Source organism: Zootoca vivipara, chromosome 13 (genome assembly GCF_963506605.1).
Source record: "Zootoca vivipara chromosome 13, rZooViv1.1, whole genome shotgun sequence".
NCBI classification, from domain to species: Eukaryota; Metazoa; Chordata; class Lepidosauria; order Squamata; family Lacertidae; genus Zootoca; species Zootoca vivipara.
The window spans coordinates 42,238,141-42,358,692 of record NC_083288.1 but is presented as its reverse complement, the minus strand read 5'-3'; the positions used below and the strand labels follow the sequence as shown (position 1 = coordinate 42,358,692).

Sequence of the window (120,552 nt, the reverse complement as noted above, 5' to 3'; positions counted from 1 at the left end):
CTATTTCAAGTCTTTGACAGTTCAAGCATCTCCAATTTAAGGATAGGACTTTGTAAGCAGCGGTAGCTGGTGCTCACTGGAACTGTTAGGACAGAAGGCAGGGAGGCCAAGCGTAAGTTGACTCAGAGCCAATGATTGGCTGAGGCAGAGCCAACTATTTCTAGTTTTGTCCCCATCCTCATCCCTGCTGTGATCTACAAGGGCAACACTGAGACTAAGGAGGAGGAAGCTTCCAGGAAGGGTCAGTGCCTGTGGGCTGGTTGTAAGTGAGCAAGTGGGGGCTGGGCTGACAGCAGAATGAGGTTGGCCTCCACTGTTGATAAGTCTTCTCCCTGAGAACCTGTCATGGCTATGCTGGGGCTGCTGGTAGCCATGCTGAATCCCAAACTGGAGTTTGTGATGCTCAAGTCAGTTGCTAGAGTTGGGGAACAGAACCATTGCTCTGTGCACCTGGCAAGAGCACAAGGCCAGGCTCCCATAATCCTCCTGGAATTTATACCGATCCCGGCCAATCCACAGGCCAACATTTGCCCAACAACCTCCACATGGCATGCTTGATTTCCTTGTTCCTCAGTGTGTAGATCATGGGGTTCAGCAAGGGAAAGACTGTGCTGTGGAAAATAGCAACCAGCTTGTCCAGAGGCGAGTCCTGGAATGGGCGGCAGTACATGAAGATGGCAGGGCCAAACATGACAACCACGATGATGATGTGGGTGATGCAGGTGGATGAAGCTTTGCTCTTCCCTTCGGTGGAGCCCATCCTCACCTTGAAGAGCAGGACCACGTAGGAGATGATGAGGAGGGTGAAACTGATGAGAGCTGAAAGGCCGCTGTTGATGAACATAAAGAACTCCAAATCATAGGTGTTGGTGCAAGCCAATTTGACAATCTGGGTGATGTCGCAGAAGAAATTGTCCAGCTTGTTGGGGCCACAGAAGGGGAGGGGGATGATGAGAGCCACCTGGATGATGGAATGAACGAACCCTAAGCACCAGAACACCACTACCATGGCCCCACAGATCGGAATGGTCACCAGGCTGGCATAATGCAAAGGGTGGCAAATGGCCACGTAGCGGTCGATGGCCATGCCGAGGAGGAGGAAGACCTCGGTTCCCCCCAGCCAGTGGAGAAAGAAGAGCTGGGCCATGCAGCCCCTGTAGGAGATTGTGTTGCTGTTGTAGAAGAAGTCAGAGAGCATCTTTGGAGGGGTGACGGAACAATAGCAGATATCCAAGAATGCCAGGTTGGCCAAGAAGAAATACATGGGGTAGCTCAGCCGTGGGTCGCTCTGGATAGTCACAATGATAAGGATATTTCCGGGCAGGATCAGAGAGTAGAATAGAAGGAAGAGGAAGAAGAGGAAGAGCTGGGCCTCTCGTGCCTGTGAGAGTCCCAGCAGCACAAACTCTGTCACCATGGACTGGTTCCCATGTTCCATATTGCGGCTTCCACCTGCTGCAACCAAGAGTTGGGATGGGAGGAATACAAGGAGTAAATATGAGCAACATCAGAGTGAATCTCACCATTTTTAAAAGGCACTCATTATCAATTTTCTTGGTTTTTTAAAAAACAAAAAACAGGGGAAAGGTCAGTGGCACTCCAGTACATTTCCAAGCACAATTTGAAGTGCTTGTGGTGACCTTTAGAGCCCTAAATGGTCTCGGTCCTGTATACCTGAAGGAGCCTCTCCACCCCCATTGTTCAGCCCGGACACTGAGGTCCACTTCCAAGGGCTTTTTGGTGGTTCCCTCACTGAGAGAAGTGAAGTTACAGGGAACCAGGCAGAGGGCCTTCTTGGCAGTGACACCCTCCCTATGGAATGCCCTTCCAACAGATGTCAAGGAGATAAAGGACTACACAACTTTCTAAAGACATCGGAAGGCAGACCTGTATAGGAAAGTTTTTAATGTTTGAGGCTTTGCTGTGTATTTATTACGTTGGAAGCTGCCAGAGTGGCAGCTTAGCTTTTTCGAAACACTATGACTTTCGGCCAACCATTTCTCTGGGTGGTGGTTCAGAATGGCCAGTTGATGATCTCTGTGGGAAATATACCAAAATGCATTATATCGAGGGAAATTCCTTCAAAAATGTGTATATTTTTTCAAAACTACATGCAAAAAATGTGTTTATGAAGAGAAATTTCCACTGAAAACTGACAAATTTCCATGAGGATTTTTTGATTTTTAAAAAATGTGCAAATTGCTGTGGAAATAGGGAGAACAGAATTTGTAATTGGAAAAATGAGAAACCAAAATTAACAGATTCCTCCATATCTAGGGATGAAATACTAAACAGTTTGGAGAAGAGGGGGGAAATGTATAGTGTGTGAGGTTTCTTTTTTCTTTAGCAGTGTTGAAGAAACAGGGATAAGGACAGAGAAAGGGAGTGTGGATTAGGAGTTTAGGTAAAGGTAAAGGGACCCCTGACCGTTAGGTCCAGTCACGGATGACTCTGGGGTTGCAGCGCTCATCTCGCGTTATTAGCCGAGGGAGCTGACATACAGCTTCCAGATCATGTGACCAGCATGACAAAGCCGCTTCTGGCGAACCGGAGCAGCGCACAGAAATGCCATTTATCTTCCTGCTGGAGCGGTACCTATTTATCTACTTGCACTTTGACGTGCTTTCGAACTGCTAGGTTGGCAGGAGCTGGAACCAAGCAACGGGAGCTCACCCCGTCGCAGGGATTTGAACCGCCAACCTTCTGATCAGCAAGCCCTAGGCTCTGTGGTTTAACCCACAGTGCTACCTGCGTCCCAGAGTTTAGGTATAACTTGCAAATTTAGTGATGGGCTTTCCTAGCCGCTCTCTGAATTCCTGATGCAGGCTTGCTGTCTGTTTGGTTCTGTGCCCTTGTATGCATTGTGTTCTGTTTGTATCTTTGTATGTAAAACTAATATGAGAAGGTTACTATATGAGTAGACAGTATTTTAAGGGATGGATTCAAGTGCATACTGGAAGTTTAGGTCTGTGCAGTTGAAATGGAATAAAGGGCTCTGCTGCCCTTGCACAACAAATCCATTTCAAACAACAGACTTTTTGCAATTTGGAAAGTGACATGGAAATGCATGAAAGGGGGGGGGGATGAACAAATAATTAAGGGAAGACACCCCACAAGCAAATCAGCTCTGTAAAAACCATTCAGGGTGAATGTTCAATAAACTGATTTTCAGCCAAGGAAGTCTCTTTTTTTTGGCAATTGATTCCTTATTTATTTTATACATTTCTCAGACTTTGAATATACATCATGCATTTTCCAAAACCAAACCAAACCAAACAAAATAACAAGACCCCCTCTTTTCTCAGGACTTCCCAGACCACTCCCCATGGCATTCTAATCAAACTTTATTTTGCTGCATATCTTTTCCTTCCATCCTGTTTTATCCTATAAATAGCCTCTATTGTTTGGTCACTGCTGCTCTTACTGTTATTCCTACTCGTAAGTTAATTTAAATATTATAGCTCTTTGAATATTCTCCCAAGTATTTCCACTCATCCTTTATCCGAGTTTCGTCTTTATATCTTATTTTCACTGTCATGTATGCTAGCTCTGCGTATTCTATCAATTTATTTTGCCATTGTTCTTTGGTCGGGATGTCAAGCAAATCTTTTGATAGAGATGCACTAAAATTCCTCAGCTGTCAGCCTTTAAGGAAGCAAGGAGACTATCATAGCATTAATTTACACTAAACCATTAAAGCAGTTCTGTGTGCTATTCATTTCTTGAATAGATCATATTCTTTCTGCCTTGCCTTCTTCTTCCATATTTAAGATGTGCCCACCTTTTACACCATTGCTGCAGGAAACCAGGATCTTCATAGCAAACATGATACTTACTAGAGTTGACTAGAGGAGTACTTCCTCCCTCCCTTCCAATTGTTATTGCTTAGTTCCATTCTGCACACTCCAAACAAATGGCATTCCCAAAATGTCAGTATTATGACAAACACAAAACAGAACTTTAAGTTTGGATAACTAAAGTTGATTTTAGGGCTCTGTCGTCCTAGCGCAACAAATCCACTTTTTAAAAAAGAATTGGACTGTTTGCAGTTTGGAAAGTGGCGTGGAAATGCATTCAAAAGTGTGGGGTGAACTATTGGAAAATAATATATATAAGATTAGAATAATATTGGAGAAAACTGGATATTGAAACCTGCTTAACCTAAATCATATATCCCAGTTTTACAGCGACCCTTTAAAGTATGCTTCATGCAGAGTATATGCAGTCAGAAGTTGACCTGGCTAAGAAAACATCACCAAGAGCGTAGGGAATTATCTCCCTTATATGAAACCCCTTACTAGCTGCACACTTGTAAAAGTATGCAGATGAAAATATAAACGGTAGGTTTTTTTTAAACTGAAATACAAACTGACTCTAAAGAGACTTTAAACTAAAGATAAATGCTTTCTCTCTTAGCAACATTACAACCTTCAACCCATTCCAAACCTCCCACAAATTCCCACATAACTCCCATTAAACTACCCAAGAATTAACAGTAAACTAGCTTTATAACTAAGCAACTCTCATACCAAGATTCAACTAAGGAATCTCTTAAAATGAGAACAACTGAGAGAGCGATCTACTAAGAGATGAATCAAACTGAAAGATCTAACTAAGAGATACAGAAGGCTTTCTGGCAGAGCCTTATATACAAGAAGCAGAGCCCATGCCTGTGAGCAATTAACAGAAACACCGGCACCTGTTTCTCTTAAAAAGACAGTATTTACATTAGACCGGCTCTAAAGTAACTTGACTACTAAAGAAAAATCCAACATGAACAAATGATTAACATGAAGATGCCCCACAAGAAAATTAAGACAAATGCAGTTTGATTGCTCGTGGTTATATAAGTGGCCCACAACAAATCAGAACGAATGCTCAATCTAACTTCTGCATAAGCTTTGTGCAAGCAAATCAAGATGAATGCACAATCTGGAGGAGCCCAAGTACTCAAAAGACTGGAGCAAACACTTACAGTTGGGAACAGGTTTGATGTAGGTTTGGTGTTCTGGAATAATGGGTGTTGTTCACAGACAAAGGGATTTCTGAGATTAAAAATATCACCAAAGTCAAGAAATAGCTCAGATACGTACCTGGTTCCCATTGATAAAGGGAGAATGGGAGGCATTAGGAAAAGGAGAAGGGAACTGGAGAATGAAGGTTTCTTGAAAGCAACGTAGCACCCACATTCTTCGGCGGGATAGGGAGGATACCCCCCCCCTGCCTCGTTCTCAGTCTGTATCACTGCTCACATATTTATCTTCTCTGAGCCCAGGAGGTATGTTGCTCACTGAAGGAAGAACAGGACTTGTTCTCATGATGGCCCTGGAGGTGAGCCCAGCTCCATACCTTGGGGACCTTGTTAAAAACTAGAAATCAGCTTGAGAAATTGCACCTGTTCCTACTATGCCCTTCTTTTATCCCAAGGGAGGGGAAAACTGAGCAGGGAAACAAATGAGGCCAAGGGCAGCGCTGGGCAGTGCAGGTGGTTCCCCTGCACAGGGTACTGAGCCAAGAGGGTGCATTACAACAACAACAACAACAACAACAACAACAACAACAACAATTTCTGCTTTTGTCAGCCTATTGAGAAGTTCCACAAAAAAGCAACTGTACCAAAAGGGAATGATCGTGAAAATAAGAAATATTTAGAGAGGGTGCCAAATTTTGTCATTGCTCAAGGCACCATCATATCAAAGTCCATCCCTGCCAAATTTACCAGCGTGACATTGCTCTAAGTTAGGAAACTCTTGGCTTAGGCTGTGAGTGAGCTGACTTCTGTCTTGTATGGTCTGCTGTTCTTTCATTTGCTTAGGAGCTGACAATAACAGGCGGTTGGCTTTCTGTGGCTGATGGCATGTTCAGTCCTCATCAGGTTGTTTTGGGGTGGGGTTATCCCCCCCCTTAAAGAACAGAAAAAGTAAGTGCCTGCAGAATCAGGCCAAGGCTTCCTGCTATCACAGTTGCCAACCAGATTCCTGTGGTTATTTCACAGGACCTGGGTGCAATAGCTTTCTGCCAGCTTGCTATTTCCATTAACTGGTCAGAGGCAAGCTTCCTCCAACTGTGGAGGCAGAACATACTTATCAGGGTTAGTAGTCACTGATAGCCTTAACCTCCATGAATTTGTCTAATCCTTTTTTAAAGTCATCCAGGTTGTGGGAGTGAATTTGACTGGCTAAGCAGCTTCTCCCCTTAAGGAGAGCATGGGTTGCGGAAGGGTTAACAAGACATTCTCTGGTTTGTTGGGCGGGTCAGTCTGGATGGCCACTGGGGTATTGTTGCTGGGGTGAAGGTTATGTTGCAATTATTTGATTGACAGCCACAGCCTATATATACTGAGCAAGCAGCTTACGGTTTCACTTTTGGTGCTTGCAATGGATCTCCCTCTCTCCCTCCCTATATTTAGGGGTTTTGTTTGTGCATGACGTTGCTGTGCCTGTCATGGGGTCGTCCGTTTTGATGCGGGGGCCTAGTAGGAATTTTGCCACTTGGCTGATTGGCTGGTGCCTTGTGGTTTTTGCCTACTACATAGAAAAAATGTCACAACTTGTAAGGTTGCGGTTAGGCATTGGTTCAAATTGGATGGTGGAGGGGTACGGATTTGGCTGGGCCTGTGTCTCAAAATTGCTTCTGCCTTTAGGGGTATTCCGTTAAAGGAATCCTGGGGCTCCACGTTTGTCCATACCCCCGCTAGGGGCTAGGACTGCGCATGAACCTCAGGGAGCATTTGGGGGAGAGGTCAAGGGCTTAGTGGCCCTGCCCCGGCCTCTCTCAGAGGGTGTTTACCTATCCTGGCTTCCCCAGTACGCTAGGGAAGTCAGATCTGTCCCTTAAACTTAAATTCTGTGTGAAGTGCGAGTTATTGGTGGGAAGTCTTGGTACCTCGGCACGCAATCCAAAAATCACCGTAGTGATTTTATCCAAGGCGTCATGCTCACAAGCTTAGCACAAATGTCACAACACTGATCCATCTTACAAGGCAGTTGCAGGAACAACTGAGATAATGTGTGTGAGCTGTATGTGAAGGAATGTCCAAAAAAATGTCCAAAAATAAATGAGACTAAGTGGCCACCAGGAGGCATTGATGCTTCGTAAATGGCCAGATTGGAATGCACAGAAACCGGTTGGAAGGCTTTGAATATGTTGCTGTTCTTTCAAGATTTCGCTTCCATTTAGGTGCCGGGTATTAAACGCAGATGTGTAACTCTCCAGATTTATCCTCATCAACTCCAGGAAGCATGACCAATGGTCAGAGATGATGGGAGTTGTGGTTTAGCAATATTTGGAGGGTCACAGGTTCCTTGCTCTTGCCTGAAGGGGAGCAATTCTTAAAGGGCATTTCCTCGTGAGTAGTGAGTGGAGAATATTATGACAAAGGAGAAAATGAGAGAGGGTATATTATGGAAGGGTGCTGACATTTGTTACATTAAAACTGCTTTAAAAATAAATAAAAACCTAATGGATCAATCAAAACATTCTGGCCTTTTGTTTTGTTACACCCCTCCTATTTTTTTTTTGGGGGGTAAACTATAAAATAAAAATATTTCAAAAGAGAGAGATTGTGCTGCCACACATTCCTTATTTCATTTTAAGAATCTACAGTAGGATAAATGTTCCCTGTCTTCACAAACAATAGGCCAAGTAGAATTTTCTTTTAAAAATCCACTCCTACAGACACAAAATAAAATACTGGCGAATTTCCCCTTGGGAATGCTGTCAAAGTGCATGTTCACCCATGGAAAGAGAGTTTGTGTACAGCTAGGGCTGTCTGCTAAAAAGACTGTGGGCTTTCTGTTGTGACAGCATGTTATATCTTTTAGGACAGGGTCCCCAAACTAAGGCCCGGGGCCCGGATGCGGCCCAATCGCCTTCTAAATCCGGCCCGCGGACGGTCCGGGAATCAGCATGTTTTTACATGAGTGGAATGTGTCCTTTTATTTAAAATGCATCTCTGGGTTATTTGTGGGGCATATGAATTCGTTCATCCCCCCCCTAAATATACTCCGCCCCCCCAAGGTCTGAGGGACAGTGGACCGGCCCCTTGCTGAAAAAGTTTGCTGACCCCTGTTCTAGGAGTAAAGCAACAGCACTTGCAATAAGTAACCTGAACCACCGAAATGCCTAAGGAATAAAACAATGGTTCATATAAAATTTCAAACCACCTTGGGTGTTTGGGCAGAAAGGTGGTGTTTAAATGCAATGCAATGCAGTCAAGGAATAATATATGTATCAAAACTGCCTATTTCAAAACAGTTGATGTGGTTGGCAGACTGAAAGACTGAGACGGCCGTAATATAATAAACTGACTCCTTTTTGTCCTGAAGGCCATTTTCATCATTTGCCAACTGACCAAGGGCTATGGTCACTTCAACTCTCTCCCTATCCACAGCCAAGCAGCTTTCCTGCTGATGGCCAAACTGATCAGCAAGGAGGGGGGGGGGGTCATTCGCATCACCATTAGGACGCAGGGCTGTTCAGAGAAGTTGATGGACGTAAAGGCTAATTTTATAAGTCCATATGTATTTTTCACCTCCATGGCACAATTGCGAAAATGGGAAGCACAGTACCGGGCACAAGTGGAAAGGGAAGGCAACTGAATTTGTAGCATTGTAGAGCCCATTAGGATTCATTTATTTGTATTTAGTCATCAGACCACCACAAAGCGAAAATTTATCAGTAATAATAATAACAATTTTATTATTTATACTCCACCCACTCTGGGTGGCTTCTGATACATATAAAAGCATAATAAAACATCAAACATTAGAAAAAATATCCAGAAACATTACCAGATTTACAGTTTCTGATTTGATCCCGGAATGTCCTGCTTTTCCTTAAGGTAAAGGTAAAGGGACCCCTGACCATTAGGTCCAGTCGTGCCCGACTCTGGGGTTGCGGCACTCATCTCGCGTTATTGGCCGAGGGAGCCGGCGTACAGCATCCAGGTCATGTGGCCAGCATGACAAAGCCGCTTCTGGCGAACCAGAGCAGCACACGGAAACGCCGTTTACCTTCCCTTCAGAGCAGTACCTATTTATCTACTTGCATTTTGACGTGCTTTCGAACTGCTAGGTTGGCAGGAGCTGGGACCGAGCAACGGGAGCTCACCCCGTTGCGGGGATTCGAACCGCCGACCTGATCGGCAAGCCCTAGGCTCTGTGGTTTACAGTGCCACCCGCGTCCCTTAGGACGTCCTTATTTTCATCAGGGAAATGTTGGAGGGTATGGAGTTATGCAACCCCCATACCAAGGAGATAACTAACTATACAACCTTTAGAAGACACCTGAAGTATAGGGAAGTTTTTAAACGTTTTATTTCTTTTTTATATATGTTGGAAGCTGCCCAGAGTGGCTGGGGCAACCCAGTGAGATGGGTGCGGTATAAATAATAAACATAATAAACATAATAAGCATAATAATAATAATAATAATAATAAAATTGAATAGGACATCCCTATTTTTATTGGATAAATGTTGGAGGGTATGCCATCTAACCCAGCAAACTGCTTCTCAGGGGCCAGCCAGATGTCTAGGGGAAATTTGCGAGCAGAGCATGAGCCCAACAGCCCTCTCTCACTCTTGTTACCCAGCAGCTGGTAGGGACACACCGCCTCTGATGCTGGTGGACATGCAGCCATCATGAAGAGCAGCCATCCTCTATGAATCTTTCTAATCCTTTAAAGTTGGGGGCCATCAGTTGTGGTAGTAAGTTTGATTGTCCATCAGTGTGCCGTGTAAAGAATTGCTTCCTTTTCAGCTCCATTGGATGAGCCCAGGTTCTGGAATTAGGAGAGAAGGAGGAAAACTTATCCCTATCCACTTTACCCACACCTTGTATAAATGCAAGGGGAACAGTAAATAAAATAAAAGGGGGCCTCTGCAAGCTGCCTAACGGCAGGCCCGGCCATGAGTGGAAACCTGCCCAGAAAGCCTTGACAAAAGACTTCCAATGGCAGCCTTCATCTCTTTGTTCTTCAAAGCATAGATAGCTGGGTTCAGCAAGGGGGTGATGGAAGTGTAGAAGACAGAGAGCACTTTATCAATCATGAACCGGGTGTACGGACGCAAGTAAATAAACATAATAGGTCCAAAGTACATGGCGACCACAATGAGGTGAGAGGTACATGTGGAGGCAGCCTTGGTGGTTCTTTCTGAGGAGGCCCGGGAGCAGACAGTGTAGAGAATGAATCCATATGAGAGAAGCAGGCCAATGAAACACACCAGTGACAAAATGCCACTGTTGGTGACCATCATGACCTCCAGGGGGTAGGTGTCAGTGCAGGCCAACTTGATGACCAAGGGGAGGTCACAATAGAAGCTGTCCACCTGATTGGGTCCACAAAAAGGCACATTAATGATGAAAGCCAGTTGCACAGTCGCATGGAGGAACCCACCAGCCCATGAGGCAAGGAGAAGTGCCATGCAATGGCGTCGGCTCATGAGTGAGGCATAGCGGAGAGGATGGCAGATGGCCACATACCGGTCATAGGCCATAACAATCAGCAGGAACATCTCAATGCCTCCAAAGAAGTGGAGGCAGAAGATTTGTGTCATGCAGCCATGGAAGGAGATGACATGGTGCTGGGCAAGGTAATCAAAGAGAGATCTTGGAGTGGCAAAGGAGCACAGGCAGAGGTCCAGGAAAGCCAAATGACCCAGCAGAAAGAACATGGGTGAGTCTGAAAGACGGTGATCCCTGAAAATTGCAAAGATGATGAGAGTGTTGCTGAAGAGAGTACCAATGTAGAGGAGGAGGAAGAAGACAAATAAGATGAGCTGTAATTCCCAGGTTTGAGAGAGGCCCAGTAGAACAAACTCAGTCATCATGGTCTGGTTTGACCACACCATTCCCTCCTTGTGTATCACTGTGAAAATTGGGGAGAAAGGAGAGAGTAATGAGATACTTGCTTCACAGTTTTAGGTGTGCCATTCTTCTCAGCTGAGTGCTGAGACTCCAGCCTGAGTGGTTCATACATTATCGCAGGACTTATAGTGATTCAGACTGTTCCTTGATCTAACTTAGTATCGTCTGCACCAGGGATGGAGAATATGTGGCTCTTCAGGTCTTTTGGAATTCCAACTTCCTTTCTCTTTTACCACTGACAATGCTGGCTGTGCATGATGGGTATTGGAGTCCTACAAATATCTGAAGGGACATAGGTTGCCTGTCTTTGATTTATTTATATGTTTACTGCCTTACATTGAGTCATAGTTGGAGCAATGAATAAATCATACATGCCACAAAAAAGAAAGACTGACTATCCAAGGTGCAAAATAAAAAAATTCACTCAGTAGCACCTTAAAGACCAACTAAGTTTTTATTTTGGTATGAGCTTTTGTGTGCATGCACACTTCGTCAGAAAATAAAAACTTAGTTGGTCTTTAAGGTGCTACTGAAGGAATTTTTTTATTTTGCTTCAACTCAGACCAACACGGCTACCTACCTGTATCCAAGGTGCAGTTCACTCAAGTCCATCAGTTTTGTGTCAAAGAAACCATCAGATTTAGGCATTGGGCAAGTGAGAAATTGCTTAGAAATGGACACCATATTGACAGACTCCCTCACGTTTTGAATAAAAGCAGGTAATTAAAAATGTTAACATCACTTCATAAACAAAAAAAGATCAGGGGCAAACAGGGCATAACTTTAAGCTAATTGTATATTAGAATAGAGAATTGATTGGTATAAAAATTGTGCAGGTTGCTTATAGATTCCAAGAGAGACTGGACATTAACCTACCCATGGAAAGAATGAGAAGGCACTCCGGACCATGTCTTGTAAGATTATTAGCGTAAAAAAGAAGAAGTACTGTACCCCTTCCCCTACCTTCATTACTGAACTGGATCCACTCCTATTGTACTGTTTAAAGACTGGCCTTAAAACTGCATGCCCAACTGAGGTTTAACTTTTGCTTCCTCCTCCTTTTTCACATCTATCATTGACCTTGGTTCCCCGCCCCGTTCTAATAAGGTATATTTTGATAAATGTGGGTTGGTGAGTTTGAACCCAGATCTTTTTCCTTCTCACCGTTGTTTGAACCCTGCTCCCCTTGTTCCCTGCACATAAAGGGTTGTTGGAAGTGAAAGTAGAGTTGCCACAGTTATCTATTCTTGGTGACACTCTGATGGATTTAATTTTTGCAGACCTTAATAGAAGAGAAGAGAAGAGAAGAGAAGAGAAGAAAATGTTGCTCTGTGGAGTGTCTTGGTATCTCAGCTACCCATCTCTCCCCTCTATTCCCCCCCTCCCAGTTTTCCACCTTCCCACTGCCACCACACAATCCCAGAAAAAGGCTGTTAGAACTCTTGTGACCACTGGGCATATTCAGTCCTCACTGGGCTGTTTTGAGGTGTCTATTTTGTTCCCCCTCTTTAAGAAGACCAGCGAACCCTCATGGATCAGGCCAATGGCTCATCCAATCCAGTGTACTACTCTCACAGTGCCCAAACAGATGCTTTTAGGAAACCCACAAACCAGACCTGCGCAGAAAAGCACTCTCTCCCCTCCTGCATTTTCCAGCAGCTGAAAGAGTACTCAGCTAGTTGGTCATAAGTTGCATTCCCAGGGCAGTTTATTTCATTTCTGTGACTTTTCTCTAATTGTTAATTTCCACATTATATTTGAGCTTTCACAGGACACAAAAGATACCTCCAGAACGATAGCTGAATGCAGCAAAACTTTGGTGCTAATTTCTGTGCTGTTTGCTGCCAGAAAAAAAACCTTTGCAAATATTATGGAAACGAGGGCTAAACATCTGCTACACCCTTCTATAGTTCTGGGTGTGGTTTTTTTTTACATTGTATAATGTACATGGCCTGCAAGAAGATCAAACCTATCCATTCTTAAGGAAATCAGCCCTGAGTGCTCACTGGAAGGACAGATCGTGAAGCTGAGGCTCCAATACTTTGGCCACCTCATGAGAAGAGAAGAATCCTTGGAAAAGACCTTGATGTTGGGAAAGATGGAGGGCACAAGGAGAAAGGGGACGACAGAGGACGAGATGGTTGGACAGTGTTCTCGAAGCTACGAACATGAGTTTGACCAAACTGCGGGAGGCAGTGGAAGAAAGGAGTGCCTGGTGTGCTATGGTCCATGGAGTCACGAAGAGTCGGACACGACTAAACGACTAAACAACAACAAATGTAATGTGAAAATTAACAGTCAGGGAAACACTGGGAAAATGGAATGAACTGCCATGTGTATACCTGCCAGTGTCTGACCTGGAAAGGTAGTTCTGAGTTCTCATATTCTCCCTTAGAAAGGAACACCACTTCCCTAACCTCAGTATTCCAACAGTATGCTGGGGCGAATCCATTCCAGATCAGGCTGTGGTAATCTGAGTGTTCTGTCTTCTGACAGTGGTCAAACAGATGCCTATGAAAAACCCATAAATAGAACTTGAAAGCAGCAACAGGCATCTTCCACTGTTGTTCTCCAGCATTGAGATGCATGTCACCTTCGATACTGGAGGTACTATCTATAGCCTCCAGTGCTCTGGATGGAGAATTGCATCCCAACAATGATGAGCAGTCTCTATGCTACTCCTATGCCCATAAACAATCTAGCCACCAATAGGCATGTGGAGCTCCGGAGATAGAGAGGGAGAGAGAGCAGATCAGCAGATAGAAACTGCTGGACAGCTCCTTGGAGGAGTCTGCAATATGTCAACTTCCGCAGAGTTTCGCACCTGCCTTTTTGGAAAAATCTAATACTGTACACCCGCAACTATTTTTTCACCCACCTGCAAATCCCAGCAGATATTTCTTGAGGTTTTCAGCAGCAATTTCTTCTACTCAGGATCAGCATCAGTTTGGAGCTGATTGATCGGGTTCCATCTGCTGCCTGTTAGTGCTGTGATGAGACATCTCTGGTGATAATCTATCTGCTTCAAAGGTTGAACAGCAAGTCAAGAGTAAATGGAGTGTGTGTGTGTAATTAATTGCTCATTCTTTTTGAAAGGGGGCTGCATTCGTTGGTGCCTTATCTGCTCTTTCTGCTCTTGGGGAGCTAGAGAAAAAAGCAATTATTTGTCACTAAGGGACATGCTACACAGCAGACCACAAGGGCGCACTGTGTGTTCGTTTGACTTCTAGTTTGGTTTCCTGGGTAGATGGCAAGGGATCAAAAAAAGACGGTAAGAAACAAGGGTTTGATTCCCCCACAAGTTTTCCAAATGTGTGATCTCACCACCTCCAGGAATTGAATAATATCCAACTGTACCAATCAGGAAAGAAGGAAGGACGTGTTATTAAGTGGACGACAAGATTAGCAAGGTAATTTGTGGCTATATTATTTCCCAAGTGCTCAGGCAGTCCACCACCAATATTACATGTGCCTTTAGGAACATGTGTGCATACATGATTCAGCCATGAACCCCAGAACAGACACGTGTGAGAGGTGGGTATGTTGTGGGAGTCAAACACACGATGCCTTGAATGTGTGCCTAAACAATTCCAAACCAAGAAATTCACAACACAGAGAATTTCAAAAGCAAACTTTTATTACACCGTGGTCTTGGAAAAAAGAGATCTCAGTTGTTACAATCTAATCAGCACAATGCAGTACAGTCACAAGTTTCTTTTAATCCTAGTATCCTAATACATTCACACTCCTAAATCTAAAGAAATACGAGCCATTTAAAAGGACAAAACAAAATGATTGAGCATAACCCTTAGTTATGGAAACCTCAAGAAATTAGAATAGAATCCAGTGACCTGTATTGGACTTACAGAGGTCTAAGTAAGGAGAAGTCAAATTTGGATTTCCCCAACCATCCTTCTAAGAGTAGAGAAAAGTCCACAAGGTTGAAACCTCCCTTCAATATGGGCTTCAATATGTATTGAAACAATTAATTCCTTGTTAGTAGCACCTTGGTTTGTTCCTATATCTGTTCCTACTCTAAATTAAGACTAATTCAATATTAACCCCATCACACAATACGTTGATTTGGATCTGTATCCTGGCTGGCTTTCTTCTGGATCTTCCCAGTTTGGGTGTGTGTGTGGAATTGTGGCCAGCCCTAGAATTTCCTGCCTCAGGTACCAAAATAACTTGAACAGTCACTGGTACCCAAAGCTCCGTACAGACTGGGACCTGGATGTCTGAATGATAATCTTATTCCTTCTGTACCAACTGGTTGTTGTGTGGCGATACCCCAATGCCTCCCTGGGAGAAATAAAGACACAGGACACATTGCATAAGGTTAATGGGCATAGAAGGCCACAACTTTATTGATTACGGGTGTAGAGAGGTATTGGCATAGGCATTGGATCTAACCGACTATATCCGACTCCAGCCCGCTCTGCTGGCAGTCTGTGAAGGGTTAACCACTGTTGGACGAGTCCTGCGATGCACATCAACTAGGAACTCATCCTGGGGCCACCACTAGGGTGCATGCCCTCTGGCCCTCACCTACCACGGCTTCGGACTTGGCAATGCCCCCGGACTTCTTAAGGGAGTACCCTTCCGCATTTTGGGGGAGGAGCAGCTGGGGTCCAGGAGAAGCGAGGCCGATTCCCTGCCGTGCACTCGCTTAAATCAGTGAGCCATGCCCCCCTGGAGCCTCCTAATTGGATGCACCAAGGGCGCACCACAGCAGGGAACCGACCAATGGGCTGGGGGGGAATGGCCACCCCCCCCCACGTGAAGGCCTCGTGGGCCCACAACATCTCCTCCTCCTCCTCCGGCGGAAGAGATTTTGCAGCCAGGGGGAACCTGTGGCCCTTCAGATAGAAAATTCTACCTAAATACAAAGAGTCTCTTGTCTGTGCAGACATTTTTATTTAGAGAAAGCTACACAGATGTATAGAAAGTTAGTATGAGTTGCCATTTGTTTTAGTCTATTGTGGTTTAAACCTTCTGTTTGTTTTAAATTATGGTTGTAAAAGTTTTTATTGAAGATATATCATTTTTTTGTAAAATGGATTTAGACAATCAGTTTCCTTCAAGAGCACCTAGATCTGGTCCATGACCACCCAGTCAAGAATCTTGCCCAGGAAGGGGAGATTAGCAACTGGCCAGTAGATTTTCTGAATCCAATGAGGGTTTCTTGAGGAGTGGTATTACCACTGCCTCCTCCAAGCAGGCAGGGACCATCCTCTCTCACAAGGAGACATTCATTGCCTCCCTGGCTCAGCCAGCTATCCCCTCCCTGCTAGTTTTTATCATCCATGAGGAGCAAGGATCCAGAATACAATTGGTCGTCCTGACTGATCCAAGCATCTTGTCCACATCCACAGCCTTACTAAAACTCATCCAACACAACAGGACTATACAGTGCTCTGGACACAACATGAGAATCATCTGATATAACAGCAGAGTGAAGAGCCCAGTGGATACAAAATAAATCACAGCATATCACACTTATATTCTAAAAAGCTATCTGTGGCAGAGCATTCAACTGAGAACAGGAAAGTTTAATTCTGTTACATACTGCTTACTGTCTGGAAGGTGATTGCATAGGAACATCCTGAAACCAGCTGGAATGAATGCTGAGTGTTCTGATTCACCATGGCATTCTACACAGGGAACACACCCCTGCAACTTACCCACCTATAACCTTAACCCTGACAACTCCTGATGACTTGTGGTGGTCCAACCCAACACAGGGCAATCTATCTCATCCAGATACAGCCTAAACCCAGATTGGCCCATTTTGGTTCAGCCTTCAGCCAAATCCAGGGCAGAGCCCTAACAGAGATGTCTACTGTTCCCTTCTGCATCACTAGCCATCTAGTCCATCATCCTGTTTTTACAGTGGCCAGTCCATGAGAAACCTACAAGCACAACATGAGCTGAACCGCATTCTCCCACTCATGTTCCCCAAGTAACTGGTATTCTAGGGCATATGGCCTCTGATACTGGTACTAGTATAGCCATCAGGAGTAGTAGCCATTGATATTATTACCCTCCATGAACATGTCTAAACAAGACCTCCAAGTTGATGGTCCTCACTTGTGCTAGCAAATTGTGCTGTTCAGGTTCTCTGTTGTCTAAAAAAAGAATGTCCTTTTCAGCTCAACTGGATGAGGAGGAGAAGAACCTCTCACCCACTTTCTGAACACTGTGTACAAAATGCTAGAGATGCAGTAAATTAAATAACTAACAATTTGCTGCTCTTTTGTGACACAGAGAGGAACACCTCATGCTACCTAACATCAGGGCTGGCCCTGAGAGGAAACCCGCCTAGAAAACCTTGAGAGCAGACTTCCAATGGCAGCCTTCATCTTCTTGTTCTTCAAAGCATAGATAGCTGGGTTCAGCAAGGGGGTAATGGAGGTATAGAAGACAGAGAGCACTTTATCAATCATGAACTGGGTAGATGGACGTAAGTAAATGAACATAATGGGCCCAAAGTACATAGTGACCACAATGAGGTGAGATGTACATGTGGAGGTAGCCTTGGTGGTTCTTTCAGAAGAGGACCGGAATCGGATTGTGTAGAAAATGAATCCATATGAGAGAAGCAGGCCAATAAAGCACACCAGTGACATAATGCCACTATTGGTGACCATCATGACCTCCAGGGGGTAGGTGTCAACGCAAGCCAACTTGATGACCAAGGGGAGGTCGCAGAAGAAGCTGTCCACCCGATTGGGTCCACAGAAAGGCACATTAATGATGAAAGCCAGTTGCACAATGGCATGGAGGAACCCACCAGCCCATGAGGCAAGGAGAAGTGCCATGCAATGGTGTCGGTTCATGAGTGAGGCATAACGGAGAGGATGGCAGATGGCTACGTACCGATCATAGGCCATGACTATCAGCAAAAGCATCTCACTGCCTCCAAAGAAATGGATGAAGAAGATTTGTGCCATGCAGCCATTGAAGGAGATGACTTGGTGTTGAGCAATGTAATCAAAGAGAGATTTTGGGATGGCAAAGGAGGACAGGCAGAGGTCCAGTAAAGCCAGTTGACCCAGCAGAAAGAACATGGGTGAATCTGAAAGACGGTGATCCATGAAAATTGCTGAGGAAATAAGAATGTTGCTGAAGAGAGTAGCCACATAAAGGACAAGGAAAAGGACAAATATGAAAAGTTGGACTTCCCATTTTTCATAAAGGCCCAGCAGAACAAACTCAGTCACCATTGTCTGGTTTTCCCACATCATTCCCTTCTTGCATATCACTGTGTAGACTGGGAAGGGAGAAAGGAGACAGTAATGAGATACTTCCATCACAGCATTAAGTTAAACCAGGAAAGGGTGTATTCGTGTGTTAGCTGCTGTTATTCTCAGCTGGGGTCTGAGTGCTCATACACACTTCCATTTCCCCAGCCATTTTACCTGGGAAACCCCGTAGTTTAGCACTGAACCACAACAAATAGCAATAGGGTTTTCTATGGATTGCTGTTTGTTGCAATTTGGTGCTAAAGAGTGGGTTTTCTGGAGGATAGCGGCAGGGCAAAGGCAAAACCACTTAGACACATGCCTAAAAAGCATGGGAGAAGCAGAAAACCACTTGGAAGTGGTCCACACACACACACACACACACACACACACACACACACACACACACACACAAACACACGTTGAGTCAGAACATTGGTCCATTTAGCTCAGTCTAGTCTACACTGTCTGGCAGGGGCTATTCAGATCTTTAGACACAAACCTATCTGGGACCTTCTGAATGTAAAGCCATGCTCTACCACTTATTTATTACCCTTCCCCATCTTTTCAGTTCCCCTAAAATATACTGACCTTCTGCCCAATGTTTTGTACATTCACCCACCCCCAATTCACCAACGATCCACCTTCCTAAGAAGTACGGTAGACCACTTTCAAAAATGCAACGTAACCCTGGGTAATGTCTGGAGTATAACGTTTTGGGGCTCTTCAGAGCTTCTATAGAAGAGATTGGGGGAGATTCTCAGGAGGCGTTACCATCCACAGATGACTGTGGAGAAGAAAGCTGCCTAGTGCTCTCACACAGCTCTTAGTGGCAGCTCCACCACTAGGGTGGGTGTGACAGAGACTGCATGTCAGGATTCTAGTTGCAGACCTGAGATGCTCTGAATGTACCCCTTTGGCCATCTTCATAATTGAACTGCACCTGCTCTTAATGTGTTGTTCAAAGGTTTACCTTTAAAAGCCATCCAACTTGGTGGCAATCGCTGACTCCTGAAGTACTTTCATCTGCCTTGAACGAACTTCATTGGTGTTTTCTGAAAGATTATTATTATTAATATTATTTGTATTTCTCAGGGTTCCTAGTTTGGCCACAGTCCTGTTGGTGCTGTGATCACTATTAGACAGCACTGTAGTAACTTACAACCATGATGGTGTGTTGTGCAAAGTGAAAAGAACTAGCTAGATAGCTCTGGGGTAGCCTGTGAGATTGATTGCTTCTTCATATTATGAAAACCAGTAATAATAAATTATAGACACACACATAGACACACAGATCTCTCAGTAACTTCTACCCATGATACCATGTTCAGAGGCAGAAGAAAAAAATCCAACAGAAGTATTAACATGCCAGAAACATTATCATGTCCTGTTTTGTGACTCCTATCTTTTGGGGCACTATCAGAAGACAGATTGCTCAGATAAATGGTCCGAGGATGCACTCTCATGGCAGCTTATTCCATCGCCAATAGAACAATTTTAGTGCTAATTTCCATGTTATTTGCTGCCAGAAAAAAATCAGTTGCAAACTATGGAACTGAGGACTGAACCCACGCTATATTCGTCTGTCATTTGAAAAGTGTATTTTCCATCATGTGAAAGCTCCAATGTAATGTAAAATTTAATAATGATAAGGAAAACACAACAAAATGACGGGAAGAATTCGAGAACAGTGGGACCAGAAGTTCATTAAAGATTGGACTAAATTTGCAGATTATCTGAAAGACAATTGCGAGAAGGGTTGCGAGAAGCTTTGTAAGATAAAAAAAAGAAAAGTCATTGTAGTATAGAATTTTAGTGATAAGATTAAGTGTAATAATTTAAGGCAGTGATTGATTTGTGAAGTATAAATATTAGCAATTAATATTAGAACATCAGAAGGAGGGTTTGAAGACAGTCATGGCCTTAAAAAGCCCAAATGTTTAAATAGGGTAAACAATGTAATGGATATTATTATTGTATGTTGAAAAATTAATAAAAATTATATAGCAAAAAAAAAGATAAGGAAAACACAAGGAAAATGGAATAAATTGCTACGTGTACACAAGCCATGGCCTGATCTGGAATGATACTTCTGATTTCCCAGTTTCTTACAATCTCCCTTAGCAAAGAACACCGCTTCCCTAACCTCAGTATTCCAACTGCATGCTGCGACTGAACCATTCTTGAACAGGCTGTGACCATCTAGCTGAGTATTCTGTCTTCTGGCAGCGGTCAATCAGATGCCTACAAGAAACTCACAGAGGATGGATACAGTAGTCCTCTCCTGCTGCTTTGCCCTGGTATTCAGAGGTATCCCATCTATGGTACTGGAAGTTTTGAATGGACAATTACATCCTAATAATGCTGACCAGTCCCCATGCTACCCCTGTATCCATCTATAATCCAGCCACCCAAAGGCATGTGACTCACTGGAGTAAGAGAGGGGAAAAGAGAACACCAGCAGATGGAAACTGCTGAGGAGCTCTTGGAGGAGCTGCAGTATTCCACTCTTCCCAGAGTTTCACACTTGCCTTTTTGAAAAAAATCTAATAAACTCTCAACTGTTTCTTCACCCACCTGCCAATCCCAGCAGATATCCATTGAGGTTTTCTGCCGCAACTTCTGTTCAGCTCAGCATCAGCATGGAGCTGCTTGATCCAGTTCCTTCTGCTGTGTGGGTGAGATCTCTGCTTAAAAGGCAGGATGAACAAGCAAATTGAGTGTAAATAGTGTGTTTGTGTGTGTGTTTGTGTTGGTAATTCTAATTAATTGCTCATTTTCCTCTGATGGGGGCTGCATTTGCTGCTGCCTTATCTGCTTCTCTGGAGCTAATTAGAAAAGTAATACTTCATCAGGTAAGTGTTACACAGCAGATCTCAAGGGTGCATTCTGTGCTAGCTTGAGTTCTAATTTGGTTTCCTGGGTACATTGCAAAGGATGAAAAAAGATGGGGAGAAACTGGGGGATAATTTTCTCTCCTTTTTCTAAATGTGTGAGTCCACCACCTCCATCAATCAAATGATATCCAACTGTACCAATCAGAAGGAAGGAAGGGTGTACAAGATATGAAGTGGATAATAAGATTAGCAAGAACATTTTGGGTTATTCCATTTACCAGGTGTCCATTTAGGAACGTAAGTGCACACATGGTTTATCTGTGAACCCCAAATCAGTATAATACTGCTGATTCTTTGACGAGGATGTTGCAAAGACAACTGAGATAATGTACATGAGCAATATGTGGAGGAATAAATTTTAGTAAATTTACTTACTAAAATAAATGGGACTGAATGGCCACTAGGAGACATTGATGCTTTCTGAGCAGTCTCCTGGGAATATACTGAGGCCAGGTGAATATGTTGCTTCGACGTGCTCCAGATTTCAGTTCCATTTAGAAAGGCAAGCAGTTGTGAAGGCTTTGTTTTCAGAACCTGTGGCTCACCATATGTTGTTGTGCTTCGATTCCCATCAGCCTTAGCTGGCTTGACCAATGGTCAGGCATGATGGGAACTGTGGTCCAGCAACATTTAGAGGACCACAGTTCCCTGCTCTTGTCATCTGAAGGTGAGCAAATCTTTCCTCCTGAGCAACAGGTGGAGAATATTATGACAAGATGAGAGAGGTACACTGTGGAAGGGGGGTGGGGTGGATGAAAGCTGCTTCATTAACAGTCAGTGCTTCGAAAAAAAACCCATGTGGATCCATGAAAAGTATTATTGATCTTTATTTTTCACACACCCAGCCCTCCTCCTCCCTCCACCCCCACTCTCTCCAGAGGGGCTTTCAATTAAGTACTGACCAAACACATAATGTAAGCAAACAATACCGGTAGCTATAAATTAACAGTTTGTGTTGGCAACATGGAAGAAAGCTAAAGTGGATCTCCTTGGACAGGAGTCTATTCACATGTTGATAGTCTCTACTGGTAACTCCTAGAGGCCAAGGCCCCTTTGCTCCTTTCAAAAGTAAAAGATTTGAGGGGGGTGCCCCCCAGTTGATGGACACTGTCATTTAAATTTTGTGTGCACACCGTGTCTTGTGGTCAATTATGTGGGGTGGGACTTAGCTGCCTCTCAATATTTTATTCAAGCTGGCACCCTTGCATGTGTCTATTAAATCAGCCATATATTTTGAAAGGCCATAGGCACTAGCTGGCCTGCTTTTTTTCTTTATTAAGGAAGGTTATACAGCTCCACTAGTTTTCAGCAAAAGAGTCTGTTTTCTTCTGCTCATTGCCACGTGTAGTGACTGAGTTAGTTTTTTCATCAAGGCTACATCCCGTACTTTCTTGTCCCAGTAAGCCATTTTGAGTCATTCCAAGGTTGCACTATTAATTAACATTCTAACTGCCATGAGAAGAAAACACAAATACATCTTGGTTTGTTACTATAGCTGACCATATAGTGTGTGTGTGTGTTTGTGTGAAAGTGCACAGCCCTTGAATTTGTGCAATTTTACACTTCAGCTACCAAAATGGCTTGACCTTCTGTTGGTACCGAAAGCTCTGTATAGCCTGGGACATGGATGCCCAAAAGATTGTCTTATCCCTTCTGTACCCAACCGCTCATTGCAAGTACGGGGAACTGTGCCCCTTGTGATAGAAAATTCCACTACTGTTTTTGAATAAAGAGAACATGTTATTATAGCATAACACACACATATTCTAAAAAAAACAATCTGCAGCAGAGCAATCCGTGTTTAATCTTTTTAAAATGTTTTTTATTTCATTGTTAAAAAAAAGGAGGAGATGCTGCTTTGCCTTTTCCCACCCCCAACCGAGAGTAGGAGGGTGAAACAGTCCTTTGAAATATTCCCGCCCTCCACCCCACCCATGACAACTCTAGATGACTCTTCGGGGCCCAGCCCAGCATGGGCCCATCCAGTGCTATATGAATCCAATGCCATTTTGGCCCCGTTTCATTGGGCCTTCAGCTAAATTCAGGACAAATACAGAGGGAATTGTACAGTTGGAAGAGACCTTGATAGTTCTCAATTTCCCTTCCCTAGCAGTCATGGGAACAGCCATACTGGATGAGCTCAACATCACTCTTGTTGCCCAAGCCACTGCGGCTTACTGCTTCTGATACTAGCCACCGTAAGCTTTATTCTCCATGAATTTGTTTAATCTGCTAAAGAGGTTGAAGATGGTGCCATCCCTTGTGCTAAGAAATTTCATTGTTCAACTGTGTACTGCTCTAAATAAACAGTTCTTTCTCAGCTCCACTGGATGAGCCCGGGTTTTAGGATTAGGAAAGGAGAAAATCTCCCTACCCACTTTCTCTGCACCTTGTATAAACGTAAGGGGAACAATAAATCAAATAACGAATGATTTGTTGCCTTTTATGACCTGCTGCTGGATGTGGCTGACTCAGGCTCCCTAATGGTGGGGACGGCCCTGAGTGGAAACCTGCCCAGAAAGCCTTGCCAACAGGCTTCGAATGGCCGCCTTCATCTCCTTGTTCTTCAAAGCATAGATAGCTGGGTTCAGCAAGGGGGTGACACAGGTATAGAAGACGCAGAGAACTTTATCAATCATGAACCGGGCAGATGGACGCAGGTAAATGAACAAACAGGGCCCAAAGTACATGGTGACCACAATGAGGTGAGAGGTGCATGTGGAGGCAGCCTTGGTGGTCCCTTCAGAGGGACCCCGGGAGCGGATTGTGTAGAGGATGAATCCGTATGAGATAAGCAGGCCAAGAAAAGACACCAGTGATAAAATGCCACTGTTGGTGACCATCATGACCTCCAGGGGGTAGGTGTCAACGCAAGCCAACTTGATGACCAAGGGGAGGTCACAGAAGAAACTGTCCACCCGATTGGGCCCACAGAAAGGCACATTAATGATGAAAGCCAGTTGCACAGTGCCATGGAGGAGCCCACCAGCCCAGGAGGCAAGCACAAGCCCAATGCAATGATGCCGGCTCATGAGCGAAACATAGTGGAGAGGATGACAGATGGCTACATAGCAGGTCATAGGCCATGGCCACCAATAGGAGCATCTCGCTGCCTGTAAAGAGATGGACAAAGAAGATTTGTGCCATGCAGCCACTGAAGGAGATGACATGGCATTTGGCAAAATAATCAAAGAGGGATCTTGGGATGGCAAAGGAGGACAGGCAGAGGTCCTGGAAAGCCAGCTGACCTAGCAGAAAGAACATGGGGGAGTCTGAAAGGCGTTGATCCCTGAAAATTGCTGAGAATATGAGGATGTTGCTGAAGAGAGTACCAATGTAGAGGAGGAGGAAGACAACACATAAGATGAGCTGGACTTCCCATGTTTCAGAGAGGCCCAGCAGGACAAACTCGGTCACCACTGTCTGGTTTGCTGACATCATTCCCTTCATGCATACCTCTGTAAAAATAGGAAGGGGAGAAAGGCAAGGGTAATGAGATGATTCCATCAAAGCTTTAGGTAAAATCAGTAAATGATTAATAATAATAATACCGGTAATAATAATAATAATAATAATAATAATAATAATAATAATAATAATTTATTTAAACCCCACCCATCTGGCTGGGCTTCCCCAGCCATTCTGGGTGGCTTCCAACAGAAGAATGAAATAAAATAATTGATTAAACATTAAAAGCCTCCCTAAACAGGGCTGCCTTCAGATGTCTTCTAAAAATCTGGTAGCTGTTTTTCTCTTTGACATGTGATGGGAGGGTGTTCCACAGGGTGGGCGCCACCACCAAGAAGGCCCTCTGCCTGGTTCCCTGCAACTTGGCTTCTCGCAACGAGGGAACCGCCAGAAGGCCCTCGGTACTGGACCTCAGTGTCTGGGCAGAACGATGGGGGTGTTTGTCAGCTGCTATTATTCTTGGCTGGGTCCTGAGGCTACTGCCCTAGTGATTCATACAATATCCACAAAAACATCATAGGGTGACATATGCTGCATCGTACTATTGCTCCATCCAAATCAGTATCATCTGTGGCCATTCAGATGCTGTCGGACTCCATCTCCTGTCATTCCTGAGCATGTTGGCTAGGGATGATGGGACTCAAGAGTCCAAACAAATATCCGAAGGGCCATAGGCTCCCAATCTTATAGAAAGCAGGACCAGCCCAAGTTAACTTGCTGCCTGAGGTGAACCAGAAAATGACACACCATGGGAATACTGGGAACAGTTGTTTGTTAAGAGTGCTGGGTTAGAGCATGGATGAGGAATATCAGGGTCATGCCTCTCTGTTGAGGCTTGTGCCATTTCCTCTCTTTTTCTGCTTTAGATTCAGAGCTGTTAGCATACAAAGGGGAATGAGAAAACACTCTGGACCAGGTCTTGTAACACCAATTGAGCAAAAAAGAAAAAAAAATCAATATTTGAGAAGTAGAAAAATTATGTTGCAGAAAGTAGATGAACAAATGAAACTAGTGCAGGTTCAAAAAGGAGTTGGAATACAAAAGTTAAACACAAAAAACTGAGGCATAGAGGCAATAATCATAATAAAAGCAGAAATAAATTATCGTCATTACTATTGCTTTTGTTTCCGTGCACCTCTCTCTACTGATTTCCCTTGTGTTTGTGTGTCTTTTGTATTTAATATGATAGTGTAGTTTCTAATGGATGGGACAGGGTGGTTGAGTGTGTGGTCATAGCTGATATGTGTTGCTCTTCTTCCCGTTTGCTTTCAACTTTTTATTCCTAGCCACCCCCTCCAAATGTTAACAACAAAACAAGGATGATATGGTGCTAAGATGCCTGTGACTGTGGAGGCAGAACGTATCCATTGCGGCTGGTAGTGATTGGTGACCTTGTCCTCCATTGATGTGTCTAAAAAGCTAAAGGGACCCCTGACCATTAGGTCCAGTCGTGACCGACTCTGGGGTTGCGCGCTCATCTCGCATTATTGGCCGAGGGAGCCAGCGTATAGCTTCCAGGTCATGTGGCCAGCATGACAAAGCCGCTTCTGGCGAACCAGAGCAACACACGGAAGAAGAAGAGTTTGGATTTGATATCTCGCCTTATCACTACCCGAAGGAGTCTCAAAGCGGCTAACAATCTCCTTTCCCCTCCTCCCCCACAACAGACACCCTGTGAGGTGGGGCTGAGAGACTTCAGAGAAGTGTGACTAGCCCAAGGTCACCCAACAGCTGCATGTGGAGGAACGGAGACGCGAACCCAGTTCCCCAGATTACGAGTCTACCGCTTAACCACTACACCACACTGGTAAATGCCGTTTACCTTCCCACCGCAGCAGTACCTATTTATCTACTTGCACTTGGACATGCTTTCGAACTGCTAGGTTGGCAGGAGCTGGGACTGAGCAACGGGAGCTCACCCCGTCGCGGGGATTCGAACCGCTGACCTTCTGATCGGCAAGCCCTAGGCTCTGTGGTTTAACCCACAGCGCCACCCGCGTCCCTATTAATGTGTCTAATCCTCTTTTAAGGTTATGCAAAGTTGGTGGCTATCACCGCCTCCTGAAGTGCTTGATTTCACCTGCCCTGAACCTTCCAACATTCAGCTTCCTTGGTGTTTTCTAAAAGATTTTTTATTTTACTTTCTTTCTTACTTTTTAAAAAAACATTAATTAAGGTTTATAGAAAAAAATTCAAAACTTAACATTCTCCCCCCCTTAAAAAACACACCAAACCAGTACTTTTATTTAGATATAATGAAAACACCAAAACGGTGGGGGTGTAGAAGGAAATGGAGAAAGAGAAAGAAAGAGAAAGAGTAGAAAAGAGGTTAAAAGAGAAAGATAGAAAAATAAGATTTAGAAAATAAGTAACTTTTGATTCTACATCTGCTATAAAAAAACAATATTCACTTTGTCCAATCCAATATAACACCCACCAAATCCACTTTCTGTCAACAAACTTTTTGGGGGACTTATCGAGGTTCCACTGGGGATGCTGGTGTTTCTCAGCCCTGTTTTGGCTGCAGCCCATTAGGTGCTAAGATCAGTATTAGATGGCACTTTAGATGTTACACCCATGATTTTCTATTGCGCAAAGTGAAAGGAACCAGCTGGACAGCTCATTGGTCACCTGTGAAATTTGTTGCCACAGCCCATTGTGATAATAAGAATAAATTACAGAAATAAATATATGAACACACAGAGATTTCTCAATGCCTCCTGTGCATGACAGTGTGTTCAGAGGCAGAGGAAATAACTGTCAGAATTATGAACAGTCAGATGACAAGATCATGGCCTATTTTGAGATTCCTTTCCAAAGAAACATCTGGTTAGGCACTGTCTGAAGACAGAGTGCTCAGCTAGATGGCCCAGGCTGCATTCACACATTGTTTATGCTACCGGTATTTCCCCAAAGTTTATGTAACTGTTAATTTCCACGCTATATTTGATCATTCACACAACAACTTCCAGAACTATGGTGGAATATAATGCAGTTTTAGTGCTAATTTCCATGTTATTTGCTGCCATAAAAATCATTTGCAAATATTATGGAAATGGGGCTAAACTTACACTGTTTACCTTCTTAGTTCTTAAAAGAGCCAATATAATTTGAACATTGATAGTCAGGAAATACTGGGAAAACGGAATGAACTGTAATAATAATAATAATAATAATAATAATAATAATAATAATAATAATTTATTATTTATACCCCGCCCATCTAGCTGGGTTTCCCCAGCCACTCTGGGCGGCTTCCAACAGAAATATTAGAATACACTAATTTCTTAAAGATTAAAAGCTTCCCTAAACAGTTCATAGCTGCCAAGTTTTCCCTTTTCTCGCGAGGAAGCCTATTCAGCATAAGGGAAAATCCCTTTAAAAAAGGGATAACTTGGCAGCTATGCCTAAACAGGGCTGCCTTCAGATGTCCTCTAAAAGTCTGGTAGTTATTTTTCTCTGGTGGGAGGGCGTTCCACAGGGTGGGTGCCACTACCAAGAAGGCCCTTAGCCTGGTTCCCTGTAGCTTTGCTTCTCGCAGCGAGGGAACCGCCAGAAGGCCCTCGGCACTGGACCTCAGTGTCCGGGCAGAGCGATGGAGGTGGAGACGCTCCTTCAGGTATACTGGACCGAGGCTGTTTAGGGCTTTAAAGGTCAGCACCAACACTGAAGCTCAACATCAAAAAAACCAAGATCATGGCCACTGGTCCCATCACCTCCTGGCAAATAGAAGGGGAAGAAATGGAGGCAGTGAGAGATTTCACCTTCTTGGGCTCCTTGATCACTGCAGATGGTGACAGCAGTCACGAAATTAAAAGACGCCTGCTTCTTGGGAGAAAAGCAATGACAAACCTAGACAGCATCTTAAAAAGCAGAGACATCACCTTGCCGACAAAGGTCCGTATAGTTAAAGCTATGGTTTTCCCAGTAGTGATGTATGGAAGTGAGAGCTGGACCATAAAGAAGGCTGATCACCGAAGAATTGATGCTTTTGAATTGTGGTGCTGGAGGAGACTCTTGAGAGTCCCATGGACTGCAAGAACATCAAACCTATCCATTCTTAAGGAAATCAGCCCTGAGTGCTCCCTGGAAGGACAGATCGTGAAGCTGAGGCTCCAATACTTTGGCCACCTCATGAGAAGAGAAGAATCCTTGGAAAAGACCCTGATGTTGGGAAAGATTGAGGGCACTAGGAGAAGGGGACTTCAGAGGACAAGATGGTTGGACAGTGTTCTCGAGGCTACGAACATGAGTTTGACCAAACTGCGGGAGGCAGTGCAAGACAGGAGTGCCTGGCGTGCTGTGGTCCATGGGGTCACGAAGAGTCGTACACGACTAAACGACTAAACAACAACAACCAACACTTTGAATTGTGCTTGGAAACATACTGGGAGCCAATGCAGGTCTTTCAAGACCGGAATTATGTGGTCTCGGCGGCTGCTCCCAGTCACCAGTCTGGCTGCCGCATTCTGGATTAATTGTAGTTTCCGGATCACCTTCAAAGGTAGCCCCACATAGAGCGTATTGCAGTAGTTCAAGCAAGAGATAACTAGAGCATGCACCACTCTGGCGAGACAGTCCGCGGGCACGTAGGGTCTCAGCCTGCATACCAGATGGAGCTGATATACAGCTGCCCTGGATACAGAATTAACCTGCACCTCCATGGACAGCTGTGAGTCCAAAATGACTCCCAGGCTGCACACCTGGTCCTTCAGGGGCACAGTTACCTCATTCAGGACCAGGGAGTCCCCCACACCTGCCTGCCTCCTGTCCCCCACAAACAGTACTTCTGTCTTGTCAGGATTCAACCTCAATGTGTATATGTAACGTTTATCTGAGCCACAGTCTGATCTGGATGGGTAGTTCTGATTGCTCAAGTTCTTATATTCTCCCTTAGAAAGGAACACCACTTCCCTAACCTCAGTATTCTAACAACATGCTGGGATGGATTCATTCCAGATCAGGCTGCAGTAATCTAGCTGAGTGTTCTGTCTTCTGACGGATGGCCATGAGAAACCCACAATAAGTATTTGAGAGCAGCAACCTTCTTCCACTGTTGTTCTCCAGCATTGAGAGGCATGCCACCTCTGACCCTGAAGGCCCTATACATAGTCTCCAGTTGCTTTGGGTGGAGAATTAAATCCTAACAATGCTGACCAGTCTCTATGCTACCCCTATGTCCCTAAGCAATCTAGCCACAAAAAAGCATGTGGAGCGTTGGAGATAGAGAGGGGGAGATAGCAGATTAGCAGATGGAAAATGCTGAACAGCTCCTTGGAGGAGTTTGAAAAATTTCATTCATCTCAGAGCCTTGACCTGCCCTTTGGAAAAATCTAATACATCCTCAACTATTGTTTCGCTCACCTGCAAACCCAAGCAGATATTCCTTGAGGTTTTCTGCAGCAACTTCTTCGGTTCAGCTCAGCATGAACATGGAGCTGTTTGATTGAGTTCCATCTGTTGGCTGTGTGTGTTGCAAGGATGAGATATCTACCTAAAAGGCAGGATGAACAGTAAATCAAGAGTAAATAGAGTGTGTGTAAGTAATTAATTGCTCATCCCCCCCACCCCCCACAGGGATTGCATTTGCTGGTGCCTTATCTGGTCCCAGGGAGCTAGTTTAAAAAGTAAAACTTTCGCCGGCACCTCCTGAGGAACAGTAAGTGCGTTAAGGGGAAAATTTTTGACAGCTGTCAAAGCTGTCAAAACTGCCAAAAGACAAGAAAAATTTATAAAATTTGTTGAGAGTTTAACTGGTTGTAAGATCTTATTAAAAGAGAAGCATTTGGACTTAAGAGATGATTTATTGTGGAAAAGTTAAAGACAATGGAAGGAATAGCCAAGATGGAGGAAAGCGTGAGTGAATGGAAATTTCCAGTGTGCTCTGCCTCCTAATCTCCTGCCAGTCTGTGGTTAGAAGGAATGAAAACAATGTATTCACCAAGCTTCCAAGAGACAGTTTTGAACTATTTAGAGATTCTGAAGGACATTCACAGGACACTGCAACACTCCAGTCCAACATGTTCAGAGACTTTGGTTCAAGATCAGGACTTAGAGGACAGTGTGGAAAGCCTATTTGAGAGCAAAGAACAAGAAGTGGATTTTGCAAAAACTGAGGTGGATTATAAAAAATGTGACTTGGAGGAAGAACAACAAGGACTTGAAAAGGAAAATGACAGCTGTCAAGAACAACAAAATGAATTGATTCAAGAAAAGAAGGCTCCTGGAGGGACTAAAAATTGGGCATGGGTAATTGAGGAAAAGGAAAGGCAGAGGGAGGGGGGGACAGAGGCCTGGATTTGGAAGTGGGAAAGAATGGGTGTGGGGTAAAAAATTTTAGTCAAAAAGTATTTTAGTGATTGATTAACGGTTTCTGAAATCTTGGCCTGTTAAAGGACTGCTGATCCAAGGGGGGGAAAAAGACACCGGGAGGAGAAGGGAGAGTGAATAGATATAAAAATTTAGTTTTCTGGAGGGGAGTAGAAGAATGGCTTGGGAAACAATTTTTGGATTTGTAGTGATATGTTTGTGTTCAGATAGGTGTCTGGATGGAGGGCCGCCTTCCCCCCTCTCTTTGCTCAGAAGCACCTGGTGGCAGAGGGTGCTCTGGGGGGGAGAGGGGGGGGAGGGAAGCCCAGACACAAAAATGGAACCTTTGAAGTGCTGCGCCTAGCAGGTTCCTCTTGTGGCAGGAGGGGACTTGTGGGGAGGCAGCATGAAGAAGGAGGAGGAATAAGTTAATATTATAAGGATAAGATTTGGAAATGAAGTAGAAAATCCGCCACAATTAATTAGAGAAGTTAGGAAAACCAGGAAGAAGAGATTTGAGGAAGTCACAATTATAATGTGAAGAAAATAAGAATTGGAAATTTTTAAATTTTTATTTGTTTTCTTTTTTGGTGTTGTTTTTCTTTTTTTATAGGTATTGTGTTTATGCTTTGTTGAAGGCTTGTGTTAAAGGAGCAGCTGAGGGGAAACCAATCCCCAGAGCCCCTCCATCCCTGTCCTTTCAGTGGCAGGGAGGGGATGAGGGGGGAGGGGGAGGTCAAACCCAGCCTTACAATGGACCCCTCTGATTCTCAATGCCCACGGGTTCTACTGGTGGCAGAAGTGGACTTGTGGGGGGAGGGAAATTGGAGGGACATAGTATGTATTGTGTGTTTTGTTTGTTTTGTTTCTATAAAAAAAAATCAATAAAATTATTATAAAAATAATAATAATAAAAAGTAAAACTTTGTGAGGCAAGTGTTACAGAGCTGTTCTCAAGGGTACGTTCTGTGCTAGTTTGACTTCTGATTTGGTTTCCTGAGTAAATGACACAGGATCAAGAAAGATCGGGAAAAGTGGAGTGTGATTTTCTCCTCCTTTTTAAATGTGTGATTTTACCACTTCAATCAATGGAATATTGTCCAGATTAGGGCTTGGCGATATCTTGTTTTTAACATCACAATATATCGCCAGCTAAATATCACAATACAGTGGAACCTCGGTTTATGAACACCTCGGTTTATGAATTTTCGGTTTATGAACGCCGCGGACCCATCTGGAATGGATTAATTCATTTTCCATTACTTTCAATGGGAAAGTTTGCTTCAGTTTATGAATGCTTCAGTTTATGAACAGACTTCCGGAACCAATTACACCCATGCTTCAGTTTATGAACGCTTCAGTTTAAGTACTCCGCGGACCCGTCTGGAACGGATTAATCCACTTTCCATTACTTTCAATGGGAAAGTTTGCTTCAGTTTATGAACGCTTACTCTGCGGACCGTCTGGAACGGATTAATTCACTTTCCATTACTTTCAATGGGAAAGTTCGCTTCAGTTTATGAACGCTTCAGTTTATGAACAGACTTCCGGAACCAATTGTGTTCATAAACCGAGGTACCACTGTATCTTGATATATCTAACATTGTGTATGCCATCAAATGCCAACAGTGCCCTTCAGCTCTCTATATTGGACAAACAGGCCAATCCCTACGCCAAAGGATAAATGGACATAAATCTGACATCAGGAATCACAAGACAGAGAAACCAGTAGGAGAACACTTCAATCTCCCAGGACATTCCATACAAGATCTCAAAGCAGATGTTTTATTACAGAAAAATTTCAGAAACAAACTGGAAAGAGAAGTTGCTGAATTGCAACTCATTAGCAAGCTTAAAACCATGGAATGAACAGAGACATAGGATTCTTATCTCATTATACATGATCAAGCTTTCCTTAGCACTTCAGCCCTTGCTTCCCCCCCCCCGCCAGACCAATTGCAGTCATTAACAGTCGTTAACAGTCATCAACAGGTTTACCACTCCTATCAGCCCATCACCCATTCCCATCACCCCCACCCCCACCCTCTGAATATACATAAGGGTCTGGTGACTTCTGTTTCAGTGTATCTGATGAAGTGTGCATGCACACGAAAGCTCATACCAAAATAAAAACTTAGTTGGTCTTTAAGGTGCTACTGAAGGAATTTTTTAATTTTGATATATCACGATATACATCTGCGGTGGCGGAGTGTGCGCCATGCTTTGTTGAAGCAGCAAAGGGTCCCGCCGTACCTCCCCATGGCAGCAGAGGGGCACTGCGCTTCCCCGCAGCAGCCAAGGGCCTTGAGGAGGCTCCCTGCGGTGGTGGAGGGCCTTAAGATGTAAGGAAGCAGTAGATTTAATAAAAATAGTAAACAAACATCCATACATTATAATATATTTTCAACTAATTTAAGAGTGGTCAAGCTGCATCTGTTTCCCCACTCAGAGGTCTAAGTGGAATCTGTGCAGCCATAAACCCCACTGAGGTCAACTAAACTTTCTTCTACTTTCCTGAGAGTAAGCCCTGTTGAATTCAGTAGGGCTTGCTTGTGAGTAGATGTGCATTTGCTTTCACTGCTTACTGAAAAAACACCCTCCACATCATTCTCACAGAGTACCCAACCTCCCATTTCAGCATAAGGCAGCCAGCTAAATCTTCTCCCCTCCACACCCCAGAAGGTCCCCTCTAGCCCGCCCCCTCAATCTTTCCCTTTTTATCAAGGGCGAGCAAGCAAAAAGGTAGTTTCCTTTAAATAAATAAATAAAAACCCTTCCCTTTTAATATGGAGGGAAGCTATTTAGGGGGAACCAACAACATAAACGCCACCAGAAAATAAAAATACAAATGTCTTCCCTCTCTCTTTTTCACTAGTGAGGGAAGAAATAAGTGCTTTCCAGTTCTTTGTTCACTTTGCCTCTTTAACAGTCTAGCTGTGGGGTCTCTCTCCTGGATTGTTAGCAGTATTCATTTATGCTCCCTAATCTGAAGAGATAAGAGTTCTTTCAAAGTGGAGAAGAAAGTGGTGAAACATAACCCTTAGTTACGGAAGCCCCTATGGTGTGAACCACCCCTGGGAAACCCCACGGGATCACTAGGAGGGCTCCCCTCTTCCTGCCCATTGCCACCAAGGGTCCAGCCCAATGCCCCTTCTCAGTGCTATTTTTCTAGAAAAAGAGATGCCGGAACTCAGTGTGAACACCTCCCTTATTCTCTTATAATGGCAATGGCGCCCACATGGAAGCTCCCTGAACTGAGTTCTGGTGAGTTCCGGCTGAAAAGATGCCCTGCCTCTTCTGTCACTTAGGTTGGTATCCTGCCAATTTACCAGCAAACCAAGCACATCAGCAACCAACCCACGAGGCCATTATCAGAGCCTGCCATCCTAAGTCATTGCTGGTTGCAATTACAGGGGTACCTCGACATCCGAATGACTTCCGAAGTCGGCAAACCTGGAAGTCTTTTTGCTGCGAGTGCATTCTGCACCTGCGCAGAAGCGGCGCGTGGGGTCGGTGCACGCGCAGAAGCGCAAAAACGCGCTTTGCGCATGCACAAAATGGACGCTTCCACAACCGAAGGATTCGACTTACGAAGAGCGCTGCGGAACGGATCGCCTTCGTAAGTCGAGGTACCACTGTATATGTGCAGGCGGGGAACACTTTGCGTGCTCCTGATGGACCCATGACGGATGATGCATGCGTCAATTTGTGGCCCCTGAAGGGGGTGGAACAGAGATGGAACAGGCTTACATGAGACCACTTATTTGTGTAATGACTCGGAACATGAACTCCGCACAAACAGAGAGTTGCTGGCACTCCATCCAGACTGTACACATTTTTTATTTCACAGCTTTTCACAGCTTTGCACAGACTTATCCTGAAAATTGCTACTATAGTGGAGCAGGATGTAACACAGCCAAATGCAGAAAAATAAAATGGGATTAGACAGGGTGAAATTGTTCATCTATGGTGCGCATAAGTTGTGAGAAAGATCATCAGAGCAGAATAGTACAGTGCCAAGGCCTAAGAATAAGAAATACAGAGTTGAAACTGAGGAGAGGAAAATATGCAGTAGATCAGGGATCGCTGAATATGGAGGACTCAGTGTGTTGAAAGAAGGCAAGTAGTGGAGATTTTCAGTCAATAGTAATGAGAAGTGGGCATCTGCACAGCCTACGTGATCTGGGGTGTGTGTGCAATTTTGGGCCCTGAATTGGGCTGCCCGAGGGAACAACTGCCCAGTCCTGTATCCATCCTCAGAATAATTTGGGGACAGGGCTAATATTTAAATGTTGTTTTAAAAATTCTGATTTTTGGAAGCAGGCAAGGAAAGGAGACACACAATCTCCTTCCTACTTTCCAACTGACAGCCGAGGAGGGTTAATCCTGTTGGTTGGTAGCCTACAGTTCTAGGTGCTTCTTTTCAGGGATACATACAAATCCCTGAACTAAATATTATAGCCAATGACACAGACTTTTGATGTCTTCATCATTTTCTTCTTATTAGGTGCTCCCTATTGTTCAGCTCAGGCCTTAGCAAAATAATGTAACATTTTGGGGAAAAGATGCAACCCAACAACCCAGCACTGGAGGCTAAGATAGAGAAGATCTCCACAGCCACCATGTATTTCCCCTTTGAGCTCATGTAGGTGGGAACAAAGGATAACCAAACACTGCAAAAGACCAACATGCTGAAAGTGATGAACTTGGCTTCGTTGAAACTGTCAGGTAATTTCCGGGCAAGGAAAGCCACAGTGAAACTGACCAAAGCTAGGAATCCCATGTAGCCCAAGACACAGTAAAAGAAGGTCACTGTCCCCTCATTGCACTCCAGTACAATTTCTTCAGCCATTGATTTCATCTCAACATTAGGGTATGGAGGAGAGATCACCAGCCACAGAGTGCAGATGACTGCCTGGATAAGGGAGCAGGAGAAGACAATACAGTTTGCCAGTCCTTTCCCCACCCACTTCCTCATTCTGGATCCTGGTTTTGTGGCCATGAAAGCCAGAACCACAGTGATGGTTTTTGCCAGAACACAAGAAACGGCCACTGAAAAGATGATGCCAAAAACAGTTTGTCGGAGAAGACATGTCACCTTGTTCGGATATCCGATGAACAGTAATGCAGAAAGGAAGCAAAGCAAGAGGGAGATGAGCAGAGCATAGGTGAGGTCCCGGTTGTTGGCTTTCACAACGGGAGTGTCCCTGTGCTTCACAAATATTTCTAGTACCAGTGCTGTAATGAAAACAAAGGAAATAGCAGAACAGGCTAAGCTTAGGCCCAGAGGTTCTTCAAAGGACAAGAATGTTATATGCTTGGCAATACATACATTCTTATGTATGTTTGGATACTTTTCATCTTCACATTCATAGCAGTCATTCATGTCTGAGAAAGAAAAACATGGTTCTTAATCCCAAAAATATGAGCAACATGTGACTACTCTTCCTCTATTTTGTCTCATTTTAACATTTGGGCTAGTGTTTTTTTTTTAAAAAAAAATATATATTAAAGTATGATCTTGTGAATACATAATTAAAGTGATTTCAAAAGGGTCCAAGGCTTACACCAGTTTAAGAAGCATCACATTCACCTCAGCCTGATTGATCTTTGTTTATTATATCATATCAAGGAGATATTATGGCTTATTTCCAGCTCTTATAGAAACCTCCTGGCTCATCTGAAAATCCACTTTATACTAATCCTGTTCAACGAGGTGGATCTTGCTATAGGATTCTTCATTAATAACAACATTCGGCATCCAATCACAAATTATCACACACACACACACTTTCATTATGTCCCTCTTCAGCAAGATTTCTCAATATATCCTGAACTGTCAAATGAACCTTGGTGAATGCATGATTTCATATGCATGTTCTCGATTAGAGGCAACAGGCCTTAAATATATACAATAAATTTCTTACCCTCCTGGTCTGAAATCTTCCCTTCTGGACATGGGATGCAATCGTAGCAGCAAAATGCTTCCCCCTCCTTCACCTTCCTGAAAAAACCAGGGCGGCAGCTCTCAGTACATACAGAGTTAGGCTGTGTCTAATGCACAAATGAAAGAGAGAGATGTATATAAAAAAAATTGGAGTCAAAGTCCACTCAAAGTTGAGCTCTTCATTAAAAGGAATCTGCAAAAGTACAGCATTCATTTCAGCAATCCACTTAATAGGTTGTTTCATTTCCATTTTGACTCATTTTCTGACATTTCCCATTTACTAAATGCGCAAACTGTAATAAATTGTTTTTGCTGTTTCTGTTATGGATAGTAATATTTTAAATATCCTGTAATGTCAGGGCTCAGCCTAGGGATGCACACCTCTTTCTGCTAGAGTGACATTAAGGGGTTGTGGCGGTGTCCCTTAATGATTAAGCCTCAAGGTTATACACCTGCTATTCTAAAATTTGAAACATGGCATGTTTCATCTGCCTTGTGAAGTCATTTATAAAAGGAGCCACAGTTTAGAAAGTGCTGAACATTGACATATGGATCCTTTTTAAAAACTGAAATATTTATACCTGCCATCCATAGATAGGTTTCTTTCTAATTTTGGTGAAAACCACTGATGCACTTTATTAAGGCTAGTCAAGAATGACATACTTTCAATGGTTGACAAACACCAGAGTGGTTAAAACATGATTAATATTTCACTTTTTAAATATTTTTACTTATGAATTTTGAAAAATGAAAAATTGAACAACATGATTAATGTTTCCCTTGCCCATTAAAGCATATGGGAGCTAGAAGAAACATTTTATTGTTTATCTTAATACAAATCTATTTTTTTTAAAAAAAATGTTTAAAGTTCAGCCTGTGTGGTTTGATCCAATGTGTTTTTTTGTGTAGTCTGTATTATAGCATCCCACATCCTTGCCTTGGGCCTTTTTTTGCAGAGCCACAGTAGAGAGCCACTGCTCTATATCCAGCAGGTGATGGCAGATAACTGTCCACTTAGCTATTCAATTCTGGGCTTAATATCCGTATCGAAGGTGGAGCATTCAGATGCCCTGGAATATGATTCTTAGTGACTGCCAGGGGGTTACCAGGGTACAGAGAGGGCTAAGGACTTCCTTGTTGTTGATATTGTACAGAATATTTTAAACACCAAAGACCTTACTTTGCTCTTTAGTTCTATCTAGGAATACACCAACCAGAGGCTATAGGGATTAGGCTTTTGTTATGCGGCTTATGTAAAAGTTGATGTCACTTCATGTTTCTTCCTTGTTAGAGTATTCTCATAAATTTGGGATATAGGCACAGGTGTGTGGCAGCCCAAGTATTCCAGATACTATCTAGGTTGGACTATTGGGTGTAATTTCTATTTACAGTACATTGTTATATGCCGCACCAATCTCCAAGTAGTGAGAGAATCAGGAGTTTGATTTTTTTTTAATGATGGTCGGAGACCTCAAAGTCTTGAGTATATATGACTTTATTTAAACATTTAAACATATGGCTATATTTAAAATAGTTCAGCAAGCTTCCGTTTCTGTGTTCTCCCCTCAGTGATGCCGGAACCAGGACTGGAAGGGGGACCAGGGTTTTATCCAGACTGATATTCCAAATTCATAACAATATATTCAATACCATTAAAATCTATTTAGAATTCACTTCTTCAAGTTGTCAATTTATTTTTTCACCTTCAGTGAAACAAGAACCAGTATAGAGGCTGTGCATTTAGCTTATAATTCATAGCTTGTGCTACCTTTAATCCAATTTTTTAAAAGCTGAACACCATACAATGAAAATATGTTTGTATATTATGTTAAGTTAAACTGTTCACATTCACAAATGGCTGATGGTGACATCCTACCTGGTTAAACCAATGGTGCCATTTTATGGCTCCCTCATTAATGGTCAACGCTTGCTGTGGAGGAGCCAGGGAATCCACCCCTCCTACCTTCACCCTCTGAAAGGATTGGTTTGAGGAAACGATCCAATTGGTAATATCAAATCCAGCTAGTATCTCCCCATTCTGGTCCAAGGAAATCTTATCCCCAGCACTGTTGTTAAATGAGATACCCCTCAGAAAATGATGAAGCTAGATTGAAAAGGAAAGAGAAAGTATAGAAAAGGCTTCAATATAACAAGAGACAATCAAGATGTTCACTTTCATGGCAGGTTTCAGAGGAAAATGGGGAATCAGCCCCATGCTGAACTAAGAGGATGGAGAAGGAAGGATGAAGAAGGAATGGTGATAAAGGCAAAGTCTAGAAGTTGGCTAAATCATGCTTGGATAGAATTCATCTTCTTTTATTCTCTCTCTTTATTTCTACTTTAAGTTCAAACAGTTGAAAAGAAGACATTTAAAAGGTTTAAAATTAGAAGTAAAATGCGAAGAGATTAAAATATGTCAACACTCATGTGCCTAAACAAAAATATTTTAAGCAGGTGCCTAAATGAAGACAGTGAGTGTGTCTGTCTGATGTCAATAGGCAGGGAAGGTTAGTAGGCTGAATCTGAAGCTAGAAAAGCAAGTGGAGAAGTTCCCATTTGGCTTTATGTGCATTTCAAGAGAGATAAAGCAACTATCTCATGGCCAAAGGGCTGTGAATAGAGGAAGTAGTTTGGGGGCACCTGCAGAAGATTTCAGGAGCATTGCTGCACCCACATTGGTGACCCCTGCTGTGGTTGCTTAGGAAAATTGACAGTTAACCTAACGGAAAGATAGAAAAAGCAAACAGAACATGTTTGAACGTCTTTCAGGAAGGGTGTTCAACCCATTACCTGCCACAGCGGTTGATTCTGAAAGTTCATTCCTCCATTGATCATTACCGGTCTGTGTTTCACTCGGGATATAGACATGGCATGTAAAGCATGGGCCACAGCATAGAAAGCATTGTAGATGTTATAGCTGTGGCTGGTCATTCTCATTTCAAAGAAAGGACCAGGAAGATATTCCAGCTTCTCTTGCCCAGTGCAAATATCTCCTCTCACACTGCCAACAACTTCATTTGGAAACACACAGCCAAATGCCTGTTGCCAGAAGTCCAAAATGAAGCCATCTCCTTTTGGGTTGGAAGGGGTTTTGCTCTGGACAAATTGACGAAATCCTGGTGGATCATTCGAGTGAGTTGTGAATGACAGAACCCCATGGAGTATTTCGGTATCCCAAGTCCGTTGAAAGACAAAAGAAGTGAGCTCCACCTGGGCTGTCATAATCCACACTTTACCTTTTGGTTTATTTGAACTTTGTTCCAGTTCTGATAGGTAAGGCAACCATCTAAAAAATGCCAGAGCATATGATTCTCCATAAAACAAGACTACATTGGCTTTGCTATCATTTATTTTGTCATGTATTTTGGCCCCCAGTTTAAACATATCGTTAATTTCAGTGACATAAGTAAATTTGTAACTTCTTTCTATGAAGGCAAAACAGATGCCACTCTGGGAAAAAAGTTGAACCACAGTTTGCACAAATCCTTCTGCATTCTCATCATAGAAAGTAAGGATCCCAATCCATATCCACCTGAAATGCAGAAGCAAAGACAGGATCCCCTTATACTGGCGGGTTTCCTTGGGCACCATCTGGTAGAAGAAAAGGCCTGGGGTTTTATCATTCATCACTGGAGCAGGGCCATATATGAGCTAACCATAGTTGTGGTAGGAGGGGAAAGAGACAGAAGCAACAATAACTTTAATATATCAGTTACAGGTAGGTATGTGTATTACAAGCATCACTGGGGCAATTTCCAGTTGGGCCTTCCAATCCTTGCTATCAGCTGTTATCATATATATCGTGCATTTGGTAGGCCTGAAGGGACACCTGAAGCAATAACTTATGTGTTAACAATATTTTATTTATTTGCTTGGATCTATCATTAGAAGGGCCCATCGGATTATTTGAAATGTGCACATTTAATTATCCAAATCCGAATGTGTTAAGTTCCCTTTACTTGACAGAGATATATCTCACCTGTGGAACCTTATAGATATCCAAGATTGTTGCCACATGAAGGGAAGTTTGGGGGTCCAGTCCTCCAATGACGGCTATCAAGTTTTTCTTGATGTCACAGATGTAGTTGGGGACAAATCTTTTCAGAGTGGATATGAGTAACATTGTGGCATGAGAGGTCCATTTGGCATTGAAATAACTGTCATAGATGCGGAAGCCTAAAGTGACATTGGGTAAGAGCTGAGGGTTTTCGTTGATCTCTTTCACTGCAAATTGCATGGCCAGGATGTGCTGGTAATTCTTTGGCACCACACTAAAAAGAGTTTCATTTTCCATCAGATGGGCACGTAACACTTTCTAAATTTATTACAATTCAAGTCTTCATCCTCACCAGTATTATTTATTACTGTGTTCATTTAATTATTAATATTTTTTTGTACATGAGGAAGCTTTTGAACTACAAGTGACTCTCCTCCTTGCCTACAAGGTGGAAAAGGGATGAAGGGGAAAATTCTATGGGAAGGGAGCACAGACCTTTCCTTATTTCATTCTCTTGAAGCCCTGAAGCAAAACTGATGCAGTTATTTCCAGAATATTACATGTCTCAAACTCAAACCTTTATTGCGTTAGCATACAGCCATAGCAAAATAAAAACAATACAAAATGCCAGAGACAAGCAACAAAGCATAATTCAAGGTGATATTGCTGGTGTAATAACATTTAAATTACTCTACGACCATAATGCAAAGATTTAGGTGCCAGCAGCAAAAAACTAATATGCAGATATATGTAAAGCATAAAATAGCCCAAAATAGGCTCGGCACATTCAGTTAAAAATGAAATAGAGAGAATTAAAACAGGTCCAGGTCTAGGACACACTACACTGTCAGGGTAGCCCGGAGTTTCAGAGCCTGAACTATGAAGATTGCCACCCCACGTGAAATTAGGGGATTTGTGTCCACAAGAAGTAATTTCAAACAGTCTTCCTTAGATGTAATGGTGGACGGGATCAAGAGGAGGAGCTTAGATCTTATTGGCTCATAAATGGGGCAGTAGAAAAAGAAATGTAGGAAGTCCTCTATTTCATTCATCGTGCATGGGCATAGGCACTGAGTAATAGGGGTCTTAGAGTAAATCCCCTGCAGGAAGGCCGATGGGTATAGAATGGAAACGGGCCATAGTAAACGCTCTTCTCAAATTGGGCTCCGTCAGGTCTATCAAGTAGTTGGCAAGTGATCTTACCACTTTCACTTTAGGAAAGTGGTGGACCGTGCCAGGTCCATGGCCTCGTCCCTTGTAAGAATCCAGGCCCGGATTTTATGTTGGTCCCAGGATGACAGCGTGTCGAATTCTGGGAGGGAGTAGCATGCAATAATAGACTCCATGCCCTTAGACCATTTGTTGCTATGGGAACAAGTTAAAAAGGCTTGCCTGGCTAATAGGGAACCTGGGGCAGTTATTAATTTACAATAAAAACAAATAATTCTAATGTGGGCTCTCGCAACAATGGAGGGGAGGCCCAGTTCTGTTCTTAACTGTGCAGCAATATTACATGTCTTTCTATGTTACCTGAATGTTTAATTCAGTGGGGAAAGTGGAAACAATTTCTTTAAAGTAGTGGAGATCCTCCTGACCACATTTCTCCCACATCCCATCTCTTTCGACCCAAACAGTAATTCTGCCTCTAGGACAAGGGTGCAGAACTGTGCCCCTCCAGATGTTGCTGTCCAACAATATCCATTATTATTGATGGAAATGATGGAGTTGAACAACCACAGCAGGGCCACAGTTTAGCCACCCTTCCTCTAAAACTGATCACTCCAGTGTCAAAGATGGAATCGAAATGCATAAGTGAAACTATCCAGTTCTTACTTTAGTTCTTCCAGCAATGTTGGTGGGGGGTTTTCGGTGAAGGCTATAGAAATGGAGATGATGATGCTGTGAGAGACTATGCCTCCAATGATGAGGTCTCCCTCCTGATGATGTTGATGAAGTGGAATGTATGGATCATGGACATGGCATTTAACAATGGGAGATTTGCATGTTGCATGAGGAAGTAGAGTCAGCAGCAAGACCAACAATGCCACCATCTTTGGTACAATTTTTCCAGATACGCTAAGATTCCTCTAGCACTATTACAGCTTTTGAGACTGAAGTAGTCTAACCTAGTTGGCCTTTTAGTCTGCTGATAGGTCTGAAATCCAGACTATGAAAACTGGGGGGGGGGGAATAGGGATGGTGCTGATGGATCCTTGCTGGTTTCTGACTCCGACATATAGCTGTGATTACTGGAAGTAATATATATATTTCACCTTGTATCCCTCAGGTGTTTTGGGCTATGATTCACCGCATTGAAAGCTGGCTACAGGTGGTGGGGTTGTGATCCAGAATAGTCCAAGGGCACCAGGCTTTTAAAGACTAAATTACAGTAACTTTCACGGACTTTTGTTTTTTGTTTTGATAGTGTACTGCGCAAGTCCATGAGGTGATTTGACCAGTGGGAACATTAATTATAGTTCTTTTGATAATTAATGGGAAGATAGTCACTTGTGTGTCTTTCTTAACAGAAGTTTTTATTTCATCTAAGCTGCATGAGATTTTGATTTCAATGATAAACAATGAGAAAAAAACAATGAGAAATTTAATAACGACTTCCTGGCACATCTTTTTACATTTTTGCAAGGAACGTAGTCACAAAATGTGATAAGGAAAGGGAGACGCAAGAATAACAAAAAGGGGTAATATTGAGCCCTGCCAACGAATTCGAAATGTGTTTCCATTTTGGCAGAGACATTACCCCTGTCTGATTTTAGTTTCTCCAGCATAAAAGCTGGTGCTTTTCTCTCATCCCTTGGCAAGACAAGGACACCAACTAATGTCATTGTTCTTTCATGTGAACTTTGAATGCAATCTATGTAGTGGAAAGCTCCTCAACTCCCTAGGTATCTTCTGTCCATGTCAGAATTTCAAGAGGCCAGTGTTTTGATCAAACAAGTTGATTTCATCCCTCTGTTGAGACCAAAGGGTTGTATTTCCAGTGGGGTTTTTTCCTCATTGCTTATCATTGAAATCAAAATCTCATGCAGCTTAGATGAAATAAAAACATACAAGTGACTATCTTCCCATTAATTATCAAAAGGACTATAATTAAAATCACCTCATGGACTTGCGCAGTACACTATCAAAACAAAAAACAAAAGTCTGTGAAAGTTACTATAATTTAGCCTTTAAAAGCCTGGTGCCCTTGGACTATTCTGGATCACAACCCCACCACCTGTAGCCAGCTTTGAATGCGGTGACTCATAGCCCAAAACATCTGAGGGGTACAAGGTTGGAGAAGGGTGATATATATATATATATATATATATATATATATATTATCTCCAGTAATCACAGCAAATGTTGGAGTCAGAAACCAGCAAGGATCCATCACCGCCATCTCTATTTCTGCCCCAGTTTTCATAGTCAGGATTTCAGACCTATCAGCAAACTAAAAGGCCAACTAGGTTAGACTACTTCAGTCTCAAAAGCTGTAATAGTGCTAGAGGAATCTTAGTGTATAGAGAAAAATTGTACCAAAGATGGTGGCATTATTGGTCTTGCTGCTGACTCGACTTCCTCATACAACAGGCAAATCTCCCATTGTTAAATGCCATGTCCATGATCCATACACTCCACTTCATCAACATCATCAGGAAGGAGACCTCATCATTGGAGGCATAGCCTCTCACAGCATCATCATCTCCATTTCAATAGCTTTCACCGAAAAACCCCCACCAACATTGCTGGAAGAACTAAGGTAAGATCTGGATAATTTCACTTCTGCATTTTGATTCCTTATTTGGACACTGGAGTGATCAATTTTAGAGGAGGGGTGGCTAAACTGTGGCCCTGCAGTGGTTGTTCAACTCCATCAGTTTCATCAATAAGAATGGATATTGTTGGACAGCAACATCTGGAGGGGCACAGTTCTGCACCCTTGTCCTAGAGGCAGAACTACTGTTTGGGTCAAAAGATATGTGATGTGGGAGAAATGTGGTCAAGAGGATCTCCACTAGTTTGAAGATAACATTGCCACTTTCCCCTCTGAATTAAACATTCAGGTAACATAGAAAGACATGTAATATTGTGGAAATAACTGCGTCAGTTTTGCTTCAGGGCTTCAGGAGAATGAAATAAGGAAAGGTCTGTGCTCCCCTCTCATAGAATTTTCCCCTTCATCCCTTTTCCACCTTGTAGGCAAGGAGGAAGGTCATTTGCAGTTCAAGAGTTTCCGCATGTACAAAAAAATAGTAATAATTAAATGAACACAATAATAAATAATACTGATGAGGATGAAGACTTGAGTTGTAATAAATTTAGAAAGTGTTACGTGCCCTTCTGATGGAAAATGAAACTCTTTTTAGTGTGGTGCCAAAGAATTACCAGCACATCCTGGCCTTGAAATTTGCAGTGAAGGAGATCAACGAAAACCCTCAGCTGTTACCCAATGTCACTTTAGGCTTCTGCATCTATGACAGTTATTTCAATGCCAAATGGACCTCTCATGCCACAATGTTACTCCTATCCACTCTGAAAACATTTGTCCCCAACTACATCTGTGACATCAAGAAAAACTTGATAGCCGTCATTGGAGGACTGGACCCCCAAACTTCCCTCCATGTGGCAACAATCTTGGATATCTATAAGGTTCCACAGGTGAGATATATCTCTCTCTGTCAAGTAAAGGGAACGTAACACATTCGGATTTCAAATAATCCAATGGGTCCTTCTAATGATAGATCCAAGCAAATAAATAAAATATTGTTAACACATAAATTATTGCTTCAAATGTCCCTTCAGGCCTACCCAATGCCCAATATATATGATAACAGCTGATTGGCAGGTAAGTGTCACTTGGCTAAGCAGAAATATCATGGGCAGGCCAAATAGCAAGGATTGGAAGGCCCAATTGGAAATTGCCCCAGTGATGCTTGTAATACACAAATCTAATATGTTAAAGTTATTGTTGCTTCTGTCTCTTTTTCCTCCTAACAACAACTATTTTTAGGTCATATATGGCCCTGCTCCAGTGATGAATGATAAAACCCCAGGCCTTTTCTTCTACCAGATGGCACCCAAGGAAACCCGCCAGTATAAGGGGATCCTGTTTTTGCTTCTGCATTTCAGGTGGATATGGATTGGGATCCTTACCTTCTATGATGAGAATGCAGAAAGATTTGTGCAAACTGTGGTTCCCCTTTTTTCCCAGAGTGGCATCTGTTTTGCCTTCATAGAAAGAAGTTACAAATTTACTTATGTCACTGAAATTAACGATATGTTTAAACTGGGGGCAAAAATACATGACAAAATAATGTAGTCTTGGTTTATGGAGAATCATATGCTCTGGCATTTTTTCGATGGTTGCCTTACCTATCAGAACTGGAACAAAGTTCAAATAAGCCAAAAGGTAAAGTGTGGATTATGACAGCCCAGGTGGAGCTCACTTCTTTTGTCTTTCAACGGACTTGGGATACCGAAATACTCCATGGGGTTCTGTCATTCACAACTCACTCAAATGATCCACCAGGATTTCATCAATTTGTCCAGAGCAAAACCCCTTCCAGCCCAAAAGGAGATGGCTTTATTTTGGACTTCTGGCAACAGGCATTTGGCTGTGTGTTTCCAAATCAAGTTGTTGGCAGTGTGAAGGGGGATATTTGCACTGGGCAAGAGAAGCTGGAGAATCTTCCTAGTCCCTTCTTTGAAATGACTATGACCAGCCACAGTTACAACATCTACAATGCTGTCTATGCTGTGGCCCATGCTTTACATGCCATGTCTATATCCCGAGTGAAACACAGACCGGTAATTATCAATGGAGGAATGAAGTTTCAGAATCAACCGCTGTGGCAGGTAATGGGTTGAATACCCTTCCTGAAAGACGTTCAAAACATGTTCTGTTTGCCTTTTCTATCTTTCCGTTAGGTTAACTGTCATTTTTTCTAAGCAGCCACAGCAGGGGTCACCAATGTGGGTGCAGCAATGCTCCTGAAATCTTCCGCAGGTGCCCCCAAACTACTTCCTCTATTCACAGCCCTTTGGCCATGAGATAGTTGCTTCATCTCTCTTGAAATGCACATAAAGCCCAATGGGAACTTCTCCACTTGCTTTTCTAGCTTCAAATTCAGCCTACTAGACTTCCCTGCCTATTGACATCAGACAGACACCCTCACTGCATTCATTTAGGCCCCTGCTTAAATTATTTTTGTTTAGTGTTGACATATTTTAATCTCTTCGCATTTTACTTATAATTTAAAACCCTTTAAATGTCTTCTTTTAAACTGTTGCAACTTAAAGTAGAAATACAGAAAGAGAATAAAAGAAAACGAATTCCATCCAAGCATGATTTAGCCAACTTCTAGACTTTGCCTTTATCACCATTCCTTCTTCAACCTATTCATGCCAACCTCTTAGTTCAGCATGGGGCTGATTCCCCATTTAACTCTGAAGTTGGCATGTAAAAGGAATAGTACTGTATTTCACATCCCATAGCATATAGAGTCTATAGAGAGCAAAGTGATATATCCTAGAAAACAAAATACAGTAAACTTTCTATTAATAATATTTTTATGGTTGTGTATGGATTTGCTACTGGAGATCTTAGAAATCTGTAATTTAAAATGAAATTCAAAATGTGAGAAAGGCTTAGATTAAATCTTATGTATATATATTTAAAAATATTAAAAGAATGCTTTCCTGAAAGGTGTATATTTGGAAACTTGCCATGAAAGTGAACATCTTGATTGTCTCTTGCTATATTGAAGCTTTTTCTATACTTTCCTTTTCAATCTAGCTCCATCATTTTCTGAGGGGTATCTCATTTAACAACAGTGCTGGGGATAAGATTTCCTTGGACCAGAATGGGGAGATACTAGCTGGATTTGACATTACCAATTGGATTGTTTCCTCCAACCAATCCTTTCAGAGAGTGAAGGTAGGATGGGTGAATTCCATGGCTCCTCCACAGCAAGCGCTGACCATCAATGAGGGAGCCATAAAATGGCACCATTGGTTTAACCAGGTAGGATGTAACCATCAGCCATTTGTGAATGTGAACAGTTTAACATAACATACAAACATATTTTCATTGTACGGTGTTCAGCCTTTAAAAAATTGGATTAAAGGTAGCACAAGCTATGAATTATAAGCTAAATGCACAGCCTCTATACTGGTTCTTGTTTCACTGAAGGTGAAAAAATAAATTGACAACTTGAAGAAGTGAATTCTAAATAGATTTTAATGGTATTGAATATATTGTTATGAATTTGGAATATCTGTCTGGATAAAACCCTGGTTCCCCTTCCAGTCCTAGGTTCCTGCATCAGTGAGGGGAGCACACAGAAAGGGAAGCTTGCTGAACTATTTTAAATATAGCCATATGTTTAAATGTTTAAATAAAGTCATATATACTCAAGACTCTGAGGTCTCCGACCATCATTAAAAGAAAATCAAACTCCTGATTCTCTCACTACTTGGAGATTGGTATGGCATATAACAATGTACTGTAAATAGAAATTACACCCAATAGTCCAACCTAGATAGTATCTGGAATACTTGGGCTGCCACACATCTGTGCCTGTATCCCAAATTTATGAGAATACTTTGACAAGGAAGAAACATGAAGTGACATCAACTTTTACATCAGCCCCATAACAAAAGCCTAATCCCTATAGCCTCTGGTTGGTGTATTCCTAGATAGAACTAAAGAACAAAGTAAGGTCTTTGGTGTTTAAAATATTCTGTACAATGTCATCAACAAGGAAGTCCTTAGCCCTCTCTGTACCTTGGTAACCCCCTGGCAGTCACTAAGAATCATTTTTCAGGGCATCTGAGTTCTCCACCTTTGATATTGATATTAAGCCCACAATTGAATAGCTCAGTGGAGAGTTAGCTGCCATCACCTGCTGGATATGGAGCAGTGGCTTTCTACTGTGGCTCTGCAAACAAAGGCCAAAGGCAAGGATGTGGGATGCTATAATACAGATTACACAAAAAACACATTGGCTCAAACCACACCAGCTGAACTTTAAACAAAATATTTTTTAAAATAGATTTGTATTAAGATAATAAAATGTTTCTTCTAGCTCCCATATGCTTTAATGGGCAAGGGAAACATTAACCATGTTGTTAATTTTTTCATTTTTCAAAATTCATAAGTAAAAATATTTAAAAAGTGAAATATTAATCATGTTTTAACCACTCTGGTGTTTGTCACCCATTGAAAGTATGTCATTCTTGACAAGCCTGAATAAAGTGCAACAGTGGTTTTCACCAAAATTAGAAAGAAACCTATCTATGGATGGCAGGTATAAATATTTCAGTTTTAAAGGATCCATATGTCAATGTTCAGCACTTTCTAAACTGTGGCTACATTTATAAATGACTTCACAAGGCAGATGAAACAAGCCATGCTTCAGGGGCGTACCCAGGATCAAAACGGGGGGGGGGGCAAGCCATGGTTCAGGAGGCTGGCTGCTCCAAGTCAGTTCCCCATTGTCCTGATGCAGTGGTGAACTTTCCACCTAGGTGGCGGCAGAGCCCCCTTCTTGCAGCGCCCTCCCCGCATTGGCACCCAGGGCCGTCTTAAGCATATTCGGCAATCCCTCCGGCGCCCTCCCTTTCCCAGAGTTGTTGACCTTTTTTAAGGGAGCTGACACCACACTTACACTCTTAATCTCAGGGTTGTGGTTCCAAGCCCCATGTTGGGCAAAAGATTCCTGCATTGGAGGGGGTTGGACTAGATGACCCTGGTGGTTCCCTTCCAACTCTGTGAATGGTTCTGTTATTCTGTTGTATCTGAAGGCCTGTTCATAGGGAAGATGGAGCAAACTTGTTTTGTGAGAGATGCTTGTGGTGTGATTCCTGCACTGGAGGGGGTTGGTCTAGAGCAGGGGTGTCAAACTCAAATTCATCGGGGGCCGCATCAGCAGTTTGGTCACCCTCAAAGGGCCGGTTGTGTCTGTAGGACTATGTGTCCACTCTTTATTATCATAAATTATTGTCACTGCATTCAATTATTACTGTTTTTAGTAATAATGTAAGCTCATTCCCGCCCCCACGCGGATCACATTCCTGCGTCATGGCGCGTGTGTGGGAGGGGATGTAAACGAGGGAAATTTGAACAAAAGGTGGGGATCGACGGCTTCCCGGGGGGGGGGGGCTCAACTAAACCTTCGGCAGGGAGAAAGCCACTGCTGGGATTAAAAACCTGCAGATGGAAAGAGGGCTTCCCTCTCCCGCCCTGCGCACACCCAAACCCCGCTAGGCAGGATGCCACACGCTGCAACCCACCCCATGCTTTGGAGAGGGGCAGGAACATGCAGTGCAGCGCCAACTCCCTGCTTTGCTTTTGCATCCTCCCTCCTCAGCGCCAGAGTCCCTTCCCCTCACGCTGAGGGAGGGCAGCGGATTTCCTGAGGAGGAGGGCGGCGGCAGCCCCAGCGGACGTGCATCTTCGCCTCAGAGCTGCTCTTCCCCCCACCCGCGCTGTTGTCGTCTTCGCCGCCGCCTCTCCCTACCGGGACTGCAGGCGGAGGAGGCTTGAAAACCTCCCCCCCAAAAAAAATCCCCTCCCACCTACTCAAACCGCGAGGCGACTCCATCTGGAGCCCTACATCACGAGGGGCTGAGAGGAGGCAGCGGCAGAGCGGGAAGAGCAGGAACCCGTGCCGTCGCCGCCGCCTCCCTCCCGGCCGCCCCCCGGGGAGCAGCTCTGCAGGAACTGAGAAGCCAAAGGGCGGCTCGGGGGTGGGGGGGCAGAGCAAAAGCCAGGCACCCTCCCGAGTGTCTATGAGGAGAAAACGGGGGAAGAGGGAAGAGAAACCCGGCTCCATCAAGAGAGTGGCTGTTGCGCTTCGCCTACTTCCCCCTCAGGCTCACTCCGCGTCCCTTTCGCCCGCTCACTCGCCCACCTCCCGGATGCAGCCAAGGAGAGGAAGGGAAGCGGTGGGCGGCGGCTCCCCAGTGCCGCCTCACTCACTCTCAGAGACAACAGCAAAGCCCGCCAAAAAAATATCCAGCGCTGCTCCGTCCCGGCACCAACTTTGCCGGCGACACCTGTAGGGCTTTCCTACCTCATCGGCGGGCTTCCTCCTCCTCCTCCTGCATCTCACTTCCCCGTCTGGCCGCTGTGCCACCACCTCCCTCAGCCTCATTCGAAATTGAAATTCCCTGGCCAAGGCCGTCAGCGCGGCTCCAGTGCCCCGGCCTCCGCCTGCAGCCCCGCCCCCGGTTTTGACCCTCGGCCAATCGCAGGCTCCAGAACTACTGTCAGCGGCTAATGTCGGTGGCGGCTACGCGGGCCACATGACGAGGTCTGGCGGGCCGGATTAGGCCCCCGGGCCTTGTGTTTGACACCCGTGGTCTAGAGGACCCTTGGGGGGTCCCTTCCAACCATCCAGTTCTGTGATACTATGATTAAAATACTCAGCAAATGTGTGCAGAAGAGAGACAGATACATATTATTTCCATCTGAAAAGTTGGTATTGAGGGTTGTCTTCATGCATACAAAGAACAAGGAAAGGCAAATGTGAAGAATAACCAACAGAAACAAAACCATGGTGTGTGCATTTTTATAACAAAATAAATCTACATTAGAGTTGTTGTTTTAGTTGCAGGATACATCCCCCCCCCTTTTGTGGTTTTGAGTGATCTATATCCATACCCTTGAATTGATAAACATGTCTTAAGTTTGCTTCAGAAAATTAAGAATTCACAGCTCCCCAAACCCATTTGGGAAATTTCTTGATATTGATGTTTATGTAATCACGAGGCGCAGTTTAGATACATTCTGGGGGAGGGGGATTTGTTATCCAATTTCTCTATCTTCTTACTTTAGTTTCCCAGGGCTTTGTTTATTTTTTCTTAAAGCATTCAACAACAGCAACTGTTTTTTGCTGTACAAATTTGATGAAAAGATGATCTACATGCAGCACTCTTCTCTGGTGCTCAGTGATGGAGGGGAGAAACACATGTTAAAGGGGGGGCACTTCTCAGTTAGCTCATAATGTCCCCTGCTGTTCAATTGGGATTGTAAAGGGTATGCCTTAATGAAGGCAGGTGAGAAGGTGAAAAAAACCTAATGAGTGTGTTCCTTCTGCATTGAAAGATCACTTAGGAGCTGCAAGAACTTTTGTGTTAGCAGAATGCACAAATTAGGTCTGAAATCATCATACCCACATCAAGATCACAAAGGCCTGACACTTGGTGCAACAGAGTCCCTTTCTCTCGCTCATAACCAATTTTGCACCTGGTGTCTTTTTTCTTTTCTTTTTCCTCAAGGTTTGAATTTATGGTGTTCTAGTGAAAAGGGAACCAATTTTATTGTCCCCCCCCCTTTTTTTTTTGCTTAGTGCATAAGGAATGTGGGGGAGAAAGTGTTCTCTACTTCATGCTTTGTTAAAGGAGTAGCTTTGACTAGCCAGTAGCCTGTGCAGTTTTTAAACTCCTGGAACAGTCCCCAGGGTGAGTCACACCATTTAAGATAGAATTTAAGATACGTTAAAAAGCAGTTTAATTGGCTTTGGCTACAGTGCAGAAGTTTCTGTTCTTTAAAAGGCTCGTAAGAACTGTATAAGGGCTCTCCCTACCAACCACACTCACATGAGAAATCCCTCTGAAACACTGGTTGCTAGACGACGAGAACGATAGGCAATTGACGCTGCAGGCTCAGACAATGATAACTATTAAGAGCAATTTACGGTAGGTGTTTCGGCAAAAGGGCAACTGAGCAGGCAAGATAAAGTCACAATAAAGCTAACTACATGCCCCAACGAGCTAGGCTGACCTTCACTGGCCGAAGATGGGGGGGGAGCTCCACTCCCACAAAGACAACTAAAATAAAATAAAATAAAATAAAACAGCCGTGCAGCCGGGACACGCTTCCCTCAGCCACACACACGCCCCACAAAGATATGTTATTAATCCCAACAGAGGCAAAGACGGGGAGTGAGGAGTAAGGGGGAGGAGCCAAGCAGCAGCAGGAAGGGAAAAAACGCTCCCAGATGCAGGAAGGGAAAAATGCTCAGCCACGCTCCCAGATGCACCCCTCCCCACCAAAAGCCTTTGCTAAACTGTAAAGCAGTTAAAAGGCAGAACATGCCCAATTAGAAAGTAATCAGCAAAGAAAAAAGCCTCCAAAACAAGAACCCCCCCCCCCCGCAGGTACAAGCCCTGATCCCCGAACGTTACCACTCCCAGGGAGAATGAACCTGTTCCGCTTCTGTGGACAAGCCAGGAAAAGCCGAAAGGGGCGAGCGGCGAGGTGCTGCCAGCTCAAAGCCCAAGGTAGTCAGCTGAGCGAAGGAGGACTGGAGGCAATAAGGAAGGATGGCTCAGGGCTGCCGCGGCTGTTTGAATGCAACTAGCCCCCGCCCCCGAGCCAGCCCTAATGGCTGGGTGCAGTAGGCAGGGCATGGCAACTGGGACGGCTAAGGCAAGGAGCCGATAGCCCCCTTGCCAACGCAGGGAACCGGCTCCCACTCACAACTCCTCCCCTTTGAGAGGCTTTGCCGGAGAGACAGCCAGGGAAGGAGCGGGGAGGAGGACGGGGAGCCGCTTTTGCCACGCTTAATTTTTGCTTCTAGGGGGGGCAGCGGCTCCCCTCTAGGGAGGGGCAGCGCCCCCCCGCCACACGCTGGGTACGCCCTAGCCATGCTTCAAAGTTTTAGAATAGCAGGTGTATAACCTTGAGGCTTAATTTGCATTAAGGGACACCGCCACAACCCCTTAATGTCACTCTGGCAGAAAGAGGTGTGCATACCTAGTCTGAGCCCTGACTGTACAGGATATTAAAAATATTACTATCCACAAGAGTAATGGCAAAAAAACAACAATTTATTGGAGTTTGCACAATGAGTCAATGGGAAATGTCAGGAAATGACTCAAAATGGAATTGAAACAACCTATTAAGTGAATTGAATGTTGTTCTTTTGCAAATTCCTTTTAATGAAGAGCTCAACTTTGAGAGGACTTTGAGTCCACTTTCTGTATACATCTTTCTCTTTCATTTGTGTATTAGACACAGCCTATCTCTGTATGTACTGAGAGCTGCCACCCTGGTTTTTGCAGGAAGGTGAAGGAGGGGGAAGCATTTTGCTGCTACGATTGCATCCCATGTCCAGAAGGGAAGATATCAGACCAGGAGGGTAAGAAATTTATTGTATACGGTATATTTATAGCTTGTATATATTGTATATATTTAAGGCCTGTTGCCTCTAATCAAGAACATGCATATGACATCATGGATTCACCAAGATTCATTTCACAGTTCAGGAAATATTGAGAAATCTAGCTGAAGAGGGACATAATGAAAGTGTGTGTGTGTGTGTGTGTGAGAGAGAGAGAGAGAGAGAGAGAGAGAGAGAGAGAAATTGTGATGTGATTCTGGATGTTGACTGATGTTATTAAGGAAGAATCCTATAGCAAACTCCACCAGTTTGGAAAAGATTAGTATAAAGTGGATTTTCAGATGAGCCATGAGGTTTCAGTAACAGCTGGAAATAATATGCTATAATTTCGCCTTGATATGATATAATAAAGAAAGATCAAGCAGGCTGAGGTGAATGTGATGCTTCTAGAACTGGTGTAAGCCTTGGACCCTTTTAAATCATTTTAATTATGTATTCAAAAGATCATACTTTAATTTTTTTAAAAGAAATGTTGAAATGAAACAAAATAGAAGAAGAGTAGTCACATGTTGGTCATACTTTTTGGATTCAGAACCATGTCTTTCTTTCTCAGACATGAATGACTGCAATGAATGTGAAGATGAAAAGTATCCAAACAAACATAAGAATATATGTATTGCCAAGCATACAACTTTCTTGTCCTTTGAAGAACCTTTAGGCCTCAGCTTAGCCTGTTCGGCTCTTTCCTTAGCTCTCATTACAGCACTGGTACTGGAAATATTTGTGAAGCACAGGGACACTCCCGTTGTGAAAGCTAACAACCGGGACCTCACCTACTCACTGCTCATCTCCCTCTTGCTTTGCTTCCTTTCTGCATTACTGTTCATCGGATACCCGAACAAGGTGACATGTCTCCTCCGACAAACTGTTTTTGGCATCATCTTCTCAGTGGCTGTTTCTTGTGTGTTGGCAAAAACCATCACTGTGGTTCTGGCTTTCATGGCCACAAAACCAGGATCCAGGATGAGGAAGTGGGTGGGGAAGGGACTGGCGAACTCTATTGTCCTCTCCTGCTCCCTTATCCAGGCAGTCATCTGCACTCTATGGCTGGTGATCTCTCCTCCATTCCCGAATGTTGATATGAAATCAATGGCTGAAGAAATTGTACTGGAGTGCAATGAGGGGACAGTGACCTTCTTTTACCTTGTCTTGGGCTACATGGGCTTCCTAGCTTTGGTCAGTTTCACTGTGGCTTTCCTTGCCCGGAAATTACCTGACAGTTTCAACGAAGCCAAGTTCATCACTTTCAGCATGTTGGTCTTTTGCAGTGTTTGGTTATCCTTTGTTCCTGCCTACCTGAGCTCAAAGGGGAAATACATGGTGGCTGTGGAGATCTTCTCTATCTTAGCCTCCAGTGCTGGGTTGTTGGGTTGCATCTTTTCCCCAAAATGTTACATTATTTTGCTAAGGCCTGAGCTGAACAATAGGGAGCACCTAATAAGAAGAAAATGATGAACAAATTAAAGGTCTGTGTCACTGGATATAATATTTGGTTCAGGGATTTGTATGTATCCCTGATAAGAAGCACCCAGAAACCTCAACCTCCCATATTCAGCTATTCCAGATCCACTGTATCTTTTCCTCTGCTCACGGTCAACTCAGCATTTGGCATTCTTAGGCACTGTAGTATTCTGACCTCATGCTTTCCCGTGACTTTTTAGCAGCAGAGATGAACCATTTTACCCTGTTAATGTACATCCCTCCACCATTCCAGTGGAGATTTTGTAGGATAAGTCTGTAGAAATCCTTTAAAAACTGAACATAGAAACAGTCACTGAGTACTAAAAGGTTTCTGAAGGACCTCCCCTATCCTTTTTCTTTCTCCTTGCTTTCTTCAAAACTGTAAATCTGAAAGTTAATCTGGGTAAAAATGTTTGGCCATCACACAAATACCAAGGCACCACTTTAAGTTGGGAAGAAAGCTTACGGTATGTTCATTAAATGTAACATTAAGGAAAATTTATTATAACAATCTGCCCTTAGCAGCTTGCTGTTGTTTAGTCGTTTAGTCGTGTCTGACTCTTCGTGACCCCATGGACCAGAGCACACCAGGCACTCCTGTCTTCCACTGCCTCCCACAGTTTGGTCAGACTCATGTTGGTAGCTTCGAGAACACTCTCCAACCATCTCATCCTCTGTCGTCCCCTTCTCCTTGTGCCCCCCATCTTCCCCAACATCAGGGTCTTTTCCAGGGAGTCTTCTCTTCTCAGCCCTTAGCAGCAGAGATGGACAATTTCCATGACCATATTACAGAAAGGGAAAGAGCGAAATAAATTACCAGCTAATTTAAAGGGAAATACGTCAAACACCCAAAATGTAATTATTTCAGATTCCACTTTGGGTTTGGCTGGATTTCACTGGTTTTGAGTCCAATAATGATATCTGCTTCTTCGCAATATGTTCAAAAAGAGAAGAAAAATAAAAAGAGAAGAAAAAAAGATAAAGCTGGAGAATTGGACAAGGAAAGGGGGAGAGAGAATGGGAAGCTTTTGGGGGTTGTCCCCCCCCCTCAATGCCAGCTGACATTCTTGCTGTTGCTTGTTTTAATATTCAGGTTGCTTGACTTTCAGTAGTCAGAACCTAGATAAATGCTTCTGTGTTGTTGCATTTTCAAATGTTTTTTAGTTGTGTAATAATAAATGTGTACAGGTCAGATGGAGTACAGTGGTGCCTCGGTTTACAAACACAATTGGTCCCGGAAGTCTGTACTTAACCTGAAGCATACTTAACCTGAAGCAAACTTTCCCATTGATAGTAATGGAAAGTGGATTAATCCGTTCCAGACAGGTCCATGGAGTACTTAAACTAAAAATACTCAAACCGAGGCATACTTAAACCGAGGTATGATTGTAATAGCAATTCTCCGGTTGTGTGGATTATGTGTTCCGGGTCATTACATGAATCAGTAGTCTCATGTAAACCTGTTCCGCCCTGTTCCACACCCTTTCAGGGCCAAAAATGATGCGTGTATCGGCAGTCACAGGTCCATCAGGCACAAGCAAAATGCTCACCGCCTGTACACTTAATTGCAACCAATTAAGGCAGGCACTCATAAAGGCCTTGTGGGTTGGTTGCTGATGTGCTAGATTTGGTGGTAGATTGGCAGGATACTAACACAAGTGAAAGAAGAGGCTGAGCTTTTTCTCCAGCCAGAACTCACCGAAACTCAGCTCCGGCACCTCTCAGGAGGCTGCCATTGCCATTTTAAGAGAACAAAACAGGCGTTCATGCAGAGTTCTGACACCTATTTTAAAAAGAAAGCACTGAGAAGGGGCTTTGGGCTGGATCCTTGGTGGCAATTGGCAGGAAGAGGGGGCCCCTCCTAGTGATCCTGTGGGGTTTCCCATGAGTGGTTCACACCATAGGGGCTTCTGCAACTACAGGTGAAACTCAGAAAATTAGAATATCGTTGAAAAGTGCATTTATTTCAGTAATGCAACTTATTATTTTTTCTTTTTCTTTTAATTTTTACAAATGCTTTCTTTTGGGAATTCCACAGTAATAAAACAAATAGTTACAATAATACAACAATAAACATCGCTATTACATTTCATTAATTACATTCGATTTATAATTGACCCGCCGAACGACAAATAATTACAATTAAAACAAATATAGGCTTGACATATCTTGCTTTCCATGTCATGCATCTATCTCATACATTGGTTTCACCTTTTAAGTTGCGTTACTGAAATAAATGCACTTTTCGACGATATTCTAATTTCCCGAGTTTCACCTGTAAGGGTTATGATTCACCACTTTCATTCCACTTTGAAGGAACTCTTGTCTCTCCAGATTAAGGAGTATGAATGAATTAGAATATTAGAATTAAAATTCACCAACAAAAGTATTACATTGCATTGATTATAACGTAGTGGCTGAAACCATATTTTCCCATACCCAACTTTTAATAAAAGTTTGCTTTTGAAATTGTCGGTGTTGTGATTTTCTGAGTTAAAAACTGTTTAGGCACATTTTCATGGCCCCATGTGTTTGACTCACAAAAGAGATCCATCTCTCTCTGTGCATGTTTTTAGAGGTCTATGGGTAAATTATGTGTACATGAATCGACTAACACTTCCTGGGCATCAAAACAATAGCATAGCCAAAAATCGTATTGCTATTAACTACATATCCTCTCCCTCCCTCCCTCCCTCCCTCCCTCCATTCCATATTTGTACATCTGGACTACATTATGTTGTGGAGGCCTGAACTGAATGATAGGGGTCCATTAATACGAAGGAAATTAAATAAAGGGGAAGGCTGCATGTGGCATCCTTCTAACTCCTCTATCCAGCAAGTGTTAAGATATAAGCCAGGCTACCTTCCTGTGTTGAGGTGATTGCCTAGGTGATGGGCCATTAGGAGAACAAAGGAAAGGGGGCTCTATGTGAGACAGTAAATGGGTGGGGCTCCTCCCTCAATTGGTTGGAAGGACAAAGCCTGGGTTTAGAGTTGAGAGTTTTCAGTGATGCAACCTAGAAATAAATCAGCAAGCTGGAGAAAGACTGACAGAGCAATGTTTGATGTCTTTTTTAATTCAAGACTACAATTTAGACCCTTTAGGGAGTTAATGCTGTGAACACCTCCATCATAGGCTTAGATCATAGATAGATAGATAGATAGATAGATAGATAGATAGATAGATGATAGATAGATGATAGATAGATAGATAGATAGATGATAGATAGATAGACAGACACACACACGTATAGGTAAAGGAACCCTGACAGTTAAGTCCAGTTGCGAATGACTCTGGGGTTGTGGTGCTCATCTCGCTCTATAGGCCAAGGGAGCCGGCGTTCATCCACAGACAGTTTTTCCAGGTCATGTGGCCAGCATGACTAAGCCGCTTCTGACGAAACGAGAACAGCGCACGAAAACACCGTTTATCTTCCTGCCAGGGTGGTACCTATTTATCTACTTACACTTTGACGTGCTTTCGAACTGCTAGGTTGGCAGGAGCTGGGACCGAACAACGGGAGCTCATATATCTATGCAAATAAACCATATATTCTAAAAATGCCACAGTCTCTGCTGTGCCCCCTTCCAAATGAAAACACAAAGCCTGGGTGAGCGCTTAAAGCACGGAAATCTCACACCACTTAGAGATTGGGGTGGAGTACAAGAATGAGTATGTCTGCCCTTAAATTATATTCCCATTTGTAAAACACAAAGAAAGGGAAGGGAAATTTAATAACGACTTCCTGGCACATCTTTTTACATTTTTGCAAGGAACGTAGTCACAAAATGTGATAAGGAAAGGGAGACGCAAGAATAACAAAAAGGGGTAATATTGAGCCCTGCCAACGAATTCGAAATGTGTTTCCATTTTGGCAGAGACATTACCCCTGTCTGATTTTAGTTTCTCCAGCATAAAAGCTGGTGCTTTTCTCTCATCCCTTGGCAAGACAAGGACACCAACTAATGTCATTGTTCTTTCATGTGAACTTTGAATGCAATCTATGTAGTGGAAAGCTCCTCAACTCCCTAGGTTTTGTCTTTCCATGTCAGAATTTCAAGAGGCCAGTGTTTTGATCAAACAAGTTGATTTCATCCCTCTGTTGAGACCAAAGGGTTGTATTTCCAGTGGGGTTTTTTCCTCATTGCTTATCATTGAAATCAAAATCTCATGCAGCTTAGATGAAATAAAAACATACTTAGTCATGCTGGCCACATGACCTGGAAAAACTGTCTGTGGATGAACGCCGGCTCCCTCGGCCTATAGAGCGAGATGAGCACCACAACCCCAGAGTCATTCGCGACTGGACTTAACTGTCAGGGGTCCTTTTCCTGTGTGTGTGTGTGTGTGTGTCTGTGTCTGTGTCTGTGTTTTTGTGTGTGTGTATCTCTATCATCTATCTATCTATCTATCTATCTATCTATCTATCTATCTGTATATGATCTAAATGCTGAGAAAAGGAGGCAACACGTCTACCAGTTCTTGGGCAAAATATAACTGTTTTAACCTGTAGTTAACCACAGACAGTGATCCAGGGTAATCATCTGTTTCGGTTAATGCTTCTTCAGTTTTATAACTAAAATAAATCAAATAAGTATAAGTCAATAATCATGTCATACATACTATTAAATCATACATTATAATCAGGTCAATAGCCGGCATGGGCTATACAGTCCATATTATTTTCACAATGCAAAAATACAGGAAGATTCAACAATAAAACAAAGATACAACATACCTAGTACTTGCGTGTACTCTGCAGAACAGGGGTCATACTCATATGTAACCCCTGCTGCCTGACGCAAGGAATAAAGAGCTTAATATACAATAACACCACAGGTCACACCCTAGTCAACCAAGGCTAATGGAATTTTAAAGTAACATGCACCTCAAGATCCTGAAAGTAATCTAATTAAATGAAACAACTCAAATCAAACTCAGAGTTCAATCCTTCTGGATGGAGCGTTTTGAACATGAAAATAAATTGTGATTCTTTCTGTCTTAATAATCTAACATAATCTCGTTTAGCATTCCCCTTCCTCCTATTAATCCACAACACGGTGTACAGCAAGTCCGAGTCTGAATGATTGTTGGCTAAAAAATGCTCAGCCAGGGGTGCTTCCAGGACTGCATTCCTAATGCGGGATCGGTGTTCACCAATTCGTATTCCCACAGACCGAGTAGTTGAACCTATATAAAATAAGTTACATGGGCATCTGATTAAATATACTACCTCTTTAGTTTGGCATGTGCTGAAATGGTTAATAACAAACTTGAATTTCGTCTTTTCATTATAAATCACCTTAGTTTGCAAGGCCAGAGGCAAGTGGGACACCTCCCACATTTAAAATGACCCCCAGGACCCCCAGAGATACGGGTGCAAGATAGTCTGTTAACATCTGTATGCGCTAATAAGTTCTTAAGACAATTAGTCCGTTTAAGTCCTATCAAAGGGAAATCCGAGCAACCTGGCACATTCCAAAGGATGTGTCAGTGTTTCCGTATCAACTTAATGATTTTTTCAGTATAAGGTGAATATTCTAATGAAGCTGTAACTCTGTTAAAAGTCTCGGGTGGGGCAGGCCAGTGTAAAAGAGTAGAGCGTTGTTTAGCACGTGCAAACTTTCATCTCTAAACCCAGGCTTTGTCCTTCCAACCAATTGAGGGAGGGGCCCCAACCATTTCCTGTCTCACATAGAGCCCCCTTTCCTTTGCCCATCACCCAGGCAATCACCTCAACACAGGAAGGTAGCTGGCTTATATTTTAACACTTGCTCGATCCTGGGGTTAGAAGGATCTGACATGCAGCCTACTTCCCCCCATCGAAGCCCAAATTCATAAGAGTATATAAAATAATATAATGTTAAAAGCTATATTGCACATGAAGCAAGAAGAAGTAGCAGAATATAGGTTATTCATGTACGGTCAATGATTTTATACCATTAGAAAGAGTAATATTTGAAGGTAGCAGATCCTTGTAGAAAATTTTTGTTTCATTAGATGTTTCATAATGTGACCCCAAGAGTCTCCTCCAGCACCATAATTCAAAAGCATCAATTCTTTGGCGACCAGCCTTCTTTATGGTCCAGCTCTCACATCCATACATCACTACTGGGAAAACCATAGCTTTAACTATAAAGACCTTTGTCGGCAAGGTGATGTCTCTGCTTTTAAAGATGCTGTCTAGGTTTGTCATCTGAAGGCAGCCCTGTTTAGGGAAGCTTTTAATGTTTAATAAATTATTGTATTTTAATATTTCTGTTGGAAGCTGCCCAGAGTGGCTGGGGAAACCCAGCCAGATGGGCGGGATATAAATAATAAATTATTATTATTATTATTATTATTATTATTATTATTATTATTATTATTGCAATGACAAAAACTTATAGTACTGAGGGTTTATATTCTGTGACTGTTTTTATGTGCAGTTTTTAAGGGATTTCCACCAACTTATCCTAAAAATCTCCACTGGAGCGGGGCAGGATGTACATTAACATAGCCACATGTAAAAAAAAAAAAGATGGGATTAGACGGGGTAAAATTGTTCATCTCTAGTGCGGACAAGTTGTGGGAAAGAGCATCACACAATTGCACAGTGCCGAGGCCTAAGAACAACAAGTGCAGAGTTCACAGTGAGCAGAGGAAAAGATGAAGTAGATATGGAATTGCTGAATATGGGGTGCTCAGTGTGTTGAAAGAGGGCAAGTAGTGGAGATTTGTAGGCAGTAGATATGCACAGTGGGCACCTGAACAGCCTACCTGATTTGGGGGTGCAATCTGGGGCCCTGGATAGGGCTGGCTGAGGGAAACTACTGCCCTACCTTGCATCCATCCTCAGAGCAATTCATGGGTAGGGCTAAAATTTAATTGGTGTTTTAAAAATTCTAATTAAGTTGGGAGCGGGCAGGGAAAGGAGACACACCATCTCATTTCCACTTTCCGACTGACAGCATAGGAGGGTTAAATTCTGAGGGATGGTAGTCTGAAAAGGATTCTGGGTGCTTTTTTCACGGATACATAGAAATGACTTTACTAGATATTATAGCCAACGACACAGACATTTGATTAGTTCAGGATTTTCTTCTTATTAGCTGTTCCCTATTGTTCAGCTCTGGCCTCAGAATGATTATGTAACACTTGGGGGCAAAGATGCAACCCAACAACCCAGCACTGGAGGCTAAGATAGAGAAGATCTCCACAGAGACCATGTATTTCCCCTTTGAGCTCATGTAGGCAGGAACAAAGGATAACCAAACACTGCAAAAGACCAACATGCTGAAAGTGATGAACTTGGCTTCGTTGAAACTGTCAGGTAATTTCCGGGCAAGGAAAGCCACAGTGAAACTGACCAAAGCTAGGAATCCCATGTAGCCCAAGACACAGTAAAAGAAGGTCACCGTCCCCTCATTGCACTCCAGTACAATTTCTTCAGCCACCGACTTCATGTCAGCATTAGGGAATGGAGGAGAGATCACCAGCCATAGAGTGCAGATGACTGCTTGGATAAGGGAGCAGGAGAGGACAATAGAGTTTGCCAGTCCCTTCCCCACCCATTTCCTCATTCTGGATCCTGGTTTTGTGGCTATGAAAGCCAGAACCACAGTGATGGTTTTTGCCAGCACACATGAAACGGCCACTGAGAAGATGATGCCAAAAGCAGTTTGTTGGAGGAGACACGTCACCTTGTCAGGATATCCAATGAAAAGTAATGCAGAAAGGAAGCAAAGCAAGAGGGAGATGAGCAGAGCGTAGGTGAGGTCCCGGATGTTGGCTTTCACAATGGGAGTGTCCCTGTGCTTCACAAATATTTCCAGCACCAGTGCTGTAATGAAAGCTAAGGAAAGAGCCGAACAAGCTAAGCTGAGGCCCAGAGGTTCTTCAAAGGACAAGAAAGTTGTATGCTTGGCAATACATATATTCTTATGTATGTTTGGATACTTTTCATCTTCACATTCATAGCAGTCATTCATGTCTGAGAAAGAAAGACATGGTTCTTAATCCCCAAAATATGAGCAACATGCCACTGCTTGCAAATACATAATTAAAATGAATTAAAAATCATACAAGGACTTCCAAACAATGCAGATTGAAAATGATGGAACTATGCCCTTCTCACCTATCTGATGTAGAATACTGATTGAGGCAAAATGCAAGGCCACAAAGATACTTTCTGTTCTCTGGCTCTGAAGCCAACTCAAATTAACCTGTCACTGTTCTAGTTGCTCACATTTACTAACTCCCTAATTAAGGAGTATTTGTGTAATTCAGTCTTTGGAAATTTTGACATTTGAGGACTTAATCAACACCTTTCAACTGTTTTCTGGATTTAGGTCTTTCACACTTCTCCAAACATTACGGCACAATTCTTTGAAATTTAAGAGCATGAAAATACATGTTTAAATATGTTACGAGAAATTAAATGCACATTCAAATATTGTTTGTAAGAAGAAAAAAAAGTAAGCCTAAACACATTTTACGAGAAAATGCAGGATTTAGTTTTTAACAAATCAAATGAATTATGTGTAGAAATATGTGCAAGTGACAAGGATTCAGCCAACTGTATCCAAAGTGTCAAAACAGATTTCAAGGACTGCTGTAGAATATGATTTCACATTTAGGGACCAATACTTTGCCAATATGATGGCGTAATGCAATCCTGACATTTATACGGAATAAAGTGCAGCATTTGTGAGCAGGTCTGCTGCTTCTTGAGCTAGCCAAAGCTGATCAGAGAGAAAACAAGCTTTTAAAAAAGTGTTGGGGTTACACCACCCTTTTCATTATCTTAAATTAGGCTGGGTTTTCAGTTATTGTGACCAAGCTGAATAGCCTTCATGCCATTATATCCTAAGTACCTCTTCCACCCCCTATCCCGGTCTCAACCACAGCATATTTCCAGCTGTAAGAAAACCTCCTGGCTCATCTGAAAATCTACTTAATAGTTTTTCCGTTCAATGTGGTGGATAAGATTCTTCCTTATTAACAGCATTCAACATCCACAATCACAAACAACAACAACAACAACAACAACAACAACAATTTATTTATACCGCACCCATCTGGCAGGGTCCCCAGAATTGCAGTGTTATTCAGGGTTTCATCCAGACTGATACTCCAAACTCATAACAATATACTCAATATCATCAAAATCCATTTAGGATTCAAATCTTCAAATTGTCAGTTAACATATTTACTTTGAGTGTAACTGGAACCAATTACAAATTAATTCTCTCTCTCTCTCTCACACACACACACATTCATTATGTCCCTCTTCAGCAAGATTTCTCAATATTTCATGAACTGTCAAAAGAAATCTTGGTGAATGCAAGATTTCATATGCATGTTCATGATTAGAGGAAACAAGCTATAAATATATACACTAAATTTCTTACCCTTCTGGTCCGAAATCTTCCCTTCTGGACATGGGATGCAATCGTAGCAGCAAAATGCTTCCCCCTCCTTCACCTTCCTGCAAAAACCAGGGTGGCAGCTCTCAGTACATACAGAGTTAGGCGCTGTCTAATACATGTATGAAAGAGATATATAAAATAAGAGGACTCAAAGAAAAGCTAACAGGGGAGATTAAGCACTTTCTTAAAAGGGATTTGCAATAGAACAACAACATTCATTTCAGAAATTCACTTGATAGCTTGTTTCAATTACATTTGGACTCATTTTCTGACATTTCCCAGTGACTCAATGTGCAAACTCCGATAAATTGTTGTTTTTTGCCATTACTGTTGTGCATAGTAGTAATTTTAGTATCTTCTATAATAAGGGTTCTGACTCTGTATGCACACCTCTTTCTGCTAAAGTGACATTAAAGGGTTGTGGTGGTTTGCCTACTGCAAATTAAGCCACAAAGTTATACACCTGCTATTCTAAAACATTGAAACATGGCATGCATTATCTGCATTGTGAAGTGTACAAATGTGAAAAAACTTTAAACCAATTTTGTAAAAAGAACCACAGTTTATAAAGTGCTGAAAATTGACATATGGGCCCTTTTTAAACTGAAATATTTATACCTGCAATCCGTAGATCTTAACTAGCCTGTCAAAGCCATTACCTTGACGAACTAGTTCAGCAAACTTCCCTTTATTTATTCTTTCCTCACTGATGCAGAACCCCAGAATTGTAATGTGAACCAGGGTTTCATCGAAACTGATCCTCCAAACTCATAACAATATATTCAATATCATCAAAATCTGTTTAGTATTCACTTCTTCAAGTTGTCAGTTAACATATTCACTTGTAACTGGAATCAGTATAGAGACTGTGAATTTAGCTTATAATTCATAGCTTGTGCTACCTTTAATCCAATTTTATATGGCTGAAGAATGTACAATGAAATAATATTTGCATGTTATTTTAAAATGTTCACAATGACAAATAGCTGATGGTTACATCCTACCTGGTTAAACCAATGGTGCCATTTTATGGCTCCCTCATTGATGGTCAACGCTTGCTGTGGAGGAGCCAGGGAATCCACCCCTCCTACCTTCACTCTCTGAAAGGATTGGTTGGAGGAAACGATCCAATTGTTAATATCAAATCCAGCTAGTATCTCCCCATTCTGGTCCAAGGAAATCTTATCCCCAGCGCTGTTGTTAAATGAGATACCCCTCAGTAAATGATGGAGCTAGATTGAAAAAGAAAGAAAAAGTAGAGAAAAGGTTTTAATTCAGCAAGGGACAATCATGACGTTTACTTTCATGGCAGGTTTCCAAATATCCACATTGTAGGAAAGCAGCTTTCTTTTCCTCTATTTTTATATATATGAGATTTAAGCCAAGACTTTCTGACATTTGGAAGTTCATTTCAAATTACAGATTCTTAAGATCTCCCACAGGAAATCAACACACAGTCTTGAAAAACTTTATTAACAGAAAGTGGATGCTCTGTTCATTTTGTTGTCTAAAATATATCACTTTGCTCTCTATAGACTTTATATGCTATGCTACAAAATATGATATATTATTCCTTTGATACTCCAATTTCAGAGGTAAATGGGAAATCAGCCCCATGCTCATCTAAGAGGGTATGAATAGTTGAAGGAAACTTTTAAAGTAATTAAAATTTGCAAGAAATGAAAGGAGATTAAAATACGTCAACACCCATGTGACTGGGTAGGCTTTCCTAAACAAATAGGTTTTAAGCAGGTGGGTAAATGAATACAGTGAAGGTTTCTGTCTGATGTCAATAGGAAGGGAAGTCCAGTAGGCTGAATTTGAACCGAGAAAAGCATGTGGAGATGTTCCCATTTGTCACTATGTGCATTTGAATAGAGATAAAGCGACTATCTCATCACCAAAGGGCAGTGAATTGAAGAGGTGGCTTTGGTGGCTCCTATGAAAGAGTTCAAGAGCATTTCTGCATCCACATTGCTGACCCCTGCTGTGGTTGCATAGAAAAAGTGACAATTAACAAGGGTATAAAACCAAAGGCTTTTGAAGCTATTTCAGGAACAGTGTTCAGCCCATTACCTGCCACAGATGTTGATTCTGAAACTTCATTCCTCCACTGAGAATTACTGGTCTGTCTTTGACTTGGGAAATAGACATGGCATGTAAAGCATGGGCCACAGCATAGACAGCATTGTAGATGTTGTAGCTGTGGCTTGTCATAGTCATTTCAAAGAAAGGACTAGGAATATTTTCCAGATTCTCTTGCCCAGTGCAAATATCTCCTGTCACACTGCCAACAACTCGATTTGGAAACACACAGCCAAATGCCTGTTGCCAGAAGTCCAAAATAAAGCCATCTCCTTTTGGGCTGGAAGGGTTTTTGCTCTGGACAAATTGTCGAAATCCTGGTGGATCATTCGAGTGAGTTGTGAATGAGAGAACCCCATGGAGGATTTCTGTATCCCAAGTCCGTTGAAAGACAAAAGAAGTGAGCTCCACCTGGGCTGCCATAATCCACACTTTGCCTTTTGGGGTATTTGAACTTTGTTCCAGTTCTGATAGGTAAGGCAACCATCGAAAAAATGCCAGAGTGTATGATTCTCCATAAAACAAGACTACATTGGCTTTGCTAAAATTTATTTTGTCATGTATTTTTGCCCCCAGTTTAAACATATTGTTAATTTCAGTGACATAAGTAGGTTTGTGACTTCTTTCTATGAAGGCAAAACAGATGCCACTCTGGGAAAATAGGGGAACCACAGTTTGCACAAATCTTTCTGCATTCTCATCATAGAAGGTAAGGATCCCAATCCATATCCACCTGAAATGCAGAAGCAAAGACAGGATCCCCTTATACTGGCAGGTTTCTTTGGGCATCATCTGGTAGAAGAAAAGGCCTGGGGTTTTATCATTCATCACTGGAGCAGGGCCATATATAAGCTAAACATAGTTGTGATAGGAGGAGAAAGAGACAGAAGCAACAATAACTTTTAGATATTATATTTGTGTATTACAAGCATCAGTGGGGCAATTTCCAACTGGGGATAACATTCCTTTATTTTTTGGTGTGCATGCTATTTTTGTTAAGCCAACGACACTCACCTGCCAATCAGCTGTTCTTATAAATCAGGTAATGACTAGACCAAAATGGATATATGAAGAAAAAACATATGTGCTATCAGGGCCGTCTCAAGCACGGCGGGCGCCCTGGCGCCGTGGGGCGGAGTTCGCTCTGGCGCCTTCGCCCCGCTCAGTTTTTTGCCGCGGCTGGTGGGCCGGCGCAGCAAGCAGCACAGTTTCCACACGGCTCCACCGCATGGCGCCCCTAGAGCCGGCCCTGTGTGCTATCAAGACTGTTTCTTACCTTGGATCTGTCATTAGTATGGCCCACCTGATTATATGAAATCTGCACATTTATTTATCCAAATCTATCTGGATGTGTCGAGCTCCCATGACATATCAGAGATATCTCCCTCTCACCTGTGGAACCTTATAGATATCCACGATTGTTGCCACTTGAAGGGAAATTTGGGAGTCCAGTCCCCCAATGATGGCTATCAAGTTTTTCTTCATGTCACAGATGTAGTTGGGGACAAATGGTTCCAGAGTGGATATGAGCAACATTGTGGCATGAGAGGTCCATTTGGCATTGAAATAACTGTCATAGATGCGGAAGCCTAAAGTGACATTGGGTAAGAGCTGAGGGTTTTTGTTGATCTCCTTCACTGCAAATTGCAAGGCCAGGATGTGCTGATAATTCTTAGGCACCACTCTAAAAAGAAAGTTTCATATTCTATCACAAGGCAATATAACACTTTGTAAATTTATCACAACACAGTTCTACATCATCCTCATTAGTTTTATTCATTCCTGAAATTCTTTAATGGTTTTTTACTGGGGAGGTAACAATTGAACAACTATCACTTAAATTGATCCACCTCTTCGTCTACAATGGTATAAAAGGGATGTAGGGAAAATTCAATTGGGAGGGAACACAGATATTCAATTGTCCCTGATGTACATGTTTAATGCTGCCTTCTTAATCTGTGTAGAAGTCTTGTCCTTATTTAATTCTCTTGGGGCCCTGAAGCAAAAGTGATGCAGTTTTTTCCACAGCAATATAACATGTCTTCATATTATACCTGAATGTTTAACTCAGTGTGGAAAGTGGAAACATTTTCTTCAAACTAGTGGAGATCCTCCTGACCACATTTCTCCCACATCACATCTCTTTCGACCCAAACAGTAATTCTGCCTCTTGGACAAGGGTGCAGAACTCTGGCCTTCCAGATGTTGCTGTCCAATATAGTCCATTATTATGAGTGCAACTGATGGAGTCAAACAACCACTGCATGGCCACAGTTTATCCACCCCTCCTCTAAAACTGATTACTCCAGTGTCAAAGTAGGAATCAAAATGCATAAGTGAAATTATCCAGTTCTTACTGTAGCTCTTCCAGCAATGTTGGTGGGGGGTTTTCAGTGAAGGCTATTGAAATGGAGATGATGACGCTGTGAGAGGCTAAGCCACCAAGGATGAGGTCTCCTTCCTGATGATACTGATGAAGTGGAGTGTGTGGATCATGGATGTGGCATTTAACAATGGAAGGTTTGCATATTGCATTAGGAAGTAGAATCAGCAGCAAGACCAATAATGGCAGCATCCTTGGTACCATTTCCCCCTATGCACTAAGATGCGCCTAGTTCTATTACAGCTTTTGAGACTGAAGTAGTCTGACCTAGTTGGCCTTTTAGTCTGCTCATATTTCTGAAACCCAGACTGTGAAAACTGGGGGGAAAATAATGATGACACTGATGGATCCTTTCTGGTTTCTGATTGCTAAGTCTAGCTGTGATTGCTGGAGGTAATATATTTTTATCAGGCTCCTCCACTTTGTATCCATCAGATGTTTTGAACCATAATTCACAGCATTCAAAGCAAGCTGCAGGTGTTGGGGTTAGGAACCAAAACAGTCCAAGGCCACCAGACTTTGAAAGCCTCAGTTATAGTACCTTTCACAGACTTTCTCATTAGCTTCGATAGTGTACTGTGCAAGTCCATGAGGTGGTTTGACCAGTGGGAACATTGATTATAGTTCTTTTGATAATTAAAGGGAAGATAGTCACTTGTGTGTCTTTCTTAGCAGGAGTTTTTATTTCCTCTTAGCTGCATAAGATTTTGAAGAAGAAGAAGAAGAAATACAGGAATTGCAACCCTAGGGTCTCAAAAGAGTGAGGAAATGAGCATGTTTGATCATAACACTGGCCTCTTGAAATTCTGATCTGGAAAGAAGAATCCTATGCAATGGGAGGGGGGGGTCTTAAGCTACTTACATTGATTCAAAGTTCACAGAAAGAAGAGCAATCACATTAGTTGGTCAACTTGTCTTGCCAATAGATGGGAGAAAAGCACCAGCTTTAATGCTGGAGAAACAAAAATGAAGTGTGAATAATGTCTTCTCCACTACAGAACAAATTTTTAATTCATTGGCATTGCTCAACTTTACCTCTTGTTATTCTTGCATCTCCCTTTCCTCATCTCCTTTTGTCACTTTTTCCTTGCCAAAATGTAAACAGTTGTGACACAAATACATTATTATTCTCCCCTTTCCCTTTCTTTGTGCTTTACAAATAGGAATATAATTTAAGTGCAGACATACTGATTATTGCCCACCCCCTCAATCTCTAAGTGGTGTTAGATTCCCGGGTCTTCGGGTGCTCAGCCAGGCTTTGCGTTTCCTTTTGGAATGAGGCAGAGCAGAGTTTTTGGCATTTTTGGGATATGTGGTTTATTTACACATTATACAGTGGTTTAAGTACACAATTGGTTCCGGAAGTTTGTACTTAACCTGAATCGTGCTTAACCTGAAGCGAACTTTCCAATTGAAAGCAATGGAAAGTGGATTAATTCGTTCCAGACGGGTCCGCGGAGTACTTAAACTGAAAGTATTCAATCCGGGGGGGTTTCCACAGCATTAACACCCCTAATGTCTTTAGTTTCTTTCCTCTTAGCTGTAGCCTTGGATTCAAACAGACATTCAAACATTGCTCTCTGACTCTTTCTCCAGCTTGCTGCTTTATTTCCAGGTCACATCAGTGCAAACTTTGAACTCTGAACCCAGGTTTTGTCCTTCCAACCAATTGAGGGAGTAGCCCCAACCATTTTGTGTGTCACATAGAGCCCCCTTTCCCTTGTTCTCCTAATGGCCCATCACCCAGGCAATCACCTCAACACAGGAAGGTAGCCTAGCTTATATTTTAACGCTTGCTGAATCCAGGGGTTAAAAGAATCTAACATGCAGCCTGTCCCAGCCCAAATTCATAACAGTATATAAAATGATGTAATATTGAATGGTAAAATATAGAACAACAAGAACATGAAATGGCAGACTATGAGCTGTTTATGTACAATGAATGATTGTATACCATTAGAATAAGGCATATTTGAAAGTAGCAAATCCTCATATAGGTATTTTATTTGATTACATGTAGTATAATATGACCCCAAAATTCTCCAAGGGGGATCCTCCTACCATGCACGAAGGTGTTAATGTGGAGTTCAAATGGGTCTCCTGACCTTCTTCATCTACAGTGAAGGATGTGCTGGACGCCTGTTTCCCTATCCCCAACTCATTTGAGGTTTCTCATTCCTATTGGCTCAAAAGATCTGTCTCGCTTTCTCATTGATAACCTAGTGCTCAGATCCAATCCCTATTGTTCAGTTCAGTTGTCAATAAAATGATGTGCCACCAAGGACACAGCCCAGTGCCCCTTTTCAGTGCTATTTTTCAAGAAAAAGAGGTCGTGAAACTCTGCATGAATGCCTCCACCCAAGAGGTGATAGAACTGAGTTCTGGCTGAAAGAAAGCCAGCCTCTTCTGTCAATGTGATAAGTTGGTGTTGGTCTCTTATTTGGTACACTTCCAACTTACTACCAAACCTAGCACATCAGCAATCAACCCATGAGGCCTTTATGAGACCCTCCCTGCCCAAGTCATTCCTGGTTGCAATTAAGTGTACAGGCGGCGAGAATTTTGCCTGTGCCTGATGGACTTCTGACAGCTGACACATGCATCATTTTTGGGCCTGAAAGGTTGTGGAACAGAGGTGGAACAGGCTTATGTGAGACTACTGATTCATGTAATGATGCAGAACACATACTCTACACAACCGGAGAATTGCTGGTACTCCATCTGACCTGTACACATTTATAATTTCACTGCTAAAAACAGTTTGAAAATGCAACAACACAGAAGCATTTATCCAGGCTCTGACTACAGAGAGGCAAGCAACCTGAAGATGAAAACAATCAAGAGCAAGAATGAAGCCATCTGGCATTGAGGGGGGTGGGAATCAACCCCCAAAAGCTTCCCATTCTCCCATCCTTCCTCATGAAACTCTCCAGCTTTATCTTTTGTTTCTTCTCTTTTTATTATTATTTGCTTTTTGAGCAGATTGTCAATAAGCAGAGGTCATCATTGGACAAAAAACCACAGGAATCCAGCCCAACCCAAAATGATTGGAATCTGAAATAACTACGTATTGAGTGTTTGACATATTTATTTCCCTTTAAATTAGCTGGGAATTTATTTAGCTCTTTCACTTTCTTTGATGTGGTCCTGTGGTCGTGGTAATTGTTTATCTCGGCTGCTAAGGGCAAATCATTATAATAAGCTTTCCTTAATGTTATATTTAATGAATATAGCCTTTCCCCCAACTTAAAGTAGTGTCCTGAGTCTTCCTTGGTATGGATGTGATGGCAAAACATTTTTATCCAGATTATCTGTCAGATTTAATGAATTGAAGAAAGCAAGGGGGGAGGGGGGACAGAACATGTCCTTCATAAACCTTTCAGTACTCAGTGCTTATATTTTGTGACTGTTTTTATGTTCAGTTTTTATAGGATTTCCACAGACTTATCTTTAAAAACCCCATTAGAGTGGGGCAGGATGTATATTAACACAGCTCAAGCAGAAAAATAAGATTGGATTAGAGAGGGTAAAATTTTTCATCTCTGCTACTGAGGGCAGAATAGTACAGTGCCGACATATAAAAATAACAAATGCAAACTTCCCAGTGAGCAGAGGAAAAGATACAGTGGATCTGGAATAGCTGAATATGGTTGAGGTTTCTGGGTGCTTCTCTCCAGAGATACATACAAATCCCTGAACTAAATATTATAGCCAATGAAACAAAACTTTGATTTCTTCAGCATTTTCTTCTTATTAGGTTTTCCCTACTGTTCAGCTCAGGCCTCAGCAAAATAATGTAACATTTTGGGGAAAAGATGCAACCCAACAACCCAGCACTGGAGGCTAAGATAGAGAAGATCTCCACAGCCACCATGTATTTCCCCTTTGAGCTCATGTAGGCAGGAACAAAGGATAACCAAACACTGCAAAAGACCAACATGCTGAAAGTGATGAACTTGGCTTCGTTGAAACTGTCAGGTAATTTTCGGGCAAGGAAAGCCACAGTGAAACTGACCAAAGCTAGGAAGCCCATGTAGCCCAAGACACAGTAAAAGAAGGTCACCATCCCCTCATTGCACTCCAGTACAATTTCTTCAGCCACTGACTTCATGTCAGCATTAGGGAATGGAGGAGAGATCACCAGCCATAGAGTGCAGATGACTACTTGGATAAGGGAGCAGGAGAGGACAATAGAGTTTGCCAGTCCTTTCCCTACCCACCTCCTCATCCTGGATCCTGGTTTTGTGGCCATGAAAGCCAGAACCACAGTGATGGTTTTTGCCAGAACACAAGAAACAGCCACTGAGAAGATGATGCCAAAAACAGTTTGTCGGAGGAGACACGTCACGTTGTCAGGATGTCCAATGAAGAGTAACGCAGAAAGGAAGCAAAGCAAGAGGGAGATGAGCAGAGCGTAGGTGAGGTCCCGGTTGTTGGCTTTCACAACAGGAGTGTCCCTGTGCTTCACAAATATTTCCAGCACCAGTGCTGTAATGAGAGCAAAGGAAAGAGCCGAACAGGCTAAGCTGAGGCCCAGAGGTTCTTCAAAGGACAAGAAAGTTGTATGCTTGGCAATACATATATTCTTATGTTTGTTTGGATACTTTTCATCTTCACATTCATAGCAGTCATTCATGTCTGAGAAAGAAAGACATGGTTCTTAATCCCAAAAATATGAGCGACATGCCACTGCTTGCAAATACATAATTAAAATGAATAAAAAAGCATACAAGGACTTCCGAACAATCATCTGGCTGGATTCCCAGAATTGCAGTGTTAACCAGGGATTTATCCAGAATGTTCCTCCAAACTCATAACAATTTATTCAATATCGTCAAAATCCGTTTAGGATTCACTTCTTCAAGTTGTCAGTTAACATATTCACTTTGAATGCAACTGGAACCATTTACAATTTCTCTCTCTCTCTCTCTCTCTCTCTCTCTCTCACACACACACACACACACACACTCATTATGTCCCTCTTCAGCAGGATTTCTCAATATTTCATGAACTGTCAAAAGAAATCTTGGTGAATGCAAGATTTCATATGCATGTTCTTGATCAGAGGAAACAAGCTATAAATATATACACTAAATTTCTTACCCTCCTGGTCTGAAATCTTCCCCTCTGGACATGGGATGCAATCGTAGCAGCAAAATGCTTCCCCCTCCTTCACCTTCCTGCAAAAACCAGGGTGGCAGCTCTCAGTGCATACAGAGTTAGGCGCTGTCTAATACACGTATGAAAGAGATATATAAAATAAGTGGACTCAAAGAATAGCTAAAAGGGGGATTAAGCTCTTTCTTAAAAGGGATTTGCAATAGAACAACATTCATTTCAGAAATTCACTAAACAGCTTATTTCAATTACATTTGGACTCCTTTTTGACATTTCCCAGTGACTCAATGTGCAAACTCCAATAAATTGTTGTTTTTTGCAGTTACTGTTGTGTTTAGTGGTAATTTTGGTATCCTCTATAATAAGAGCTCTGACTCTGTATGCTCTGTAATATACTTCTTCAAGTTGCCACTTAACATATTCACTTTGAGTGTACCTGGAATCAGTATAGAAACTGTGAATTTAGCTTATAACATTAATTCATAGCTTGTGCTATCTTTAAACCAATTTTATAAGGCTGAAAAATGTACAATGAAATTATATTTGCATGTTATTTCAAAATGTTCAAAATGACAAATAGCTGATGGTTGCATCCTACCTGGTTAAACCAATGGTGCCATTTTATGGCTCCTTCATTGATGGTCAAGGCTTGCTGTGGAGGAGCCAGGGAATCCACCCCTCCTACCTTCACTCTCTGAAAGGATTGGTTGGAGGAAATTATCCAATTGTTAATATCAAATCCAGCTAGTATCTCCCCATTCTGGTCCAAGGAAATCTTATCCCCTGCGCTGTTGTTAAATGAGATACCCCTCAGAAAATGATGGAGCTATATTGAAAAAAAAAGAAAAAGTAGAGAAAAGGTTTTAATTCAGCAAGGGACAATCATGACTTTTACTTTCATGGCAGGTTTCCAAATATCCACATTGGAGGAAAGCAGCTTTCTTTCCCTCTATTTTTATATATATGAGATTTAAGCCAAGACTTTCTCACATTTGGAAGTTCATTTCAAATTACAGATTCTTAAGATCTCCCACAGGAAATCAACACACAGTCTTGAAAAACTTTATTAACAGAAAGTGGATGCTCTGTTCATTTTGTTGTCTAAAATATATCACTTTGCTCTCTATAGACTTTATATGCTATGCTACAAAATATGATATATTATTCCTTTGATACTCCAATTTCAGAGGTAAATGGGAAATCAGCCCCGTGCTCATCTAAGAGGGTATGAATAGTTGAAGGAAACTTTTAAAGTAATTAAAATTCTCAAGAAATGAAAGGAGATTAAAATACGTCAACACCCATGTAACTGGGTAGGCTTTCCTAAACAAATAGGTTTTAAGCAGGTGTGTAAATGAATATAGTGAAGGTTTAGGCTGAATTTGAACCGAGTAGGCTGAATTTGAACCGAGAAAAGCATGTGGAGATGTTCCCATTTGTCACTATGTGCATTTGAATATAGATAAAGCGACTATCTCATCACCAAAGGGCAGTGAATTGAAGAGGTGGCTTTGGTGGCTCCTATGAAAGATTTCAAGAGCATTTCTGCATCCACATTGCTGACCCCTGCTGTGGTTGCATAGAAAAAGTGACAATTAACAAGGGTATAAAACCAAAGGCTTCTGAAGCTAATTCAGGAACAGTGTTCAGCCCATTACCTGCCACAGATGTTGGTTCTGAAACTTCATCCCTCCATTGATCATTACTGGTCTGTCTTTGACTCGGGAAATAGACATGGCATGTAAAGCATGGGCCACAGCATAGACAGCATTGTAGATGTTGTAGCTGTGGCTGGTCATAGACATTTCAAAGAAAGGACCAGGAATATTTTCCAGATTCTCTTGCCCAGTGCAAATATCTCCTGTCACACTGCCAACAACTCGATTTGGAAACACACAGCCAAATGCCTGTTGCCAGAAGTCCAAAATGAAGCCATCTCCTTTAGGGCTGGAAGGGGTTTTGCTCTGGACAAATTGTCGAAATCCTGGTGGATCATTCGAGTGAGTTGTGAATGAGAGAACCCCATGGAGTATTTCTGTATCCCAAGTCCGTTGAAAGACAAAAGAAGTGAGCTCCACCTGGGCTGTCATAATCCACACTTTACCTTTTGTAGTCTTTGAACTTTGTTCCAGTTCTGATAGGTAAGGCAACCATCGAAAAAATGCCAGAGCGTATGATTCTCCATAAGCCAACACTACATTAGCTTTGCTATCATTTATTTTGTCATGTATTTTTGCCCCCAGTTTAAACATATTGTTAATTTCTGTGACATATGTATATTTCTGACTTCTTTCTATGAAGGCAAAACAGATGCCGCTCTCCGAAAAAATGGGAACCACAGTTTGCACAAATCTTTCTGCATTCTCATCATAGAAGGTAAGGATCCCAATCCATATCCACCTGAAATGCAGAAGCAAAGACAGGATCCCCTTATACTGGCGGGTTTCTTTGGGCACCATCTGGTAGAAGAAAAGGCCTGGGGTTTTATCATTCATCACTGGAGCAGGGCCATATATGAGCTAAACATAGTTTTGGTAGGAGGAGAAAGAGACAGAAGCAGCAATAACTTTAATATATTAGATTTGTGTATTAAGAGCAACATTGGGGCAACTTCGAATTGGGCCTTCCAATCCTCACCATTTGGCCTGTGCATGCTATTTTTGCTAAGCCAAGAGACACTCACCTGCCAATCTGCTGTTATTATAAATCAGGTAATGACTAGGCCAAAAGGGATATCTGAAGCAAAAAATATATGTGCTATCAAGACTGTTTCTTATCTTGGATCTGTCCTTAGTATGGCCCACCTGATTATATGAAATCTGCACATTTATTTATCCAAACCTATCTGGTTGTGTATCCTGCCAACCTAGAAGTTCGAAAGCACGTCAAAATGCAGGTAGATAAATAGGTACCGCTACAGTGGGAAGGTAAACAGCATTTCCATGCGCTGCTCTGGTTTGCCAGAAGCGGCTTCGTCATGCTGGCCACATGACCTGGAAGCTATACGCCGGCTCCCTCAGCCAATAATGCGAGATGAGCGTGCAACCCCAGAGTCGGTCACGACTGGACCTAAGGGTCAGGGGCCCCCTTACCTTTACCTTTATCTGGTTGTGTAGAGCTCTCATGACATATCAAAGATATCTCTCTCTCACCTGTGGAACCTTATAGATATCCAAGATTGTTGCCACTTGAAGGGAAATTTGGGAGTCCAGTCCCCCAATGATGGCTATCAAGTTTTTCTTGATGTCACAGATGTAGTTGGGGACAAATGTTTCCAGAGTGGATATGAGCAACATTGTGGCATGAGAGGTCCATTTGGCATTGAAATAGCTGTCATAGATGCGGAAGCCTAAAGTGACATTGGGTAAGAGCTGAGGGTTTTCGTTGATCTCCTTCACTGCAAATTGCAAGGCCAGGATGTGCTGATAATTCTTAGGCACCGCTCTAAAAAGAGAGTTTCATATACTAGCAGAAGGCCATGTAACACTTTGTAAATTTATCACAGCTCTATTCTACATCATCCTCATTAGTATTATTTATTCCTGCATTTATTTAACGTTTTGTTGCAGGGGAGAAAACTATTGAACAGCTATCACTTCAATTGATCCACTTCATCACCTACAATGGTAGAAAAGAGATGTAGGCCAAGATGTGCTGGTAATTCTTAGGCACCGCTCTAAAAAGAGAGTTTCATATACCAATAGAAGGCCATGTAAATTGATCACAAAACAGTTCTACATCATTCTCATTAGTTTTATTTATTACTGAATTTCTTTAACTTTTTTTGCTGGGAAGGTAACTATTGAACAGCTATCACTTCAATTGATCCACTTCATCGCCTACAATGGTAGAAAGGAGATGTAGGGGGAAATTCTATGGGAAGGGAACACAGACATTCAATTGTCCCTGATGTACATGTTTAATGCTGGCTTCCTAATCTGTGAAGAAGCCCTGCCCTTATTTCACTCTCTTGGGGCCCTGAAGCAAAATTGATGCAGTTATTTCCACAGCAATATAACATGTCTTCATATGATACCTGAATGTTTAACTCAGTGGGGAAAGTGGCAACATTTTCTTCAAACTATTGGAGATCCTCCTGACCACATTTCTCCCACATCACATCTCTTTTGACCCAAACAGTAATTCTGCCTCTAGGAAAAGGGTGCAGAACTGTGCCCCTCCAGATGCTGCTGTCCAACATTGTCCATTATTATGAGTGCAACTGATGGAGTCGAACAACCACTGCATGGCCACAGTTTATCCACCCCTCCTCTAAAACTGATTACTCCAGTGTCAAAGAAGGAATCAAAATGCATAAGTGAAATCATCCAGTTCTTACTGTAGCTCTTCCAGCAATGTTGGTGGGGGGTTTTCAGTGAAGGCTATTGAAATGGAGATGATGATGCTGTGAGAGGCTAAGCCACCAAGGATGAGGTCTCCTTCCTGATGATACTGATGAAGTGGAGTGTGTGGATCATGGATGTGGCATTTAACAATGGAAGGTTTGCATATTGCATTAGGAAGTAGAATCAGCAGCAAGACCAATAATGGCAGCATCCTTGGTACCATTTTCCCCTATGCACTAAGATGTCCCTAGTTCTATTACAGCTTTTGAGACGGAAGTAGACTGTGAAAACTGGGGAAAAAATAACGATGACATTGATGGATCCTTGCTGGTCTCTGATTCCTAAGTCTAGCTGTGATTGCTGGAGGTAATATATTTTTATCAGGCTCCTCCAACCTTGTATCCTTCAGATGCTTTCAACCATAATTCACAGCAGTCAAAGCAAGCTGCAGGTGTTGGGGTTATGAACCAAAACAGTTGAAGGGCACCAGACTTTGAAAGCCTCAGTTATAGTACCTTTCACAGACTTTCTAATTAGCTTTGATAGTGTACTGTGCAAGGCCATGAGGTGGTTCGAACAGTGGGAACATTAATTATAGTTCTTTTGATAATTATAGGGAAGATAGTCACTTGTGTGTCTTTCTTAGCAGGAGTTTTTTATTTCCTCTTAGCTGCATAAGATTTTGAAGAAGAAGAAGAAATACAGGAATTGCAACCCTAGGGTCTCAAGAGAGTGAGGAAATGAGCATGTTTGATCATAACACTGGCCTCTTGAAATTCTGATCTGGAAAGAAGAATCCTATGCAATGGGAGGGGGGGTTTAAGCTACTTACATTGATTCAAAGTTCACAGAAAGTAGAGCAATCACATTAGTTGGTCAACTTGTCTTGCTGATAGATGGGAGAAAAGCACCAGTTTTTATGGTGGAGGAAAAAAAATGAAGCAGGAATAATGTGTTCTCCAACACAGAACAAATTTTTAATTCATTGCCAATGCTCAATTTTACTTCTTGTTATTCTTGCATCTCCCTTTTCTTATCCCCTTTTGTCACTTTTTTCCTTGCCAAAATTTAAACAGTTGTGACACAAATACATTATTGTTCTCCCCTTTCCCTTTCTTTGTGCTTTACAAATAGGAATATAATTTAAATGCAGACATACTGATTATTGCCCACCACCTCAGTTTCTAAGTGGTGTTAGATTCCCGGGTCTTCAGGCACTCAGCCAGGCTTTGCGTTTCCTTTTGGAATGAGACACAGCAGAGAGTTTGGCATTTTTAGGATATATGGTTCATTTACACATTATATACTTCCTGAGCCTATGATGGGGGGGGGGAGAGTTCACAGTAGTAACACCCCTAATGTCTTTAGATTTTTTCCTCTTAGCTGTAGCCTTGAATTCAAACAGACATTCAAACTTTGCTCTCTGACTCTTTCTCCAGCTTGCTGCTTTATTTCTAGGTCGCATCAGTGCAAACTTTGAACTCTAAACCCAGGCATGGTCCTTCCAACCAATTGAGGGAGTAGCCCCAACTATTTTGTGTCTCATATAGAGCCCCCTTTCCCTTGTTCTCCTAATGGCCCATCACCCAGGCAATCACCACAACACAGGAAGGTAGATTAGCCCAGTGTTTCCCAACCAGTGTGCCTCCAGATGTTTTGGGACTACAACTCCCATCATTCCTGACCACTGGTCTTGCTAGCTAGGGATGATGGGAGTTGTAGTCCCAAAACATCTGGTGGCACACTGGTTGGGAAACACTGGATTAGCCCATATATTAACATTTGCTGAATCCAAGGGTTAGAAAGATCTGATATGCAGCCCACTTTCCTCTTTCCTAGCCAAATTCTAAACTCTATATAAAATGATATAATATTTAAAGCTACAATACTCAACAGCAAGGAGAAGAAATAGCAGAATATGAGCTGTTTATGTACAATGAATGATTGTATACCATTAGAAAAAAGTAATATTTCAAGGTAGGAGAATCCCTACATAGGAATTTTATTTCATTAGATATATTATGATCCCAAAATTCTCCAAGGAGAATCCTACTTACATGAATGAAGGTGTTAATGTGGAGTTCATTGGAGTCTCCTGACCTTCTGAATCTACAGTGAAATATGTGCTGACCGCCTCTTTCCCTGTTTCCAACTCACTTGAGGTTTTTCATTCCTATTGGCTCAAAAGATCTGTCTCGTTTTCTCATTGATAACCTAGTGCTCAATTCCTACCCCAATTGTTCAGTTCAGTTGTTCATAAAATGATGTGCCACCAAGGACACAGCCCAGTGCCCCTTTTCGGTGCTACTTTTCAAGAAACAGAGGTGACGGAACTCTGCCTGAATGCCACCACCTGAGAGGTGGCAGAACTGAGGTCTGGCTGAAAGAAAGCCCAGCCTCTTCTGTCAATGTGATAAGTTGGTATCAGTCTCTTATTTGGTACCCTGCCAACTTACTACCAAACCTAGCACATCAACAATCAACCCACGAGGCCTTTATGATTCCGTCCCAGCCCAAGTCATTCCTGATTGTAATTAAGTGTACAGACGGCGAGCATTTTGCGTGTTCCTGATGGACCTGTGACAGCCGATACACACATCATTTTTGGCCCTGAAAGGTTGTGGAACAGAGGTTGAACAGGTGAGACTACTAATTCATGTAATGACACATACTCCACACCACTGGAGAATTGCTGGTACTCCATCTGACCTGTACACATTTATAATTTCACCACTAAAAAAAGGTTTGAAAATGCAACAACACAGAAGCATTTATCCAGACTCTGACTACAGAGAGGCAAGCAACCTGAAGAGTAAAACAAGCAAGAGCAAGAATGAAGCCATCTGGCATTGAGGGGGATGGGAATCAACCCCCAAAGAGCTTCCCATTCTCCCCTCCTTCCTCACGCAATTCTCCAGCTTTATCTTTTGTTTCTTCTCTTTTTATTATTATTTGCTATTTGAGCATATTGCCAAGAAGCAGAGGTCATCATTGGACAAAAAACCAGAGGAATCCAGCCCAACCCAAAATGATTGAAATCTCAAACACGTATTGAGTGTTTGACATATTTATTTCCCTTTAAATTAGCTGGGAATTTATTTAGCTCTTTCACTTTCTTTGATGTGGTCCTGTGGTCGTGGTAATTGTTTATCTCGGCTGCTAAGGGCAAATCATTATAATAAGCTTTCCTTAATGTTATATTTAATGAATATAGCCTTTCCCCCAACTTAAAGTAGTGTCCTGAGTCTTCCTTGGTGTGGATGTGATGGCAAAACATTTTTATCCAGATTATCTGTCAGATTTAAAGTATTGAAGAAAGCAGGGGGAGGGGAGAGACAGAACATGTCCTTCATAAACCTTTCAGTACTCAGTGCTTATATTTTGTGACTGTTTTTATGTTCAGTTTTTATAGGATTTCCACAGACGTATCTTTAAGAACCTCCATCAGAGTGGGGCAGGATGTACATTAACGCATCCAAATGCAGGGGAAAAAGATTGTATTAGACATCTCTGCTACTGAAAAGGTGTGGGAAAGAGTATGAGGGCAGAATAGCACAGTGCCAACGTATAAGAATAACAAATGCAGACTTCCCAGTGAGGAGAGGAAAAGAGACAGTGGATTTGGAATAGCTGAAAATAGGAGATAGAGGAGGTTTCTGGGTCTTGTTTTCAGGGATACATACAAGTCTCTGAACTAAATATTATATACAGAGACACAGAGCTTTGATTTGTTCATTATTTTCTTCTTATTACGTGCTCCCTATTGTTCAGCTCAGGCCTTAGCAAAATAATGTAACATTTTGGGGAAAATATGCAACCCAACAACCCAGCACTGGAGGCTAAGATAGAGAAGATCTCCACAGCCACCATGTATTTCCCCTTTGAGCTCATGTAGGCAGGAACAAAGGATAACCAAACACTGCAAAAGACCAACATGCTGAAAGTGATGAACTTGGCTTCGTTGAAACTGTCAGGTAATTTCCGGGCAAGGAAAGCCACAGTGAAACTGACCAAAGCTAGGAAGCCCATGTAGCCCAAGACACAGTAAAAGAAGGTCACTGTCCCCTCATTGCACTCCAGTACAATTTCTTCAGCCATTGATTTCATGTCAGCATTAGGGTATGGAGGAGAGTTCACCAGCCATAGAGTGCAGATGACTGCCTGGATAAGGAAGCAGGAGAGGACAATAGAGTTTGCCAGTCCTTTCCCCACCCACCTCCTCATCCTGGATCCTGGTTTTGTGGCCATGAAAGCCAGAACCACAGTGATGGTTTTTGCCAGAACACAAGAAACGGCCACTGAGAAGATGATGCCAAAAGCAGTTTGTCGGAGGAGACACGTCACCTTGTCAGGATATCCAATGAACAGTAACGCAGAAAGGAAGCAAAGCAAGAGGGAGATGAGCAGAGCGTAGGTGAGGTCCCGGTTGTTGGCTTTCACAACGGGAGTGTCCCTGTGCTTCACAAATATTTCTAGTACCAGTGCTGTAATGAAAGCAAAGGAAATAGCAGAACAGGCTAAGCTGAGGCCTAAAGGTTCTTCAAAGGACAAGAAAGTTGCACGCTTTGGAATACATATAGTCTTATGTTTGTTTGGATACTTTTCATCTTCACATTCATAGCAGTCATTCATGTCTGAGAAAGAAAAACATGGTTCTTAATCCCAAAAATATGACCAATATGTGACTGCTTGTAAATACATAATTAAAATGAATGATTTAAAAAGTTTACAAGGAGTTTTAAAAAATAAAGACTAAAATGATGGAACCAAGTCCTTCTCACCTATCTGATGTAGAATACTGATTGAGGCAAAATGCAAGAGGGAGGGCCACAAAGAAACAGAAGTCACCAGAAATAGAAGTCACTGAAACAGAAGTCACCAGATCCCCACATATAGTGAGATGGTGGGGAGGGGCAGCACTCAAAAAGGTGGTGGGAAACTGGACTGTTTATGACTGCATTTGGTCTTGCAGGAAGATTTTACGACTGTTTATGAATGCAAATTGGTTCCACAGGAAAAGCAATGGGTATAATGAGATAAGAATCCAATGTTTTTATTTAAACCAGGTTTCTCCATTGTTTTAAATTTGGTGATAAATTGCAGTTCAGCAACTTCTCTTTCCAGTCTATTTCTGAAATTCTTTTGTAATAAGACAGCTACTTTATGTAGGGATCTGGTGACTTCTCTTTCAGTGTATCTGAAGAAGTGTGCATGCACACAAAAGCTCATAACAATTACAAACTTAGTTGGTCTCTAAGGTGCTACTGGAAGGAATTTTTTATTTTATTTTGTTCAGATTTTCCTGTCACTGCTCAAGTTGCTCATATTTAAAGGTAAAGGACCCCTGACCATTAGGTCCAGTCGTGACCGACTCTGGGGTTGCGGCGCTCATCTTGCGTTATTGGCCGAGGGAGTCGGCGTACAGCTTTTGGGTCACATGGCCAGCATGACTAAGCCGCTTCTGGCGAACCAGAGCAGCACATGGAAACACCGTTTACCTTGCAGTTTGATGTGCTTTCGAACTGCTAGGTTGGCAGGAGCAGGGACCAAGCAACGGGAGCTCACCCCGTCGCGGGGATTTGAACCGCCAACCTTCTGATCGGCAAGCCCTAGGCTCTGTGGTGTAACCCACAGCACCACCTGCTCATATTTACTTACTCCTTAATTAAGGAGTAATTGTGTACTTGAGACTTTGCAAATTTTTACATTTGAAGACTTCATCAACACCTTTCAACTGTTTTCTGGATTTAAGCATTTCACACTTCTCTAAACATTATGGCACAATTCTCTGAAGTTTAAGGGCATCAAAATACATGTTTAAACATGTTACCTGAAAGTAAATGCACATTCAAAAATCATTTTAAGGAAAAATATATTATTTGTAAGCCTGGATGGGGGAGATATGATGACATACTCCCAGTTGTTACAGAATCCTCCTGGCTCATCTGAAAATCCATTTTATACTAATCCTGTTCAACCTGGTGGATCATTCTATAGGATTCTTCCTTAATAACAGCATTCAACACCAACAATCACAAATTATCACTCACCCCACCCCCACACTTTCACTGTGTCCCTTTTCTGAAAGATTTCTCAATATTTCATGAACTGTCAAAAGGAATCTTGGTGAATGCATGATTCCATATGCATGTTCTCAATTAGAGGCAACAAGCTACAAATATAGGCAGTAAATTTCTTACCCTCCTGGTCTGAAATCTTCCCTTCTGGACATGGGATGCAATCGTAGCAGCAAAATGCTTCCCCCTCCTTCACTTTCCTGCAAAAACCAGGCCGGCAGCTCTCAGTACATACAGAGATAGGCTGTGTCTAGAATACAAATGAAAGAAAGAGATGTATAAAATAAGTGGACTCAAAGAAAAGCTAAAAGGGGAAGTTAAGCATTTCCTCAATTCACTTAATAGCTTGTTTCAATTCCGTTTTGACTCATTTTCTGACATTTCCGAGTGACTCCATCTGCAAACTCAAATAAATTGTTGTTTTTTGCAGTTACTGATGTAGACAGTAAAGTTTTTAATATCCTCTATAGTCAGGGTTCTTTCTGCCACTGTGACATTAAGGGTTGTGGTGGTGTCCCTTACCACAAATTAAGCCTCAAAGTTATACACATGCTGTTCTAAAACATTGAAACATGGCATGCATTATCTGCCTTGTGAGGTCTACAAATGTGAAAAAAACTTTAAACCAATTTTGTAAAAAGAGCCACAGTTTATAAAGTGCTGAACATTGACATATGGACCATTTTTAAACTGAAATATTTATACCTGCAATCCATAGGTCTTAACTAGCCTGTCAAAGCCATTACCTTGACAAAGGAACCAGTTCAGCAAACTTCCCTTTATTTATTCTCCCCTCACTGATGCAGGAGCCCAGAATTGTAATGTGAACCAGGGTTTCATCCAAACTGATCCTCCAAATTCATAACAATATATTCAATATTATCAAAATCTGTTTAGTATTCACTTCTTCAAGTTGTCAGTTAACATATTTACTTTCAGTGTAATTGCAACCAATATAGAGGCTGTGCATGAAGCTTATAACCATAATTCATAGGTTGTGCCATCTATAATCCAATTTCAGTGAGAGCCAGTGTGGTGGAGTGGTTAAGAACGGTAGACTCGTAATCTGGTGAAACAGGTTCGCATCTCCGCTCCTCCACATGCAGCTGCCGGGTGACCTTGGGGTAGACACACTTCTTTGAAGTCTCTCAGCCTCACTCACCTCACAGAGTGTTTGTTGTGGGGGAGGAAGGGAAAGGAGAATGTTAGCCGCTTTGAGACTCCTTCGGGTAGTGATGAAGCGGGATATCAAATCCAAACTCTTCTTCACAAAGGCTGAATAATCAACAAGGAAATTATCTTTGTACGTTATGTTAAAGTGTTCACATTTTTTTAAAAGGCTAATCTTAACATCCTACCTGGTTAAACCAATTGTGCCATTTTATGGCTCCCTCATTGATGGTCAACGCTTGCTGTGGAGGAGCCAGGGAATCCACCCCTCCAACTTTCACTTTCTGAAAGGATTGGTTGGCGGAAACAATCCAATTGGTAATATCGAATCCAGCTAGTATCTCCCCATTCTGGTCCAAGGAAATCTTGTCCCCAGCGCTGTTGTTAAATGAGATACCCCTCAGAAAATGATGAAGCTAGATTGAAAAGGAAAGAGAAAGTATAGAAAAGGCTTCAATTTAGCAAGAGACAATCATGATGTTCACTTTCATGTCAGTTTTTCTAATATCCACCTTGGAGGAAAGCAGTTTTCTTTTCATTGTTATATATATATATTAAGTCTCATTTGGAAGTTCATTTTAAATTAAATTAAGATCTACTACAGCAAATTCACACACAGCCATATGAAGCTTTATTAACAGAAAGTGGGTGCTCTGTTCATTTTGTCATGAAATGACAAAAATATAAAATGTATAGACTCTATATCTATGCTATGTGATATATTATTTCTTTGATACTCCAACTTCAGAGATAAATGGGGAATCAGCCCCATGCTCATCTAAGAGGTTGGAATGAATAGTTGAAGGAACGGGTTGAAGAAGGAATATTGATAAAGGCAAAGTCTAGAAGTTGCCTATATCATGCGTGGACATAGCTGCCAAGTTATCCCTTTTTTACAGGGATTTTCCCTTATGCTGAATAGGCTTCCTCGCGAGAAAAGCGAAAACTTGGCAGCTATGTGCGTGGATAGAATTCATTTTCTTTTGCTCCCTTCCAGTATTTCTAGTTTAAGTTCCAACATTTTAAAAGAAGTAATTTAAAACATTTAAAATTAAAAAAAACTAGAAGTAAAATGAAAGATTAAATAATGTCAACACCCATGTGACTGGGCAGGTTTGCCTGAACAAATACAGGTGCCTAAATGTATACAGTGAAGGTGTTTGTCTGATGTCAATAGGCAGGGAATTCTAGTAGGCTGTATTTGAACTAAGAAAAACATGTGGAGAAGTTCCTATTTGTCACTATGTGCATTTCAAGAGATATATAGCAACTATCACATGGCCAAAGGGCATTGAATTGAGGAAGTGGTTTGGGGGCACTTGGGGAAGAATTCAGGAGCATTGCTGCACCTACATTGGTGACACCTGCCGTGGTTGCTTAGGAAAAATGACAGTTAACCTAACAGAAAGATAGAGAAGGCAAACAGAACATGTTTTGAACCTCTTTCAGGAAGGGTGTTCAGCCCAGTACCTGCCACAGTGGTTGTTTGTGGAACTTCATTCCTCCATTGATCATTACTGGTCTGTGTTTGACATGGGATGTAGACATGGCATGTAAAGCATGGGCCACAGCATAAACAGCATTGTAGATGTTGTAGCTGTGGCTGGTCATTCTCATTTCAAAAAAAGGACCAGGAAGACTCTCCAGCTCCTCTTGCCCAGTGCAAATATCCCCCTTTACGCTGCCAACAACTTGATTTGGAAATACACAGCCAAATGCCTGTTGCCAGAAGTCCAAAATAAAGCCATCACCTTTTGGGCTGGAAGGGTTTTTGCTCTGGACAAATTGACGAAATCCTGGTGGATCATTTGAGTGAGTTGTGAATGAGAGAACCCCATGGAGTATTTCTGTATCCCAAGTCCGTTGATAGACAAAAGAAGTGAGCTCCACCTGAGCTGTCATAATCCACACTTTACCTTTTGGCATATTTGAACTTTGTTCCAGTTCTGATTGGTAAGGAAACCATCTAAAATATGCCAAAGAATTTGATTCTCCATAAAACAAAATCACATTGGCTTTGCTATTATGTATTTTTTCATATATTTTTACCCCCATTTGAAACAAACTGAAAATTTCAGTAATATAAGTAGGTTTGTGACTTCTTTCTATGAAAGCAAAACAGATGCCACTCTGGGAAAAAAGGGGAACCACCGTTTGCACAAATCTTTCTGCATTCTCATCAGAGAAGGTAAGGATCCCAATCCATATCCATCTGAAATGCAGAAGCAAAGACAGGATCCCCTTATACTGGCGGGTTTCTTTGGGCGCCATCTGGTAGAAGAAAAGGCCTGGGGTTTTATCATTCATCACTGGAGCAGGGCCATATATGAGCTAAACATAGTTTTGGTAGGAGGAGAAAGAGACAGAAGCAACAATAACTTTTATAGATATTATATTTTTGTATTACAAGCATCAGTGGGGCAATTTCTAATTGGGCCTTTCAATCCTCGCCAGTTGGGCTGCCCATGCTATTTTTGCTAAGCCAAGTGACAGTCACCTGCCAATCAGCTGTTATCATATATCAGGTAATGACTATCCAAAAGAGACACCCACAACAATAACTTGCGTGCTATCTAGGGTTTATTTCTTAGTTTGGATCTGCCATTAGCATGGCCCACATGATTATTTGAAATGTCCACATTTATTAATCCAAATATATCTAGATGTGTTAAATTCCCACAAGATGACAAAGAGATACGTATCTCACCTGTGGAAACTTATAGATATCCAAGATTGTTGCCACATGAAGGGAAGTTTGGGGGTCCAGTCCTCCAATGATGGCTATCAAGTTTTTATTGGTGTCACAGATGTAGTTGGGGGCAAATGGGGATATGAGTAACATTGTGGCATGAGAGGTCCATTTGGCATTGAAATAACTGTCATAGATGCAGAAGCCTAAAGTGACATTGGGTAAGAGCTGAGGGTTTTCATTGATCTCCTTCACTGCAAATTGCAAGGCCAGGATATGCTGGTAGTTCTTAGGTACCACACTAAAAAGAGAGTTTTGTTTTCTATCAGGAGGGCATGTAACACTTTGTAAATTTTCTCACTGCTCAGTTCTACATCATCCTAATTAGTATTATTTATTACTGCAATTATTTAAGGTTTTTGTTTTTGCAGGGAGAGGGAGCTCCTGAACATGTATCACTACAATTGATCCCCAGTCTTGCCTACAATGGTAGAAAAGGAATGTAGGGGAAAATTCTATGGGAGGGGACCCCAGATTTTAAAATATCCATGATGTACATTTTTAATGCTGGCTTTATCATCTCTGTAGAAGTACTGTCCTTATTTCACTCTCTTGGGGCCCTGAAGCAAAAGTGATGCAATCATTTCTACAACAAAATTACAGTCTTCATATGATACCTGAATGTTTAACTCAGTGTGGAAAGTGGAAACAATTTCTTTAAACTAGTGGAGATCCTCCTGACCACATTTCTCCCACATCACATCTCCTTCGACCCAAACAGTAGTTCTGCCTCTAGGACAAGGGTGCAGAACTGTGGCCCTCCAGGTGTTGCTGTCCAACCATGTCCATTATTATTAATGCAACTGAAGGAGTCAAACAACCACCGCACGGCCACAGTTTATCCACCCCTCCTCTAAAATTCATTTCTGCAGTGTCCAAAGTGGGAATCAAAATGTAGAAGTGAAATTATACAGGTCTTACTTTAGCTCTTCAAGCAATGTTGGTGGGGGTTTTTCACTGAAGACTATTGAACTGGAGACGATGATGCTGTGAGAGGCTATGCCACCAAGGATGAGGTCTCCTTCCTGATGATACTGATGAAGTGGAGTGTGTGGATCATGGATGTGGCATTTAACAATGGGAGGTTTGCATATTGCATTAGGAAATAGAATCAGCAGCAAGACCAATAATTCCACCATCTTTGGTACATTTTCCGCTATACACTAATATCCTCCTTGTACTTTTACAGCCTTCGAGACTGAAGTAGTCTGGCCTGATTGACCCTTTACTCTGCTCATATGTCTGAAATCCAGACTCTGAAAACAGATGAAAAAAAAATAGTGATGACAGGTTTCTGATTCCTAAGTCTAGCTGTGATTGCTGGATTTAATTTTTTTTTAAGACTTCTCCAACCTCCAACATTCAGATGTTTTGCACCACTAGTCACAGCATTCACAACAGACTGCAGGTGTTGGGTTGTGTTCCAGAACAGTCGAAGGGCACCATACTTTGAAAGGCTCTGTTATAATACCTTTCACAGACTTTCTCATTAGTACTGTGCAAGTCCATGAGGTGGTTTGGTAAATGGGAACATTAATTATAGTTATTTGGATAATTAAAGGGAAGATAGTCACTTGTGTGTTTTTCTGAACAGAAGTTTTCATTTCCTCTTAGCTGCATATGGTTTTGGTTTACAGTAATAAACAAGATGGGGAAAAATACTGAAAATAGAAGCCTTTGGTCTCAAGAGAGGGAGGAAATGAATCTGTTTGATGATCGCACTGGCCTCTTGAAATTCTGACCTGGAAAGGTATAATACTAATAAATGTTGTAAATGTTACAATATTATATGACCTGAGCCTACGATGGAGGTAGTCACAGCATTAATACCCCTAAAAGGGTCTAGTTTTTTCTCATAGCTGTAGCCTTCGGATTCAAACAGACATCAAACATTTCTGTTTTAAAATAAAATAAAAAGAATGCTTACTGCTTTCTAGGTCACATCACTGCAAACTCTCAACTCTAAACCCAGGCTTTGTCCTTCCACTCAAATACACAACAGCAAGAACAAGAAATGGCAGAATATGAGCTGTTCAAGTACAATAAATGATTTTTATATCATTAGAAAGAGTAATATTTGAAGGTAGTAATTTGAAGAGTAATATTTGAAGGTAGATGCATAGTAATTTTATTTCATTAGATGTACTGTAATGTGACTCTAAAGCTCTCCAAGAGGGATCCTACTACCATGCATGAAGGGGTAAATGTGGAGTTCATTGGAATCAAAAGTGACAGATGCGCTGGACTCCTCTTTCCCTATCTCCAACTCACTTTGAGTATCCCTTTCTAATTGGCTCTCCAGATCTTGCTTTGTTTCTCATTGATAACCTCGTGCCCAGTTCCTTATCTTGCTGTTGCAGCTTCATCAGCAAACTTGATCAATGAGTTTGGTATCATACAATGACACCCCCCCCCCCGGCTCCTCATTTAGACAATGTGACAGTGTCATGGATGGGCGCAAATGTCTAGCCTATACAATATAGAAAAGAGAAACTAGTGCATTCTTCAAGACTTCCTTCTAATTAAACGATCCCTATTGTTCAGTTCAGGTCTCAACAAAATAATGTAGTCCAGATGTACCAATATGGAAGGGAGGGAGTGGATACTCAGTTAATAACAAGAAGAATTCTGGGTATGCTTTTATTCAGATGCCCAGGAAGTGTTGGGAGATGCATCATAGCTGTCAAGTTTTCCCCTTTCTCGTGAGGAAGCCTATTCAGCATAAGGGAATTTCCCTTAAAAAAGGGGGAAACTTGACAGCTATGAGATGCATGCACACATAATTTAGCCTTGAACCTCTATAAAGATGCATGTATGAGAGGTGGCTCTGTTTTGTGAGTAAACACATGGTGCCCTTAAAATGCGCCTAAACAGTTCTAAACTCAGAAATTCACAACACAGACAATTTCAAAAGCTACCTTTTATTACAGTAGGGTGGTGGGTAATGAGGTTTCAGCCACTATGTTATAATCAATGCAATGTAATGCTTTCATGGGTGTATTTTAAATCTAATATTCTAATTCATTCACACTCCATAATCTCAAGAGATAAGAGTTCATTCAAAGTGGTGAAACATAACCCTTAGTTACAGAAGCTCCTATGGTTTGAACCACTCGCGGGGAAACCCCATGGGATCACTAGAAGTGGGCCTTTCTTCCTACCCATTGCCACCAAGGATCCAGCCAAATGTCCCTTCCCCCAACTTAAAATGATATCTTGCGTCTTCCTTGGTTTGAGAGTGATGGCAAAACATTTTTACCCAGATCACCTGTCAAATTTACAGTTTTGAAGAAAGCAAGTGGAAAAAAAGATAGAGCAGGTCCTTCATAAACCTTATAGTACTCAGTGTGTTATCTCTTTTGACTGTTTTTATGTGCAGTTTTTAAAAGATTTCCAGAAACTTGTCCTTAAAAAAAATCTCCACTAGAATGGGGCAGGATATACATTAACACAGCCACATGCAAAAAAATAAGATGGGATTAGACATGGTAAAGCTGTGGGAAATAGCATCAGGGTAGAATAGTACAGTGCCGAGGCCGAAGAACAACAATCGCAGACTTCACAGTGAGCAGAGGAAAAGGTACAGCAGACCTGGTATTGTTGAATATGGTGAACTCAGTATGTTGAAAGAGGGCAAGTAGTGGAGATTTGCAGGTAAAAATATGCTCAGTTGGCATCTGCACAGCCAACCTGATCTCTGTGTGGAATCTGTGGCCCTGGATTGGGCTGGCGAAGGGAACAACTGCCCTGTCTTGTATCTATGCTCAGAGCAATTTGGGGGCAAGGCAAATTGGTGTTTTAAGAATTCTGATTAACGTTGGAAGCAGGCAGGGAAAGGAGACACACCATCTCCTTCCCACTTTCCAACTAACAGCAGAAGAGGGTTAAATCCTGTGAGGTGGTTGCCCAAAGAGGATTCTGGGTGCTTCTTTTCAGGGATGCATACAAATCTCTGAACTAAATATTATAGCCAATGATACAGACTTCTGATTTCTTCGGCATTTTCTTCTTGGCTACCCCCCCTTTAAACATCTTTATTTAAAGTTCAAAAAGTTCATAATTATATGTGCACTAAGCATGGTGAGCCATAAAGAAAAGAGAGAAAAAGAAAGAGAAAATTTGTTCATATGCTTTAGGTTATATAAGTCTTCAATCCAATCATAGATTATAGAGCCACACTTTTATTTTTCCAATTCATCAGTATCAATCTTTTTGCTGTGGTAAGGGCATGGAGAGTCCACTCGTATTATTCCATGTACTTGGTATATAATTCAAGAAGATATTTTGCTCTGTAAATGTAAATGCATACAGTTCTGTTGATAGTTTCAGTTACTTTCTGCCAAAAATCTTTCAATATATGATTATCCCTATTGCATCTCCAACAGTTAGATCCTTTAAATAGCACCTTTTCAAAACAACCATAATGGGATCCAGTATATTCTAAATATTATTTCTTGTTGTATGAGCCTCAATTTAAGGTCCAGAGACACCCTAGTTATAGCAGATAAAACAGTTTCCCCACTGTGTGGTCGAAATTGAGATCTCTTATTCCTTATTCCAATACTCCCTCAATACCTGTATATCAAATTGGTTTGCTAGTAACAAAGATTTATGTATGTCAATGGCCATTTTTTTGTTGCGTAAGAATCAACCAACAGCTTCAATATCTCTGGGGTCTCTGAGGTTGTAAAAGCTGCTTGTTGGTAGATGGCGGGTGGCAAGTGTTTTATCTGGAGATATTTCCATTGAACATTTCTAGGCAACCTTTATTTGTCCCTTAAGATTGAATATGTATAAAATTCATCCTCATCAGCTGGTCTAATGTTAATATACCCAAATTCAGCTACCTCTTCCATATGACCATTTCTTTCCTGATTTTTAAAGACGAGTTTCCCCACAAAGTCATTTTGTTGTGGGAGAAAGGGTAAAATTTATATTTTTGGGACATGTGGTGCCATTTTGTTAGAACTGATGTTATTGTTTCAATAACATATTGAGTATTAATGTCCTGTCCATTTTTCTAGAGGTGCTAGAAAGGAATATTCCAAAGCAGCCCAATTTGGACAGTTGTTTTCAGTTATGGGTCTCCAGAATTGTGAACCTGACAGTAAATATGCTTGGTGATACATTTCTAAGACTCGGATCCCCAATCCTCCTCATTTTACATGCATTTCCATTTTTTGCATAGATATTCTTGGAACTGAAGACCCCAAAGACATTATCTAAACAAAGATTTGATTTTGAGAAAGTATTAGCTCGATATGTGAATTGGAATTCCTCTTAAGATATAAACTAGTCTAGGTATTATGTTGAGTTTCTTCTTATTAAGTGTTCCCTAGTGTTCAGCTCAGACCTCAGCAAAATAATATAACATTTTGGGGAAAAGATGCAACCCAACAACCCAGCACTGGAAGCTAAGATAGAGAAGATCTCCACAGCCACCATGTATTTCCCCTTTGAGCTCAGGTAGGCAGGAACAAAGGATAACCAAACACTGCAAAAGACCAACATGCTGAAAGTGATGAACTTGGCTTCGTTGAAACTGTCAGGTAATTTCCGGGCAAGGAAAGCCACAGTGAAACTGACCAAAGCTAAGAAGCCCATGTAGCCCAAGACACAGTAAAAGAAGGTCACTGTCCCCTCATTGCACTCCAGTACAATTTCTTCAGCCACTGACTTCATGTCAGCATTAGGGAATGGAGGAGAGATCACCAGCCACACAATGCAGATGACTGCTTGGATAAGGGAGCAGGAGAGGACAATAGAGTTTGCCAGTCCTTTCCCCACCCACTTCCTCATTCTGGATCCTGGTTTTGTGGCCATGAAAGCCAGAACCACAGTGATGGTTTTTGCCAGAACACAAGAAACGGCCACTGAGAAGATGATGCCAAAAGCAGTTTGTCGGAGGAGACACGTCACCTTGTCAGGATATCCGATGAACAGTAATGCAGAAAGGAAGCAAAGCAAGAGGGAGATGAGCAGTGAGTAGGTGAGGTCCCGGTTGTTGGCTTTCACAATGGGAGTGTCCCTGTGCTTCACAAATATTTCCAGCACCAGTGCTGTAATGAAAACAAAGGAAATAGCAGAACAGGCTAAGCTGAGGCCCAGAGGTTCTTCAAAGGACAAGAAAGTTGTATGCTTGGCAATACATATATTCTTATGTATGTTTGGATACTTTTCATCTTCACATTCATAGCAGTCATTCATGTCTGAGAAAGAAAGACATGGTTCTTAATCCCAAAAATATGGCCAACATGCCACTATGCTTCCTCTATTGTTTGTTGCTTTCCACATTTTGGACGTGTTTTCAAAAATTAAAGTATGATCTTGTGAATACATTATTAAAATGATTTAAAAAGCGTACAAGGAGTTCAAAACAATTGACATTGAAAATGATGAAACCATGCCCTTCTCACCTATCAGATGTTGAATACTGATTGCATCAAATTCAGGGGGGGGGCACAGATACACTTCCTGATCTACATATGTGAAAGTAACTGGGATTCAGGCAACTGTATCCAAAGTGTCAAACCTGATTTCAAGGACTGCTGTAGAAGATGATTTCACAGATAAGGACAAATACTATGCCAAGATGATGATGTAATGCAATCCTGGCATAAATTAAGACAAGATAAAGTGCACCAGATGCAAAATGCATTGAGGATTAGGGCTGCCACTGTTCGATCTAGCCAAAGCTAACCAGAGAGAAAACAAGCTTTCAAAATAGTGTTTTGATTACACCACCCTTTTCATTAGCTTAATTTAGGTTGGGTTTCCAAGTCATGTGACCAAACTGAATAGAATTCATGTATTGTATCCTAAGTACCCCCCCCCCCACGCCAGTCTCAACCTCAGCATATTTCCAGCTGTTACAAAACCTCCTGGCTCATCTGAAAATCTACTTTATACTTTTTCCGTTCTATCAGCACTTTGCGCATGCGCAGAAGAGCCCCTCAGTTGACGATGAACTTGGGGAGCGACCGGCTCCCCGGAATAACTTTCATTATGTCCCTCTTCAGCAAGATTTCTCAATATTTCATGAACTGTCAAAAGAAATCTTGGTGAATGCATTATTTCATATGCATGTTCTTGATTAGAGGAAACAAGCTATAAATATAGGCAGTAAATTTCTTACCCTCCTGGTCTGAAATCTTTCCTTCTGGACATGGGATGCAATCGTAGCAGCAAAATGCTTCCCCCTCCTTCACCTTCCTGCAAAAACCAGGGCGGCAGCTCTCAGTACATACAGAGTCAGGCTGTGTCTAATACACAAATGAAAGAGAGAGATGTATAAAAAAAGTGGACTCAAAGAAAAGCTAAAAGGGGGAATTAAGCTCTTTCTTAAAAGGGATTTGCAACAGAACAACAACAATCGTTTCAGAAATTCACTTAATAGCCTGTTTCAATTCCATTTGGACTCATTTTCTGGCATTTTCCATTGACTCAATGTGCAAACTCCACTAAATTGTTGTTTTTTTGCCATTACTGTTGTGGATAGTAATGTTTTTAATATCCTCTATAGTCAGGGCAATATGAATCCCAAACCGGAATTAAGATTGCTGGAAGAAATATCAACAACCTCAGGTATGCAGATGACACAACCTTGATAGCAGAAAGTGAGGAGGAATTAAAGAACCTTTTAATGAGGGTGAAAGAGGAGAGCGCAAAATATGGTCTGAAGCTCAACATCAAAAAAACCAAGATCATGGCCACTGGTCCTGTCACCTCCTCGCGAATAGAAGGGGAAGAAATGGATGCAGTGAGAGATTTTACGTTCTTGGGCTCCTTGATCACTGCAGATGGTGACAGCAGTCACGAAATTAAAAGACACCTGCTTCTTGGGAGAAAAGCAATAACAAACCTAGACAGCATCTTAAAAAGCAGAAACATCACCTTGCCGACAAAGGTCCGTATAGTTAAAGCTATGGTTTCCCCCGTAGTAATGTATAGAAGTGAGAGCTGGACCATAAAGAAGGCTCATCGCTGAAGAATTGATGCTTTTGAATTATGGTGCTGGAGGAGACTCTTGAGAGTCCCATGGACTGCAAGAAGATCAAACCTATCCATTCTGAAGGAAATCAGCCCTGAGTGCTCACTGGAAGGACAGATCGTGAAGCTGAGGCTCCAATACTTTGGCCACCTCATGAGAAGAGAAGACTCCCTGGAAAAGACCCTAATGCTGGGAAAGATGGAGGGCACAAGGAGAAGGGGACGACAGAGGATGAGATGGTTGGACAGTGTTCTCGAAGCTACGAACATGAGTTTGACCAAACTGCGGGAGGCAGTGGAAGACAGGAGTGCCTGGCGTGCTATGGTCCATGGGGTCACAAAGAGTCGGACACGACTAAACGACTAAACAAAAACAACAACAACAATAGTCAGGGCTCGGACTAGGTATGCATACCTCTTTTTGCCAAAGTGACGTTAAGGGTTGTGGTGGTGTCGCTTATTACTAAGAAAGCCTCAGAGTTATACACTTGCTATTGCGTGACCAGGCAGCGACAGCCCCAGCCCCCAGGGATAATGTTGTTGTTTAGTCGTTTAGCCATGTCGTTTAGTCAAGGGATCATAAGGAAGGAATAAAGACTCTGACAACGTTATATGGAATTAAAATTAGGCCACAACTTTATTCAACTTCCAAATGTAGGAAGACCTTGACTTAGGCCTTGAGCATGTATTCCTCCCAGCCCCCCAGCCGGGAGAACTGGGGCTCATCAGGGTAAATGGGATATTGGGGTGCTCTGTGAGACATAAGCGTAGCAGGCAGCCAAGCCCATATCCCCATGCGCAGGGTAGTTCTCTTGCGACCTTTCAGTGTATGGGCAGTGACACCCATATATATATAACCCCTTTAAGAGGGGGACCCTGGAATCACCGCCCCCCAATATAGGGGGGAAAAGACGAAAGGATTCCACCCAAGGCCATAACTGCAAAAGTTGTGATGAATTGCTACGGGGAAGACAAAACCTGCCAATGCAGGAAAAATTCTTCCCAGTCCTTCAACAGCAACCAGCCTTAGACCAAAGCAGCGCTCACTAAACAGGAAGAAAAAGTTAACCAGCAAACAATAAAACATTAAAATAAGGGAGGATTGGGTGGGTGAAGCTCCTGGGCCAACTGCCTGGATACTGTTGGCTCCACCCCCTTATATATATAGGACTGGCCCCACCTCCCAGCAATGAAACTTGACTACTGAGGCTGGGCGTGAACCTTCAAAAGTCAACACTGAGATGCAGGCCAGTCCCTGTTTGCCAGTAAGTTCCCTGGGAACTGTAGCACCACGCGCGATGCCCCAAAGGACACCCACAATGTAAAGTGTTAGGGCTCATTCTAAAACATTGTAACATGGTATGCATAATCTGCCTTGTGAGGTCTACTTTATACATAATTTTGTAAAAGGAGCCACAGTTTTGAAAGTGCTGAAAATTGACATATGGACCCTTTTAAAACTGAAATATTTATACCTGCAATCCCTAGGTCTTAACCAGCCAGTCAAAGCCATTACCTTGACAAAGGAACTAGTTCAGCAAACTTCCCTTTATTCATTCTCCCCTCACTGATGCAGGAGCCCAGAATTGTAATGTGAACCAGGGTTTCAACCAGAATGATCCTCCAAACTTATAACAATACATTTGATATCATCAAAATCTATTTAGGGTTCACTTCTTCAAGTTGTCAGTTAACATATTCACTTTCAGTGTAACAGGAACCAGAGACTGTACATTTAGCTTGTAACATTTATTCATAGCTTGCTCTACCTTTATTCCAATGTTATAAAGGCTGAGCAATGTACAATGCAATAATCTTTTTTGTTATGTTAAAGTCTTCAGTGTTACAAAGGGCTGATGGTTGCATCCTACCTGGTTAAACCAATGGTGCCATTTTATGGCTCCGTCATTGATGGTCAATGCTTGCTGAGGAGGAGCCAGGGAATCCACCCCTCCAACCTTCACTCTCTGAAAGGATTGGTTGGAGGAAATGATCCAATTGGTAATATCAAATCCAGCTTGTATCTCCCCATTCTGGTCCAAGGAAATCTTGTCCCCAGCGCTGTTGTTAAATGAGATACTCCTCAGAAAATGATGGAGCTAGATTGAAAAGGAAAGAGAAAGTATAGAAAAGGCTTCCATTTAGCAAGAGAGAATCATGATGTTCACTTTCACGTCAGTTTTCCTAATATCCACCTTGGAGGAAAGCAGTTTTCTTTTCATCTTTCTATATATATATATATATATATATATATATATATATATATATATATATGATTTAAGCCAAGACTTTCGCACATTTGGAAGTTCATTTCAAATACAGATTCTTAAGATCTCCTGCAGGAATTCCATGCACAGCCATAAAAAAACTTTATTAACAAAAAGTGTATGCTCTGTTCGTTTTGTTGTCTAAAATATATCACTTTGTTCTCTATAGACTTTATATGCTATGCTATGTGATATATTTTTCCATTTATATGCCAACTTCAGAGGTAAATGGGTATTCAGCCCCATGCTCCTCTAAGAGGTTCATATGAATTGCTGAATTTGTTCTCTTTCAGTATTTCTACTTTAAGTTCAAACAGTTTTAAAATAATAATAATTTAAAATACTTAAAATTAGCAGTAAAATGAAAAGAGATTAAAATATGTCATGATCCATGTGGCTTGCCTAAACAAATATGTTTTAAACTGGTGCATAAATGAATACAATGAAGGGTTCTGTCTGATGTCAATAGGAAGGGAAGTCTAGTAGGCTGAATTTGAAGCTAGAAAAGCAAGTGGAGAAGTTCCCATTGGGCTTTATGTGCATTTCAAGAGAGATAAAGCAACTATCTCATGGCCAAAGGGCAGTGAATAGAGGAAGTAGTTTGGGGGCACCTGCGGAAGATTTCAGGAGCATTGCTGCACCCACATTGGTGACCCCTGCTGGTGTTGCATAGGAAAAGTGACTTTTACCAAAGGGATAAAACCAAAGGCTTTTGAACCTCTTTCAGGAAGGGTGCTCAGCCCATTACCTGCCACAGTGGTTGTTTGTGCAACTTCATTCCTCCATTGATCATTACCGGTCTGTGTTTCACTCGGGATATAGACATGGCATGTAAAGCATGGGCCACAGCATAGACAGCATTGTAGATGTTGTAGCTGTGGCTGGTCATAGTCATTTCAAAGAAAGGACCAGGAAGATTCTCCAGCTTCTCTTGCCCAGTGCAAATATCCCCCCTCACACTGCCAACAACTCGATTTGGAAACACACAGTCAAATGCCTGTTGCCAGAAGTCCAAAATAAAGCCATCACCTTTTGGGCTGGAAGGGGTTTTGCTCTGGACAAACTGACGAAATCCTGGTGGATCATTCGAGTGAGTTGTGAATGAGAGAACCCCATGGAGTATTTCTGTATCCCAAGTCCGTTGATAGACAAAAGAAGTGAGTTCCACCTGGGCTGTCATAATCCACACTTTACCTTTTGGCTTATTTGAACTTTGTTCCAGTTCTGATAGGTAAGGCAACCATCTAAAAAATGCCAGACCATATGATTCTCCATAAGCCAACACTACATTGGCTTTGCTATCATTTATCTTGTCATGTATTTTGGCCCCCAATTTAAACATATCGTTAATTTCTGTGACATAAGTAGGTTTGTGACTTCTTTCTATGAAGGCAAAACAGATGCCACTCTGGGAAAAAAGGGGAACCACCGTTTGCACAAATCTTTCTGCATTCTCATCATAGAAAGTAAGGATCCCAATCCATATCCACCTGAAATGCAGAAGCAAAGACAGGATCCCCTTATACTGGCGGGTTTCTTTGGGCGCCATCTGGTAGAAGAAAAGGCCTGGGGTTTTATCATTCATCATTGGAGCAGGGCCATAAATAAGCTAAACATAGTTGTGGTTGGAGGAGAAAGAGACAGAAGCAGCAATAACTTTTATATATTATAGTTACAGGTAGGTAGTCGTGTTGGTCTGAGTCGAAGCAAAATAGAAAAAAATTCAGATACACTAGAAACAGAAGTGTCCACTTGAAGAAGTGTGCATGCACACGAAAGCTCATACCAAAACAAAAACTTAGTTGGTCTTTAAGGTGCTACTGAAGGAATTTTTTTCTATTTTATATATTATATTTGTGTATTAAGAGCAACATTGGGGCAACTGTCAGGGGGAGCTAGCCACCACTCCTCCTCGTCTGTCTCAACCCTGACAGCTTTCCAATCCTCACCATTTGGCCTATGCATGCTATTTTTGCTAAGCCAAGTGACACTCACCTGCCAATCAGCTGTTATCATATCTCAGGCAATGGCAAGGCCAAACGGGACATCTGAAGGCATAACTTATTTGCTATCAGGACTTTATTTCTCAGCTTGGATTTGCTATTAGCATGGTTATTTGAAATGTGCACATTTATATATCCAGTGCTTTTTTTTAAAAAAAGTTTATGGGTATGGTACTCTCATTTTGACTCAAGAAAATCACCATTTTATAGTTCAAATCGGGAACAATAAATACAGAAAATGGACAAAAGTACAAACATTCACAAAATATTTAGGGGTATGTGTACCGCTTTATTCCCCCCAGAAAAAAAGAACGGCATATATCCAAATATATCTTGATGAGTTAAGTTACCATAACTTGATATATCTCACCTGTGGAATCTTATATTTATCCAAGATTGTTGCCACATGAAGGGAAGTTTGGGAGTCCAGTCCCCCAATTACGGCAATCAAGTTTTTCTTGATGTCACAGATGTAGTTGGGGACAAATGTTTCCAGAGTGCATATGAGTAACATTGTGGCATGAGAGGTCCATTTGGCATTGAAATAGCTGTCATAGATGCGGAAGCCTAAAGTGACATTGGGTAAGAGCTGAGGGTTTTCGTTGATCTCCTTCACTGCAAATTGCAAGGCCAGGATGTGCTGGTAATTCTTTGGCACCACACTGAAAAGAGAGTTTTGATTTTTATCAGAATGGCATGTAACACTTTGTAAATTTATCACAACTCAGTTCTACACCATCCTCATTAGTATTATTTATTCCTTCATTTATTTAACTATTTTCACAGTGGAGGAAACTCTTGAACAGGTATCACTACAAGTGATCCTCCTCCTTCCCTACAGTGGTAGAAAAAGGATGGAGGTGAAATTCTATGGGAGGGGAATGCAGACTTTAAAATGTCCATGGTCTACCTTTTTACAGCTGGTTTCATAATCTGTGTAGAAATCCTGCCCTAATTTCATTCTCTTGGGGTCCTGAAGCAAAACTGATGCAAAATTACATGTCTTCATATGATACCTGTCAACAAAATTACATGTCTTCATATGATACCTGAATCATAGAATCATAGAATCGTAGAGTTGGAAGAGACCACAAGGGCCATCCAGTCCAACCCCCTGCCAAGCAGGAAACACCATCAAAGCATTCTTGACATATGTCTGTCAAGCCTCTGCTTAAGGATCTCCAAAGAAGGAGACTCCACCACACTCCTTGGTAGCAAATTCCACTGCCGAACAGCTCTTACTGTCAGGAAGTTCTTCCTAATGTTTAGGTGGAATCTTCTTTTGATGTTTGATTTAGTGGGGAAAGTGGTACTACAATGACCATTATTATTGATTGACACTGTTGATGGGAACTGATGGAGTCCAGGGCCACAGATTACCCATGGTTTCCTGAAACTGATGGTTCCAGTGTCCAAAGATGGAATAGAAATGCAGCAGTGCAAATATCCAGTTCTTACTTTAGCCCTTCAAACAAAGTTGGTAGGGGTTTTTCAGTGAAGTGTGTTGAAATGGAGAGGATGATGCTGTGAGAGGCTATGCCACCAAGGATGAGGTCTCCTTCCTGATGACACTGATGAAGTGGAGTGTGTGGATCATGGACATGACACTTAACAATGTGAGGTTTGCATATTGCATGAGGAAGCAGAAACAGCAGCAAGACCAACAATGCCACCATCCTTGGTACAATTTTCCTCTATACTCTTAAAATCCCCCTAGTACTATCACAGCCTTTGAGAGTGAAATAGTCTGATCTAATGTCTGAAATACAGACTGCGAAAACTGGAGAGAAAAAATAGTGGTGATGTTGATGGATGACTGCTGGTTTCTGATTCCTAAGTCCAGCTGTGATTGCTGGTGGTAATAAACTTTTATGACATTGTTCAGAGCTGGCTCCAAGTAATGGGGTTGTGATCCAAAACTGCCCAAGGGCACCAGTCTTCGAAAGGCTCAATTATAGTACCTTTAACAGACTTTCTCATTAGCTTTGATCGTGTACTGTGCAAGTCCATGAGGTGGTTAGACAAGGGGGAAAATAATGTAGTCCCAATGTACCAGCATGGAAGGGAGGGAGGGAGATTTCTGGCCATTCTATTATCCATCCGGCCTGTACACATTTTTTATTTCACGACTTTAAAAAGTAGATGCTTCTTCTTCTTCCTTCACCACCAACTGAGAACAGGAGGTTTGTATCAACCTGCGTGCTTCTATCAAGCACAAGAGTTTTGAAATAAGGAAAACACGGATGCATTTATTTAACTTTCTGATTTCCCCCTCCTTTCTCATTCAATTCTCCAGCTTTATCTTTCTATTTTTATTTTTGTTTGGAGCATATTGCATGGAGCATATTGGAAGTAGAAACAGCAGCAAGACCAACAATACCACCATCGTTTCATTCTCTTGGGACCCTGAAGCAAAACTGATATATTACATGTCTTCCTAAAAAATATATTACATGTCTTCCTATGATACCTTACTTTAGCTCTTCAAGCAACGTTGGTGGGGGGTTTTCGCTGAAGGCTATTGAACTGGAGACGATGATGCTGTGAGAGGCTATGCCACCAAGGATGAGGTCTCCTTCCTGATGATACTGATGAAGTGGAGTGTGTGGATCATGGATGTGGCATTTAACAACAGGAGGTTTGCATATTGCATTAGGAAGTAGAATCAGTAGCAAGACCAATAATCCCACCATCCTTGGTACAACTTTTCTCTATACACTAAGATGCCCCTATGACTATTACAGCTTTTGTGACTGAAGTAGTCTGACCTAATTGGCCTTTTAGTCTGCTCATATGTCGGGGGGGGGGAATAATAATTATGACACTGATGGATCCTTTCTGGTTTCTGATTTCTAAGTCTAGCTGTGATTGCTGGAGGTAATATATTTTTTATCAGGCTCCTCCAACCTGGTATCCTTCAGATGTTTTCAACCACAATTCACAGCATTCAAAGCTGGCTGCAGGAGATGGGGTTTTGATCCAAAACAGTCCAAGGCCACCAGACTTTGAAAGCCTCAATTATTGTACCCTTCACATACTTTCTCATTAACTTCAATAGTGTACTGTGCAAGTCCATGAGGTGGTTTGACCAGTGGGAACATTAATTACAGTTCTTTTGATAATTAAAGGGAAGATAGTCATTTGTGTGTTTTTCTGAACAGAAGTTTTCATTTTCCCTTTGCTGCATGACATTTTGGCTTGCAATAATGAACAAAAAGAAAACAATGCTGGAAATACAACCCTTTGGTCTCAAGAGAGGGTGGAAAGGAACATATCCGATATTAGCCATGACCCCTTAAAATTCTGACTTGGAAAGAAGAAACCTCCAGAGTGGGGGAGCCTTCCACTACTTACCTTGCATTCAAAGTTCACATGAAAGAGAAATAATTGCAGTAGTTGGTCTCTTTGTCTTGCCAACAGATGGGAGAAAAGCACCAACTTTTTGCTGGGAAAACAAAAATGAGGCATTGGTGTCTATCAACACGGAAAGACATTTCTAATTTGTGGGCAGTGCTCAATATAACCTTTGTTATTATAGCATCTCACTTTCCTTATCTCATTTTGTCACATCTTTCCATGCCAAAATTTAAACAGTTGTGCCAGAAATATGTCATTGTTTTTCCCCTTCCCTTTCTTTGTGCTTTACAAATGGGAATACAATTTAATGGCTGACATGCTTATTCTTGTCCACCACCCCAGTCTCTAAGTGGTGTGGGATTCCTGAATCTTCATGTGCTTACCCAGCCTTTGTGTTTCCTTTTGGAATGAGGCACAACAGAAACTGGCATTTTTAGGATATGTGGTTTATTTACACATATATATGACCTGAGCCTACGATGGAGGAGTTTACAGCATTAACACCCCAAAAGGGTCTAATTTTTCTCTTAGCTTTAGGCTTTGGTTGAAACCGACACCACACGTTGCTCTGTGAGTCTTTCTCCAGCTTTCTGCTTTATTTCCATGTCACATCACTGCAAACTTCCAACTCTAAACCTAGACTTCGTCCTTCAAACCAATTGAGGGAGGGGCCGTAACCATTTCCTCTCTCACATAGACCCCCTTTCTTTTGTTCTCCTTTTTAAAATGCTTTTATTAACTTATTATACGAACGCCAACACAGACATCACTCAGAAAACAAGCATACAGGAAGACATAAGTACACATATAGAACAAATTACACAGACATCCCTATTTCAATTCTTATTCATTTCTATTTGACTTCCTTCCCCCTCAATGCGGGTCCAGGTGTATACTTAATAAACTGTTTCTTTCTCAATTCCTCTTCTCTATTGCCATTCTTTTTTGTTGGGATTGTTTCATTTTTCCAATTTTTGGCAATTAGAATTCTTGCTGCTACTATCACATTAAAAATTTTTCTCTTATTTTCCTTTGCAATATCTGGCTCTAATATTCCCAGTAAAAAGGCTTCTGGTTTTTTAAAAAGTTGATTTGAATATTTTCTTCAGCTCTCCATAAACCATATCCCCCAAACTCTTAATTTTATCTCAAGTCCACCACATATGCAGCAGTGTGCCCTCTACTTGTTTGCACCTCCAACACTTTTTTTTTCTCTATGCATTTTAGATAGTTTGTAAGGAGTCATATACCATCTGTGGGACATCTTGAGAAAATTTTCTTTTATCACTTCACATGCCATGAATCCCAAATTCTCTTTCCACAATATTTCCTTTGTTCCCCTAATGGCCCATCTCCCAGGCAATCACCTCTACACAGGAAGGTACCCTAGTTTATAGTTTACATATTATATTTTAATACTTGCTGGGTCCAGGGGATGGAAGGATCTTACATGCAGCCTACGTTCCCTTGTCCCAGTCCAAATTCATAAAAGTATATAAAATGATACAATATTAAAAGCTAAAATACACAACAGCAAAAACAAGAAATAGCAAAATATAAGCTGGTTACAGGTAGGTAGCCGTGTTGGTCTGGGTCGAAGTAAAATAAAAAAATTCCTTCAGTAGCACCTTAAAGACCAACTAAGTTTTTATTTTGATATGAGCTTTCGTGTGCATGCACACTTCTGTTCATATCCAATGAATGATTGTATAGCATTAGAAGGAGTAATATTTGAAGGTAGCAGATCCCCGTATAGGAATTTTATTTCATTAGATGTACTATAATATGACCTCAATGCTCTCCAAGTGGGATTTTACTTCTATTCATAATGGTGTAAATGTGGAGTTCATTGGTGTCTCCTGACCTTCTGAATCAAACAGTGATATGTGTGCTAGACTCCTCTTTCCCTATCTACAACTCACTTGAGGTGTCTCATTCTATTAGGCTCCCCAGATCTTTCTGTTTTTCATTGATAATCTCATGCTCAGTTTCTTGTCTTGCTGTTCCAACTTGATCAGCAAATTTGGTCTTATACAATGACACCCCACCCCTGAATTCCTCATTTAGTCAATGTGACTGTGATGGATGAACAGAAATTCCCAGCCTATACACTGAAGAAAAGAAATACTCTTGTGCATTTTTCAAGACCTCCTTCTAATTAACAGACCCCTATCATTCAGTACAGGTCACAGCAAAATAATGTAGTCCAGATGTACCAATATGGAAGGGGGGAGGAGAGTTCTGGCTATGCTATTATGCAGATGCCCAGGAAGTGTTGGGAGATGCATGCACACATAATTTACCCATGAACCTCTAAAAACATGCACATATGAGAGGTGGATCTGTTTTGAGACTCAAACACATGGTGCCCTGAAAATGTGCCTAAACAGTTCAAAACCGAGAGATTCACAACACAGACAATTTCAAAAGCAAACTTTTATTACAGATGGGTATGAGGAAATGAGAATTCAGGCACTACGTTATAATCAATGCAATGTAATACTTTCTTTGGTGCATTTTTATTTTAATATTCTAATTCATTCATACTCCTTAATATGAAGAGATAAAAGTTCCTTCAATGTGGAAAAGAAAGTGGTGAAACATAACCCCTAGTTACGGAATCTTTTGGATAAAATATATATAATAAGTATAATATTGGAGAAAACTGGGTATTGAAACTTGCTTAACCTAAATCATATATCCCAGTTTCCAGTGGCCCTTTAAAGTACGCTTCACGCAGAATATACACAGTCAGAAGTCGACCTGGCTAAGAAAACACCACCAAGAGCGTAGGGAATTATCTCCCTCATATGAAACCGCTTACTAGCTGTACGCTTGTAAAAGCATACAGAAGAAAATACAAACGGTTGGGTTTCTTTAACTGAAAAACAAACTGACTCAAAAAAGACTTTAAACTAAAGATAAATGCTTTCTCTCTTAGCAACTTTATCTACCCACATTCCAAACCTCCCACAAACTCCCACAAAACTCCCATTAAACTACCCAAGAATTAACAGCAAACTAGCATTATAACTAAGCAACTCTCATACTAAGATTCAACTAAGGAATCTCTTAAACTGAGAGGCTCTCTTAGTAAGATTCAACTGGGAATCTCTTAAACTGAGAACAACTGAGAGAGTGATCTACTAAGAGATGAATCAAACTGAAAGATCTAACTAAGAGATACAGAAGGCTTTCTGGCAGAGCCTTATATACAAGGAGCAGAGCCCACGCCTGTGAGCAATTAACAGAAACACCGGCACCTGTTTCTCTTAAACAGACAGTATTTACATTAGACCGGCTCTAAAGTAACTTGACTATTCAAAAAATCCAACAAAATCCCCCAGGTTGTGAACCATTCCTGGGGAACCCCACATGATCACTAGGAGTGGGCCCTTCTTGGAAGACAAGAGATCCCTACTTTCTCAACAAATTTCAACACAAGTGGAACAAGCAATATTACAAATGCAACTGGGTAAGACACCAGGACCGGACGGACTTACTGCTACATATTATAGAACAATGAAGGACTGGTTAGTTCAACCCTTAAAGGATTTATGCAATGAAATTTTGAAAGGAGGAGAGGCCCCTGAGTCTTGGAAAGAGGCCTATATTACGCTGATACCTAAGCCAGACACGGATAGAACACAAGTTAAGAACTACCGCCCAATCTCCTTGTTGAATGTGGACTACAAAATATTTGCTAATACTCTGGCCTCTAGATTGAAAAAGGTTCTTAAAGACTTTATCCATCACGACCAAGCCGGCTTTCTACCGGGAAGAAACATGAAGGACAATATCAGGAATGTGGTGGACATTTTGGAGATGTTGGAGCAGAAGATAAATAAAAAAGCCATATTAATGTTTATTGATGCAGAGAAGGCCTTTGATAATATTTCTTGGTTGTTTTTGAAAATGAATTTAGAAAAAATGGAGATGGGCCAAAGTTTTCTGAATGGAGTAAATGCGATCTATTCCGAGCAAAAAGCTAAGATTATTGTAAATAATATGGTTTCAGAAGAAATTAGAATTGAAAAAGGTACAAGACAAGGGTGTCCCCTCTCCCCCCTACTTTTTATATCAGTCCTGGAAGTCTTACTCGACATGATCAGGAAAGATGAGGAAATAAAAAGTGTGACTGTAGGGAAGAAACAATATAAACTTAAAGCCTTTGCAGATGACCTTGTGTTGACTTTACAAGATCCAGAGTCCAGTGTTCCACGGGCTCTGGAAACAATTTATGAATTCGGAAGGGTAGCAGGTTTTAAATTGAATAAGTCAAAAACCAAAGTGCTAGATAAAAATTTGGATAGTAAGGAAAGAGAAAAATTACAAGAAGCTACTGGTTTATCTTTTGTTAAGAAAGTGAAATACCTTGGTGTTAATATGACGTCAAAGAATTTGAATCTGTTTAAGGACAATTATGTTAAATTGTGGAATGAAGTTAAGAATGATTTAGAAACCTGGACGAATTTGAAACTGTCTTTGTTGGGTCATATAGCAACTGTTAAGATGAATGTATTGCCAAAGATGTTATTTCTGTTTCAATCACTGCCAATAATTGATAAGATGGAAAGTTTTAAAGAATGGCAAAAGGTGATATCGAAATTTATATGGCAGGGGGAAAAGCCAATAATTAAATATAAGGTACCGGTAATTACTGATGATAAACAAAGAGGAGGCTTTTCCCTGTCTGATTTTAGAATTTACTATGAAGCAGCTGCCTTTTGCTGGATGAAAGATTGGTTTTTGTTGGAGAATACGGATATATTGGATCTAGAAGGTTATGATAATGTTTATGGTTGGCATGCATATCTATGGTATGATAAAGTAAACTCTCACAGAGGCTTCAAAAGCCATATAATTAGAAAATCATTGTATAATGTCTGGTCCAGGTACAAAGATTTGTTAGAAAGAAAAACACCTAAATGGATTTCACCGTTGGAGGCCAAGGTTCGTAAAAGACTAAATATGGAAACCAGTTGGCCAAAATATAGAGATTTGTTGATTGAAGAAGGAGACCAATTTAAGTTAAAGACATATGAGGGGTTGAAATGTAAACTAGATGATTGGCTCCAATACCATCAGATAAATGAAGCTTTTAAAATGGATAGATTACTTGGTTTTCAAACAGAGAGGTCAAAGTTGGAAACAGAATTGTTAGAACCTAAGATGAAAATACTTTCCAGAATGTACAAACTGCTGCTTGAGTGGCATACGAAAGATGAACAAACAAAAAATGTTATGATTTTGTGGGCAAAGGATGTTGGACATAATATTATGATTGAGGAATGGGAAAAATTATGGCAAGAGAACATTAAGTTTACTGCGTGTAGTTTATTAAGAGAAAATATAATGAAAATGATGTATAGGTGGTATCTTACACCAGTAAAACTAGCAAAGATTTACCATAACCATGATAATAAATGTTGGAGATGTAAGAAAGAAGAAGGTTCCTTTTACCACATGTGGTGGACGTGTCCACTAGTAAGTGACTTCTGGAACAAGATTGATAACGAACTCAAGAAAGTGTTGAAAAACACATTTGTTAAGAAACCAGAAGCATTTCTAGTGGGCATTGTCGGAAAAGAGATTCCTAAGAAAAATGTCCCCTTTTTAATGTATGCTACAACTGCGGCAAGACTTCTGATTGCTAAGAACTGGAAATCACAAGTATTACCAACGATTGATGACTGGCAGATGAAGATGATGGAGTTTATGGAACTGGCTGAGATGACAGGAAGAATCCGCAACCGGGGAGAGGAAGCGATGGAAGAAGAATGGAAAGATTTTAAGTTGTATTTTAAAAAATATGCTAAAGTGACATATTAAGATCAGAAATTAAGTTGTAAATAAACTGTGGAATTTATGAATATGTTAGGTGAAAGGAAAAAAATAGGATTATACAAGGTGATCAAAATGGTATAGAATTTGCTAAGTATAAACGAGCTAAAGAACCACAGGGGAAGGGAACCCGAGGAGGTCCCAATATACAATGTGAATAGACAAAACAATATGTATTCTTATATGTACTTGTTTTTTCTTTCTCTTTTCTTTTCCTTTCCCCCCTCTTTTTTCTTTGTTTTGTATTATTGTTGTATTTTTGAAAACTCTAATAAAAATATTATAAAAAAAGGAGTGGTCCCTTCTTCCTGCCCATTGCAACCAAGGATCCATCCGAATGCCCCTTCTCAGTGCTATATTTCTAGAAGAAACGTTTCCAGAACTCAGCATGAACGCCTGCTTTGGTCTCTTCTAATGGCAATGGCGCCCACCTGAGTGGTGCCAGAACTGAGTTCCAGTGAGTTCTGGCTGAAAAAAAGCTTGGCCTCTTATGTCACTTATGTTGGTATTCTGTCAACTTACCAGCAAAGCACGCATATCAGCAACCAACCCACGAGGCCTTCATGAGTGCCTGCCAGAAGAAGTCATTGCCGGTTGCAATTATGTGTACAGGTGGCAACCATATTGTGTGTTCCACTACAATGGGGCAGGATGTACATTAACACAGCCACATGCAGAAAAATAAGATGGGATTAGACAGTGTAAAATTGTTCATCTCTACTGCCGAATAGTTGTGCGAAAGAGCCTAAGGGCAGAATAATACACTGCCATGACCTAATGATAACAAATGCAGAGTTCATAGTCAGCAGAAGAAAAGTTCAATTAGGTCTGGAATTGCTGAATATGGGGGCATCAGAGTGTTGAAAGAGGGCAAGTAGTGGAGATTTGCAGGAAATAGAAATGTGAAGTGGGGATCTCACATCCTACCTGATCTGGGGGTGAAATCTAGGGTCCTGGATTGGGCTGCCTGAGGGTACAACTGCGCTGCCCTGTATTCATCCTCGGGGCAATTGGGGGCAGGACTAATATTTAATTGGTATTTTAAATATTCTGATTAAAGTTGGGAGCGGACAGGGAAAGAATGAACACCATCTCCTTCCCACTTTTTGACTGAGAGCAGAGGAGGGTTAAATCCTGTGAGGTGGTAGCCTGAAGAGGATTGTGGGTGCTTCTTTCCAGAGATACATACAAATCCCTGAACTAAATATTATAGCCAATGAAACAAAACTTTGATTTCTTCAGTATTTTCTTCTTATTAGGTGCTCCCTATTGTTCAGCTCAGGCCTTAGCAAAATAGTGTAACATTTTGGGGAAAAGATGCAACCCAGCAACCCAGCACTGGAGGCTAAGATAGAGAAGATCTCCACAGCCACCATGTATTTCCCCTTTGAGCTCATGTAGGCAGGAACAAAGGATAACCAAACACTGCAAAAGACCAACATGCTGAAAGTGATGAACTTGGCTTCGTTGAAACTGTCCGGTAATTTCCGGGCAAGGAAAGCCACAGTGAAACTGACCAAAGCTAGGAAGCCCATGTAGCCCAAGACACAGTAAAAGAAGGTCACTGTCCCCTCATTGCACTCCAGTACAATTTCTTCAGCCACTGACTTCATGTCAGCATAAGGGAATGGAGGAGAGATCACCAGCCACACAGTGCAGATGACTGCCTGGATAAGGGAGCAGGAGAGGACAATAGAGTTTGCCAGTCCTTTCCCCACCCACTTCCTCATTCTGGATCCTGGTTTTGTGGCTATGAAAGCCAGAACCACAGTGATGGTTTTTGCCAGAACACAAGAAACGGCCACTGAGAAGATAATGCCAAAAACAGTTTGTCGGAGGAGACATGTCACCTTGTCAGGATATCCGATGAACAGTAATGCAGAAAGGAAGCAAAGCAAGAGGGAGATGAGCAGAGCGTAGGTGAGGTCCCGGTTGTTGGCTTTCACAACGGGAGTGTCTCTGTGCTTAACAAATATTTCTAGTACCAGTGCTGTAATAAAAGCAAAGAAAAGAGCCGAACAAGCTAAGCTGAGGCCCAGAGGTTCTTCAAAGGACAAGAAAGTTGCACTCTTGGGAATACATATATTCCTATGTTTGTTTGGATACTTTTCATCTTCACATTCATAGCAGTCATTCATGTCTGAGAAAGAAAAACCTAATTCTTAATCCCAAAAATATGACCAATATGCCACTACTTCTAAATACATAATTAAAATGATTTTAAAAGCGTACAAGGAGTTCCAAACAATAGAGATTACAAATGATGGAACCGTGCCCTTCTCACCTATCGGATGTTGAATACTGATTGAGGCAAAATGCCAGAGGGAGGGCCATAGAGCACTTCCTGATTTCCGGCCTGACGTCAACTGAAATTTTCCTGACACTGTTCTAGTTGTTCACACTTACTTACTCCCTAATTAAGGAGTATTAGTGTAAATTAGCCTTTGTAGTTTTTGACGTTAGATGCCCTAATCAGAACCTTTCAACTGTTTTCTGGATTTTGATATGTCATACTTATCCAAAGTCTGTCAGAGGGAAAACAAGCTTTTAAAATACTGTTGTAGTTACACCACCCTCTTCATTGGCTTAATTTAGGCTGGGTTTCCATATCATGTGTCCAAGCTGAAGATCCTTCATGCATCGTATTATTAGTAATGCCCCCCCCCCCGGCTCACACACTCAGCTCAGCCTGGATTAAGGAGATGTGGTGGCATATTTCCAGCTGTTACAGAAACCTCCTGGCTCATCTGAAAATCCACTTTACACTAATCGCCTTCAACCTCGTGGATCTTGGTATAGGAGTTTTTCTTATTAACAGCAATGAACATTCACAATAATAAATTATCACACAAACACATACACTTTCATTAGGTCCCTCTTCAGCTAGATTCCTCAATATTTTTATAAGCTGTAAAAAGGAACCTTGGTGAATGCATGATTCTCGATTAGAGGCAACTAACTATAAACATATACAGTAAATCTCTTACCATCCTTGTCTGAAATCTTCCCTTCCGGACAAGGGATGCAATCGTAGCAGCAAAATGCTTCCCCCTCCTTCACTTTTATGCAAAAACCAGGGTGGCAGCTCTCAGTACATAAAGATTTAGGCTGTGTCTATTACACAAATGAAAAAGAAATGTATAAAATAAGTGGACTCAAATAAAAGCTAAAAGGGGAAGTTAAGCTCTTCCTTAAAATGGATTTGCAGAACAACAACATTCATTTCAGCAATTCACTTAATAGGTTGTTTCAATTCCATCTGGACTCATTTTCTGACAATTCCCATTGACTCAATGTGCAAACTCTAATAAGTTGTTGTTTTTTGCAGTTACTGTTGTGGATAGTAATGTTTTTAATATCCTCTATAGTCAAGGCTCCGATTAGGTATGCATACCTCTTTCTGCTACAGTGACATTAAGGGCTTGTGGTGGTGTCATTTAATGCAAATTAAGCCTCAGAGTTATACACCTGTTATTCTAAAACCCTGAAACAACATTCTTGCCTTGGGCCTCTTAGCAAAGCCACATTAGAGAGCCACTGTCCTTTATCCTGTAGGTGGTGGCAGCTAACTCTCCACTGAGCTATTCAATTGTGGGCTTAATATCTGAATCGAAGGTGGAGCATTCAGATGCCCTGGGGAATTATACTTAGTAACTGCCGGGCGTACCAAGGTACAGAGAGGGCTAAGGACTTACTTGTTGATGACATTATACAGAATATTTTAAACACCAAAGACCTTAATATCTAATATGTTTGTCTAGGCCAGGCATCCCCAAACTTCAGCCCTCCAGATGTTTTAGACTACAATTCCCACCATCCCTGACCACTGGTCCTCTTAGCTAGGGATCATGGGAGTTGTAGACCAAAACATCTGGAGGGCCGCAGTTTGGGGATGCCTGGTCTAGGCTAACAGATTGAGGTTGAACCCTGACAAGACAGAAGTACTGTTCGTGGGGGACAGGAGGCGGGCAGGTGTGGAGGGTTCCCTGGTCCTGAATGGGGTAACTGCCCCTGAAGGACCAGGTGTGCAGCTTGGGAGTCATTTTGGACTCACAGCTGTCCATGAAGGCGCAGGTCAATTCTGTGTCCAGGGCAGCTGTCTATCAGCTCCATCTGGTACGCAGGCTGAGACCCTACCTGCCTGCAGACTGTCTAGCCAGAGTGGTGCATGCTCTAGTTATCTCCCACTTGGACTACTGCAATGCGCTCTACGTGGGGCTACCTTTGAAGTTGACTCGGAAACTACAACTAATCCAGAATGCGGCAGCTAGACTGGTGACTGGGAGCGGCCGCCGAGACCACTTAACACCGGTCTTGAAAGATCTACATTGGCTCCCAGTATGTTTCCGAGCACAATTCAACGTGTTGGTGCTGACCTTTAAAGCCCTAAATGGCCTCGGTCCAATATACCTGAAGGAGCGTCTCCACTTCCATCATTCTGCCCAGACACTGAGGTCCAGCACCGAGCGCCTTCTGGCGGTTCCCTCGGTGGGAGAAGCCAAGTTGCAGGGAACTAGGCAGAGGGCCTTCTCGGTGGTGGCGCCTGCCCTGTGGAATGCCCTCCCAACAGATGTCAAAGAGGAAAACAACTACCAGACTTTTAGAAGACATCTGAAGGCAGCCCTGTTCAGGGAGGCTTTTTAATGTTTAATAGATTATTGTGTTTTATTTTTCTGTTTGAAGCCGCCCAGAGTGGCTGGGGAAACCCAGCCAGATGGGCGGGGTATAAATAAATAAATAAATTATTATTATTATTATTATTATTAGGAATATAACTACCAGAGGTTATATAGATTAGGCTCTTTTTACGGGGCTTATGTAAAAGTTGATGTCACTTCATGTTTCTTCCTTATCAAATAATTGTCATAAATTTGGAATATAGGCACAGATGTGTGGCAGCCCACATATTTCAGATACTATCTTGGTTTGCCCTTTGGGTGCAGTTTGACTTTATATTGTCATACACCACACCAGACTCTGAGCAGTGAGAAAATCTGGGGTGGTTTATCCAGGGGTTTGATTTCCTTTAATGAAGGTCAGTGGAGACCACAGAGTCTTTAGCATATATAGCTTAATTTAAACACATATACAACTTGAGCACAGGTGAGAGGGGCTCACAGTACTGACACCCCCAAAATCTTGCATTCCATTTTGGTTTCCTACAGAACTTCAAAGTCCAGCATAGAGGAAGCATGTATCTGTGTCTTCAGCTTCTGGTCTTCTTCCACCTCAAACACACTTACACCTCTGCAGCAGCTAGGAGTGGGAGGTGGGAGAGAGGCCCAACCATTTTTTCCATTGAACACAACATCATTTTTGGTTATGCTAAATCGAAGTACTTAACTGGCCAGTCAAAGCCATTACCTTTACAAAGGAACCAGTTCAGCAAGCTACCCTTTATGCGCTCTCCCCTCACTGATGTAGGATACAAGGATTGGAAGGGGGACCAGGGTTGAATCCAGACTGAACAGCCAAACTCATAACAATATATTCAATATCATCAAAATCTATTTAGAATTCACATCTTCAAATTGTCAATTCATATATTCATTTTCAATGTAACAGGAACTAGTACAGAGGCTGTACATGAAGCTTATAACACTAATTCACAATTTGTGCTATCTTTAATTCAATTTTATGAAGGCTAAACAATGTACAATGAAATTATCTTTGTATGTTATGTTAAAGTCTTCAGCGTTACAAAGGGCTGATGGTTGCATTGTACCTGGTTAAACCAAATGTGCCATTTTATGGCTCCCTCATTGATGGTCAATGCTTGCTGTGGAGGAGCCAGGGAATCCACCCTGCCTACCTTCACTCTCTGAAAGGATTGGTTGGAGGAAACGATCCAATTGGTAATATCAAATCCAGCTAGTATCTCCCTATTCTGGTCCAAGGAAACCTTATCCCCAGCGCTGTTGTTAAATGAGATACCCCTCAGAAAATGATGGAGCTAGATCGAAAAGGAAAGAGAAAGTATAGAAAAGGCTTCAATTCAGCAAGGGACAATCAGGATAATCATATTCATGGCAGGTTTCCAAATATCCACCTTGGAGGAAAGCATACACACACACACACACACACACACACACTGCATATATATTATTAAAGCCAAGCCTTTCTCACATTTTGAAGTTACATTTTGAAATGTACATTTGTAATGGAAAAATAACAGATTTTAAAGATCTACAGCAGCAAATGCACACACAGACATAAAAACTTTATTAACAGAAAGTGGGTGCTCTGTTCATTTCGTTGTCTAAAATATATCACTTTGCTCTCTATAGACTTTATATGCTATGCTATGTGATATATTATTCCTTTGATACTCCAACTTCAGAGATAAATGGGGAATCAGCCCCATGGTCATCTAAGAGGTTGGTACAGTGGTGCCACGTAAGACGAATTTAATTTGTTCCGCGAGTCACTTTGTTTTGCGAAAAATTCGTCTTGCGAATCGCGGTTTCCCATAGGAATGCATTGAAATTTCTTTTTTTGCCCATAGGAACGCATTAATTAAATTTCAATGCATTCCTATGGGAAACAGTGATTCGCAAGACAAAATTATTCACATTCAAATGATGAAATATAAAAAGAAAAAGAAAGAAAAAAAGAAAAGAAAAGATATTCCAATCATATCCTATGTAATTTACATATATCCGTCTTATTTTCCACACAAATTTTACTTCTGTATTCACTTCCTTTAAGTTTCAACTTGGTTTCAAGAGCATTGCTGCACCCTCATTGCTGCCCCTGCTGTGGTTGCATAGGAAAAGTGACAGTTACCAAAGGGAAAGTGACAGTTACCAAAGGGATAGATCGAAACGGCAAACAGAACATGTTTTGAACCTCTTTCAGGAAGGGTGTTCAGCCCATTACCTGCCACAGTGGTTGATTCTGAAACTTCATTCCTCCACTGATCATTACTGGTCTCTGTTTGACTCGGGATGTAAACATGGCATGTAAAGCATGGGCCACAGCATAAACAGCATTGTAGATGTTATAGCTGTGGCTGGTCATTCTCATTTCAAAGTAAGGACCAGGCAGATTTTCCAGCTTCTCTTGCCCAGTGCAAATATCTCCCCTCACACTGCCAACAACTCGATTTGGAAACACACAGCCAAATGCCTGTTGCCAGAAGTCCAAAATAAACCCATCTCCTTTTGGACTGGAAGGGGTTTTGCTCTGGACAAATTGACAAAATCCTGGTGGATCATTCGAGTGAGTTGTGAATGAGAGAACCCCATGGAGTATTTCTGTATCCCAGGTCCGTTGATAGACAAAAGAAGTGAGCTCCACCTGGGCTGTCATAATCCACACTTTACCTTTTGGCTTATTTGAACTTTGTTCCAGTTCTGATAGGTAAGGCAACCATCTAAAATATTCCAGAGTGTATGATTCTCCATAAAACAAGACTACATTAGCTTTGCTATCAATTACTTTGTCATGTATTTTTGCTAATTGATTAAACAAATTGTTAATTTCAGTGACATAAGTAAGTTTGTCACTTCTTTCTATGAAGGCAAAACAGATGCCACTCTGGGAAAATAGGGGAACCACAAATCTTTCTGCATTCTCATCAGAGAAAGTAAGGATCCCAATCCATATCCACCTGAAATGCAGAAGCAAAGACAGGATCCCCTTATACTGGCGGGTTTCCTTGGGTGCCATCTGGTAGAAGAAAAGGCCTGGGGTTTTTATTATTCATCATTGGAGCAGGGCCATATATGAGCTAACCATAGTTGTGGTAGGAGGGGAAAGAGACAGAAGCAACAAAACTTTTAAATATTAGATTTGTGTATTATGAACAACTTTGGGGCAATTTGCAATTGGGCTTTCCAATCCTTGCCATTTGGGCTGCCCATTCTATTTTTGCTAAGCCAAGTGACACTCACCTGCCAATCAGCTGTTATCATATATCAGGTAATGACTAGGCCAAGAGAGACATCCACAGCAATAATTTATCTATCAAGACTTTATTTTTCAGCTTGGATCTTCCAATAATTACCATGGCCCACCGGATTATTTGAAATGTGCACATTTATTTATCCAAATCCGGATGTGTTAAGTTCCCATTACTGGACACACACACACACACACACACCCCTCACCTGTGGAACCTTATATATATCCAAGATTGTTGCCACATGAAGGGAAGTTTGGGGGTCCAGTCCCCCAATGATGGCTATCAAGCCTTTCTTGATGTCACAGATGTAGTTGGGGACAAATGTTTTCAGAGTGGATATGAGTAACATTGTGGCATGAGAGGTCCATTTGGCATTGAAATAGCTGTCATAGATGCGGAAGCCTAAAGTGACATTGGGTAAGAGCTGAGGGTTTTCGTTGATCTCCTTCACTGCAAATTGCAAGGGTAGGATGTGCTGGTAATTCTTTGGCACCACACTAAAAAGAGTTACAAAGGCATGTAACTCTTTGCAAAGTTATCACAACTCAGTTCTACATCATCCTCATTAGCAGTGCTTTTTTTTGGGGGGGGGGACACACACAGGGGTACACATACCCCCACAACATTTTGTGAATCTAAGTTTGGTCTCATTTAGGGGCAGTATTTCAATATGAGTAGCAATGAGGGTACCCCTAAACATGTTTTACGGAAAAAAGCATTGCTCATTAGTATTATTTCTTACTGTAATTATTTGAATTATCTTGAACAGCTATCACTACAAGTGATCCTCCTTCTTGCCTACAATGGTAGAAAAGGAATATAGAGGGAAATTCTATGTTAAGGGAACAGAGACTTTAAAATATCCTTGATATAAAATTTTAATGCCTCTAATTATTATTGATGGAAATTGATGGCTGCAACTGATGGAGTCGAACAACCATTGCAGGACCACAGTTTAGCCATCCCTTCTCTAAAACTGATTGCTCCATTGTCCAAAGAAGGAATCAAAATGAAAAAGAGAAATTATCCAGTTCTTACTTTAGCTCTTCAAGCAACGTTGGTGGCGGTTTTTCGCTGAAGGCTATTGAACTGGAGACGATGATGCTGTGAGAGGCTAAGCCACCAAGGATGAGGTCTCCTTTCTGATGATACTGATGAAGTGGAGTGTGTGGATCATGGATGTGACATTTAACAATGGGAGTTTTGCATATTGCACGAGGAAGTAGAATCAGAAGCAAAAGCAACAATGCTGCCATCCTTGGCCCCTTTCCCCCCATGTCCCCAGTACTATTACAGCTTATGAGACTGAAGTAGTCTGACCTAGTTGGCCTTTTAGTCTGCTCATATATCTGAAATCCAGACTGTGAAAACGAGGGGGGGGGGGATAGTGATGACACTGATGGATGCTTGATTCCCAAGTCTAGCTGTGATTGCTAGAGGTGATATATTTTTATCAGGCTCCTCCAACCTTGTATCCCTCTGATGTTTTGGACTACAATTCACAGCATTCAAAGCTGACTGCACTTGATGGGTTTGTGATCCAATACAGTCCAAGGGCACCAGGCTTTGAAAGGCTCAATTATAGTACCTTTCACAGACTTTCTCATTAGCTTGGATAATGTACTGTGCAAGTCCATGAGGTGGTTAGACAAGGGGGAACTTTAATTACAGTTCTTTTGATAATTAAAGGGAAGATAGTCAATTGTGCAATTGTGTTTTCATATCCTCTTAGCTGCATACGATTTTGGCTTACAATAATAAACAAGGAGGAAAAAATACTGGAAAAACAGCCCTTTGGTCTCAAGAGAGGGAGGAAATGAACATGTTTGACCACAGCACTGGCCTCTGGAAATTCTGACCTGGAAAGAAGAAACCTACAGAGAGGGGGAGCGTTGGACTACTTACATTGCATTCAAAGTTCACATGAAAGAACAACAATTGCATGAGTTGGTCTCCATGTCTTGCCAACGGATGGGAGAAAAGCACCAAATTTTATGCTGGAGAAACTAAAATGAGGCATTTGTAATGTCTCCGCCAACAGGGAAAGACATTTGTAATTCGTCTGCAGTGCTCAATATTATCTCTTGTTATTCCTGCATCTTACTTTCCTTGCCAAAATTTTAACATTTGTGCCAGAAATACATTTTTATTTTTCCCTTTCCCTTTCTTTGTGCTTTACAAATGGGAATATAATTTAAGGGCAGACAAACTTATTCTTGCACTCCACCCAAATCTCTAAGTGGTGTGAGATTCCCGGGGCTTCAGGCTCTCAGCCACGCTTTGTCTTTTCTTTTCTTTTTTTGAATGAGGCACAGCACAAACTGTGGCTTTTAAAGATATATGGTTTATTTGCACATATATACGACCTGAGCCTATGATGGAGGGGGTCATAGCATTAACACCCCTAAAGGTGGATTTAAACAGACATCAAACACTGCTGTTTTAAGACAAAGTAAAATAAAGCTTA

General features: G+C 41.8%; 10 protein-coding genes and 1 pseudogene across 10 annotated transcripts; 1 reads left to right on the top strand and 10 right to left on the bottom strand.

Annotated features, from left to right (window-relative positions):
* Positions 1 to 493: 493 nt before the first annotated feature.
* Positions 494 to 1,438, bottom strand: LOC118095607 (olfactory receptor 4N5-like). Its single transcript, XM_035136853.2, has one exon. The coding sequence runs from the start codon at positions 1,436 to 1,438 to the stop codon at positions 494 to 496; it is 945 nt and encodes a 314-aa protein (XP_034992744.1).
* Positions 1,439 to 9,891: 8,453 nt separating this feature from the next.
* LOC118095608 (olfactory receptor 4K14-like) lies at positions 9,892 to 10,851 on the bottom strand. Its single transcript, XM_035136854.2, has one exon. It carries the CDS (start codon positions 10,849 to 10,851, stop codon positions 9,892 to 9,894), a length of 960 nt encoding a protein of 319 aa, XP_034992745.2.
* Positions 10,852 to 17,160: 6,309 nt separating this feature from the next.
* On the bottom strand, positions 17,161 to 18,114 carry LOC118095609 (olfactory receptor 4K14-like). The gene has a single exon (XM_035136855.2). The coding sequence runs from the start codon at positions 18,112 to 18,114 to the stop codon at positions 17,161 to 17,163; it is 954 nt and encodes a 317-aa protein (XP_034992746.1).
* Positions 18,115 to 23,488: 5,374 nt separating this feature from the next.
* On the bottom strand, positions 23,489 to 24,458 carry LOC118095610 (olfactory receptor 4K14-like; annotated as a pseudogene).
* A 10,816-nt stretch (positions 24,459 to 35,274) lies between these two features.
* On the bottom strand, positions 35,275 to 42,780 carry LOC118095613 (vomeronasal type-2 receptor 26-like). The gene is made up of 6 exons (XM_060281292.1): positions 42,563 to 42,780; positions 40,712 to 41,003; positions 39,523 to 40,323; positions 38,609 to 38,836; positions 36,713 to 36,839; positions 35,275 to 36,173 (listed from the first exon to the last, which is right to left on the bottom strand). Exons 1-6 carry the CDS (start codon positions 42,778 to 42,780, stop codon positions 35,275 to 35,277), a joined length of 2,565 nt encoding a protein of 854 aa, XP_060137275.1.
* A 1,491-nt stretch (positions 42,781 to 44,271) lies between these two features.
* LOC118095611 (vomeronasal type-2 receptor 26-like) lies at positions 44,272 to 55,371 on the top strand. The gene is made up of 7 exons (XM_060281291.1): positions 44,272 to 44,489; positions 45,097 to 45,388; positions 45,942 to 45,972; positions 46,110 to 46,585; positions 47,526 to 47,753; positions 53,751 to 53,877; positions 54,473 to 55,371. Exons 1-7 carry the CDS (start codon positions 44,272 to 44,274, stop codon positions 55,369 to 55,371), a joined length of 2,271 nt encoding a protein of 756 aa, XP_060137274.1.
* A 7,080-nt stretch (positions 55,372 to 62,451) lies between these two features.
* On the bottom strand, positions 62,452 to 69,874 carry LOC118095612 (vomeronasal type-2 receptor 26-like). Its single transcript, XM_060281290.1, has 6 exons — positions 69,801 to 69,874; positions 68,269 to 68,560; positions 66,868 to 67,668; positions 65,796 to 66,023; positions 64,774 to 64,900; positions 62,452 to 63,353 (listed from the first exon to the last, which is right to left on the bottom strand). Exons 1-6 carry the CDS (start codon positions 69,872 to 69,874, stop codon positions 62,452 to 62,454), a joined length of 2,424 nt encoding a protein of 807 aa, XP_060137273.1.
* Positions 69,875 to 71,923: 2,049 nt separating this feature from the next.
* LOC132592977 (vomeronasal type-2 receptor 26-like) lies at positions 71,924 to 78,946 on the bottom strand. Its single transcript, XM_060281289.1, has 8 exons — positions 78,717 to 78,946; positions 77,530 to 77,821; positions 76,036 to 76,836; positions 74,976 to 75,203; positions 74,363 to 74,489; positions 73,003 to 73,897; positions 72,327 to 72,403; positions 71,924 to 71,985 (listed from the first exon to the last, which is right to left on the bottom strand). The coding sequence occupies exons 1-8, from the start codon at positions 78,944 to 78,946 to the stop codon at positions 71,924 to 71,926; spliced, it is 2,712 nt and encodes a 903-aa protein (XP_060137272.1).
* A 3,512-nt stretch (positions 78,947 to 82,458) lies between these two features.
* Positions 82,459 to 89,858, bottom strand: LOC132592976 (vomeronasal type-2 receptor 26-like). Its single transcript, XM_060281288.1, has 6 exons — positions 89,641 to 89,858; positions 88,678 to 88,960; positions 87,441 to 88,241; positions 86,159 to 86,386; positions 84,924 to 85,050; positions 82,459 to 83,357 (listed from the first exon to the last, which is right to left on the bottom strand). The coding sequence occupies exons 1-6, from the start codon at positions 89,856 to 89,858 to the stop codon at positions 82,459 to 82,461; spliced, it is 2,556 nt and encodes an 851-aa protein (XP_060137271.1).
* A 4,165-nt stretch (positions 89,859 to 94,023) lies between these two features.
* On the bottom strand, positions 94,024 to 103,671 carry LOC132592975 (vomeronasal type-2 receptor 26-like). The gene is made up of 6 exons (XM_060281287.1): positions 103,454 to 103,671; positions 101,349 to 101,640; positions 99,724 to 100,524; positions 98,580 to 98,807; positions 95,855 to 95,981; positions 94,024 to 94,928 (listed from the first exon to the last, which is right to left on the bottom strand). The coding sequence occupies exons 1-6, from the start codon at positions 103,669 to 103,671 to the stop codon at positions 94,024 to 94,026; spliced, it is 2,571 nt and encodes an 856-aa protein (XP_060137270.1).
* Positions 103,672 to 111,417: 7,746 nt separating this feature from the next.
* LOC118095614 (vomeronasal type-2 receptor 26-like) lies at positions 111,418 to 119,341 on the bottom strand. Its single transcript, XM_060281286.1, has 6 exons — positions 119,124 to 119,341; positions 118,291 to 118,582; positions 117,059 to 117,850; positions 115,905 to 116,132; positions 113,167 to 113,293; positions 111,418 to 112,319 (listed from the first exon to the last, which is right to left on the bottom strand). Exons 1-6 carry the CDS (start codon positions 119,339 to 119,341, stop codon positions 111,418 to 111,420), a joined length of 2,559 nt encoding a protein of 852 aa, XP_060137269.1.
* Between the last annotated feature and the right edge of the window lie 1,211 nt (positions 119,342 to 120,552).

Coding starts and splice junctions, on each gene's coding strand:
- LOC118095607 (XM_035136853.2), bottom strand. CDS start 1,438: ATGGAACATGGGAACCAGTCCATGGTGACAGAGTTTGTGCTGCTGGGA.
- LOC118095608 (XM_035136854.2), bottom strand. CDS start 10,851: ATGGTGTGGTCAAACCAGACCATGATGACTGAGTTTGTTCTACTGGGC.
- LOC118095609 (XM_035136855.2), bottom strand. CDS start 18,114: ATGATGTGGGAAAACCAGACAATGGTGACTGAGTTTGTTCTGCTGGGC.
- LOC118095613 (XM_060281292.1), bottom strand. CDS start 42,780: ATGGTGGCATTGTTGGTCTTGCTGCTGACTCTACTTCCTCATGCAACA. Junction 40,324..40,711: donor ATATCTATAAGGTTCCACAG/GTGAGATATATC, acceptor TTCTTCTACCAG/ATGGTGCCCAAGGAAACCCG. Junction 36,174..36,712: donor GAAGATTTCAGACCAGGAGG/GTAAGAAATTTA, acceptor TTTCTTTCTCAG/ACATGAATGACTGCTATGAA.
- LOC118095611 (XM_060281291.1), top strand. CDS start 44,272: ATGGTGGCATTATTGGTCTTGCTGCTGACTCGACTTCCTCATACAACA. Junction 46,586..47,525: donor AGAATCAACCGCTGTGGCAG/GTAATGGGTTGA, acceptor TTTTCAATCTAG/CTCCATCATTTTCTGAGGGG. Junction 47,754..53,750: donor GGCACCATTGGTTTAACCAG/GTAGGATGTAAC, acceptor TTTGTGTATTAG/ACACAGCCTATCTCTGTATG.
- LOC118095612 (XM_060281290.1), bottom strand. CDS start 69,874: ATGTTCCCACTGGTCAAACCACCTCATGGACTTGCACAGTACACTATC. Junction 66,024..66,867: donor AGAATCAACATCTGTGGCAG/GTAATGGGCTGA, acceptor TTTTCAATCTAG/CTCCATCATTTACTGAGGGG. Junction 63,354..64,773: donor GAAGATTTCGGACCAGAAGG/GTAAGAAATTTA, acceptor TTTCTTTCTCAG/ACATGAATGACTGCTATGAA.
- LOC132592977 (XM_060281289.1), bottom strand. CDS start 78,946: ATGGTACCAAGGATGCTGCCATTATTGGTCTTGCTGCTGATTCTACTT. Junction 76,837..77,529: donor ATATCTATAAGGTTCCACAG/GTGAGAGAGAGA, acceptor TTCTTCTACCAG/ATGGTGCCCAAAGAAACCCG. Junction 72,404..73,002: donor GAAAACCTAATAAGAAGAAA/ATGCTGAAGAAA, acceptor CGACCACAGGAC/CACATCAAAGAAAGTGAAAG.
- LOC132592976 (XM_060281288.1), bottom strand. CDS start 89,858: ATGGTGGAATTATTGGTCTTGCTGCTGATTCTATTTCCTAATGCAATA. Junction 88,242..88,677: donor ATATCTATAAGTTTCCACAG/GTGAGATACGTA, acceptor TTCTTCTACCAG/ATGGCGCCCAAAGAAACCCG. Junction 83,358..84,923: donor GAAGATTTCAGACCAGGAGG/GTAAGAAATTTA, acceptor TTTCTTTCTCAG/ACATGAATGACTGCTATGAA.
- LOC132592975 (XM_060281287.1), bottom strand. CDS start 103,671: ATGGTGGGATTATTGGTCTTGCTACTGATTCTACTTCCTAATGCAATA. Junction 98,808..99,723: donor ACAAACAACCACTGTGGCAG/GTAATGGGCTGA, acceptor TTTTCAATCTAG/CTCCATCATTTTCTGAGGAG. Junction 94,929..95,854: donor AAAGATTTCAGACCAGGAGG/GTAAGAAATTTA, acceptor TTTCTTTCTCAG/ACATGAATGACTGCTATGAA.
- LOC118095614 (XM_060281286.1), bottom strand. CDS start 119,341: ATGGCAGCATTGTTGCTTTTGCTTCTGATTCTACTTCCTCGTGCAATA. Junction 118,583..119,123: donor ACGTTGCTTGAAGAGCTAAA/GTAAGAACTGGA, acceptor AACTCTTTTTAG/TGTGGTGCCAAAGAATTACC. Junction 112,320..113,166: donor GAAGATTTCAGACAAGGATG/GTAAGAGATTTA, acceptor TTTCTTTCTCAG/ACATGAATGACTGCTATGAA.